The sequence below is a fragment of the Scyliorhinus canicula genome, chromosome 9, assembly GCF_902713615.1.
Source record: "Scyliorhinus canicula chromosome 9, sScyCan1.1, whole genome shotgun sequence".
Lineage (NCBI taxonomy): Eukaryota > Metazoa > Chordata > Chondrichthyes > Carcharhiniformes > Scyliorhinidae > Scyliorhinus > Scyliorhinus canicula.
In genome coordinates, this window is record NC_052154.1 from 133,765,575 (window position 1) to 133,909,753 (window position 144,179).

General features: G+C 46.9%; 1 protein-coding gene across 1 annotated transcript; it reads left to right on the forward strand.

Moving 5' to 3' along the window:
* Positions 1-14,030: 14,030 nt before the first annotated feature.
* LOC119971718 (acyl-CoA 6-desaturase-like) lies at positions 14,031-99,843 on the forward strand. Its single transcript, XM_038807658.1, has 12 exons — positions 14,031-14,615; positions 38,527-38,637; positions 49,950-50,147; positions 61,512-61,613; positions 64,370-64,495; positions 65,928-65,988; positions 66,079-66,155; positions 68,131-68,228; positions 70,981-71,077; positions 87,699-87,778; positions 90,554-90,679; positions 97,721-99,843. Exons 1-12 carry the CDS (start codon positions 14,409-14,411, stop codon positions 97,770-97,772), a joined length of 1,335 nt encoding a protein of 444 aa, XP_038663586.1. The 5' UTR covers positions 14,031-14,408; the 3' UTR covers positions 97,773-99,843.
* The last annotated feature ends 44,336 nt before the right edge of the window (positions 99,844-144,179 follow it).

The window sequence follows — 144,179 nt, forward strand, 5'->3', positions numbered from 1 at the left end:
CTCACGGTACACCCCATTACCCAACAAATCTCCCTAGCCTCTGGGTCCCACTCAGTGGAGACCCTGGGGTATTGCATGCCACCCTCACCATCCAGGGCATAGAGTCCAGCAACGTCTGGCTCTACATCCTCCCCAACCTCTGCGCTGTCTCGCTACTCAGCCTGGACTTCCAGTGCAACCTCAAAAGTCCAACTCTGAAATTCGGCAGGCCCCTACCACCTCTTACTGTATGCGGCCTCACAACCCTTAAGGTCAACCCACCTTCCCTGTTTGCAAACCTCACCCCGGATTGCAAACCCGTCGCCACCAGGACCAGACGGTACAGTGCCCAGGACAGGACCTTCATCAGGTCTAAGGTCCAGCGGCTACTGCGGGAAGGCATCATCGAGGCCAGCAACAGCCCCTGGAGAGCCCAAGTAGTAGTTGTAAAGACTGTGGAGAAACACAGGATGGTCGTGGACTACAGTCAGACCATCAATCGGTACACGCAGCTCGACCCATACCCCCTCCTATGCATATCTGATATGGTCAATCAGATTGCACAGTACTGGGTCTTCTTGACAGTGGATCTGAAATCAGCCTACCACCAGCTCCCCATCCGCAAGGTGGACTGCCCATACACTGCGTTCGAAGCAGACGGCCGCCTTTACCACTTCCTTACGGTTCCCTTCGGCGTCACTAATGGGGTCTCGGTCTTCCAACGGGTGATGGACCGGATGGTTGATCGGTACGGACTACGGGCCACCTTCCCGTACCTGGATAACGTCACCATCTGCAGCCCCAACCAGCAGGACCACGACGCTAACCTTTCTAAATTCCTCCACACCGCCAAATTCCTGAACCTTAAGCATAACAAGGAGAAGTGCGTGTTCAGCACCAACCCATTAGCCATCCTCGGCTATGTGGTGCAAAATGGAGTTCTAGGGCCCAACCCCGACAGCATGCGCCCCCTCATGGAACTCCCCCTCCCCCACTGCCCCAAGGCCCTCAAACGATGCATGGGGTTCTTCTCATACTATGTCCAGTGGGTCCCGAACCATGCGGACAAGACCCGCCCACTCATTCACTCCACCACTTTCCCCCTGACGGCTGAGGCTCACCAGGCCTTCAACTGTATCAAGGCCGACATTGCCAAGGTCGCGATGCACACGGTCGGCGAGACCCTCCTCTTTCAAGTCGAGAGCGATGCATCAGACGTCGCTCTGGCCGCCACCCTCAACCAGGCCGGCAGACCAGTGGCATTCTTTTCACGCACCCTCCATGCCTCCGACATTTGGCACTCCTCTGTCGAAAAGGAGGCCCAAGCCATCGTAGAAGCTGTGCTGCATTGGAGGCATTACCTGGCTGGCAGGAGATTCACTCTCCTCACTGACCAACGGTCGGTTGCCTTCATGTTCAATAATACACAGCAGGGCAAGATCAAAAATTATAAAATCTTGAGGTGAAAGATCGAGCTCTCCACCTACAATTACAAGATTTTGTATCGCCCCGGTAAGCTCAACGAGCCCCCCGATGCCCGATCCCGAGGTACATGTGCCAGCGCACAAGTAGACCGACTCCGGGCCCGACATGATGGTCTCTGTCACCCAGGGGTCACCCGGTTCTTCCACTTCATAAAGGCCCGCAGCCTACCCTACTCCATTGCGGAAGTCAGGGCGGTCATCAAAGACTGCCAGGTCTGCGCGGAGTGCAAACCGCACTTCTACCGGCCAGATTGAGTGCACCTGGTGAAGGCCTCCCGTCCCTTTGAACGCCTCAGCATGGATTTCAAAGGGCCCCACCCCTCCACTGACCAAAACACGTACTTCCTTAACGCGGTCGACGAATACTCCAGATTCCCCTTCACCATCCCATGCCCCGATATGACGTCTGCCACAGTCATCAAAGCCCTCAACATCATCTTCGCCGTGTTCGGTTTCCCCGCTTACATCCACAGCGACTGGGGATCCTACTTTATGAGTGATGAGCTGTGTCAGTTCCTGCTCAGCAGGGGCATTGCCTCGAGCAGGACGACCAGCTACACCCCCAGGGAAACGGGAAGGTGGAGAGGGAGAACGGGACGGTCTGGAAGGCCGTCCTACTGGCCCTATGGTCTAAAAATCTCCCGGTCTCTCGCTGGCAGGAGGTCCTCCCCGACGCCCTCCACTTCATCTGATCGCTGCTTTGCACTGCGACTAACGAAACCCCCCTTCGGGGTTTCGCTCCCAACGTGGCTGGCAGCTCCAAGACTCGTTCTCCTCCGCAAGCACATGCGGCTCCACAAGGTTGACCCGTTGGTCGAGGGGGTACAGCTACTCCATGCAAACCCGCAATATGCCTATGTGGCATACCCCGACGGCCGCCAAGACACAGTCTCCCTCAGGGACCTGGCACCAGCTGGTTCCCCCCCCCCAACTGCCCTGGCGCCACCCTCCCTCCCCCCAGTGCACCTCACCACAGCCCCCGCTCCAGGACGATCCATCCTCCCATTGGTTCCACCCGGTGATGAAGATGAGACCTACACGCTCCCGGAGTCACCGACGACTGAGCCGGCGCCTGCGGTGCTCACGACAGAGGATCAAGGCACCCGACCGGCTAAATTTGTGAACTTTCCCCAAATATGTACACTTTAAAAATGCTCGTGTACATGTAACTAGTTTTCCACCACCCCCGCTGGATTCTTTTTTAACAGGGGGTGAATGTGGTAGTCACCACTGTTTGTATATATCACATATGTAATACAGTAAGGCTCCTGTACTACAGGTACGGGGGTAGATCCCTGCCTGCTGGCTCCGCCCAGTAGGCGGAGTATAAATGTGTGTGCTCACCGAGCTGCAGCCATTTTAGCAGCAGCTGCAGGAGGCTACACAACTCTGCTTAATAAAGCCTCGATTACTCTCTACACTCGTCTCACCGTAATTGACAATTCATCAGGGTGGGCGTGTTGGCCTTGCCAAATTTAATTAATTATTATTGGGCGGCAAATATAGCCATGGTAAGGAAGTGGGTAGTGGGGAAGGGATCGGTTTGGGAGCAGATGGAGGCTGCTTCATGTAAGGGTACTAGTTTTGGAGCTTTGCTGACGGTGCTTCTGCCCTTCTTGCCAGCCAGATACTCCACAAGTCCAGTAGTACTGGTGGCCCTGACGGTGTGGGGACAGTGGCGACAGCACTTAAGGCTTGAGGGGCCCTGGTTTGGGCCACAATTCTTGGGAATCACAGGTTTGCTCCAGGGGAACTGGTTAGGGGGGTTTCAGGGTTGGCGGCAGGCTGGGATTAAACAGTTTAGAGATTTGTTCATGGAGGGCAGCTTCCCGGGTTTGGAGGGACTGGTGGAGCAGTGTGAGTTTCCCAGTGGAAATGGGTTCCGATACGTACAGGTGCGGAACTACATGGGAAAGCAGGTGCTGTCGTTTCCTGATCTACTGCCCCCGGGGCTTCAGGATAAGGTGCTGTCGAGAGTAGGGGTTGGAGAGGGGAAGGTGTCAGAGATATAAGGAATTAATGGACTGGGAGGGCACCCCAATAGCAGTAGTTAAGCGAAGGTGGGAGGAGGAGCTGGGGGGAGTGCTGGAGGCTGGGTTATGGAGTAAGCTTTGAGGAGGGTGAATGGGTCCTCTTTGTGCACCAGGCTGAGTCTCATTCAATTTAAGGTAGTCCATAGGGCGCATATCATGGTGGCCAGATTGAGTACGTTCTTTGAGGGGGAGGATAGGTGTGTGTGGTGAGCGGGCGAGCCTGCGAACTATCTCCACATGTTTTGGGCCTGCCCTAAGTTGTAGGGATTTTGGCGGGGGTTCGCTGGCATGATGTTGGAGGTACTGGGGGTGAAGGTGGTCCCAAGTCCAGAATTGGCAGTGTTTGGAGTGTCGGAAGACCAGGAAGCCCAGGGGGTGAGAGAGGCCAACGTTCTGGCCTTTGTCTCTCTGGTAGCCCGGAGATGGATCCTGTTGGGGTGGAGGGACCCGGAGCCCCCGGACCTGGGGGTATGGGTGAGCTACCTCATTGTCGCCCGGAGATGGAAACCATTCATTGACTTCTTCCAGGACAGTTCAGTCAGCAGGGGAGGGGAGGGGGGGGGGGGGGGGGGGGGGTTTAGGGTCAACAAGAAAAAGTGGAGGCAGAGTGGGTGGGGGTATGGTAGAGAGGGTGGGTTCGGTTGTTGGCTAGTTATTGAGTTATGCCGTGTCCTCCTGTTTGTTACCTGTTGGTTATTTTTTTTATCTTGTTGTGCCTTTATTTGATCTGGCTTAATAAACATATATTTTTTTTAAAAAGATTATCAAAAGACTTAACACAGTCATCACACATCATCCTCAGAGTCGCAGTATAAAGCAGAGCATGATTCACTCCAGCTGCCTTGAGCTGTTTTCTAACTTCATTAAAACCTCTACACTTCAGCTGTGTCACTGTGAAGAAGTTGTGGAGAAAGGAGATCCTCACCTCCACATGGAGCCAGACTCCGTCAAGCCCCACCACTTCCAGAACATTCTGGTGATCTGTGAAGTTATAAAAGCGAATGATTATGGGCCTGGGACATTGATTGTATCTCGGCCTCAAAGACAGGATACATAGGACATACGATAAATACACAGTGTAAATACATAGACATAGACTTCGGGTGAAGTCATTGAGGCATTTGGCCTGGTTCTTCTTTGGCACTGGTATGATGATGGTGGTCTTCTTGAAGCAGGTGGGAATCCAAGAACGGTGGAGGAAGAGGTTGAAGATGTCCATGAACACACCCGCCAGTTGGTCCATGTAGGATCTGAATGTACGACCAGGGACTCTGTCATGACATGTTGCTTTCCGAGGGTTCACTTTCAAGAAGGTCGATCTGACTTCAGCGGCTGTGACGGTAGGTACATTTTTGACATTCAGGATTATTTTTCTCCATTTTGTCGAGTCTTTTATTAGTATTCACATGGGCACTTAGATTCTATGTCAACAAGTCGAGTTTGTCATCAAGTGCTCTGATATTGTTTATAATGCTCACAGCCATCATTTGCAGCGTATCAGAAAGTTGCAGGTCAACAGCCTGCTTGAGGTTGCTTTAGTAACTTGAAGCCAGCGGTAGTGGAACAACGATTTATTAGACTATGTACAATATTCTGCCCATGGCAGTAACTCTCTCCCAATCCTGTCCTTGCTGGGAGAACCAATCACACCAGGCCCTGCTTGGGCTGGGGTTTTCATGCGTAGTCTTAATGAGCTCCAGCTAGGTGACCTCTGCCCTCTACCTGGGAAGCTCGTACTCCACCATTCCCATTGTGAGATCGGCAATAGTTTCCCCATGGTCCTCATGGGGGTTATAACAGTCGCCACATTGAGAAGGCGGTTCCAGTCTCCACCGCCATTGCATCTGACCATTTATCGCTAGACTTCTTACAATTCCTCAGCATTTCTTCTCCAACACTCACCCAAAGATCTTCTGGGAACATACTACTAGCTCCTATATTAGGCAAGCATGTGCTGTGCAAACAGGATAAAAGAAGGATTAAAAAAGAGTAGCGCTAGAGCCTGTGGAAAAGCTGCTATTCCCCTGCCCGCATCACATGGTCCCCCATTGTGCCCAATTCTGATCACTGCTCTTTTGGAAAAATGCAAAGACATTAGAGAGGGTGAGTAAAAGATTTACAAGAATAGTTTCAGTGATCATTGAATCATAGAATCCCTACAGTGCAGAATGGGGCCATTTCGGCCCATCGGGGCTAAATCGACCCTCTGAAAGAGCGCACTACCTCGGTCCAAACCCCATTCTATCCCTGTAACTCCACCTCGGACCAATATAGCATAGCCAATCCACCTAAACTACATATCTTTGGACTGTGGGAGGAAACTGGAGCACCCGGAGAAAACCCATGCAGACATGGGGAGAAAGTGCTAACTCCACACAGTTACCCGAGGGCGGAATCGAACCCAAGTCCCTGGTGCTATGAGGTAACAGTGCTAACCACTGAGGGACTTCAGTTACATGGACAGATATTTGAAGCTTGGATTGTTCTTATTAGAGACAAGAGAGTGCAGGGGATATTTGATCGAAGTGATCAAAATCATAAGGGGTCTGGGCACAGGAAGTTTTTAATGTTCTTACAGAAGCATAAAGTTAAAAAGAGTTACTGATGGATTAACTAAATGGATAAAACTGTAGTAAATGGAGTTCAGTGAGGGCAACTGTCAGGCCGTTCACTTTAGACTTAAAAAGGACAGAACAAGATACTTTCTAAATGGTGAAAAGTTAGAAACAGTGAAGGTCCAACGAGAAATTTCCAGGTTCAGATATATAGGTCATGAGAATGTCATGAACAGATACAGAAAATAATCAAATAGGGCTAATGGAAAGCTGGGCCTTCCATCTAGAAAACTAGAATTCAAGGCGGTAGAGATCATACTTCAGCTATATAAAGCCCTGGTTAAACCACACCTGGGATATTATCAGCAGGTCTGGGGACCACACTGTTGGAAGGATGCATTAACCTTGCAGGGAGTGGCGAATATATTTACTAGAATGAAATGAAATTAAATGAAAATCGCTTATTGTCACGAGTAGGCTTTAATGAAGTTACTGTGAAAAGCCCCTAGTCGCCACATTCCGGCGCCTGTCCGGGGAGGCTGGTACGGGAATCGAACTGTGCTGCTGGCCTGCTTGGTCTGCTTTAAAAGCCAGCGATTTAGCCTGGTGAGCTAAACCAGCCGCTGCCAGGAATCCTAGGGTTAAATTGCAAGGCATGGTTACACACACTAGAGTTGTATTTCCTGGAATTAAGAGTACTTGGGGCAATCTGATCAATGTTTTCAAAATATTAAATTTAGACACCAGGAAATTATTTATTCTTGTTAGAGGGGCTGGGACAAGGGAGCATAATCTAAAAATTAAAGCCATATGTTTCAGGGGTGAAAACTTCTGCAAATAAAGGGTGGTGGAAGTTTGTAACTCTCTTCAGCAGCTGGCAACTGTTGCTAGATCAATTATTCATTTGAGATTTGAGACTGATACATTTATGTTAACCAACGGTTTTAAGGGGTAAAGGTGAGCTTAAAGAGTAAAGACGCAGCTCAGCCATTGTTAGAACTGGTAACTGACCTGAAACGATGACTTTGTTTCTCTCTCCACAGATGCTGCCTGACATGCTGGACAGAATTTTTACAATGGTGGGTTTCTCGCTCTGTACTGGAGAGGTTGATGGGAAACACATTCCTGCTGATCAGGGTTGCTCTGCAGCCATTTGACATTGAATGGAGACAGGCCTTCCAGCACTCATTTAGGGTGAGATCTGCAGGCCAATCTATTTGCCAGTAGCCACGTACAAAGAACAGTACAGCACAGGAACAGGCCCTTCAGCCCTCCAAGCCTGCACGATCATGATGCCCGTCTAAATTAAAACCTTCTGTACTTTCGGGTCCATATCTTTCTATTCTCATCCTATTCATGTATTTGTCAAGATGCCTCTTAAACGTCGCCATCGTACCTGCTTCCACCACCTCCCCCGTCAGCGAGTTGCAGGCACTCACCACCCTCTGTGTAAAAAACGTTCCTTGTACATCTCCTTTAAACTTTGTCCCTCGCACCTTAAACCTATGTCCCCTAGTAATTGACATTTCCACCCTGGGAAAAAGCTACTGACAATCCACTCTGTCCATGCCACTTAGAATTTTCTAGGCTTCTATCAGGTCCCCCCTCGACCTCCGTCTTTTCAGTGAGAACAAACCGAGTTTATCCAACCTCTCCTCAAAGCTAATACCCTCTACACCAGATAACGTCCTGGTAAACCTCTTCTGTAATCTCTCCAAAGCCTCTGCATCCTACTGTTAGTGTTGTGACCAGAATTGTACACAATTTAATTCCAGAGGTGCCACTGTTGAGACAACAAGCGCTCCACAGGCTCCCAGTGAAGGTCTAGTTCAGATGGCAAAGAGGGGAGGGGAGGCCTGGAGGGAAGGGTTGGTGATTTGAGAGGAAGACAGGGAGATAGCACCCATGGAAACCAGAATTTGGAGGGTTGGGGGTGGTAGTTAGGGGAGGGGGTCCTCAATCTCAAAAGGTGTTCCATAATGGAGGTGCCCATGTGCCATCTTAGGATCTGGCTCAGGGGTGGGCAAACTACGGCCCGTGGGCCGCATGCGGCCCGCCAAAGGTATTTCTGCGGCCCACCAAGTCATTAAAAAAAAAAAAAAAAAATTTTCTAAAAATTTTTTTTTTTTTTTTTAATTTTTTTTAAGGTTAATGGGGGGGGGGGGCTGTTGGGTTACTTACTGGTATATGGTGGATATGTTGACTTGAGTAGGGTGATCATTGCTCGGCACAACGCCGAGGGCTGAAGGGCCTGTTCTGTGCTGTACTGTTCTATGTTCTATATGAGGCGCCCAGAATCATAACCGGGTGAAGTAATTATTTTACTTAATATACTATGCGGCCCTTTGTGAATTGTGAATTTCTGAATGTGGCCCTTGCACGGAAAAGTTTGCCCACCCCTGATCTGGCTGGATAATCTGCCGGGCTTCCTCTCTGTTGCTGAAGCACTGCTGCTGGCCTCAAATGTTTAGTTGGTTTAGCACAGGGTTGGTTTAGCACAGTGATAAATCGCTGGCTTTTAAAGCAGACCAAGCAGGCCAGCAGCACGGTTCAATTCCCGTGCCAGCCTCCCCGAACAGGCACCGGAATGTGGCGACTAAGGGCTTTTCACAGTAACTTCATTTGAAGCCTACTTGTGACAATAAGTGATTTTCATTTCTTATTTTTTCATTTTGAATGTGAGGTCATGGTGGGGAGTGACTATTTAAAAAAAAACATTTTATTGAGGCGTTTAAGGTTTTATAACAATAAAAGATACAAATACAAATGTAAACATAGTTCAGTGCGTAATACATCCCTCCATCTCCCACTGTTCCTGCCTAATTTAGGCAAAAAATAGCCTAACTCCCCCCCCCCCCCCCCCCCCCACTCCCCCTTATTGAATCTGCTGACCGTTTAGTTTTCTCCAAAGAAGTCAATAAATGGCTGTAACCTCCGAACAAACCCTAACGTTGATTCTCTCAGGGCGAACTTAATTTTCACAAGTTTAGGAAACCCAGCCATTTCGCTAACCCATACCCCTGATTTTTGGGGGCTTCGAGTCCATCCACGCTAGCAATATCCGTCTTCGGGCTACGAAGGAGGCAAAGGCCAAAATGTCAGCCTCTCTCGCCCCCTGAACTCCCAGGTCTTCCGACACTTCAAAAATCGGCACCTCTGGACTTGGCGCCACCCTCGATTTTAGTACCGTGGACATGACATCCGCAAATCCCTGCCAGTAACCCCTAACCTTCTGGCATGCCCAAAACATGTGGCCATGGTTTGCAGGCCCACCTACACACCTCACATACCTGTCCCCGAATGAAATACCTGCCCGACCCATCCCTTCCTCAGCCTAGTCTGATCCACTACCCTCAGGTGTGTCTCCTGCAACACTGCCACGTCCGCCTTTAACATCTTCAAATGCGTGAATACGCGAGCTCTCTTGACCGGCCCTTTCAGCCTTCTCACATTCCATGTGATCAGCCTGGTCAGCCCCCCCCCCCCCCCCCCCCCTCCCCCTCCCTGCCAATCAACCATCACCCTTCTTAGGCCAGCCTCGGGCGCCCACGGCCGTCGACCTCCAATTTGTCTCCCAACGCCAGACCCTCCCCTGTCAGCAGAACAATTCCCCCCCCTAAAAAAACAACAATGCCAACCCCCCATATCAAACTGGTATGGGAAGTGACTATAAATTGGTGTGACGGCAGGTGGGCTGCCCTAGGCCTCCCCACCTCCCCCACCTTAAAGTTATGAGCAGGTCAGGGGGCAGGAAGGAAATGGTGGGATAGCTATCCGGAGAACTTTACAGACCCTCCCTGCCTGCAAGCAAGTTGGTGTGCCTCGAGTATTTCCTTTTGCTGCACATTTCCAGCATCTGCAGTATTTTGGTTTCTCTAATAATCTTTTTATTATTGTCACAAGTACGCTTATATTACCACTGCAATGAAGTTACTGTGAAAATCCCCTTGTCGCCACATTCTGGCGTCTGTTCGGGTACACGGAGGGAGAATTTAGAATGTCCAAATTACCTAATAGCACATCTTTCGGGACCTGTGGGAGGAAACCGGAGAATTCGGAGGAAACCCACGCAGACACGGGGAGAACGTGCAGATTCCACACAGACAGTGACCCAAACCGGAAATTGAACCTTGGACCCTGGCGCTGTGAAGCCAAAGTGCTAACCACTATGCTACAGTGCTGCCCTGTGTTTTGCAAAGGAACACAGCGTTTAATGTGTTTGGCTGTAATTTGACTAATAAGGTTCTGTTCTTCAAGCTTCCATCAAGCTTCATGTTCTGTTACGTTTCTGGCAAGTTTATAATTTGATATTTTCAACATTTTGTACAACTGAGATTTTCCTTCCCACTCTTTACATAAACAGAACTCCTGGATATTATTAATCAACAAATATAACTGTTTCAATGCACTAATGATGCTTCATTTGCTTAGTTACCAGTTGAATGGGTAGCCTTCTAAGCTGAAATGGCAGTGCTGTACAAAGGGGTTGGTGACCTTGTCCTTACCAGTCTACTGGGCGCAGATGCAAGTGTCCATGACAGTATTGGTAGGAGTTATAGCAGTCCTTATGGAGACAAAGCCCCATCTTTACATTGAGGATACCGTCCATCATATTGTGGCACAACCACTGTGCTAAATGGGATAGACTTCTAACACGTCTAGCGACTCAAGAAAGTGCATCAATAAGGCACTGTGTGCCATTAGCAGGAGCAGAGTTGTACTCAACCACAACCTGTGCCTGGCATATCCCCCACTCTACCATTAACATCAAAACGTAAGATCGACCCAGGTTCAATGAAGAGTGCAGGAGGGCATGCTGGGAGCAGCATCAGGCATACCTAAAATGAAGGTGGCGGCCTAGTGAATTTACAACACAGGTCTAGTGCATGCCAAACAGCAGAAGCAGCATGTGATAGGCAGAGCTAAGCGATTCCACAACCAACGGATCAGATCTAAGCTCTGCAGTCCTGCACATCCAATTGTGAATGGTGGTGGACAATTAAACACCTTACTGGAGGAGGAGGCTCCACAAATATCCCCATTCTCAATGATGGAGGAGCCCAGCACATCAATGCGAAAGATAAGGCTGAAGCATTTACAAAAACCTTCAGCCAGAAGTGCCAAGTGGATGATCCAACTCGGCCTCCTTTGGAGGTCCCTAGGATCACAGATGCCAGTCTTCAGCCAATTTGATTCACTCCACATGATATCAAGAAATGGCTGAAGGCTATGGGCCTGACAACATTTCAGCAATAGTACTGAAGACTCAGGCTCCAGAATTAGCTGCGTCCTTAGCCAAGCTGTTCCAGTACATCTACAGCACTGATATCTACACAACAATGTGAAAAATACAACCTGTACACAAAAAGCAGGACAACTTCAACCCAGTTAATTACTGCCCCATCAATCTACTCTTGATCATTAGTAAAGTGATGGAAAGGGCTATCAACAGTGCTATCAAGCAGCACTTACTCAGCAATAACCTGCTCACCAATGCTCAGTTTGGGTTTCACCAGGGCCACTCAGCTCTTGACCTCAATACAACCTTAGGCCAAACATGGAAAACAAGCTGAGCTTACAAGGTGATGTGAGAGTGACTGCCCTTGACATCAAGGCAGCATTTGACTGAGTATGGCATCAAGGAACCTAGCAAAACTGGAGTCAATGAGAATCAGGAGGAAAACTCGCCACTGGTTAGAGTTATACCCAGCACAAAGGAAGATGGTTGTGGTTGTTGGAGGTCAATCATCATAATTCAAGGACATTACTGTAGGAGTTCCTCAGGATAGTGTCCTAGGCCCAACCACCTTCGGCTGTTTCATCAATGACCCCGCTTCCATAATAAGGTCAGAAATGGGGATACTCGCAGATGATTGCACAATGTTCAGCACTATTTGCGGCTCCTCAGATAATGAAGCAGTCCATGTGCCAATGCAACAAGATCTGGAAAATATTCAGGCTTGGGTTGACAAGTGTTGAGTAACATGTGCACCATACAAATGCCAAGCAAAGACCATCTCCAACAAGAGAGAATCAAACCATCACCCATTGACATTTAATAGCATTGCCGTCGCTGAATCCCCTACTATCAGCATTCTGGGGGTTACCATTGATCAGAGGTTAGGAATCCTGTGGCAAGTAACTTACCTTCTGGCCCTGCAAAGCCTGTCTATCATCCACAAGACATAAGTCAGGAGTGTGATGGAATACTCTCCACATGCCTGGATGAGTGCAGCTCTAACAACACTCAAGAGGCTGGACATCGTCCAGGACAAAGTAGGCCACTTCATTGGCACCCCATCCACCATCTTCAATATTCACCTTCTCCACCACCAAAGCACAGTGGAAAAGTGTACCATCTACAAGATACATGACAGAAATGCACCAAGCCTTCTTTGGCAGCACCTTCCAAATCATGACCTCCATCTTCTAGACAGACAAGAGCAGCAGATGCATGAGAACTCACCAGTTTTTAGTTCTCTCCAAGCCTCACATCATCCTGACTCAAAATTATATCATCGTTATCTCACTGACCTGGGTCAAAATCCTGGAACTCCCTCCCTAACAGCTCTGTGGCTGTACCTACACCATAACGTCTGTAGAGTTTCAAGAAGGGTAATCAGGTATGGGCAATGAAAACATTCTGGTCCAACCAGCGTCGCCCAAGGCCGATGAAAAAGAAATGCTGCATCTCTAATGTGACATCCTGCGGTTGAGACTTTAAAGCAGTCATTAAATCAAGAAACATTTTGTCCTCAGCATCAAAAACAACCTTGTATTTTCCTTTTGTGGAATGTTACTTGAAGACCTGCATGAAAGCAATCATTGTACTTCAAAGTAATGCACTGCATGTGGAATGTTGAGAGATAGAGTTATATAAAGGCAAGCCATTGTTTCTCATTAAGCGCACTGTTGTGTTTTACACTGCCAACATGGTAATGTTTTGTCGTTCACCTCCTGCTAGAATGAGCAAAGCAGGTCTGGAAAAGGGTGCAGTGTTTTTTGTTGAGGTCCATCCTCAGCAGCTCTCTGATGCTGGGCTCTGTGCTCTACAGACTGTTCCCAGGGATGCGCATCAAGACAATCATCAACTCGGAAAGACGCTCTTTGGTCTGGCCAGAACTTGCTTGTCTTCCAGTGTACAGGGTTGTCCCTGACAGTGTGTTGCAGACTGGCACATTCCAAGGACCTTTGTGCTGAGTGACCCACTAAAGATTGGGGCAGCCACCTCAGAAGTTCGGGGGGGGGGGGGGGGGTGGGGGGGGGGGGGGTGGCTGTTTAAGGCTTTTCCACCAGAGTATTTTTAAGGGGCTGGAAAATTTGTGGAACTACCTTGTGCTGTATAACTAACACTGAATATGAATTAAAAGGTATTAAAATTGCATAGAGGCACCTCAGAGAGAATCATGCTGTATGAAGGAAAGTTGGAATCTATTGCACTTTTTGTAATTTTTCAATTTGAACTGTCTTGCCCCCAGGAATGCATGTTGAAAATATCAAAAGAATTACAATTGTATAGAGACAGCTAGGAGTGGGGCACACTGTGTGGAGACAAGTCGAGTTTTATGGTAATTTTAAAGTTGAAATGTCTTGTAATGTACTTATACAAATTTTATAAATAATGTATATTTTGGGGGGGGGGGGGGGGAAATAAAATACTAAATGAACCCTATTTCCTTTAAAACTGTACTCACTCGCAAAAATATCAACAAGTTCAAGAGGAATTTGACCAACAACCCTTCAGTATTGTGTCCTGCAGCAAGCTGCTTAGGAGGTGTTACTGAGCCCCAGCAGGAGCTAGGTTCACATTGAACAATGGAGAATAGTGCAGGCGGGGAGGCGTTTCTCAGCTCCAATGTGAGGGAGGTGGATAGGCAGGGCAAGGATGCCGGTCGGGGAGTATTGGTCGGTTCCGGCAGCGCCTTGGAGCTGGAGTAGTATTCCCGAGAGTCTGGATTCGGCGCTGTGAGTCAAACAGCAGGAGCAGTGGCTGGCTGGGAAAGGTTGGCACTGTGTCAAGCCCAGCAAAACTCAAAAATCCACCGAGACGATTTTTTTTTGGGCTGCAACCTCAATGAAGTGAGGTTTGATATGAAAGCTTTGGTGGGAAGGATCAGCCCCCTAACCGGTTCGAAAGATCAAAATTGAACCAATGCCTGCAGACGAGGGCTGTGGCACAGTCAGTTGATTGGTGCAAAATCTCTGCTGATCTCCTAGGTTACAGCATCGCATTAATGGTTAATTCTTGTAGGATGTTGCTGGGCGGGCTGGAAATATAAGATGAACTGCTAAAGCAAAGAGGGCAGGTAGAGGGAGAGAGGAACCGTGAGAAGGCAAGGAGAGGCAGAGAGGACAGAATGGGGAAAGGAGGAGAGAAGGGAGAAGAAGAAGGGGAGTATGAGAAAATGTTAGCCCTTTACACCTGGGAAGAGATCCAGAAGCACAATGGCAAGACGGACAAGTGGCTTGTGATTGATAGGAAAGTATATAACGTGACTAACTGGGCCTTAAAGCACCCTGGAGGGATACGGGTTATCAGTCATTCTGCCGGAGAGGATGCCACGGTAAGCAGATCACCTTTAAACAAACATTAGATCGATTGTCCGCTTCCGTTGCCTCAGCGAGATGCTGCCTGAATATAAAGTCAGAAGGCATTCCAATGATCCAGTTCTGCGTTTCCCGTGCTCTTTTACTGTTCATTTGTGACCTGCCAGTTCATCATTGTAATATTCATCGATAGTATGATTCTATTCTATGATAGTCATTTTCGCAATTGACAAAGTATTTTCCCTGTTTCAGAATTTCATTTTTTTGTTTTGCGGCGCAGATTATCTTGCACTTGTCCCCCCCCCCCCCCCCTCTCTTTCGTTTTAACAAAAAATGTTTATTCAAGACAAGGTACGGAAGAAAGCACAGTTCCGTGGCAGATGACCAAGGTTACTGGAGTTCAGGGATCCGAAGTTACTATCGGTCAGATTATATGTGGGCCACTGCTTCTGAAGGGAACACTACATAGGCAGTTCCTAGGCTCAGAATACTAAAGGCGAGGTCTACATCTGAATTACTAAATTGCTAAGGGCAAAATAGTGAAGTATAATTCTTCTGAGTCACTCATACAGAAACAAGTTTTTTTGAAAAAATTGCGATTCGGAATAATTACATGGGCTACTGATTGTGGTTTACCCAAAACTGAAATTGTAATTTCCAAATACTGTACTCATACTAATCATGGTAAATTCAGTAATACAGTTTAATAAATGATTCATTCAAACACCCATAAATTGACAGCATTATTAATCAATCATAGAATTTAGAGTGCAGAAGGAGGCCATTCAGCCCATTGAATCCGCACCGGTCCCCGGAAAGAGCATCCTACTTAAACCCACGCTTCCACCCTATCCCCAGTAACCCCACCTAACCTTTTGGACACTAAGGGGCAATTTTACGTGGCCAATCCACCTAAACCACACATCTTTGGACTGTGGGAGGAAACCGGAGCACCTGGAGGAATTCACGCAAACAGGGGGAGAAAGTGCAAATTCCACGCAGACAGTCACCCGAGGCCGGAATTGAACCCGGGTCCCTGGAGCTGAGAGAATGCTGTTATAGAATGCCATCTCCAAAACCCTGCTGAAGATCCTACAATGTTAATAACCTAAACAAAACTTGACTCTTTTGGTCGGTGTAATATATTAACTCTGATAAGTACTACCTAACTGGTCTGCAATTCATATTAGTGCTACAATAATGCTAATAATCAATGTTAATTCAGAATCAATTGCAAACAACCAGGACCGTATACCATTTTCTCCAATTTGTGTTCCTCTGCTGTGGAAAGTGCTGACTTTTTGTGGGTCACAGTTGGAATGGTGCTTGTCAAGTGACCATTCTTTACGCAGACCTAGAATTAGACTGTTGTTCATTTGTGGGGGACAATACACCATACTCAATGTCAAACCCGCCTGCAGTAAGACCTGGATAACATTCAACTTTAGACCAAAGGCTAGGCAATGACCATCTCCAACAAGAGAAAGTCTAACCACTTCCCCTTGACATTCAGTGGCATTACTATCACCGGATCACCATCATCAGTATCCTGGGAGTTACTGTTAACCAGAAACTTAACTGGACCAACCAGTGGTTACAAGAGCAAATCAGATACTGAGAATTGTGTGCCGAGTAACTTTCCAGCTGACTCTCCAAAGTCTTCGTACCATCTACAAAGAAGAAGTCCGGAGTGTGACGGAATACTCTCCACTTTCTTAGATGGGTGCAGCTCCAACTCGCAAGAAACTTGACACTGTCCAGGAGCTCGTTTAACAGGCACCTCAACCTGCCATAAATATTCATTTGCTCCACCACTGGTTCTCTGTGCCTGCAAAGTGTACCATTGTTAGCAAGGCTCATATTCTGGAAATGAATAAAATAGGGAAAAGAATGGACTACTCAGCATGTAGTGCTGGACATTGACCTAGAACCCTTTTGTTATGTGGTTTGAAGTCAAATTTATGGTGCAGTATTACATGTAGTGATCAGTGATGTTTGGTTGAATAATCCTGTGATGCAGTGCACAAAAGGGTGAGGGAGTTGAAAAAGCAATTGTAAACTGCCCCAATGGCTTAATATGACAAAAAGTTACAAAGAGCTGAATGAATCCAACCCAAACCTTATTATGTGCTGACTTAATTTATCACCACAATTGATCTCAGCACCCTAGACTGAAGACAGACAAAATAAGCAAGAATTTCCTGATCATTCTTCAGAGGCATTGTTGGAAAGTGTATGTGCACTTAATGTGAATGAAAGGTGAAAACAGGATTGAGTTTGCTTGCAATGCACCCCAAGGTTAAATTGCCTGACAACATTCTTGATGTAGGATCACCCAGGAAACATGAGACCTGGGAGCACGTCTGTAGTTGCGTACCATACCATGATACAGCCCATGTGAGGGAGGATGGCATGTAATGCATGCCAGAGGTTCAATAGGTAAGGTGCGCTTACAAGATGCCAATAGTTCTCTGTTTGAGTGAAACTCATCTGACTTTCCCTGATACTCCACAGATGGAGTGATGATAGGGTCCCTGACTGTGAACTTCACAGTGGAATTATTTTGTCTGAATATCGCAACTGCCTTAGCGAACAGTTAAATCTTCTTTTTGAAGTTGTTATTAATGTATACCTGGGTAAAAACAGCACACGTACTCAGAAAGTCGCTGGCCTATGTTGAGTTAATTCATTGCACCTGAAGCAGCAATAGGGAGTCTGCAATTCATTGAATTATAAAATTAGTCCCACATCCAGGCCTTTCCCCATAATGCTGCAAACTAGCCCATTACACATGCATGCAAAAATAATTTTGACAAATTACTATGGAGTCTGAATCCACCATTTTGGAAGGTAGTGTGTTGCATATCTTAGCAAACCTCTCCAGGAATGTTCTCTCATTTTCCCTCTTTTTTTTTTGCCAAATATTTTCAATCTATAATCTCTGGTTACTGGTCCACTGACCAGAGAAAATCGTTTTTTGCCCCTACTTGATGTATCAATTTTGAATATCTCTGTTTCCCCTTAACCTTCTCTGTTTTAAGGAGACCAGGTCAAGTTTCTTCATTGTCTCCACATTACTGAATTCACTCATCCCTGGAAAATGCCCTATGTACCTTCTCCAGAGCCTTGACATCCTTCTTAAAGCACGATGCACCAAATTGTACACAATACACTGAGGCCTAACCAGTGATTTGTAAATGTTTATCATGGCTTCCTGGTTTCTGTATTCAATGCCCCTGCATACAAAGTCAACTATCCTTTATTAAGTCCATTATCAACTGGACCTGCACCTTTGAGGATTTGTGTATAAACACCTTCAGCTCCCTCTGCTCTTCTAATTCTCTCAGTATTACCACTTAGATGATACTGCCTCCCCATGTTGTTTCTTCCAAAGTCCATCTCTTCACACTTGACTGTGTTAAGTGGCATCTACCATCTGTCTGCACATTTCACCATGCTATGTTGTCCTGAAGTCTGCTGCTGTCTAACTCACTATTACTATGTTGTCAATTTTTGTCCATCTGAAAACTTTGATTTAATTCTCTGCCTAAGTGCATGTAATTTATTTATATCAAAAAAACACTGACCCCCAGAGGCCTCACTGTATACCTCTCTCCAAGCAGAAAAGCATCTGTTCATCATTACTCTCCATCTCTTACTCTTTAGCCAATTTCATACTGAAGTCACCATTGTCCTTTTAATCCCATGAGCTTCTATTTTCTGAATAAGTCTATTATGCAGTACTTTGCCAGATACCTTTTGAAAATCTATATATGCAACATCTACTACAGTACCTTCATCAACTTTCTTTATAATATCTTTAAAGAACTGAATCAGGCTAATGGGACACAATTTTCCATTAACAAATCTGTGCTGCCTGTCTTTTACAATACAAAGATTCTCAAAGTAAAGCTTATTTTATTCTTGACAATAGTTTCCCATAGGTTTCTCACCACTGATATTAGATTGATTAGTCTGTATCTACCAGATTTTTCCTGTCACCTTTTTTGGGCAGGTCTGTAACAGGACAGCACGGTAGCACAAGTGATTAGCACTGTGGCTTCACAGCACCAGGGTCCCAGGTTCAATTCCCTGCTGGGTCACTGTCAGTGCGGAGTCTGCACGTTTTCCCTGTGTCTGCATGAGTTTCCTCTGGATGCTCCGGTTTCCTCCCACAGTCCAAAGACTTGCAGGTTAAGCGGATTGGCCATGCTAAATCGCCCTTAGTGACCAAAAAAGGTTAGGAGGGGTTATTGCATTACGGGGATAGGGTGGAGGTGAGGGCTTAGGTGGGTCGGTGCAGACTAGGTGGGCCGAATGGCCTCCATCTGCACTGTATGTTCTATGTTCTATTTACAATCTTGAATGCTCAGGTGCCACTTCTATACCCAAGGAGGATCACAAGGTGTTGTCTGAGCATCTGTCTCCACATGAGTCTTAGTTTTATGGGTTAGGGAGGGGAAAAAAGATCAAGACAACAAATATTTGTCTCGTTAGTGACATCACCTGCAAAGTGCGCAGATGTAGATGACAGAATTGTTTTTAGCTTTAATAATCTCTGTGACCAATTAGTCTAATAATTCTCTCTTGACTTGGATATGTAGAATGTTCACTTGGATGAGATTTTGGGGCTGCCAGTTTCCTGTGTAACTACACCCAAATGTATAGATGAACACTTTTAGGAGAATAACTGGCAAAAATTGAAGACAATTTCTCTCCACTCTCCAACCACACTCCACTACATTTGGTATAGTAGCTGCATTCTCTCTTCATGGTATTGCCCCATATCCAAATAGTTAATCTTCCTGGGTGAGCCCAGACAGTGAGTGTCAACAAGCTGTTCAACTGCTGGGGGCATTGCAGTTAAGCCGTCACCTATGCTTACTCTCTTGAAATTTGTTACTTGGAAAAGAATCATGTAGTCCCTTTCAACCCATGATTGATGTACGTGCCCACACTTAGCACATGGCGAAGTAGGAAGAGATTGGTAGATTGGAATTCAAGAGTATGAAAATGATTCTTCAGTTGTACGTAGTCTTGGCCAGGCCCCATTTGGAGTAGGAGTTCAGTTTATGGTATGGAATTTAAGAAAAGATAATTTAACCTTGGAAGGACTACAGCCCAAATTCAGCAGAATTATACTGGCACACCAAGGGATAAATTTATTCAGACAAGTTGCATAAACTTGGCTTGTATTCCTTTTAGTCTCAAAGGTCGGGGAGAGTGGGGTGATCTAATTAAGGTTTTTAGGTTTCCTCCCACAGTCCAAAGATGTGCGGGTTAGGTGGATTGGCCATGCTAAATTGCCCATAGTGTCCTAAAAAGTAAGGTTAAGGGGGGGTTGTTGGGTTACAGGTAAGGGTGGATACGTGGGTTTGAGTAGGGTGATCATTGCTCAGCACAACATCGAGGGCCGAAGGGCCTGTTCTGTGCTGTACTGTTCTATGTTCTAACTGTTCCATCTGCTGGCAGAATCCAGATGCAGTGGGTAGAATCTTAAAAGTGGAGTTAGGGTGAAATTAGGAGGCAGTTTTCACACAGAAGGGGCGGGATTCTCCGACCTCCCACTGGGTCGGAGAATCGCCGGGGGCTGGCGTCAATCCCGCCCCGCCGTGTCCCGAATTCTCCGCCACCAGAGATTCGGCGGGGGGCAGGAATCGCGCCTCCCCCCCCGGCAATTCTCCGGTCTGTGATGGGCCGAAGTCCTGCCGCTGTCAACCCTCTCCCGCCGGCGTGGATCAAACCACCTACCTTACCGGCGGTAGCATCACCTGCCCGGGCAGGCTCCGGGGTCCTGGGGACGGGTGAGCGGGGATGATGTCAGCTGACGCTCCAGCGCATGCGCGGACTTACTCCGGCCGGTGAAGTCCTTTCGGCCCCAGCTGGCGTGGCGCCAAAGGCCGTCCCCGCCAGCCGACGGTGCGCCAACCACTCCGGCGCGGGCCTAGTCCCTCAAGGTGAGGGCTTGGCCCCTAAAGGTGCAGATTCGCACCTTTGGGGCGGCCTGACACCGGAGTGGTTCACGCCAGGACCCCCCGCCCCGCCGGGTAGGGGAGAATCCCGGCCAGGGTAATGGAAAGTTGGAGGTCCCTCTTCCAGAAGGATGTGGATGCTGGTGAGATTTTCAAGATTGAGAGCAATACGTTTTTGTTAGGTAAGGGAAGAAAGACACATGAATGGAGTTAGGTTATACATCAGCCATGATCTCACTGAATGGTGGGACAGGCTCGAGAGCTGGAGTAGTCTAGTTGGATTCTTATATCTCGCTCCTGAGCTGAGGGGCACTGAGACCAAGGCAATGTCCTGCGCGTCATTCCAGGTGAAACGTGGTGGTTCAGTGAAAGCCAGGAAATTGAAACTGGACCTCTTCCTGGGGGTCTATATGGTCAGCTACATGCAGCTATTATCAGCTGGGCAATCTTCGAGAAGTATTTTCACTCCAATTAATGATATTGCTGTTCAGGGAAGAAAATGCCGATTAAACCCATAATTAAAGGGTGGACTTGTGACAGGTAACCAGTTATTTTGTGCTTTGAGTTTCATCACAACACGGAAAGGCCACATGACTTACTGATGTAAAGCTTGCACACACCGAATCCTCATGGAACACTAATGAGTCCCAAATGAATAGTTTATCCCATGGCAGCAGAGTCACAGCACTAGATGAGAGGAAAGGAAAGAGGAGCAAGAAACTCCACAGGATTCAACTTATTCCTTGAGGACTAATGTATTCACATGATGGCAATGTTTGTACTTCATACCAACGACTACGCAACTGAGCTTAATCATCCACACTTGCTTAAATTGTTAAATAATAGAGTCAAGACAGACAAACATACATTGCTTATTTCCATCTGTTGCAAACTGGTTAACCATTGCATTTGCAAATTAAAATGTTTAAGGCTCTATTGGGAAGTGAAGAATATTAGCCATTTAAATATTAACAATAAATATCCTGTGATGCTGCCCATGGTAAGTTCTAGAATATACTGTTTAAATTATTAAGGCTAGATGATGTTACATATTGGACACTGACTGACCTCTAGATAGTCTGTGTCCCTTTTGTAAAATAAAATGTAAAGTATCCAGTTCTTTTTTTTTCCAATTAAGGGACAATTTAGCGTGGCCAGTCCACCTACTCTGCATATCTTTGGGTTGTGGGGGTGAGATCCACGCAGACATGGGGAGAATGTTTAACTCCACACGGACAGTGACCCAGAGCCGGGATCAAACCCGGGTCATCGGCGCCGTGAGTCGGCAGTGCTAAGCATTGCACTGCTGTGCCGCCCCAGTTTGTATCCCTTTGAGACCACAAAGTCTCATTGAGTAAACAGCTCCTCGGGCAAATTGCATTTTAATTGCTTGGTGAAGAAAGGTGATCAAATTAGAAAACTGTTCCAGGATCCAAGTCATAAGCATCTGGTGTTCAGTCACTGACTTCCTTTTGTTTGTTGTGTGACAGACATCTGAAGTGTCATGAAGAAACTATGAGATAGATGATGTACATATTAGGCACACTCTGAAATATACTGTATTCTTCTCCCACTTGTCCTCAACAATCAAACTGCATTTCATCAATAGTCCGCTTGATAAATATCAATATTTTGGTTCATCGATAATTCAGCTGAAATTGGAGCTACTGGCTGGTTAAAAATGTCAGGAGCGGGATTCTACATTCCCCAAAACCGATTTTGTCATCAGTGATTGGCGGAGAATCCCTTTGTACGACTGAATTGGGGGCGGTGCCAGTTTTCGGATGCTCCACACCCCCCTAAAATGGCATCATCGGGGAGTGAGCCACACGCCGTTGGGACGGCCTCAGAACGTTACCTGAAGGCCCTCCCCCAATGCTCTGCCCACGATGGGCCGAGTTCACAACGGTTCAGTTTTCGTGAACCTGGCGTAGTGGCTGTGGACCGTGTCCAGCGGCGCCACAGTTGGAGTGGGTGGGAGCTGTGCCGCTGGCCGGGGTGGCTTCGGTGGGGACTGGGCGGAATGGTTAGGGTTGGTGAGGGGGTGTCCAGGGGGGCACTACCTGGCATGTTGTATGGCACGACCGCTGCAGGTCGTCGGCGTGCGCATGCGCGGCCACGGACCCGGCAGTCTTCCGGCCGGTTATTTCAAAAGGACTGTGTGATTCACGTGGCACGGCTGCTAGCCCCTCACTGGTTGGAGGGTAGGTGCTGGGGCCTCGATGATTTTTTCATCATAGGACTTCCTCCAGACATAGCCTCAAAATCAGAGAATCCAGCCCCATGTCTCCATTCATGGGCTTCAAATGTTGACGTGCAGTTTCAACTGAATGTTTTTGAAATCTGGTTCTACTGCACATGCTTGTGCAATGTTAAAATCACATTGCATCATTAAGAGATTAGTTGATAAACTGGAAATGCAATTCGACTATAATGTTCATTCATATGTCGCGTAATCACTACTGTATTGTAATACCTTCAAGTGTGATAAAAGATCCTGGAGCGGTGTCCGTCCCGGATCCGGGCACGCCGGGTGAATAGTGGGAGGGGGCAAAATCGAGATTCGCGCCACGTGCAAAATATTTTGCGATTCACCCGGCGTGCTCCTGAAGGCAAGTTTCGGATCAGGCCTAAAAATGGCAAGAATAACATTAACCCTAATTTGCATTCATTTCAGTCTCGTTAACTGCCAACTTACCGGTGTCATGGCATCACATGCCACCCTGTTCTGCTCGCTGCCATTGAGGTGCGCAGTGTTAGGAAGGGGAGAGTCGGAAGAAATGGAGACTGCCATCATCTTCATGATTAGCACAGTTGCTTCACAGCACCAGGGTCCCAGGTTTGATATCTGGCTTGGGTCACTGTCTGTGCGGAGTATGCATGTACCCCCGTGTTTCCATGGGGTTTCTGCAGCTGCTCCGGTTTCATACCACAAGTCCCGAAAGACATGCTGTTAGGTAATTTGGACATTCTGAATTCTCCCTCTATGTTCCTGAACAGGCATCAGAATGTGGCGACTAGAGGCTTTTCACAGTAACTTCATTGCAGTGTTAATGTAAGCCTACTTGTGACAATAAAGATTATTATTATTATTAAAAGAGGGCATTGTGATCTGCACGCTTAATGGCACAGGGTGTGTGTATAGCAGGTGGCATGTATTTATACCGAACCTGGACATGAAGCGGTTGTGCTGGTGGTTGCCAGGGGGTTTGAGGGGGGGTTGGGGGTTGGGGGGGGGGGGGGGGGGGGGGGGGGCAAGTTTTGGGAATTTGAGGCATGACAAGGCGAAACTGATGCCAGGAGAGAGGTGGCAACTTGTCCTTGCAGCTTATTGGAGGTGATTGGTCTTCTTCTGCATTGGACAGCAGTTCGCCTTTTCGTGCTGTCCGCTCTGACAGCCGTTGTCATTGCCTCTCAGGCGGCATTGCTCACCCTGCTGCAAGTCCACCAACCCCCAAAATGAGGAGCAGGTCTGTGCGCTGCCACACTTGTGCGTTGACTGGGAGTAGGTGGTGCAGGAACGTTTAAAAGCCCCCCCCCCCCCCCCCCCCCCACCCCCGGACTCCCCCCTTGTTAGCAGCGAGCAGCTGAGGCACAAGTCGGGCAATCAGACTGCAAGGGTGCCAATAATATCGTGAATTTTGTGTGGTCTCATTTTTGGCATTAAGTGCCGTTGAATACGGATCGTGATCTTGCCAATGCGGCCGTTGGGAAATTCCTCGCCAAATCCGCCCAAAACAGGACTTTAACTTTGGTCAGCTGAATCACGCCCATGTAAAAATGAATATCTTGCACAAATTACATATATGTAGTCAGCAATCCTGTCCTTGTCAGAGATCTCTCACTAAGGTAGCAGCTTCCACCCTGATCATCTTTCTTTTGACTCCGTAGTATAGTTCAAACCGAACTTTCTCATAATTAAATAATTGAGATCAGTTTCATGCTGTTCTCGTCAAAGGGTTTGGTTATTTGACATCAATTAAGCACTAAATAATGACTGAGTCCTAATTAGAACGATAATGAATTTGTTTTAAACTGCATTAACCCTTGAAATAAAAAATATAGAGGGAGGAAAACATTGGGCAAGTTATTGGTGAATCTATACACAAACTCTTAATGTATGTAAATGAGGGGGGGAAAGGAGAAAACCAGTCTGAAGTATCATGACTAGATACTGTCCCCTCCCACCCCCAGCAGTCACGTTACCTCCTGGGAGTGGCAATAAATTGGAAAAAGTAACATGGGACAAAAAAAACCAGAAAGGCTGACCCCCTCAGGAAATCAAACACTGTCCAGGAAACCACATTAATCATTTGTGCATTATCTGTTTAATCACTGGCCTCCGATGTGATCTCTACCCCAGGCAATAACTGGTCCAAATCCCTTTTGAAGGCTAGCACAGAAACCAGCATCCACAAGCCAGCAACAAATCCCAAATGTTAAATACTCTGGGAAAAGAAGAAATACCTAACCTATTGTTTGCTTCTATTCTGTATAGTTTCAGTGCATTGCTCCTTGACTGATGAAATCTGACAAGTGAAATAATCTATCAATAGGCACATGACCCAGCTCTTTAATTATTTGATACCCCTCTATCAGCCTGTCTTTAAAACTCTGCTGGCACTTTGATACATTTGTGTTAATATTTCTTGCCATCGTTTTTATGTCCACATTTATGACAAAAAAGTTCGAAGTAAACCTGCCATGTTGTAATGAGATAATCTGTCCACTCGTTAGTTTTTATACACTGGCTGGGATTCTCCGATCTGGGTGCGCCCCAGCACTGCTGCCAGTGAGAACTGAGAATTTGGTGCTCAGCCAAAACTCCATTCACTACAGCGGGACTCGCTGGCGTAAACAGGCAGAGAATTCAGGCCATTATCGGAGCCTCCATTTGCCATGTTGTTTCAACTTTAAGTAAAATTCTCTGGCTACAAATTTCCATCTTTCTTCTGGTGTATATTAGCCATAAGTGCAAAGGCTCCATGACCCATAAAAAAACCTATGATGTTCCTGGGAAAGTTGCCTGAATCAGAAACCTGTTTTTAAAAATGTAATTCCTTTCTCAGAATTACGAAGCCAATGTGCAGAGTGGACAGGGAAAACCCCTAATCAATCTCCTTGCTTGCTCTGAAAACCAATTCAAGTTCAATCCAATTCATGGTCCCCATAAAATGGAAATAGTAGATCCAAGCTGACAAGAGCACGCATCTCCCAATCTCGCACTTGACCTTGTGCTTTATCTTAGCCAAAAGGTCAAACCTCACTCTAACAGCTTTCTCAAATGTCTTTCCAAAATCTGTCTGTGGTCATTTGCACCTCTGCTGATTTCTAGCACCTCGATTTGCTTAGCATAACCTCTCACTTACTGTAAGCACCTCCATAATCACATCATTCGGCCTTTAATGAACCAGAGAGAGCTGATAAAATGGCTTCAAATTGGTTTCAGGAGTGAAATTTAGAAATGAACGGAGATTCTGATCTGACCTCCACATTAATTTGAGTAAAGCAAAGTAATTAAACCTTGTGGCCTTTTGAAGGAATGCATGAAACTGCACACGCCTACACGTCATAGGAAATAGGTGTTGGTTGCTCTAACCTTAATTTCCCTCAAAGATTATACTTAAAGAAACTGCCCTGAATAGCAGCAGTCATTGTGGTTTAGCTACACCCACAATGCTGTTACGGGGGGAGTTCCAAGCTTTCAACACAGTAAAAGAACAGTGACATAATTCCCAAGTCAGGATGGTGTGTGGCTTGGGGGCAATCTGGCAAGTGGTGTTGTTTGCATGCATCTGTTGTCCTTGTCGTACTAGGTGGTAGACGTTGCAGGTTCGCAAGTGACATGATATGCAAACATGCAGCTAATGAACACATAGAATAGGACACACCCAATGAGCAGTCAGGACACTCAGGGGTGGTATCTCACTATAAAAGGGATGAGGCACTCACACCCCGCCTCTTTCCACAGGCCAATATCTACAGAGTGAGACAGGGTGTATCCTCAGCATCACGCCCCAGCACGTTGCTTAGAGCAAGGCTGGTTCAGTCAGACTGAGTTACTACATTTAGATTAGAAGAGTCGAACTCATTGAGAACTGTTATAATAGTTCAATAAAACACATTGAACTCACTTCAAAGTCTGGAGGATCTTTTACTCAAAACTGCATCAAGTGGCAGCTTGTGTTATTCCAAATTACATAACACAACATGATACCAGGAGTCTGTTCAATCTAGTCAGTTCAACTCAGCAAGATCTGTGATGACCAACGAATGTATACCGGCACAATGGAAAAGATTCGGGCTCCTCACCAGCTCAGGACCTCCGGCAAACTCAGTGCCAAATGGCAGACATTCAAGCAGAAATTTCAGCTTTATGTCGAAGCAGCCTCATACCTCGTTCCCATACCAGCCTCCCCGAACAGGCGCCGGAATGTGGCGACTAGGAGCTTTTCACAGTAACTTCATTGAAGCCTACTCGTGACAAGTTATTATTATTATTATTATTCATCAGACCTCAATGGTGCGTCTGATGCACGGACGATAGCTATTTTGCTCACCACAGCGGGTGATCACGCCTTGGAAATATTCAACTCCTTTCACTTCGCCGAAGACCAGGATAAGACAAAGTTTCAGACCATTCTGGACAAGTTTGACAGCCACTGTGAGGTGGACGCCAACAAAATATTCGAGCGCTACATATTCAAGCAGCGATTGCAAGGTAAAGACGAATCCTTCAACTCATATTTAACTAACCTTAGACTGCTAGTGCAATCCTGCAACTTCGGTGATATCACTGATTCCATGATCTGAGACCAAATTATTTTTGGAGTTTACTCTGATCCTCTGAGAGAGCAGTTACTGAAAATCAAGCATATGACCCTGCCAGTCACGATTGAAACATGCACAGCGCATGAGCACGCTAAAAATCGCTATTCCCAGTACAAAACGGCAGAAAATGATACACTAGCCTCCCACGAGGCGGAGAGTGTGCAGGCCATCTCCCGGATGCAGCGTCTCAACATTGACGAAAGCGGCCATTTCGGCGCACTTCCCGGGGCCCGACACATGCGTGATGCGAATGGGATAACAAAGCGGATGAAACCCGCACTGCGCAGGTGCAACGACGCATGGAGCGCCAGGACGCTGACGTCGTGACGTGTTCAAACTGTGGCACCGCCCATTTAAAGAAACACTGCCCTGCAAGAGGCAGACGCTGTTTAAACTGCGAGAAGCCAGGCCACTATGCAGCCCTGTGCAAATCTGCACCACCAGTCAGGAGCCAGCGCTCCCAATTCCAACGACGGCGCATCTGGGCCGGGATTCTCCCCTACCCGGCGGGGCGGGGGGTCCCGGTGTAGCGGAGTGGCGCCAACCACTCCAGCATCGGGCCTCCCAAAAGATGCGGAATTCTCCGCACCTTTAGGGGCTAGGCCTGCGCCGGAGTGGTTTCCACTCCGCCGGCCGGCACCAAAACTGGCGCCAACGGCCTTTGGCGCTACGCCATCTGGAGTCAGGGCTGGCCGAAAGGCCTTCACCGGTCCGCGCATGCGCCGGTGCGTCAACGGCCGCTGACGTCACCACCGGCGCATGCGCGGTAGGGGGGGTCTCTTCCGCCTCCGCCATGATGGAGGCCGTGGCGGCGGCGGAAGAAAAAGTGTGCCCCCACGGCACTGGCCCGCCAATCGGTGGGCCCCGATCACGGACCAGGCCAGGTCCGATTGCCCCGCGCCCCCCAGCACCCCGGGGGCCTGCTCACGCCGCCAATCCCGCCGGCACCAGAGGTGGTTTAAACCACGTCGGCGGGATTGGCCTGTCAGCGGCGGGACTTTGGCCCATCACGGGCCGGAGAATCGCTGCGGTGGGCACGCCGATCGGCGGGGCGTGATTCCCGCTCCCGCCGATTCCCGGGTGGCGGAGAATTCCGGCCACGGCGGGGGCGGGATTTACGCCGCCCCCGGGCGATTCCCCGACCCTGCGGGGGGTCGGAGAATTCCGCCCCTGGAGTGTGCAACAACGCGGACAGGATTCTGATCCCGGCAGTGAAACTGATCCAGGTGATGAATACCTCGACAATGCCTACCGTATGGGCATTATTACAACGTATGATTATGCCATACCAGACACATCGCAAGTCCAATCCAGCCTAGCTGTGGATTCCGAGGACGAATGGTGAGCAGTGATGAAGGTCAACCACTGCCCCATCCAGTTCAAGCTGGACACAGGTGCCTCTGCCAACCTCCTCTCACAGGCAGACTTCAGATGGATTAAGAAGCCCCCCACAGTCTTTGGGGAGGCTTCCTGCAAGCTCCTGGATTACAACGCATGCCATCACAGCATCTGCATGTATCCAGCCAACACACACAAGCACGGTTACGCGTTGAAATTGTTAAGCCAGACAGGGCATCCCTACTTGGTGCACATGCCTGCAAGCAGCTGAACCTCATTCACAGGGTTTACACAACAACATCCTCCCATGTGGATCTTCAGGCTGGCATCGACGAGATCCTCGCCCAGTAACTAGATGTGTTCAACGGAATAGGCAGGCTGCCGCATCGATACAAGATTTTGCTATAATCTGATGCCAAGCCAGTGGTCCACACACCACAACGGGTCCCTGCTCAACTGAGAGAGTGCCTGAAGGCACAGCTCAAGCATCTAAAGCAAAAAGGCATCATATCCAAGGTCACCGAACCGACTGACTGGGTCAGCTCGATGGTGTGCGTAAAGAAGCCTTCGGGGGACCTGCGCATCTGCATTGATCCCAAGGATCTCAATAAGAATATCTTGCGGGAACGCTACCCCATCCCGAAGCAGGAGGAACTCACGAGTGAGATGGTACACGTGCGCTTCTTCACCAAATTGGATGCATCTCAGGGATTTTGGCAAATCCAGTTGGAAGAGTCCAGCAGAAGGCTCTGGACCTTCAACACTCCTTTTGGCAGATACTGCATGAGTCGCATACCATTTGGCAGCATCTCTGCATCGGAGATAGTCCATTGCTTCATGGAGCAGATGATGGAAGGCATTGAAGGGGTTCATGTGTGTGTGAATGACATCATCATATGGTCCACGACCCCTGAAGAACATGTGTCCCGTCTCCAGAAGGTATTCCGCCGTGTACATGCCAATGGCCTAAAGTTAAACAGGTCCATATGTTGTTTTGGCACATCGACGCTCAAGTTCCTAGGCGACCAGATCTCACAGCATGGTGTGCGCCAGGACACAGACAAGGTCAAGGACATCGAGGCGATGAAGATCCCTGAGGACAAAAAGGCGGTGCTGCGCTTCTTGGGTATGGTAAATTTTTTGGGCAAGTTCATTCCAAACATGGCCACAAACACCACGACCCTACACAACCTGGTGAAAAAGTCAACTGCCTTTGCGTGGAAGGCGGTACACCAGACAGAGTGGCTGGAGCTGAAAGCCAAGCTCACCACTGCACCAGTCCTGGCATTCTTCGACCCGGACCGGAGACAAAGATATCCACAGATGTGAGTCAGGATGGCATCGGTGCGGTGTTGCTTCAACGAGATGACACATCATCCTGGGCACCAGTAGCCGACGCATCAAGGGTGATGACGCCCACTGAAACCAGATATGCACAGATTGAAAAGGAGTGCTAGGGTCTTCTTACCGGCACCCTCAAATTTCATGAATATGTGTCCCGACATTCACTGTCGAGACAGATCATAGGCTCTGGTCCACATCATCCACAAGGACCTGAACGACCTGACGCCTTGGTTGCAGAGAATCCTGCTTGAACTTAAAGGAGGTATGTCTTCAACTTGGCGTACACACCTGGCAAGGAGCTCATCGTCGCTGATGCATTGTCCCGCTCCGTCACCTTGCCCAGTGAGCCGCTGGAGATTATCCAGCACATCGAATCGCAGGTGCAGCTGTGTACTAGAACTCTCCCGGCGGCAGATGAGAAGGTAGTTCCTATCCGTGATGAGACAGCCAAAGACCCCCTCTTGCAGCGCGCCATCCACAACCTTACCAATGGCTGGCAGAAAGGGCAGTGCCCACAATTTTATAATGAGAAGGATGACCTGACGGTGATTGATGGTATCCTCCTCAAGCTGGACAGGATTGTCATTCCTCTCCGTCTCCAGAGCTTGGTGCTGCGCCAGATTCATGAGGGACACCTGGGCTTCGAGAAGTGCAGATGCAGAGCCCGGCAAGTTATCTACTGGCCTGGCATCAGCCAGGACATCGCGAACATGAAACTGTGCTACCTGTCAGCGGTTCCAGCCAGCGTAGAGCAAGGAGACACTCCAACAGCATGACATAGTGACCTCTCCGTGGTCCAAGGTTGGCATTGACCTCTTTCATGTGAATGGTCGCGACTACGTATTGATCATCGACTATTTCTCGAATTACCCTGAGGTGCTGAAGCTCCCGGACCTCACTTCTCGGACCATCATCAAAGCCTGTAAGGAGATGTTCTCAAGGCATGGCATCCCAATCACTGTCATGAGGGCAGCACGGTAGCATTGTGGATAGCACAATCGCTTCACAGCTGCAGGGTCCCAGGTTCGATTCCGGCTTGGGTCACTGTCTGTGCGGAGTCTGCACTTGAAAATGAAAAAAATGAAAATCGCTTATTGTCACGAGTAGGCTTCAATGAAGTTACTGTGAAAAGCCCCTAGTCGCCACATTCCGGCGCCTGTCCGGGGAGGCTGGTACGGGAATCGAACCGTGCTGCTGGCCTGCTTGGTCTGCTTTAAAAGCCAGCGATTTAGCCTGGTGAGCTAAACCAGCCCTACTTCCTCCCCGTGTGTGCGTGGGTTTCCTCCGGGTGCTCTGGTTTCCTCCCACAGTCCAAAGATGTGCAGGTTAGGTGGATTGGCCATGATAAATTGCCCTTAGTGTCCAAAATTGCTCTTAGTGTTGGGTGGGGTTACTGGGTTATGGGAATAGGGTGGAGGTGTTGATCTTGGGTAGGGTGCTCTTTCCAAGAGCCGGTGCAGACTCGATGGGCTGAATGACCTCCTTCTGCACTGTAAATTCTATGAAAACTATGAGCGACAATGGGCCGTGCTTTAGCAGTCGAGAATGGTCCACGTTTGCCATGTCATACAATTTCCAGCATTTCACCTCCAGTCCACACTATCCACAGTCCAATGGAAAAGTCGAGAAAGGAGTGTACATTGGGAAACAGCTCATCTGCAAGGCCGCGGACTCTGCTTCCGACATACACCTTGGACTGCTCGCGTATAGGGTGACTCCATTGTCCACTGGCATGTCGCCAGCTCAACGCCTGATGAACAGGGATCTGCGGACGATGCTTCCAGCCATACACCTGCCCAACCTGGATCACCTCCCGGTGCTGCAGAAGATGCAGCAGCTCAAAGACCGTCAAAAGCAGGGCTATGATGCCCTTGCCACCGATCTGGCCGTGCTATCCCCGGCAGACACTGTCAGGATCAAGATACCGGATGGTGGGTGGTCTGCCCCGGATGTTGTTGTTCGACGGGTTGCGACCCGCTCTTATGTTGTACGTATGGCTGATGGCTCCATCGTACAAAGGAATCGACGGGCACTGCGCAAAGTTGCCTGCCCGCAACCACTTTCGCCTCCATTTCCATATGTTGAATTGCCACCTCCTGATATCTCTCACCAATCAGGCTTCCATCCCGCCTGTCAAGGCGACGTCGTCCCCTCCGCCACCTCTCCGGCAGTCGACCAGGATCAGACGCAAGCCTCAGAGACTGGACTTGTGAACATTTTGTTTTGTTTGCTCTGTTCTGTTGTCCTCCGTCAGTCACGTTGGACACTCATTCACATGTAAATACATTCACATACGCCAACAAAACATTTTTAAAAAGGGGAGATGTCATGATATGCAAACATGCAGCTAATGAACACACAGATATGCAAACATGCAGCTAATGAACACATAGAATAGGACACGACCAATGAGCAGTCAGGACACTCGGGGATGGTATCTCACTATAAAAGGGATGAGGCACTCACACCCCGCCTCTTTCCACAGACCAACATCTACAGAGTGAGACAGGGTGTATCCTCAGCATCACACCCCAGCACATGGCCTAGAGCAAGGCTGATTTACTTCGACTGAGTTACTACATTTAGATTAGCAGAGAGTCGAACTCATTGAGAACTGTGCTAATAGTTCAATAAAACACATTGAACTCACTTCAAAGTCTGGAGGATCTTTTACTCAAAACTGCATCAAGTGGCAACTTGTATTATTCCAAATTACATAACACAACAGCAAGTTGCTTGGCAGATTGCTGCAGTGCATCTTGTAAATGGCATATATGCAACCATGTTGTGCCGGTGGTGGAGGGAGTGAATGTCTGAGGAGGTGGATGGGGTACTGGGCTGCTTTGTCCTGGATGGTGTAAAGCTACTTGAGTGTTGTTTGTAAGTAAACTAACTGAGCTAATCCAGGCAAGTGTCGAGTATTCCATCACATTCCTGACCTGTGCCTATGCAACTGGTGGCCAGACTTTAGGGAATCGGGAGTGTAGTGAGAGTGTATATATAGAGATATATAAAGGGTTAATAACTTACATCATAGTGTAAGACAACCAGTATAAAAGTTTTCAGATGAAATTATCTAAAAATACTTCAGGATTCACTCTTTGTTTTCTGGAGTATTTTTTTATTAAGAAGGTATACAAAAAATGGCAAGCACTCATCTTTAATGATCTCTGTGCATAAAAGGAATTGGTTTCTAGTTGTGCCTATTTAAAGTGATGAGACCTTGTGGCTTTAAAAGAACAAACCAGGTTCAATATGTGATTTACCATATCGCAGGGGATTCACTAGCATTCAAAGTAAATCCAGGTTCTCTCCAGGATCAGCTAGTTTAAGCAGAGAGTTGGGTTTTATAGCTGAGGAAGATCCCCGCTTTGTTCATCAATGAGTTAGCTAATCTCAGTCAAGGCGGGAGGAGCGAACTGCAGTTGGCCTCGAGGGGAATATCAAATATGATTTCTGCTTTAACCATTATTCAGTGATCTCTGCTGGAAATCCTTGTGTGGCTGTCTGCTGAGGTCACGATCAGTCTGTACTGTGAAGGCACCGCATACCGTCAGCGTGCAAACCAGTCATTTGGCCTGGATTCTCTGCTGGTGCTTCATTATTTAATGCAGAAATTAAAAGTCAAAACGCAGAATGTTTGAAACGTCCCACACAAATTCAGAAAGAAAAAAAGTGAGCTGATCTAAACACAAAAGAGTTTAACTACATCATTCTCTGTGGAAGTAAGGGAGAGAAATAGAGAATTTTAACATTCAGGTGCTACAATACTACATATACATTCCAGGCACTTGGCTGCTGGCTGTAGACCACTGGGCAACACCAACAAGAGGCTGATTGTACTTGTCAAGGGAATATAGGACGATACCACGACCATGTGATCAGATGATGGGTGGACTACTATCCAGAGAGAACATTCCAGGTTTGTGTAATAGGGGAAACTGAGGAAACATTTTAAATCAGCTCCTTTCTCTTGCATTGTTGAAGGACAAGGTCCTGTGGTGGAGGATACCACAAAAGTGAGAAAGGAGAGTAGACAAGGAAGATAAAGAAGTAGTGATGCCAGGTTTGGATTTGGAGGTATTTATGCTGTACACCAGTCACCTCTTGCCTAATAAAAACAAAGCATGACAGATGCTGGAATTCTGAAATAAAAACAGAAAGTGCTGTAAATATGCAGCCGGCCTGGCAGCATTTGTGAGAGAGAAAAACAGAGGGCAAGTTTCACTGTTCAGAAGACTATGTTCGCCCGCCGGAGGAGAATTTCCAAGGCTTTATGTTCCCCCTGGTGTGTAAATCAAGAAGCAATTAAGCATCTCTTGCCTTGCAAATGTATGCATGGGGAGGAAAAGGAGGGATTCTCGAGGGAATTGTGCTATCGGGCCGCCATTTTGAGCGGGCAGCCCGATAGCGATGTCCTGTGGCTGGCCAATGCCCCCCCACACACACTGCAACTCAACCCCCCCCGCACTGGAAAGCGGCCCCCCTCCCCACCCCTAGATTTTCCGGGTGCCCCCCTTCCCCCAAGTACGGGGGTGACCTGACCGACACACCCCCTCCCTGGGACTCCTTAACTAGGGAGACCCCCCAGAGGGGCCCCCTTAATAGCAAGACCCGCCCACACACACACACAGATCTCTAACTAGAGGGGCCCCCACAGAGACCCCCTAACTAGAGGGAATCCCCACACAGACTCCCAGAAAAAAGACCCCAGTCTGGAAGCTGCAGAGCAGTCAAGACAGGATAGTGACAGAAATTACAGTTGTAACACTCAACTGGAGGCACCATGTGTCCAGTCCGGGAAAGGAAACAGCTGTGACCTGTGTTTAAACCCCTCAGATCCATTAGCTGCAAGCCATTCATTCATTTCTAATAGTGGCTTATGATTGACCGCTTCCACAAAACAGCTGCAGCCTTGATTCATTCATCTCCCTTCACGGATGAGTGAATAAGTGCTGAAACTCCAACATTTACAAACTTCAACCGCATCGAAGACGGGAAGTGCATTCCAACCACAAAGTGCATTCTAATCACTCAAGCGTGGAAACGTGGTGCTCCCAGGTAAGTGTTACATCTGTAATTTCTGTCACTGCCCCTGTCGGGACTGCACTCTTTTCTTGGGGCAGGCTTCCTCTAGTTAGGGAATCCCTGTGGGGATCCCTCTAGTTAGGGGGTCGCTATGGGAACTCTGGGGTGGCCATAGGGGGGTCTCGAAGAAAAGGGTTGAGAAGGTCATGCATTGTGGGGGTGGGTTGGGAGAGAGAGTGGCCCTCGGATGGACTTTAGGGGCAGCTTCCACCACGATGTCGCCCAAGTCAGGCTCGCATTTGGCGAGACCTGTTGTGATTCCCACCCACATGATTCTCAGCCCAGAGGACTGGAGAATCACGGAGGGCTGGAGAACAGGGTACCAGGCCTGCTAAGTGGATGCAAATGGGTCATTAAGACACATTTCTATTCATTTACATACTCCTGCTGGTGTGCGGGCGTGAACCCTGATCATGTCATTGAACCATCAGCAACGGATCGGTGTTCGGTGCTGATCCCAATTATCACCAGATGCTCGATTCTCCGTCCCATTGAGAAATGCGCTTTGGATGTCCCGGGATGGTGAATTCACCCAGAGTTAACGTTTTGAATTGTATCTTCTCCAGAACTGCAGAAGTCTTATTTGACTCGAAAGCTAACACTATGGGCGCGATCTAACCAGATTGGATCAGAGTCCCGTGATGACTGCGTTTAGTCGGGTGTTCCCCGGCACTCACTGTGCCGAGAATCACTAGGCATCTATTGGTACTCAGTTTCAATTCAGTGTCTCAGCAGGGAACGTCCTGCGAAGGCCCACACATAGTCCTGTTTCCTGAACTAAGGAGTTCCACTTGCCGGAACTCAGTGCAAAAATGGCGTCCTGACCTCTTGACCCCTGCCTAACCCCTGAACCTCCTCAAAGGAATGCCCCTGCATTCCACCTGGCATGCAGCATCCCAGGGCCCAATTCCCTACACGGGATGGTTTCTAGCCTGGTACCTTGGTATTGCCAGCCTGGGCACACTGGCAATGCACCTGCCAGTGCCACCTGGGCATCTTGGCAGTGTCAGGCTGATATCCAGGTGTCACTGCCAGAGTGCCAGTACCAGGGTGTCGGGGTGGCACCAGCAGTATCAGAATGCCACCCTACCCAGAGGGGAAGCATCCCAATAGTGCCGTTCCATCTGATCCCCATTTGTGTAGACCAGTACTGACCGGTGCTTGCCCAAGGTCTCCAAGGTGAAAGGGTTAGATCCCAATGCCTCGTAGATCAGGAGTGTGCATATTAGGCAGCACGGTGGCACAGTAGGTTAGCCCTGTTGCCTCACGGCGCCGAGGTCCCAGGTTCGATCCCAGCTCTGGGTCACTGTCCATGTGGAGTTTGCACATTCTCCCCGTGTTTGCGTGGGTTTCACTCCCACAACCCAAAAGATGTGCTGGTTAGGTGGATTGGCCATGCTAAAATTGCCCCTTAATTGTAAAAACTGAATTGGGTACTCTAAATCTATTTTAAAAAAGGAGTGTGCATATTAGACTGAGATTAGCTGTCTCACAATAATATGCAGATTTGCAGAATAGTGACCCTTCCCACAATGGATGGGATTCAGATCGCGTTAGATCTCGCGAGGCGTGACGAGCCGGGTGGATCCAGGAACAGGGATCTCCTGGCATTTACCTGCTGTGCCACACCGCCTTTCGGGCGCAACGCGGATTGTAGATTGCGCCCTATTTCTGTGTATGCTGTAGGTCAATAAATAGTCTGAAGCTTTCCAAATTCACTTCAGTGAAGATTTGTTACTGGGCATCAGAGAGTGGTGATTTGATCCCACAATCTAATCCTGTGTTCGAATCCGTCATCCGCTCTCCATGGACTGGATTTTAACCCAGGTCCCAGAAGTTAGTGGCCAGAGTGCTAACCTGCTGTGTCTCCCAGTCAGCCAGAGAGAGGAAACATCATTCTTTTTAGGCTGTATTTGGCCTTAGCTTCTGCAGGCATTAATTATCTAACTACACAACTCAATAGCCTATTAGAAACAGACCTTCTCTGCTGGGCTGAATGAAGGACCCAATCAAATATTAATCCATTCTCTCTTTTGAATGGCGCTATGTATTCCCAGAATTTTCTCCTTGGAGCTTCTCCAGTTCTGTCATCTCTCTGACAATATGATGGAAATCATGATTACACACCACAAGGTTGCAGCAGTGGAATGGGGAGCAGCTTCCAAGCAAATTCCTGCCGGATTTTCCCTTTAATTCCGATTTCCAGCGGTCATGTTTTTCTACGGAATCTACACAAAGGTAAACATTCATTACAAAGCTCGATACAAGCTCAACATTGGCTTGTTTAAGAATCATCATCATATCACAGCAATTGATCAGGTCTGTTAGCTACATCCACTGCAGCAACGTGATACCACATTGTGAGATCCTGAGCAGTGTGTCAGCCTGATCTCATTATTTTTGTATTATTAATCTGATTTGTTATTGACAGGATTCTGGCATAAACTGGGCTTCATCAGGAGTCAGAAAGATGACTGGTGTGAGGAACAATCAGCCTGATGTGTTCTTCTCAAATTCAGATTGAATTGAAAAAGATGCTGCACCCAAGACTCATCTGTTCTCCCCACAAATGCCAACTGACCCACGACTGTTTTCAGTTGCTTCTGTTTAAGCCTCACTAACTCCATGCTTCCCCAGTCATCCTTTTCCCTTTTGATCCACAGGCTTTTCCAATCCAAGCCTGGCATCACCACGTCTTCATCTTCCTTGTCTACTCGTCTTTCTCACCTTTGTGATATCCTCCACAACGGGCCTTTGTCCATCAACAATTCAAGAGAAAGGAATTAACTTGAACATTTTTGTCAGTTTTCTCCTGCCTCCCAAATCTGGAATGTTCTCTCTGGATAGTAGTCCATCCATCAGCTGATCACATGATCTTGGCATCGTCCTATATTCCCATGTCAAATACAATCAGCCTCCTGCTGCTGTCGCCCAGTGGTGTACAGCTAGCAGCCAGGTGCCTGGAATGTGTATGTTGTATTGTAGCACGTGAATTTTAAAATTCTCTATTTCTCTCCCATGCCTCCACAGTGAATTAAGCGATTTTACTCTTTTGTGTGTGAAATGAGAAAACAGTTTCACTCTAGTTTGCACTACTCAATAGAGATTTGGCATTTTCAGAGTACAGTCAAGGAGGCTTGTTGCATCGACTGGCCCTCCCCAGCATTTATAGCTAGTGAACAATGTTGGAGCAGGGCAGGCAGTATTTTACACTGTATCTAACCTGGGACTGTTTGGTGGTTATTCTGGGTAAGACCTTACAAAATGTTCCACTTCTCAGCCTCAGTGGATGCAAATGATCAATGTTGAATGATTTCCATTATTGCTCTGAAAACTCGTGTGTGTTTTTTTTCAGGATGCATTCCAGGCTTTCCACCCAGACCTTATCTTTGTCCGTAAATTTCTGAAGCCTCTTTTGATTGGTGAGTTAGCTCCAGGTGAGCCCAACCAGGATCGACAGAAAAAGGTGAGATGATCACATAGGTTATTTTGAATAAAGTTGTCACAGTTTTCTTGTGACTCTGTAGTGGCAATTTGTAACTATCTATACCAATGGGTTCCCAGGTGGCCCTGCAAAGTCGACAGGAGCACTTCCAGGGTGGCAGTGTTAGGGTGCCCAGGTGCCAAGGGCCAGGACCTGGGGGAGCCATGCCCATGAAAGGAGGCTGGAGAGGGTGTATGAAGTGTGGGATGTGCAGGATGGGTATGAAAGGGCCTCTGGAAGGTTTGGGGGGTGTGTGAAGGGTCCTGGAACGGGATGGGGGGGGGGGGGGGGGGGGGGTGGGTGCAGGGTCCGAAAGGGGGCATGGGAAGACCTGAAAAGGGGGTGCCCTCAGCCACCCATAGTGGGGTGTCGTCACCTTGGGGGGGCTGTGGGCTAATGCCCATATGCGTGGGGGGTGACATTGCCCATGGGTGTGGGGGTCACAAGTCCTCTTGGAGATCGGGGCACCCTTTCAAAATGGTGGCCTGATCTCTTGAGGAGCCGATCTGACTCCGCTTCCCAGTGTTGAAAATAATTCTATGTGTGGGCTTGACCGGGGAGAAACTCCTCAGGGTCCAAAAGAGTGACAATGTAATAATAATAATCTTTATTAGTATCACAAGTAGGCTTACATTTACACTGCAATGAAGTTACTCTGAAAAGCCCCTAGTCGCCACATTCCGGTGCCTGTTCAGATACACAGAGGGAGAATTTAGAATGTCCAATTCACCTAACAAGTATGTCTTTCGGACTTGTGGGAGGAAACCAGAGCACCCGGAGGAAATTTACGCACACGAGGAGAATTTACAGACTCCGCACAGACAGTGACCCAAGCCGGGAATTGAATCTGGGTCCCTGGCGCTGTGAAGCAACAGTGCTAACCACTGTGTCGCCAGGTCAGAGAATCCCCAGGGGACGCAAGAATCGTGCCCCGCCACCCCGATACCGGCTTCCCGATTCTCCCCTGCCCATTCTCGGGTGCTCGCAGGATTCCCGCTGCGCCAGTCGGGGGCCATTGAATGTGCCCCCCCCCCCCCCCGGGCAATTCTCCAGGCCACAACGGGCCTTCTTTCCAATATAATGTCAGATGTGGGAGTGTTCGCGACACCACAGATAATGAAGCAGTCCATGTGCAAATGCAGAAAGACCTGGACAATATCCAGGCTCGGGCTGACAAGTGGCAAGTAACATTCGTGCCACACACGTGCCAGGCCATGACCATCTCCAACAAGAGTGGATCTAACCATCGCCCCATGACATTCAATGGTATTACCATCACTGAATCCACGACTATCAACATCCTGGGGTTGACGATTGAACAGAAACTGAATTGGACTAGCCATATTAATACTGTGGCTACAAGAGCAGGTCAGAGGCTGGAAATCCTGCGGCTAGTAACTCACCACTTGGCTCCCCAAAACCTGTCCACCACCTACAATACACAAGTCAGGAGTGTGGTGGAATGCTTCCAGCTCCAACAACACTCAAGAAGCTCGACACCATCCAGGACAAAGAAGCCTGGTTGATGGGCACTCCTTTCATCAGCATTCACTGCCTCCACCACTGCCGAATAGTAGCAGCCTTGTGTACCATCTACCAGGTACACTGCAGGAGCTCACCAAGTCTCCTTAGGCAGCACCTTACACACCCACCACCTTCTCAAGGGCAATTATGGATGGGCAACAAATGCTGGCCTAGCCAGTGAAAAATGATTTAAAAAATAGATGGTGGCAGGTGAGGAAGGAACGCTCCAGCCTAACACTAGCATGTTGCTCCATGACCTGGAGAGGAAACCGGGTTTGCAGTGGGCACAGCAGCCTTCATGAACAAACACTGTGGGCAGCAATAGACTTTTCTTTACATTGGTCTGTGCCTGTTTTGATCTCTGCCCCTTATACTTAAATGTTCCAATCCACTCCTTCACTCTGCACTGCTCTGTACTGTGCTAAATAAATAAGGGGAAAATGGTGCTCCCTAACATCCTACCGTTTCACTTGAAACTTTACATACGTGCTTGCTGAACAGAATAGCAAGTATGTAAATACCTCTTTGTGCAATACACTGGCATGTCGATAGATATGCACAAAAGTTTGGGTGCAGAGCCAGATTAAAATGTTACATTCAAATGAGCAATATTTGACTGCAGTTTTTTGCATCCACGCCCTTTGTAGAATTTCAGTGCACTATAGTGACGTGTTTTTAAGCTTCTGGGAACGAGGGCAGTAAGTCTAGTTCTTCTCTGTTCCAAGTGGAACAGTACTACAACAAGAGGCTCAGTAGCATAGAAAAGCGTACAAATAAGAATCAGACATGAATTGAGGCTCCAGTTACCTGTGATCTAAATGTTCCACGGCTACAGTGTACATGGCTAGTATCTCCTCATTAAAGCCGAATGAATGATATTGGTAATTCTGTACTCTGGTTGCGACTTCACCTGGAAAGGGTTTTGTACAATTCCAGAAGGAACTTGATCCTCCTTTTGTGCTATCACGTACAATCTATACTTGTGTGGATAGAAGGCAACACCTCAAGTAATTATAGTCCTCATTTTCAGGATATGGTTTTATTCTATACACATTAAAGTCAAGAATGTCAGTGCTGGGATTTGACAATGTTTTCCACTTTTGCCTCCAAGCATGTGAAGACCACATGTACAAGAATTAGATTCAAAGTAAAGCTGCCCATACACTATTTTGTCCCAGATTGGTTATTTTGGTTAGGTGCAGAATTAAATTCTCTTCTACTCTCCCATCAAAGCCCCCCCTATTGTCCCAAAAATGTGCCTGAAGAAATAACTATGTGGGCGATTTTCCAGCCTCGATGCGTCTGGCGTAAATCCCGCTATGTCGAGAGATTTCCAGGAGAATCCTGAAATGGGATTTGCTCCGGATGCCAAACAGTTTGCCATGTTCCCGGGCCCTCCCAGCAGATGCCCAAATGGGCCTGAAGGGGGCCGGGCCACAAGTATGTGGCCTGAAGGGGTGGGGCCTGAAGGTGCAGGGCATAGAGGAAGACCCATTCGGGGGATTCTTGGGGAGCGGGGGCTGGCTTGAAAGGGGGTTGATGCTAGTGATCATTGAGATCATGGCACCCCGATATATAAGGAGCTGGACCTGTATATCACGGCCCCCTCCAACAAATTGACTAAGAGGGGGTGGATTGCGTTCAGGATCCTGCCGACCCACACAGCGGGAATCACACTGCTTTTCCCTCTGGAGATGACAGTTAGGACGCAATTCAACTAATTGGGAACAAAGTCCCACAGTGAGTGCTCACAGCAACGCGTGTTGTATAAGGAGTCTCAGCTGGGAACGCATGGCTCAGGCCGCACATAGCCCTGGTTTGTACCATTTTTAAATGGCGTCCCAATCTCCCAAGGCCCCCAAAGCAACCCCTGACCCCCACCAGCCCCAAAGCACTATGGGATGGTCCCCGCCACCCCCAACACCCACCTTGGCCATGCCAGGCTGTCACCCAGGTGGCACTGCCCATGTGCCACCAGTAGTGCCAGGGCACCACCCTGCCCAAAAGGCATGCAGCTGTGGGCCTCCAATCGCCTGGGAGATCCCCACAAGTGCCGTTCTGTCTTGTCCCCATTTGTAGATACCAGTACCAAATGATGCTCGCCTGAGGACTCCGAGACACAGGGGATAGATCCCCAAATCTCAGGATTCTGCACATTAGAGCGAGACTAGCTATCTCGCATTAATATGCTGATTTGTCAAAATATGAAATCACCGACAATGGGCACAGACACCAGATTTGGGATACATGGTGGCACAGTGGTTAGCACTGCTGGCTCACAGCACCGGGGACCCAGGTTCAAATCCAGCCTTTGGTGACTATGTGAAGTTTGCACTATCTCCCCGTGTGTGCGTGGGTTACCTCTGGGTGCTCCAGTTTCCTCCCACAGTCCAAAGATGTGCAGGTTAGGTGGGGTTACAGGGATATGGTGGGGGAGTGGGCCTAGGTAGGGTGCTCTTTCAGTGGGCTGGTGGACACTTGATGGGTCGAATGGCCTCCTTCTGCACTAGGGATTCTATCGATTTATTTATAATAAGAGTAAAAGATGAACATACGATGGAAATAATGGAACAATGGTCTACTAGTCTACCTATTCCAAAAAACCCACCCCACCTCCAGCTAGACACACAAGACAAACACACGTGAAGGAGATAGGAAATGTTAAAAAACAACAGAGTTAAGAGGTATGAGAGAGTTGAGGGTTTTCGCTGCTGAGCGGAGGTCCTTGTGGGCGGTTATCTCTTCAGAATGCAAGGTGTTGCAAACCATCAGTGAGTATGAATCTTTTAAGGACTACCATCCATTAGAACTCCCAGACTGTAGGTATTCCTCTGGGGAATCGCCTTCACACAGGGGGCGCGATTCTCCGCTGCCCACGACGGGTCGGAGAATAGCGGGAGAGCCTTCCCGACATTTTCCCCAACCTCCCGCTATTCTCTTCCCCCCCCCCCCCCCACCCCCACGGCCGCCCCACGACACGAATCGCTGCTCGCCGTTTTTTACGGCGAACAGCGATTCTCCCCTGTCCGATGGGCCGAATTCCCAGGCCTTTACGGCCGTTTTCACGAACGGAAACATACCTGCTCTCACCGTTCGTGAAAACGGCCGCAAAGTGCCGTCCCGGACAACCATGGCACCGATTGGCACGGCAGAACCACGGCCGTGCCAAGGGTGGCATGGGCCCGCGATCGGTGCCAACCGATCGCGGGCAGCGGGTCCGATACCCGCGCACTCTTTGTTCCTCCGCCGCCCCGCAGGATCAGTCCGCGGGGCTGCTTAGGGGCATGACGGCCCGCGCATGCAGGGGTTTGATGCATATGCGTGATGACGTTATCCGCGCATGCGCGGGTTGGAGCCGCCCAACCCGCACATGCGCGGCTGATGTCATCATGCGCGTCAGCCACCGTGACGCTTGGCGCGCGGGCTTAGCGACGGTCACTAAGCCCGCAATGCCGTTCTTCACGGGGCCGCGCTGCTAGCCCCGACCGGGGTGGGGGGAGAATCAGGTCCCGGGAGGGGGCGCGGAGGCTGCCGTGAAAAATGGCCAGTTTCACAGCAGCCTTTACGATTCTCCGCATTTGCGGAGAATCGCGCCCAGGATATTTGGTCTGTGCAATTCTATCATGCGACCACCAGATGGACTCTCAGTCTCCCCGAGATATTACTACCTGCGTGTTTACAGCAGATTTTATATCCACTCTGTCTTTCAACTGCTTGCCTGATCTCTGGGCAAAGATTCTGGCTGCATCGTGAAGAGAGTTCTCAGACTGGGCTTTTCCCAGCCATTCAGGCAGAGGATTAAACTGTTACACACCTGGTGGGAGAACCTGATTGCAGCCTTTCAAACCAGTAGTGCCCTTCACAGGTCTATCTGCTGCCTGAAGATGTTTAAATAGGAATGCCTTCTGCACGTCCGGCTGGGAGCCTCTTAAATCGGCAGGCAGAGAGAACACTGAGAGAGTGCTTTAAAGCTGCATCATGCCTGGATCTTTCACAGAACTGACAAAATGGGGCTTGCATCTCCTTTTCCAGAAGTTTCTGAAAAACTCCACCAATCCCAAACGAGAGTTGGTCCAAGGCCCAGATTGCAAATGAGCTGGATGGCTGCTTGCCACGTCCATCAGCATAATATCACAGGCTATGCCACAGAGCATACTGAATCAGAGGGGATCTGCCGGATCAGTCTACATAGCAGCTTGCAGCGGGAAAGGGGGTTCAGTTCAAAAAGTTCAGTTCAAAACCATGGGTGTGAACCAACAGCCATGCTGCGCCCGATAAGCAGCTCACGTGGCCGTTGACAACTGGGAGACCCCGCTCCCGGGATCTTCCCAGCTCGCAACACCTCGTGGGATTCATTGCGATCTCGCGAGGTGTTTCAATATGAATGTCATCCACAATGGGCGGGAACACGTTTTAGCAAATATGCATATTAGAGCGAGGCAGTATGCCGTGTTATAATGTGCAGATTCCTGAGGTATCTGAGACCTTGGGATTCAACCCCCTCACCTCCGAGACCTTGGACAAGCGCAGTTCAGCACTGGTCCCCACGGACGGGGACTAGATGGAATGGCACAAGTGGGGTCTCTCAGGGGATCGGAAGCCCCCAGCTACAGACCCTTCAGGAAGGGTGGTGCATGACACTGCTGGTGCCACCCTGGCAGTGCCAGCTAGGTGCCAGCCTGATGGTGCCAGTTTGGTACTGTCAGGGTGCCAAGCTGGCATGTTTTACCCAGGGCTGCCTGGCGTGGGTGTAGTGGGGCAGGTGGTGAGGGAACCAACAAGATGGAAAAACATACTTCCCCTCATCCTCACCAACCTGACTGCTACAGATGCATCTGCCCATGACAGTATTGGTAGAAATGACCACCACCACACAGTCCTTGTGAAAAGAAAGTCCGGTCTTCACATTGAGGAACCCCTCCAGCGTCTTGTGTGGCACTACCACCATGCTGAATGGAATAGATTTTGAACCGATCTAGCAAATCCAGACTGGGTAACCGAAAGGCTCTGTGGATCATCGGCTGCAACAGAATTGTACTCAACCACAATCTGTAATCCCAGGGCCTGGCATAACCCCACTCTACCATTACCACCAAGCCAGGGGTCAACTCTGGTTCAATGAAGGATGCAGAAGGACGTGCCAGGAGCAACACCAGACAGACCTAAATCTTTGGTGTCAACCTGGTGAAGCTACAACACAGAACCATTTGCGTGCTAAACAGCGTAAGCGGCAACTAACCGATCTAAGCGATTCCACAACCAAGATCAGATCTGAGTTCTGCAGTTCTGCCGCATCCAGCCGTGAATGGTAGTGTAAAATTAAACATCTCATTGGAGGAGGAGGTTGGTTTCCTCCGGGTGCTCCGTTTCCTTTCACAAGTCCCAAAAGACATGCTTGTTAGCTGAATTGAACATTCTGAATTCTCCCCCAGTGTACCCGATCAGGCGCCAGAGTGTGGCGACGAGGGGATTTTCACAGTAACTTAATTGCAGTGTTAATGTAAGCCTACTTGTGACATTAATAAAGATTATTGTTAAATATTGCCAATTTCAATGATCAAGGAGCCCAGCATTTCGGTGCAAAAGATAACGCTAAAGCATTTGCAACAATCTTCAGCCGGAAGCTCGAAGTGGATGATCCATCTCAGTCTCCTCCATAGGTCCCCAGCAACACAGATGTCAGTCTTCAGCCAGTTTGATACACTCTTTGTGATATCAAGAATGGGAGTCGAAGGGAAAACTATCTGCTGGTTGGAGTCCTACTTGTTACAAAATAGGCTGGTTTTATTTATTGAAGGTCAATCACCTCAGTTCCAGGACATCACTGCAGGAGTTCCTCAGGGAAGTCTGTCCTAAGCTATGCATAAATAATATAAATACTGTAGCTACAAGAGCAGGTCAGAGGCTAGGAATCCTGCAGCGAATAAAGCACCTTCTCCCTCATAAAGCCTGTCCACCATCTGTAAGGTACAAGTCAGGAGTGTGATGGAATACTCTCCACTTGTCTGGATGAGTGCAACTCCAACAACCCTCGAGAGGTTTGACACCATCTAGGACAAAGCAGGCCGATTGACTGGCACCCCTTCCACAAACATTTACTCCCTCCACTAATGACATACAGTAGCAGCAGTGTGTACCATCTACAAGATGCACTGCAGTACACAGCAAGGCTCCTTAGACAGCACCTTCCAAACACATGACCACTACCATCTAGAAGGACAAGAGCAACCGATACATCGGAATACCACACCTGGAATTTCCCATCCAAACCACTTTCAATCCTGACTTGGAAATATATCACCGTTTCTTTACTGTCACTGCGTCAAAATCCTGGAACTCCCTCCCTAACAGCACTGTGGATACACCTTTACCACATGGACTGCAGCAGTTCAAGAGGCAGCTCACCACCACCTTTTTAAGGGCAATTAGAGATGCACAATAAATGCTGGCCTAGACAATGATGTCCAGATCCTATAAATTATTAAGAGAAATAAACTAATGATGCTGCATAGATCTGCTGCTGCCCTAGATCTAGGAGTGAGTGAAATGGAAAAGGTTCTGCTATCTGACACTAACACACATCACCGCGATGGGCACAAGATACAAAACTCTTACTTCAGAGACTTTGGGAGTACCTATCCAGACAGACATGATTTGAGGGCAGGTGGCAGTGACAAAGGGTACACAACATAAGGAAAAAGGATGAAACCATCAGTAAATATGATAAGACGTAAATAATGGGTTTCAACAATATACATGGGGGGGGGGGGGGGGGGGGGAGGATGTTCAGGCTGTTCTCTCCAGCAAGATCTTCCGGTCCCACTGACAGCAAACACCCACTGCAGGCTCCCTGGCTGGGGTGGGGGAGGAGTCGGGATGAAGCTCTGCTTTGCCGATGGTTGTATGTGAACTGGGAATATTTGTGACTTCCCATCACTTTGGATAATCCTAAATTTTAGTTCAGCAACACAGGACATAAATGGGCTGAAGGAGTGTGTTTAAAAAATGATTATTTTTGTCACTCCCACGCCCTCAACATAGCTAGAGTATTATAATACTGCTGCAGTGCAGAAGGAGGCCATCACATCTACATCGACTCTCCGAAAGAGCATCATGTTCTGTGACCTTGGCCGGGATTCTCCCCTACCCGGCAGGGCGGGGGGTCCCGACGGGATGGAGTGGCGGGAACAACTCTGGCCGTTCCGCACCTTTAGGGGCCAAGCCCTCACCTTGAGGGGCTAGGCCCACGCCGGAGTGGCTGCCGTCCCGCCGGCTGGTGTGGAAGGCCTTTGGCGCCACGCCAGCCGGGGCCGAAGGGACTTCGGCGGCCGGCAGAAGTCCGCGAATGCGCGGGAGCATCAACTGCTGCTGACGTCATCCGCACACATGCGCAGGGGAGGGGTCACTTCCGCGTCGGCCATCGCAGAGGCGATGACCGACGCGGAGGGAAAAGAGTGTCCCACGGCACAGACCCTCTCGTGGATCGGTGGGCCCCGATCGCGGACCAGGCCACCGTGGGGACACCCCCCTGGGCCAGATCGCCCCCCCCCCCCCCCCAGGACCCCGGAGCCCGCCCGTGCTGCCAGTCCCGCCAGTAAGGGAGGTGGTTTGATTCACGCCGGTGGGACAGGCATTACAGCAGTGGGACTTCGGCCATTGCAGGCCGGAGAATCGCCTGGGGGGGCCCGCCGAGCGGCACGGCGCAATTCCCGGCCCCGGCGAATCTATGGTGCCGGAGAACTCAGCGGGGGTGGGATGCACGCCGCCCCCCGGCGATTCTCCGACCCGGCGGGGGGTTGGAGAATCCCGCCCATTGTCTTTGCAATGATTCATACAGAACTGCTGGTGACTTAACTAGAATGTACACATGGTAAGGTAACAATCAGAATGCTATACAGACTAAGTTACTGATTGAGTTACATGGACTCTCCTGGAACAATCCTATTGCACCAATCCTGGTACAGTATATACCTTACAACCTTCTGGCAATAGCCAGATGTCACATGACTGATGTCTGACGCCAACTACTGGTTGGAAGTCGCATTGTTGAGTGTATACAATATTATTCACAGGCATATCACCACACCTACTGAGGCCCTATCCCCGTAACCCCACATAACGTTTGGACACTTAGGGGCAATTTAACATGGCCAATCCACCTAACCTGCACATCTTTGAACTGTGGCCGGAAATCGGAGCACCACGCAGACACTGGAAGAAAGTGCAAACTCCACACAGTCACCCGAGTCTGGAATTGAACCCATGTCCCTGACGCTGTGAGGCAGAGTGCTAACCACTGTGTCACCGTGCCACCCATAGGTTGCATTGTTCCCATGCTGTTTCAAATCTCACCTGAAAAGTTATTCTTTATTGTGAGCTGACAACTCTATGTACCAGGTTATTTGGTAGAATAGTAATACTATCAATGGGCATTAATTTCCTCACCTAATACCTGTTAATCCCCACAGGCCAACCAATCCATTTGGGGTGGTCCTTGAAGACAGCAGGGATCTTCGAGTGCCCCAGGATGTAGCTGTAATGCAAGCTTCCTGGGAAGCGTGCGTACACATAGATGATCCGGAGGTGGTGGGCACACACAAGTTGAACGCTCAGAGGGTTGAACCCCTTCCTGTTGGTGTACTCCCTGATGCCCCGGTGCGTGCACGACAACATGCTTACCATCCATTACCCTCTGGACCTGGGGCATCCCGGCTATGGTGGAGAATCCTGCAGCCCGGGCATCTTGATGGGCTTGGTCCAGCTCAAAGTTGACATAGTCAGCTTTGACCTCATTTTTGACCTCATGGATGCACTTGTGGGATATAGACCGCACAAGTCCCCACTCGAGCCCTGGAATAATCTGGTGGTGTAACGGTTCAGGGCTGCGGTGACCTTCAGGGCCATTGGGAATGGGCTTCCTCGTCCTCCACATTTGTAACACAAATAGAAAAGTAAGACCAGAGGCATGGCTTTCACTTGGGGATTGAATTAGAATAACAAACACTGGTCCAATTATCTCAACCCTCTGCCCTTCTGCACTTGGGAACAGCACTTGGGTTTGACTCCTCTTGTGCAATGACATTAAAGGGACATCAAAGAGACCCCTCCCACCCAAGCCCTTGCATCAGGCAGAAGATACAGAAGTCTGAAGACTCGCACATCCAGACATAGGAATAGCTTCTTCCCCACAGCTACTAGACTCCTCAATGACTCTCCCTCAGACTGATCTATTCCCTGATCTGTTCCCTGCAAGAACACTTCATGACGCCTTATGCTGCTCTTGCTCATATATTTGCTTTGTTTGCCCCGTTCCGCACTGTAACTAATCACTGTTTGTCAATGTACCATTTGTCAATGTACTCTGTCGATTATTCTTTGTTTGTCTACTATGTATGTACTGTGTACGTTCCCTTGGCCGCAGAAAAATACTTTTCACTGTACTTCGGTACATGTGAAAATAAATCAAATTAATCAATCAATCAAGGTCAACCAGTTCTATCATTGAAATGAAATAAGTTTGAATGTTACTTTTTATCCAGTGTCTCCCGGGTGCCATAGCTTATTTTGATCCATTTTGAGAAAATGTGGCTGAAAATTAGTCCTAGGCTAAGGAACACTGTTCGTGTAATTGGACTGTGACTCTGTATCTGGGGAAAGTGATTCATTCCAGTATTGACATCTAACTCTTGAGCAAAGAATTCAGTTTATAAAAAGTTGATTACATGGCAGTCATTGAAGTTTCAGTGATCTTTCAATTCATTTGGTTTCAGACTGAGTTGGTTGAAGATTTTCGGGCCTTGCGGAAGACAGCAGAGGATATGAAACTATTTAAAACAGACATGGTGTTTTTCTCCCTCTACCTTGGTCACCTCTTCCTCTTAGAGTTTCTGGCCTGGTTAACACTATCATATTTTGGGACTGGCTGGATTCCAACTCTCCTTACTGCTTTAATCATGGCAACCTCACAGGTAAGAACCAATCATTACCACATAAATCAGATCAATGAAAGGCACAAATCCACGTAACATAAAAAACACCTAATTGGGGCAGGGTGATGAACTTTTTCTCCAATGTGTAAGTTCAATTAAGGATAACCCCTTCAGTTAGATTTCAGTTGACAATCATGAAGCAAAGGGGTTTAGCTAATCCTAAAGTGGACATAGAGTTTCGCTAATCATGTTCCATGATCCTAAAGGGTTCAGCTTCATTTAGTCACCAACATATTCTCTTTTTCCTAGCCCTACACTTGATGTAAAGTGGATAAGTGGTCGTGATATGAATTCAAACACATGCTCTTTAAGAAAGCCATGGATTAAAGCAAGGTAGCCAGTTCAGAATTCCACGAGGAAGTTGTATCTGACAAAGTTGCTCTAGTATTTTTGAGATAATATGGACTGACTCTTTGTCTAGGAAAGAAAGTAAGAAACTAGCCTGAACACTTTGGCAGCTCACCTGACCCCTGTGTGACTTTGCATGCCATTTTTGTCTTTTCACTGAGGTCAACTTTGCAGTGCATTTTGTGATCTGCGATGGAATGTATGAGTGTGGGTGCAGAGGCGGACCAGTTAGAAGGCCCACTTCAGTTCTCCAACACAGCAGTCAAGCTCCCAACATTGTTTAAAGATCCCTGAACATCATCCCTAACCTCCTTCATGCTCACCCAAACACCCATTCCTATGTCTTGTCATTACCCATGTCCCCTCTATGCCCACCTGTATCTTCCATAACCACTCACCACCCACTATGCAGTGTATACATTCCTCGGGGGCAATGTGATAGCAATGGTAATGATTTTTAAATAATTGAAGAAACATTAAATCTCTAACAATTGAATGCAAACACGCTATCAGCGACAAAAAGCAAGGTAAAAAACATTTTTTAAGTGCCTATTACATTTATAAACATGCAAGAATTTATATCAAGGCATACATAGGCTGGTAAAAGTGTCAATAGTTCTCAGACTACCTGCTAAATTGAAGCTTTTGAAACTCAGCCAAACATTCATAATGGAACAGATGCCATAATAGGTTTCCAGCTCCATTGACAGAACAGATGCTATTTCTATTTCAAAGCAGAGAACCTGTCAATCAATGGAAGGAGAGAAAGTGCAGAACAATGTTGCTAGCTTTAAAAGTATTTTTAAAATAAAACAGCCAGACCCAGCAGTTGAGTTAAATCAGCGCTCAAAAAAAACTGACAGTAGAGGGTATATTTTTATATTTTTCATTGCACTATAAAGCTTTCATCGTAATGCAGGTGAACAAATGCATAATGCTGATCAATGTAAGAACAGATTCTTATGATGAGTCACTTTACTAAAAACGCATCTATATTGCAATACAGCACCTAATGTGCCATTAGAAGCTGTGAAAATATTTTACACACCTTTTAGAATGTTCCTAACTCATAGGAACATAGGACTTAGGAGCAGGAGAAGGACATTTGGCCATTCAAGCTTGCTCCAATATTCAATGAGATAATGGTTGATCTGGTTGTGGTTTCATCTCCACTTTTCTGCCTGCCCCCCATAATCTTGACTCCATTGCCCTACAAAAGTCATTCTAACTCAGCCTTGAATAAATGTAAAGACCCAGCTTCCACCACCTTCTGGAGAAGAGAATTCCATACTCTAATGGCCCTCTGGGAGAAAACAAATTATCCTCATTGTTGTCTTAAAAATGGAGACCTCTTATTCTTAAACCAAGTCCCCGAGTCCAAGATTCCCCCACAAGAAGAAACATCCCATGTTTCAATAAGATAACTTCTCATTCTTCTAAACTTCAATGGGTATAGGCCTAACCTGTTCAGCCTTTCCTCATAAGATAAGCCCCTCATCCCAGAAATGGGTTGAATGAACCTTCTCTGAACTGCATCCAAAGCAATTATTTTTTTTTTTAATAAGGAGACCAAACTGTACGCAGTACTCCAGCTATGGTTTTACCATGGCCCCGTACAGCTGCAGTAACACTTCCTCACTTTTATATTCCATTCCTGTTGCAGTATATCCCAACATTCAATTTGCCTTACTAATCACTTGTCAAATTTATGTGATTAATGTGTCAGGACACTGCGCCACCGTGTTCTGCAATCCCTTTCCAGTTAAATAATATACTGCTTTTCTATCCTTCCTGCCAAAGTGGACAAGTTCACATTTTCCCACATAGAATCATAGAACGGTTACTGCACATAAGGAGGCCATTCATTGCATCTTGTCCATGCCAGCCTGAGGACACGCAGGTGCCCTTTCTAATCCCACCTTCCTGCGTCCAGTCTATAGTCCTGTATCTTACAGCACTTATGGTGCAGAACCAGGTATTTTTAAAAACGCTTAGGGTCTCTGCCTCCACCACCAAAGTGGACAGCAAATTCCTGACTCCCACTACCTTCGGTGTGAAAATGTTTTCCCTCATGTCCTCTCTACACCTTCTGCACTTATCTTGAATCTATGTCCCCTGGTTCTAGAATTCTCCACCAGGGAAACAATATTATCCTATCCACTCTATCACATCCCCTCATGATTTTGTACAGCTCCATTAAGTCACCCCTCGGCCTTCTTTGTTCCAAGGAAAATAACCCCAATCTATCAAATCTCTCCTTTAGCTACACTTTTCTTGCCCTGGCTACATTTTTGTACAGTAAGAAGTCTTACAACACCAGGTTATAGTCCAACAATCACTAGCTTTCGGAGCGCAGCTCCTCCCTCGGGTGAATGAATAGGTGTGTTTCAGAATCACATATAGACAAAGTCAATGATGCAAGACGATATTTTGAATGCGAGTCTTTGCAGGTAATTAAGTCTTTACAGGTCCAGATGGAGCGACTGGAGAGAGGGATAATCACAGGTTAAAGAGGTCTGAATTGTCTCAAGCCAGGACAGTTGGTCGGTTTTCGCAAGCCCAGGCCAGATGGCGGGGGTGAATGTAATACAACATGAATCTAAGGTCCCGATTGAGGCCGTACTCATGTGTGCGAAACTTGGCTATCAGTTACTGCTCGGCGATTCTGCGCTGTCGCGTGTCCTGAAGGCCGCCTTGGAGAACGCTTACCCGAAAATCTGAGGCTAAATGCCATTGACTGCTGAAGTGTCCCCGACTGGAAGGGAACATTCCTGCCTGGCGATTGTCGTGCGATATCTGTTCATCTATTGTCGCAGTGACTGCATGGTCTCGCCAATGTACCACGCTTTGGGACAGGAAAGGATGCTTCTCATGCTTTTTTTCTCATGACTTTAGATTCCACAATATAGTCTGCTCTTGTGACTGAGTAACAATAAAATATAAATGCAGTGTTGAATTTTTGTTGCAGCTACATCCACAGAGGAATATGAATTGCACCTTGGTGTGAATGCGTAACTTCTGGGTTCTCAGAAGCTGTGGTGCAAAAAAGGGCTCCAAGCACAATTGGCACTGCAGACAATGACACCACATGGCAGAGGGGTAATGCCAGGGTTACAGTTAGAATTGATAAAGGGCTCCCTCTCTCAAAGCAGTCTATTATTCATTGAAGGCGAGATTTCAAAAAAGTAATTAAAAACCATACAGACACTTGTTATGGGCTAGGGTTTAGAGAACCCCAAAGTGTATCATGGAGTTAACCTGACCCCCAACTTTTAATAGATTGTGGTATGGGGAGCACACGGCCCACGCTACAGGTGTGGTAGAGCAGAAATGGAAAAGTATTTTTTAAAGCAAAACAACGTTTATTCTATGAACTCAAGTGAACCTTTTTAAGCATACAGTGAACATCTTAGCAACCATCAATCCAAATACAACCCCTAAAGAATACAACACTAAGTAATCCTTAATAACTTCCCAAACAACATCCAGAAGACAAAAGAAACATATTTTAACAGAAGCACATTAGGTTTGCATTCACTACTGAAAGAATGTATAATTCTGAATTCACCAAATGATCAGGAGATAGTCTTTTCATGGCAGACAGATCAACAGTGAACCTGCTCTGTCTGGCTTCAGCTCCAACACTGAAAACAAAACTAAAACACACCCTGCAGCAAACAGCCTAAAACGAAAGTAAAAAGCTGACACAGCCCAGCTCCACCCACACTCTGACATCACTGATAAACACCCATTTCTTAAAGGTACATGTCTTAAACACCATTTCGTAAAGGTACATTTCTTAAACACCCATTTCTTAAAGGTGCTCTCACATGACACCTCCTCCCAAGATAAAAAAAATAAACCATCAACTTCAAGATGGTTCACTTTTCACCTTTTCTCCATCCTTTAAGAAATGCACACAGTAAATATACTTTTTTGTTTCAAAAAATAACACGCAAACAGATATAATAATATAGTCCATTTTTGTTCTTCCTCCAACTGAAATCCTTCTCGATTGACAGTCTTTTTGAACAAGAAGGTTTCTGCACAATCCATCCATTTCTCTATGCCTCAGCATTTCTCTTTAAAGTCAGATACTTTAGTTCAATCTGATTACAGAGTCCCTTGTAATTCTCCAACACATGAGCATTGGTGATCACAGCTTTCAGGCAGTCAAATAGGCTTTCAGGCCTGTTGAAAGTCCGCTGTCCATTGAAATTTTTGACGTGTCTTCAGCAAGTCCATCAGTGGAGCAACCACGCCTCAAAAAGTTTGCACAAACGTTCGATCAAATCCACTCATGCCAAGAAAACGCATTATTTCCCATTGTCTTGAGGGTATCGGAAACTCCCCAATAACTTTTGTTTTCACATCCCGTGGGACCATTCGACCCAGTCCAATTGTATGGCCAAGGAAAGTGACTTGGGCTTTTCTAAATTCACTTTTGGCTTGGTTTATCACCAAACCCACCTCCTGAAGTCGATCAAATAGCTTGATCAGATGTTTTAAATGTTCTGTCCATACCTGGCTGAAAATTACCAGATCGTCGATGCATACCGCACAATTGGGTAATCCTGAAATGACTTTGTTAGTTGACCGTTGAAAAACTGGTGTGTTTTTCATGTCAAATGGCATAACTTTGAATTGGTATATACCATCTGGAGTCACAAAAGCTGAAATCTCTTTCGCCCATTCGGATAACGCCCAGTAACCTTTAAGTAAATCCAGTTTAGAAATAAAAGCTGATTGTCCCACTTTCTCAATGCAATGCTCCAAACGTGGGATAGGATAAGAGTCCGTTCTTGTAATTGCATTAACCTTTCTATAGTCCACACACAACCATTGGGTACCGTCTGGTTTAGGCACCATCACTATGGGTGAGCTCCATTGGCTGCAACCGACTTCAATTATGCCATTTTTAAGCAAACTCTCAATCTCTTTGTTAACCTGTGCCAATTTTAAAGGTTTAAGTCTGTATGGATGATGTTTGATCGGAACAGCCTTTCCCACATCTACATCATGTGTAGCCATTTTAATACTTCCCAATTTATCTCCACAAACTTGCCCATGTGATATCAATAACTCTTTCAGGTCAGTTTGTTTTTTTCCTCAACAATTTATCCCAATTTTTAAGAACATCCTCATTTTCCAATTTAATTTGTGGTATGTCAAATTCACAATCATCTGGATTTGGTTCGTCACTTTGAGTTAGAATCATTAAAACCTCCTTTTTCTCTCCTTCCCTTTCAAAGTACCTTTTAAGCATATTCACATGACACACTCGGTGAGTCTTCCTTCTATCTGGTGTTTTTACCACATAATTCACCTCACTTAATTTCCTTTCAATCTGATATGGTCCACAAAACGTACCTTTTAAAGGCTCACCTACCACTGGGAACAACACTAAAACCTTATCTCCACTGGCAAAACTACGAACTGTGGATTTCTTGTCTACGGCCCGTTTCATCGCATTTTGTGCAACTTTCAAATGTTGCCCAGCCAATTCACCTGCTCTATTTAATCATTCCCTAAAATTTGACACATAATCCAATAATGTAATTTCTGATTTCTCACTCACCAATTTTTCCTTAATCAATTTAAGCGGTCCTCTTACCTCATGACCAAAAATTAGTTCAAAAGGACTGAATTCGGTTGACTCATTGGGAGCATCCCTAATTGCAAACAGTACGAATGGAATTCATTTATCCCAATCCTCTTGATAATCGTGACTCTAAGCCCTCAACATTGTCTTTAATGTCTGATGCCACCTTTCTCACGTTCTCTGCGATTCTGGATGGTACGCAGTTGATTTAAATTGTTTTATTCCTAAACTATCCATATGTCTTTGAATAACCCTGTGATAAAATTCGATCCTCGATCCGATTGTATTTCTGTGGGTAGTCCACAGTAAATAGTAAAGAATTTAAGTAACTCCTCCACAATCTTTTTAGCTGTAATATAACGTACTGGAAAGGCCTCTGGAAACCTAGTAGACACATCCATTATAGTCAAAAGATATTGATTCCCACTTTTTGTTTTAGGAAGCGGTCCTCCGCAATCAATTAGGACCCTTGCAAAAGGTTCCTCAAATGTTGGAATGGGTATTAAGGGCGCTGGCTTTATCACTGCTTGAGGTTTCCCTATCACTTGACATGTGTGACATGATTGACAAAATTTAACTACATCTTTATGTAGTCCAGGCCAATAAAAATGTTTTTATATATTAGCTTGAGTTTTCCTTATTCCCAAATGACCTCCCACTGGTACCTCATGTGCAACTCGCAACACCTCCTTTCTATCCCCTACCAGCAATACTACTTGATGAACATCTGCCCACTTTTCATCCGCCTGCATATGTAAAGGTCTCCATTTTCTCATCAAGACATTACTTTTACGGTAATAACACTCTGTTATACACTCAGATTCCTCTTCCGTATATGCATTCTGATACATCTGTTTTATTTCTTCATCTTTCTGTTGTAACTCCGCCAATTTTCCTGTATTCCTGGACATGATAGTTTCTCTATTACTCCGACTACCACTTCACCACTCTTCACTGGACTTTCCAACCTTACCTTATATAATGGAACACTACTCTCACCCTGAATTCCACATATTACCACCTTTTCTGGCAACATTCGTCCCAAACTACATAACTCCTCATCTCTTACCATTACAGATTGACTAGCTCCCATATCTCTTAAAATTGTGACTTCTTTACCTCCTCCTCCTGATACACATGAATAAACTTTACCCACACAAGTAATTTTTTTAACGAGATCTTGCACCTTCTTATCAATCACCTCTTGATCAGGCTGTACAATCTTTTGTACCTCCTTCGCTTCAATTGGGCCTTCCTTTACCACTTTAACAAACCCCAATGACTTATCCCCTTTACCACATCAGCCTTCCCAGTGCTTTTCTTCAACCACCAACACTGTGACTTTACATGGCCTAGTTTATTACAGTGAAAACATTTGAAACTTTTCATGTCTCTTCCACCCTCCTGGATTTCTTTTTTAATCTGAGGTACACTCTCCTTATTATCTCCCATCAGATCACCTTTACTTTTGCCACTTGAGTATTTCTCACGTCCCCAGTTTCTATCCCTCACAGGCTGAAACTGATGTCGGAAGCCAAGCTTTGATTTATGAACTAATTCATAATCATCTGCTATTTCTGCTGCTAGCCTCGCAGTTTTAATCCTCTGCTCTTCCACATGAGTTCTCACTACATCAGGAATTGAATTTTTAAACTCCTCCAAAAGTATAATTTCTCTGAGAGCTTCATACGTTTGGTCTATTTTCAAAGCCCTTTTCCACCTATCAAAATTACTCTGTTTGAGCCTTTCAAACATGTATGTTTGACCAAATTCTTTCCTTAAATTTCTAAACCTTTGTCTGTAAGCTCCAAGCACTAGTTCATATGCACCTAAGAAGGATTTTTTCACCTCCTCATACGTCTCAGATACCTCCTACGGTAGTGATGCAAACACTTCACTAGCCCTTCCTATCAGCTTTGTTTAAATCAGTAATACCCACATGTCCTGTGGCCATTTCTGTTGTTCAGCTACCTTCTAAAATGAAATGAAAAGGCTTCCACCTCCTTCTCGTCAAATCTTGGCAATGGTTCGACATATTTAAATAGATCCCCACCAAGCCTTCAACCATGACGCTCTTTCTCACTATCCTCATCACTATCATCCAACTGTACTTTTCCCTTTACGTCTGCCAATTTCAACTGACTGTCATGTTTCATGACCATTTTCTGAAGTTCAAACTCTCATTATCTTTTTCCATGATCTGTATCTCCCTTTCCCTTTCTTTTTGTTCTGCTCCAGCGATTCTTTCTTTTCTCCTTTCTTCTCTCTCCTTTTCTTTTTCCTCTTTCTCTCTTTCTTTTTCCACTCACTTTCTTTTTTCTCTTTCTGAGATTCAAGCTGCTTTAATTCTTTCTCATGTTCCATTTGTTTAATTTGTAACTGAATTTCTGCCATTTCCAATTAGTCAAAATGTATCTCAGGCAAATTTAAATGCTTAGCCACCGCCAGAATTACCTCATCTTTTCGTATTTTGTCAGGTAATGTTAACTGCAATGTTTTTTGCCAAATCTAACAGTCTGCTTTTGGTCTCTGTCCGTAAGGTACTGTGTGTGACCGTCTCCACCCCCAAAAACTTCTGAGCCTCCGAAAGAGCCATTGTCCACAACACACTCCCCACTTAGACTGAAACACCACTCCTGAAAAGCAACCACAAAATGCTCACCCCTCACTGTCTTTAATTTCACTAAGCCAATCCAGTAGATATACTTTTATCCCCCTCGAGCCCCCAATTGTTATGGGCCAGGGTTTAGAGAACCCCAAAGTATATCATGGGGTTCAACTGACCCACAACCTTTTATAGATTGTGGTATGGGGAGCACACAGCCCACTCTACAGGTGTGGTACAGCAGAAATGGAAAAGTATTTTTTAAAGCAAAACAATGTTTATTCTATGAACTCAAGTGAACCTTTTTAAACATACAGTGAACATCTTAGCAACCATTAATTCAAATAAAACCCCTAAAGAATACAACACTAAGTAATCCTTAATAACTTCCCAAACAACATCCAGAAGACAAAAGAAACACCTTTTAACAGAAGCACATGAGGTTTACATTCACTACTGAAAACATTTATAATTCTTAATTCACCAAATGATCAAGAGATAGTCTTTTCATGGCAGAGAGAACAACAGTACACCTGCTCTGTCTAGCTTTAGCTCCAACATGAAAACTAAAACACACCCTGCAGCAAACAGCCTAAAACGAAAGTAAAAAGCTGACACAGCCCAGCTCCACCCACACTCAGACATCACTGATAAACACCTATTTCTTAAAGGTACATTTCTTAAACACCCCCTCCTTAAAGGTACTTTTCTTAAACACCCATTTCTTAAAGGTACTCTCACATGACACACTGCTAAACCTCCCCAGAAGAATCTGCAAGTACATTAAATCATGTTCCTAGTGGCAGGCCTTTTCTACCTGCCCTGTGCTGTCTCGTTATAGCTGACGTAAAAGATTACGAAACATTTTGACATAAGGGGCGGGATTCTGTCAGCCCGGGCTGGGCTATGAATCCCCACGACCGGTGCGAATCGTGCCACGCTGCCCCGACGTGGCACGTGATTCTCCGCTGAGCGGAAAACAATGTCAATGGCGCGGTTGGCATGGCGCCGGTGGGGGGCCACTCTATGCGGCCGGCCTGCCGATTCTGGGCCCGGGATGGGCCGTCCGGCCGTCTAAAAAGGGCGAGTCCTGCTGGCACCATCTACACCTGCTCTCAGCTGGGGGGACCGCGGCGTTGAATGGTCCCGGGGGGGGGTCCTGTGTGGGGGGAGGGGGGTCCGACCCTGGGGGGGACAGGGGGGGGGGGGGGGGGGGGGGGCCTCTGAAGTGGCCTGGCCCGTTAACAGGGCCCACTGATCGGCGGGCCGGCCTCTGGCTGCCAGTCTCCTTTCCTCCACACCGGCCCTTGTAGTCTTGCGCCATGTTGTGTCGGGGCCGGTGAGTTGAAGGAAGCCACTGCGCATGCGCGCGATGGCACCGGTGCGCATGCGCGGATCCCACGGCGTCCAGTTGACGCCGGGATCAGCAGCTGGAGCAGCGTGAACTGCTCCAGTGCCCTGCTGGCCCCCTGTAGGGGCCAGAATTTCTTATCCAGAGGCCGTGTTGATGCCGTTGAGAAACACGACGGCGTTTCCGACGGCGTCAATACTTAGCCTCAGGATCACAGAATCCCGCCCTTGATGCCTGGAAAATATAGTGGGCAGTGAAAAATTGCGGACAATTGAGTTGTTAACATGGTTAACAGCTCGTTAATTGATTTCAAAATGGCAGGTGTGCTGAGATTTCCCAATGCAGAATCCAGCCTGATATGTGATCATTTGCGCACCAAAATGCACCTCCTTATCCAGGTGCAAATTTGGCCCACGTAATGTATTATTAAAGGGAACTGAGGAGCTGATTTTTACCTGGCCTGTTTCCTCTGGCCTGGCAGTTACATTTGAGCAGGTTACTTTCCTGTTCTTATCCTGATCCTTTCCACATTAAATTGCAGGACTTTGCGAGTGGATGAGGCAACTGCCTAAAGCAGCCAGGGATACCTCTAAATATGAAAAATTCAGGGTCCCGTTATGTATACAAAAGGATGAAGGATTCTGCTAAAGCAGAGAATAACTATTTGTACTGGTCACAGAGTCAGTAACTAGAAAACATAAGACTTCAGCTAAATAGAGAGGACGGTTTGGAGAATTTTGGGAAAAATACTTTGCAGAGGGTCGTCAATGGAACGGCCAACCATAAATTCAGTTGGAAGCAGAATAAATAATGACTTTCGCTAAAGGGCTTGATAAATACTTCGAAAAAGAAAAAAAATCAAAAATGGCAAGGGAAAAAAAGTAGGTAGGTGGCTCTTTTTTTGGAAACTGGCACGGAGCAGGGTGCGGACATGTTGCCTTCTGTGCAGTAATATCCTATAAATAACTCCATGAATGTCGATGAGACTCTTACAAATCTCATGCCCACCACAGAGCAATTTATTCTGGGAATTCCTGATGCCGAATAGCTGCTGGGATGTATAATCTTTCACATTTTGAGCGAGGGGAGCCTTTTGTGAGTCTCAAAAGCCTCCTGGGTTTAAATATTGAGGACTTCTCCTTTTGAAAATAAAGCACCAGTCCGACATCAAACAAACAGGTATCTTCAATATGTTCACAGGTATTGCAATTCTTGGTTGAAAATGGTGCCTCTACAGTGGGCTGGGAAAATGACTGCCATGAAATAATGCTCAGTTTTCTTGTTGGATGAACTGATCAGAAACTGTAGGGAGGAGGAGGCTGGTGAACATCACTGAACTGTACCTGACTAGGGCCATTGTTTTTATTTCTATACAACAGTAAATGGAATGAAACTTATTATCCTATGCTGATTTTTAAAATCTCTTTTGAATTGCAGGCTCAGTCAGGCTGGCTTCAACATGACTTTGGGCACTTGTCTGTGTTTCGGAGTTCAAAATGGAACCACCTGTTACACAAGTTCCTGATCGGTCACATGAAGGTAAACATGGGGGCGGGGGCAATATTCTGAAGACAAAGCAGCTAATTAAAAAAAAACATGGGAATTACTGCAGGGTTAGCTCTAGTCTATTCCAACAGATCTTATACCAAATTGGTATGGTCTATGATTATGTTGGGACTGAAGTTACTTTTCTTGCTGATTCTGAAGCTAACTAGAGAAATTTTATTCACCCCAGATTTCGTATTTGCCTCTAAAGCCAGGGCGGTTTCCCCAATTTGCCGTAATGGGAAATAATGCCAGAAACCTTTGGAAACCCTTAACAGGTGGGATAACATCGGTGGAGGAAACAGATCATTTAAAAAAATAAAATAAATTTAGGGTACCCAATTCATTTTTTCCAATTAAGGGGCAATTTAACGTGGCCAATCCACCTACCCGGCACATCTTCGGGTTGTGGGGTGAAACCCACGCAAACACCGAGAATATGCAAACTCCACACGGACAGTGACCCAGAGCCGGGATCGAACCTGGGACCTCGACGCCGTGAGACAGCTCTGCTAACCACTGTGCCATCATGCTGCCCCGGAAACATTCTAACATTTAACATAGTGCAAACCTTTTGCCAAGACATGCTTTTCCAATGTCAAGCCCCCAGCTCCAGCCCCAGGAAGGAGCAGGTTGGTGTTTGGAGTAGAGATCATTTGCCAGTTCCCAATGATAGTGACATTAGAGCAATGAAACCAGTTCCAGGATACAGTTTTGCAATATTTCTGCTTCACTCCCATTAATGCAGACTTGCTTTTCACTCCTTCCAGGCTCCTGAGCTGCTGGACCATGTTCCACTTTGTCAGTCCATGTGTCCCCTTTCACTTGCCTATCCAATATCTCCCAAAGTTATTCACACACTTTTTGTCTTCTGTTCCTTTGATTTCTCTCTTTATGTCTATTTTTGCTTCCTAATGTTACCCTGCCAATTAACCATCTCCTTTTCTCCATTTAAGCAGTTCTATTTTTTTCCCGTGTTGGTGTACATGTTTTCTGATCCCTTTCCTATATTCAATTCATTTTTAAATTCAGTTCATTGATGTTGATTTGTCCCTTCTCTCCTCAGATGTTGACAAACCTGGGGCGGGATTCTCCAATAATGGGGCTATGTTTTCACGGGCGAATCACTCTGGACTTACCTGGAGTAAGGCCAGGGTAATTCTGCGATTTGCTGGGGTCAAGCAGGGCCCCAGAGTGCTCCTCGCAGCTCCAGCTGCCGATAAGGGGCCCTGCACCTCCGGTCGGGGGTCCGTGCATGTACATGGCGGCAGCCTGTGTTGACCGCCCCGCGCAACATGGACGACTCACACTGTGGAATGGCACCAAGAAGATAGACCCCCTCCAGATCGCGCACACCCGCGGATTGGTGGCCCCCGAACAATAGCCTGACCGTCCTAGAGGCCCCCCCCCGGTGAATGATTCCCCCGCCCGCCCCCCACCAGGGCGGCCGCGGACTGAGTGCCCACCAGGTGGAACCATGAAAGAACCACGCCGGCGGGAACTCGGCCAGCTGCACCTGGAGAATCGCTGAGGGGGCCTCTTTCAATAGCCCCCGACCGGCGCCGTGTCGACCGCGCGTGACCAATTCGCAGCAATTCTCTGTCGATCCCGGGTCTGACGCCCATTCTCCGCCCCCGCGCCGAGCGCGATTTCGGCACGGAGGCTCGGAGAATCCTGCCCCTGGTGAATGTTCCCAACATTTTCTGTTTTTGTTGGAAGATTTCCATCATTTTGCTTTTCTTCTTAATGTGCAATTATGAAATTGTTTTGATTTCAGCAGGAGACTGCTGTGTAACTTGCAAAACTGTTTCCTTGTTGCTCTCAATATTTCTGCTTCTCACCCATTGCAGCATATCGGAGGCCCTGTGCAAAGCTACGGTTAAAACGTTTGAATGGCTTGCTCAGGAGCTCCTTAACTGTTGTTTGACTCTTCCTGCTGTTAAAGGAAAACCAAAAGAACAGTTCCCTAACTTTAAATTTGGAGATAAAATTTGCATAGCTTTATCAACAAGTATGCACGGAAGTTTTACTTTTCCCCAGGATTTGACAACATCTTAGGAGCTGACAATTTGTGTCTGCCAACTCTAGACTGTTCGCTGTCACGACAGGCTTATATTTGTGGGACAGCGATGTCCCAGGTGAACATGGGAAGGAGTGGGCTGCAATTTTGCAAGAGATAGTCCTGGCAGATATTAAATACTAACAATTGTTAGCAAGTGTGAGGTACTAAATCTAGTGGGAATTGAGTAAGATTCTGAAATTTGCATGCGTGACTGAGGGATAATTTGAAGCTCATGTGAGAACTGGATTTAATTTGAAGCAGTTTGATGACAATATTAAAGGCAGTGTTATCCATAGAATCCCTACAGCGCAAAAGAAGGCCGTTTGGTCCATTGAGTCTTCATTGACCCTCTGAAGAGCACCCCACCCAGGCCCACATCCCCCACCCTATCCCCATAACCCCACCTAACCTGTATATCTTTGGACACCAAGGGGAAATTTAGCATGGCCAATCCACCTAATTTCAACATCTTTGGACTGTGGGAGGAAACTGGAGCACAAGGGGGGAAATCCACGCAGACACGGGGAGAATGTGCAAACTCCAAGCACAGTCACCCAAGGCCAGAATTGAACCTGGGTCCCTGGTGCTGTGAGGCAGCAGTGCTATCCACTGTGCCACCCTGCCGCCCCTAGTTAGCAGGGATCGCCTTGCTTTTGGTACATTGTGTGACATTGTATCTCTGTTATAGGGGGCTTCTGGAAACTGGTGGAATCATCGACACTTCCAGCACCATGCAAAGCCCAACATCTTTAATAAGGACCCTGATGTGAACATGCTGAAAGTGTTTGTTTTGGGAGATGTCCAACCAGTGGAGGTAATGTCTTATTATTGAGAAATCCAGATGAAGGGCCAACGTACATACTACAGGACAAGACTCAGGTCAGAAAGAAGAGACGGGGTAGTTCAGGGACCACTGACTACATGATACCAAGCTTATATTGCCTATAAGACGATGGATTGAGGTGGTGAGGGAAGCCCGGAGAAGAAAAAGGGCTGCACAGTTTTAGGGTCCTGGGAAAGATGTGAGTTACAGTGGGAACAATAAAGTAAGAATTCAGAGAAGAGGGCCAAAATCGTATGGGCTGGAATCTTTCCTTAAATGCCAAAAACGAACTCACCGTTAGTATATACCATGAGACACTTTTATTGTCACGCCAACCTTCTGACTATTCATTAGTAATTAGGAGAAACGTTTAGCAGATACACAGGAATGGACAACTCAAAATCCAATCAAGAGGTTCAGATAGTTAGTATATAGAAATGTAGAATAACAGCCACAGAGAGTTGTAAATGTGGATTTTCCTCCCAATCACATTTCTCACCGGAAGCATGCTGGGCCAGGAATTCCACCTGCCTGCTGCCTGCAACACTAGTTCTTAGGTGATCACTAGTTGAAAAATCAAAGAAACTGTGATGAGGCGGGAGGCCCCTGCCAAACTGTGACTTGTACAAATGACCGTCTCCGCAGTAGTGACAGCAGTCAGCTGCTCACTGCCCATCCTCCAATGTGGAAATGATAGTGAGTAGACAGTGAATGACCTTGCAACTCTTCAACTGAATGAGCAACATGGAAGGAAAAGCACTGGGTCACTGGTGGCAGGAGATGATTTACGGAGCTATGGGAGGTCTTGGGATACTTTCCTCCTCCTTCCCACTACTTTCAACTGCTTGAAAGATTTGGATGGTCGTATATAGAATAGTGGATACCTGGGAGTGAGTTTGCAGGTTGAACCCAATCGAATGGTGTAGATGTAGATGGTGCATGTGATTATAATATATATTTGGTATTATGTTTCTGAAAAATAGCTGTGCTTACAGGCAGCATGGGATGAAGAATCAGAGATTAATGTTGTGGCTCTTTGTTTGATGTGTTCCCTCCTGGAAACGTGGGACTGCAAAATTGGGCTGGATTCTCCGGTCCCCCAGTTTCTCGGCGGCGTGCTGTTCGCTGGTGGCGGGATTCTCTGTTCCCGTCGCTTGTCAATGGGATTTCCCATTGTAGCCACCCCACGGTGCCAGGAAACCCGCAGGCGAGGGTGCGCTGCCAGCGGTAACAGAGAATCCCAACGGTGGAGAATTCTGACCATGGTCTGTGTAGAACAGTGGATACACGAGAAAGAGTTGAGCATTGGACTCTAATCAAGATGTTCAGATAGTTTTCAGAAGAAGACTAGATCCTCAGTTCCTGGGAAGGATTTACAGCCTAGTGCAGATGCTAACCTGATTCCACCTATTTCCTCTTGTAGTTTGGAAAACGGAAGATCAAGTATTTGCCTTACAACTATCAGCATGAATACTTTTTCCTCAGTAAGTATGGTTGATATATCAGTCATTGTGATACTGTCAGTTGTGACTGTTGTTTCCTGGTGTGGTATCACTTACTGCTTTCTCTTTCAGTTGGTCCACCTCTGCTAATCCCGGTCTATTTCTACATTCAGATAATGACGACCATGATTACCCGTCGAGATTGGGTGGTAAGTACGTTACAATGTTTCACACAAGGTTTTGTTTCTCTCTCCCGCTTTCCACCACCTCTAATTTGAATTTTATGGCGGCGATTTTGAGCTCGTGTGAGCGGTTCCCAAATCACCGATGTAGGTGGGGGAGCGGGCAGTGAGGTGGGGACTTGAATGCTCAGGGGTGGGGGGAGTAAGCAGTGAGAGGGGAGTTTGCAGACATGAGGCAGAGCAGGCAGTAAGGTGGGGAGGAAGCCCGGCGATACCTCCATGGTCACTGGGGGGTGGGGGTTGGTGAATGGAGAGAACCCCCATGATTGTGCGTGGGGAGACACTAGCAATAGTTATGCGTGGTGGGAGTGTCCGTGATGATAGTACAGGGTTGGGGAATGCCACAATATCTCCACGGGGGGGAGGAAGGAAGGTAATCTTCAATTCTGATCGGGGCACCCTTTAAAGATGACGGCCGTTCTCTGTGGAGCTGGCCTTACTGGCTCTATCAGGCTCCACCCTGCCGGAGTGACGGCGTAAACCATGCCCACTCATTTTCTTAAACTCAGAGGCTGAAGGTCTGGAGTGAAAACTGGGCTGTGCAATTAGAGAGCTACATGCCAGTTTTCAGTCTAAGCCTGATACTTTGATAAAGTATGGTAAGTTTCCGCCCTATGTGCCCTTTTTGCCTTCCCTACATCTCTTTCCACTCTTGAGGGAAAGGGTAGAATGGTGACCCCCATTCTTAGACTGAGCCAGTGGGGTTTGTGTGAGAAATTTCTAAGGTGCTTAGACCTGTGAGTCTTCTCTCTCTTCCTGAAAGGAAACACCACCTCTTGTCTGGCACTCATGCTTCTTGAGTTGAGGACCTACTTATGTAGGAAATTCTGGCACCAGAATGAACGTACAAACACTGTGTAGTGCAGCACATCAGGATTTTGTCAGCTTTCTCTTGATTACAAAGAGATGATTTGCCATATGTAACTAGAGAGTCACGGTGGGTTGATGCGTAGAGGCCTGGGAAGGAAGGAAAATCTGGGCCGGGATTCTCCCCTGCCCGGCGGGGTGGGGGATCCCGGCGTGTCGTAGTGGCGTGAACCACTCCGGCGTCGGGCCGCCCCAAATCCGCACCTTTAGGGGCCAAGCCCTCACATTGAGGGGCTGAGCCCGCGCCGGAGTGGTTCCCACTCCGCCGGCTGGCGTTAACGGCTTTTGGTGCCACGCCAACCGGGGCCGAAAGGACTTCGCCGGCTGGCCTAAGTCTGCGCATGCGACGGGGCGTCAGCGGCTACTGACGTCATACCGGCGCATGCGCAGGGGAGGGGGTCTCTTCCGCCTCCGCCATGGTGAAGGCCATGGCGGAGACAGAAGAAAAAGAGTGCCCCCATGGCACAGGCCCGCCCGCCGATCGGTGGGCCCTGATTGTGGGCCAGTCCACCGTGGGGGCACCCCCCGGGGTCAGATCGCCCCGCGTCCCCCACCCAGGATCACGGAGCCCGCCCGCGCCGCCAATCCCGTGGTTTAAACCACGCCGGTGGGAGAGGCCTGTCAGCGGCGGGACTTTGGCCCATCGCGGGCCAGAGAATCGCCGCGGGGGGCCCGCCGACCGGTGCAGCGCGATTTCCACCCCCGCCAAATCTCGGGGGACGGAGAATTCGGGACATGGCGGGGGCGGGATTCCCAACCCTGCCGGCCCCAGGGGGTCGGAGAATTCCGCCCTTGATTTCTGCCCAGGAGGAGGGACGAACATTTGGGGTGGAACATGGTTGCATTGGGAGTTAGCTCCAGCAATTCCTCAGCGGTAAAACCCCATTCTTTGATGATCCCCAAAAATGCTTCAAATTATACAATTTGAATGGAAGATGAGACCTGAGTGTGGCACTATCTGGAATTATTGCATTGTACAGATATCTGAGCAATACTGTTGCTCTTATATTTATTGTAAATCCGTAATTATACCCCAGTGCCTTTAACACATTCCCACCTGCTTTTCCATCTGTAGGATCTTGCCTGGGCAACAACATACTACATCCGCTACTTCACCACCTACGTCCCTTTTTTTGGATTTTTTGGTTCTATAGTCCTTGTCGTATTTGTCAGGTATGTACAGTTGTGGCAAATTTTGTCTTTTGTTGCAGTCACAGTCACTGATGTTATAATTTATTAGGATTATAATCCAAGGTGCTACCATGTTTAAATAGATGGGGAGGACTATAGGGTTAATTTTGGAGCAGGGTGGAAGGGTTGTAATTCATGCTGAAAATGTTAGGGACACATTTCCTCTCCTTTTCTCTTTTTTACATAGCCTGTTCCTATGAATTAAGTGACGAATTATTTGGTATTCCAATTGCATGTGTAACTGTCCCATCTACCCCCAAATTCCTGTTGCAATTGGTTCAAATGGGCTCTTTCATACTGAAATCGATTTGGAGGGTTCTGTATAAGAACATTAAAACTGGAGTAGGCTATTTAGCCCCTCCATACAGTGCAATCAGAGTTGTTCGGTGACTTCACTCCATCGGGTGAATTTTACTGGGGGAATTACTGCCCAACTCTTCCCACCCCCACCCCTAAAGACGTGAGGCAGCATAGAATCATAGAATTTACAATGTAGAAGGAGGCTATTTGGCCCATCGAGTCTGTACCGGCTCTTGGAAAGAGCACCCTACTTAAGCCCACGCCTTTACCCTATCCTGGTAACCCAGTAACCCCAGATAACCTATTTTGGATACGAAGGGCAATTTATCATGGACAATCCACCTAACCTGCACATCTTTTGACTGTGGGAGGAAACCGGAGCACCCGGAGGAAACCCGCGCAACAAGTCCTACCCCTGAGAACTAGTGGCTGATTAGCCAGAAGCTCGGTCGGCCCAGCAGCACTAGGACACAATAGAAGCCATTCCTAGGTAGCTGGTGGGGAGGCACAGAGGGGGGTTCACCCGATGGGCACAATGAACCCCATAAAGAAGCTACCCTTCTTCCTTCTTGCCTTTAACCTGTGCAGTGAAACCTGCAAGGTTGGTGACCTTCCTTTCTCCTTCTTTTGCCCCATCTATTATGGAGGTTGAGGTGGGATGAGGCCTTAAGGGCCATTAGTTGACCACGAGGGCCTCAATAGACCCAAGGACAGGCTGCTGCCAAACACCTTACCTGCTTCCCCCCTAAATATAGGAGGGAAGTGTGGGGCGAGCAGGAAAGATGGTTGACTGGCCACCCGCTTTATTTTTCATGCCCCTCAATACTTTCATTTAATGAAAATCTATCTCTGTTTTCAAATAAACAATTGATCTAACAACAATTGCTGTTTACGGAAGAGAGTTCTCAACTTCTACTGCCTTTTGCACAAAGAATTGTTTCTTAATTTCACTCCTGAAAGGTCTGGCTCCAGGTTTTGGACTGTAGCCCCTAGTCCAAGCCTCTCCAACTAGAGGAAACATATTTTCTCTTTCTACCCGTCTGTTCCTCCTTAACATCTTGAGAACTTTGATCAAGTCACCCCTCTTTCTAGATGCCAGGGGATACAGCCCTAGATTGTGTAATCTTTCCTCATAATTTAACCCTTGCAGGCCAGAAATCATTCTGACAAACCTGCACTGCATTCCCTCCAACACCAATAGATTCTTCCTTAGGTGTGGTACTGGGACTGCCCACAGTACCGAAGTGTGGTCAAACCAGGGCTTTGTGTAGCTGAAGTTTGACTTCTATCCCATTGTACTTTAGCCCTCTCAATATGAAGTTCAGCATTCCATTAATCATTTGGATTATGTTCTGTACCTGTTCATGATCTGTGTATCTGTATCTTCATTTCTATTTTAATTCCAGGTTTTTGCTCTTTCTGGGATAAGTTGTTGCAGCAGACAGTGGAAACAAGCTAGTTAGAATCTGAACAAAATGGCCATTTACTGAAAGGAGAGTCCATTGAGAAATCTCCGGTTATCCAGATGTTTCTCAGTAAAAATCACGTGCAACAGCGACATTGAGAACAATAATATCTCAGGTTTAATCTCCATTCGGTGTCAGTTAGTTGTTCACAGTTGTCAAAAAAGTGTTTGCAGTCAGGCAAGCATTTCTTTTAAGTGTTGTCAAATTGCAATGCTGGAAAATCAGCAACCAATTTGTACACCGGAATTGTGATGACGACCAGAGTTTTGGAATGATGGTTGAGGGTCAAATATTGGCCAGGATACTGGGAAAATACTCCTGCTCTTTGAAACAGTGCCACGTAATCTTCCAAATTCACCAGGCCTCGATTTAGCATCTCAGACAGTGAAACCCTCTCTTAGTACTCCACTGAGTGTCAGTCTGGATTTTATGCTCATGTCCCTGGAGTGGGACTCAAACCCACAACCCCTGATTCTGAGGCAAGAGTGCTACCAACTGAACCACAACTGACATTGATTGCAGGGGGTGGGGGGGGTGGTGGGGGAGAGAATCAGAGGTTTCCTCGTTATGATTGCTATCTCCCAGACCTGCTTTCAAATGTTTGTATGCGGACGTTGGGTAAGGGCAGGTTCATGCTGAGCTGTAATGGTGTTTGGAGTTTACCAATTTATAGTGCCTAAGCTCAGACAGGGAGAGTAGCCATTTGGGAGTCTGCCGGTCCCTATGGAGCCCAATCGGGGATTGATGCCTTCAGAAAAAGTAGAAAAACATTTTGAAAGGCAGGGAATTGGAGGGACAATGTTCTCTGGTGCCAGTTTATATTGTTAAAAGGAAAAGGAGCAAACAAAAGAGGTTTCCAAGAAACTGTTCAAGCTGTACAGACTGTTCTGAGAAGAATATAGACGAATCAGCACTTGAAGAATTTAAATAGCTGTTGATAACTGACCACTGCCTGGTTCTCGTTGCAGGTTCATAGAGAGCCACTGGTTTGTGTGGGTGACCCAGATGAATCATATTCCAATGAACATTGATGATGAAAAGCACAAGGATTGGCTCAGTATGCAGGTAATTTTCAGTTAGCCTTGGAACCTTCTTTTAGATCTTTGTGTCACTTTACGTTTTAAAAACGAAGGGCTGAATTTTTGTTCTGGGTGTGTAATCCTGTCATCACGTCAACGATGCCTGACACCCAATATGGTTTTTAACAAAGTGACAAATTGACAGCTGGGCTGTGCACGTGCCACCCAATTAAGGACGGTAGGCAGGGCTTTTACGACTAGAGGATCAGTAGGAATCCCTTCAGCACAGAACGTTTGGTAGCCCCACCATCAGCGGTAGGCACTGCTGATGTAGATAGTAGAGAAAGAGAGCACCTCAAGAGCTTTTATAAAATTTTAAATTCAAAAAAGCCTCTCTTGCTAGACTGTCTTTGCGAAGGGGCAACTCATTCCACCACATGGTCGGTTATGGCTATGGTGGAGGGCAGAGGGGTCCCCTAGCCCTATGGGGACTTCCTTGGTCTGCCATTGCAAGGCTGCCTCTGCGACCATGTTTTGGACTTGGCAGTCATTCACATGCCAAATAGAAAATTCCAGTCAGCATCTGTGAACTTGCCTTAATAGGCCCTTTTAATTAGTCTCATGGGCCACCCACCATTTCTGGACAGGTGGCCATTATCTCCCTAACATTCCATGAACAAAAATGGCCTGCTCATGGCCCACAGGTAGGATCATGGTGGGAGACTGGGCAGTCATATGAATTTACAGATCCATCTGCCTTCCATTTCAGCATCTCAGGAAAATCCTCCCCGAAATGTTTTTAGACACAAGTACATGACAACCTTGATCTCGTATCAAAACAGCTGTCCATTAAGTTGTAGCTGTGCAGACAAGACATAGCATGGGGTAACTTCAAAAATGATCACTGCATCTCAGCTTTTCCAAATGTCCAAAATTGCTGCCACCATTAAAATGGCCACCCACTTTATAGACTATAATCGTGATTGATTGTCATCTTGAAGCCTGGCCTGCTGCATCAGTGAAGATTCAATGAGAAGGTATGTATTTACATTGTTTGTTCCTTCTGCCTCTTCCTGAAAGTATGTAATAAAGGAGACTGGGCATGTGGACATGTTCAGGACACGATCACTTCCGGCTGTGATGTCTCTCTGGTCCCAAGTTATTGTCTAGCCTCAAATGGAGAATCAAAACAGAAAATACCGGACAATCTCAGCAGGCCTGACAGCATCTGTGGAGAGAGAAGGGAGCTAACGTTTCGAGTCTGGATGACTCTTTGTCAAAGCTGAAGAGAACTGGAAATAGGGTCAGATTAATACTGTTGTGGGGGGGATGAGGGACTGGATAGGGGGGCAGCAATAGATGGTGTTTGACAAAGAGGTCGTGGACAGAAAGTCAAAAGGAATGTAAATGGGGTGATTAACACTAAGAAAGGTGCTTTGACAAAGAGTCATCCAGACTTGAAACGTTAGCTCCCTTTTCTCTTCACAGATGCTGTCAGACCTGCTGAGATTGTCTAGCATTTTCTGTTTTTGTTTCAGATTCCAGCACCCGCAGTAATTTGCTTTCATCTCAAATGGAGAATCACTACTTGGAGGTCTTGAAAAATGCTCCATTGCTGACAGAGCACTAACAAGAGTCAACATTTCCAGTAGAGAGGTGAGGAAACAAAGAGAAGAGAGACAAATCAGGAGTGTTATTCTGCAAGACCCTTCCATAGGCTATAATGTCTCTAATGTCACATTGAGGTGTTCTATATTAGATCCCACGTTAATTTATGGAGAGGAATCTTCAATTATTAACGGAGGCTACTCTGTGTCCTGAGAAACAAATTGGATTATATGCCTGTTCCTCTTATCGATTACAGCCTCAAATTTCAAATACTTTGTTCTTCAGAATATTAACAATATAGCAGTCAGCTCATTAAACACTAATGTAACATAATTAGATTGATTTCAGTAGACTATAGTTTCATGGTGATACAGAAAAGAGAAGCTAGCCTGCAGAGATCCATGTCGGACAGGATTAAACAATTTGCAAAGAGCAGTATGCTACTTTCCAATGTAATCCCATTTTTTTTTTGAAAACATTTATTGAAGATATTTAAAATATATGCATGATCACAAAAATACAAATGCCAACAGCGGCAACAGGCAAAAAAACTACCCCTCCCTGTATCCCCCCCAAACAAAGGTCCACTCATCTCGCTGTCACCCCGCCCCGATGATGACTCAATGCACCTTACAGAAGTCGATAAAACCCCTTCCAACTCAAGGTGAATCCACTCCTCCACCCCTCGAATGGCGAACTGATTTTTTCCCAAATGTTGGAACTCTGCCAAATCCTTCACCCACACCCCCACTTTGGTGGCTTCAAGTCCCACCAACACAGCAAAATCCATCTCCGGACGGTCAGGAAGGCAAAGGACAAGACGTCGGCCTCTCTCTTCACCTGTACTTCTGGATCCTCCAACACTCCAAATATCACCACCTCCAGACTCTGAGCTACCTCTTCTACCCCCAAAATCTTTGACATTACACCAGAAAATCACTTCCAAAACTCCCTCAACCTCGGATATGCCCAAAATGTATGCACATGGTTCGCACGGCCCAAGCCTATCCTCCACTCATGGAAAGAACCGACTCATCCCGGACACCAACATGTGATCTCTATGCACCACCTTAAAGTGGGTAAGACTTAGCCGAGCACACGACGAGGATGCATTCACCCTCCACAGAACCTCCCTTCACACTCCGGCCCCCAATGTCCCCCCCTCCCCACCCCCAGGTCCTCCTCCCACTTGCATCTGACCTCCTCCACATCAACACACTCCCTCTTCATCAGCCCCCATACATGTCCACAACCTTGCTCCCCCCTCCCCCCAATATCATCCTTGGATAAAAGCTTATCTTGCAGCACCGGGTGGCAAATCGCTTCCTAATAAAGTCCTTAACCTGCAGATAGCTGAACCTATTCCCTTTGGTAACTAGTACATCTCCTTGAGCTTTTCCAGGTCTGCAAATGTTTCTCTCATGAGCAAATCCTGAAGTACTCTACCCCACCTGTGCCTCGTCCGGAACCTCATACCCAACCCCACCGGCGCAAACCTATGATTATTGCAAATCAGCGCCCACAGCAACATGTCTTCCAAGCCAAAATGCTGTTGACACTGGTTCCAAACCCTCAGAGCTGATACCACCACTGGACTCGTGGAGTACCAAACCAGTGAGAATGGAAGATGCGGCAACAAAAGTACCCTCAAGCTGGTCCCATTACATGAGGCCACCTCTAACCTTCCCCAAACCGACCGCTCCTCCACAGCCCATCCCCTAGCCATTGCAATGTTTGCTGCTCAGTAGTAATTCAACAAGCTCGGCAATGCTCACCCTGCTCACCTCCCCACACCACCACCCCCAACCCCAGTCGATCATTCTCCAAGAACACCTGAGGAGCCTTCCCTGCCCACATAAACCTCAAAATCAACCCATTCACCATCCTAAAAAAGGACTGAGGAACAAAAATTGGGAGGATCTGAAATGCAAACAAAAACTTTGCCAGCACCTTCACTGTTTCAGCACATCCCATCTATTGATGCCCACCTTCACTCCTTCCACCAGCCGCGCCAAGTTCAGCTTGTGCAGCTGGGGCTAACTCCGCGCCACCTTTATCCCATGATAGCAGAAACTGCCTCCCCCCCCTCCCCCACCCGAAACGACAAATACGCCAGTCTCCTCTCCAGTCCCCACGCATTAATTGGGAACACCTCACTTTTCCCTATATTCAGCTTGTACTCCGAAAGCTTGTACAGCGATCAAACTCACGCAGGAGATTGCGGACAAAGAAACTCGCTGCTCGACCCCCCTCCCCCGCTCAGTTTCTCTTGACCCCCCTAAAGCACCATTACCAACAGCTCTATCGCAAGGGCAAAGAACAGCTCGCAGTGTGGGCACCAAAGCCTCGACCCCTGGTATGACCCAAAGTAATCTGAATTAACCTTGTTCGTCCGAACACTCGCCTTCTGCGCCTTGTACAGCAGCCAAACCCAATCCACAGACCCCTACCAAACCTGAACTGACCCAACACCTCAAACAGATACGTCCATTCAACCCGATCGAATGCCTTCTCCGTGTCCATTGCTGTCACCACTTTCAATTCTCGGCTGTCCTGGAGACATCACAATAACATTAAGTAACCTCCACACATTCGCTGACAGCTTCCACCTCTTCATGAACCCAGTCTGATCCTCTCCTATCACCCCCGGCATGAAAATGTCTATCTGCGACACCAGCACCATCGCCACCAACCTCACGTCACGTCACGTCACGTCACGAGACCAGGTGGTACTATCCCCACTACTATCCTTGTCCTTCTTGAAAATGAGCCATATCAAGACTTGCGACAGCGTGGGGGTAATTTTCCCCTCACCATTTACTCATTAAATATCCCAATGGGCTAGGGCCCCAGCTCCAACACAAACTTCTTTTAAAACCCGGCTGGAAACCCTTCTGACCCCAGGGCCTTCCCTGCCTGCATCACCCCCACACAATCCATCACCTCCCTCAGCCAAATCAGGGCCCCCAATCCCTGCACCTTTGCCTCCTCAACCCGCTGGAACTCCAACCCATCCAAAAAGCGCCTCAACCCTTCATCCCCCACCAGAGGCTCCGAATTATATAACCACCGATAGAAGGCCTCAAAAATCCCATTCACCCCTTCCGGCTCTGATACCACCGTGCCCTTCTCATCCCTCACCCTTCCAATCTCTCTCGCCACCGCCTGCTTCCTCAACTGATGTGTAAGCATGCCACTCGCTTTCCCTCCATACTCAAAAACTGCCCCTCTAGCTCCACGCCGTTGTCCCACCGCCTTTCCAGTGGACACCAACCCAAACTCCATCTGGAGCCTCTGCCTCTCCTTTAGTAATGCCTCCTCCGGCGCCACCAAATATCTCCGGTCCACCCTCAGAATGTCTTCCACCAACCTTGGCCTCTCAGCCCGCTTCGCTGTCTCCCTGTGCGCCCGAATCAATATAAAATCCCCCCTTACCACCCCTTTGAGCGCCTCCCACAGTGTGGAGACAGAAACCTCCCCCGTATCGTTCAGCTCCACATAATTTCGGATGGCCGCCCTCACCTTCTCACAGACCCACTTGTCCGCTAATAACCACACATCCTACCTCCACTGCGGCCACTGAACCCCCCCCCCCGGAGCACCCACAAATCCAACTAGTGTGGCGCGTGGTCAGAGACCCCAATGCTGAATTTTCTGATCCAATCACCCCCATCAACAACGCCTTGTCTAATAACACAAAGAATTCAATCCGGGAGGATATCTGGTGCATGTGCGGGAAGTATGAAAGCTCCTTCACCCTCAGCCTAGCAAACCACCAGGGGTCTGTCCCATTTGCTCCACAAACCCCAATAATTCCCTCACCATAACCAAAACCTCCAGGGACCTAGGGCACGGCCTGTCCAACCTAGGATCTTGAACTGTATTAAAATATTCCCCATAATCAGCTGATTCATGTCCAGGTCTGGAATCCTCCCTGGAACACACCTCAAGAAATCCACATCATCCCAATTTTAGGGCATATACATTCAAACACACCAGAGGTATTCCCTCTAGCTTGATGCTAACCATCACAAATGTACCCCCAGGATCGGTTACAATACTGCTGATCTCGAAGCCACTTTCTTAGTGACCAGACCGCCACCTCCTTCGTCTTCATATCCAGTCCTTCCTCAGCTTCATCTGGTCCCCCACCTTCAGGTGCATGTCCTGAAGAAACACAATGTTCACCTTCAAACTCTTTAAATGTGCAAAAAGGCACAACCTTTTGACCGGGCCATTTAAACCCTGTAAGTTCTACATAATCAGCCGGTTCAGGGGGCTCTGTGCTGCCCCCCCCTCCCCCTCACTGATCAGCCATAATCCCCCTTTAGCCAGCTCCCTAGGTCCACTCCTTGCTCACCCTCGGGCCCCCTCCAAGATGTTTATTGCCATCTCTTAATCAACTGCATCACATCAACACCACCCATGTCAGCATCCCCCCCCCCCCCCCCCCCCCAACCTTGTCCCCCACCATAAACAAACACAAAGAATACCCAACCACCCCTTCGCCCCTTCACCCAATCCCTCCACAGGTCAACCTCCCATTTCGCTCCGTTACCCAACCAACCAGCTAGCATGGTGGCCACCACCCGAGGCGTCCATCTAACCCCCTTCTCCCCAGCCACCCTTTACCCGTAATTCCCCCAAAGCAGTAAAAAACAAATAAAAAACCACATTCACCCACTCGGCACCCATATTCATTAAATACAACAATCTGCCCATTGTGTAAACTCACATTTCCCACTTTAGCATCTCCAGAGTTCAGTGTCCTCACACACCTCCTAGTCCATGGTCACTCATAAATTCTTCATCCACTGTGTCAAAATAAAACTCTTGATTCTGGCATGTGACCTACAGATGAGCAGAATGCAAAATGCCAAACCTCATCCTTTCCTTGTAGAGTTCATAAGTTCACAAGTTCATAAGATATAGGAGCAGAAGAAGGCCATTCAAGTCTGCTCTGCCATTCTGTCATGCCTGATATGTTCCTCATCTGCTACCTTCAATGTTACAGACCAAGAGCTGAATTGCAAAATCAGCCAGAGCATCTCCTCAGAACACATGACCTAGGAGCAGGAGTCGGCAATTTAGCATCCCTCGCCTAACACCCTCAATGTGATCATGGCTGATTCCATCCTGGCAGTAACTCCACCGTCGTACCCATTCTCCATAACGCTTCAACCCATTACCAATTAAAAATCTGTCTAACGCCTTCTTAAAGTTACTCGCTGCCCCAGCATCCACCGCACTGTGGGGTAGTGAATTCCACAGATTCCCAACCTTTTGGGAGTTGTAGTTTTTCCTCAAATCTTTTTAAAATTTGCTACCTCTATTTCTAAGATTATGACCTCTCGTTTTAAAATGCCCCACAAGAGGAAGCATCAGCTCCACGTCCACTTTATCCATACCTTTTAGCATCTTGTATACCTTGTATAGAGGGCTGCTTTGATCTGATTATAACCGGCCCGTCGCTTGGCCCACTCCGCACCAAGATCCTGATAGATCCTCAGCACGTTTCCTTCCCAGATGCACTTTTTTGTTTGCTTCACCCACCTCAGTATCTTCTTATCGAGAAAACGATGCAGCCGCACCATCGCCGCCCTCGGCGACTTCCCTGCCTTCGGCCTCCCCCTCAGTGCCCTGTGCGCTTGATCCACTCGGGGCGGGGGGGATGATCAAAGATCCCCTTATCAACTAACATCTCCAAAATACTCACCACATACTTTGCGGCCTGTGTTCCCTCAACCCCCTCAGGCAGTCCCACAATCCGGAGATTCTGCCTGCTGCAATGGTTCTCAAGTCCTCCACCTTCTCCCTCAACCTCATGCGACTATCCGACATGAGCACCATCTCTGCCTCTAGCGAGGCCAGCCGGCCCTCTTACTCCCCCACCAACTCCTCCACCCTCTGGAGTGCCAGACCCTGCTCCACTCTCTCAATAGCCTCCCTAAACAGCAACACCACCACTGCCAGGACTTCCAAGGCCTCCTGCCTCTGCTGCTGGCACTTTGCATTCAAAAAGTCCACACACTGTTTGGTAGACCACTCGGCAGGTAACGATGTCCAGAACCTCCGCCATCTTTTCGTGTGTTGCATCTGGCATATACTTTCACTCGAGCTGCTACCTCTTACTTGTTACACTCCTCGTCTAGTAAGCCATTAACGGGCCCCACCGCTGAAGTACTGCAATTCCTCAGTGCTCATACACCGCACACCAGCAAACACCCCCTAAAATATGTGACCCCTCACTCCATGGCCGTCATCGGAAGTCGTGATCCAATTAAAAAAAATATATATATATTTAGAGTACCCAATTAATTTTTTTCCAATTAAGGGGCAATGTAGTGTGTTCAATCCACCTACCTTGCACATCTTTGGGTTGTGGGGGCGAAACCCACGCAAACACGGGGAGAATATGCAAACTCCACACGGACAGTGACCCAGAGCCGGGATCGAACCTGGGACCTCGGCGCCGTGAGGCAGCAGGGCTAACCACTAGGCCACCGTGCTGCCTGTGATCCCATTTTAACACTTGGAAATGAATGTGACTCCAGATGGCAGCTAAAACAAAGCAGCGATATAGCAGCATAGTATCATTCAGTACGTAATTAATAAATTGCGGATTATAGATCAACATATAATGAATAATACATCACATAACTCTGAAAACTGTGTTTTAAAGTACTTATTATTTTATGTACTCATGTAGGTTTCAGTCAAGTTCTCCATATTCCCCAATGACAGACGACACAGTGATGCCCTCCTCCCCCGTCACCCCCAGATATACACTGCGAACCGTCCACCACCCAACCTCCCTCCCTCACTCACTCAGTTAACACCCCCTCTTCCCTCCCTCCCTCGCTCACTCAGTTAACAGCCCCTCTTCCCAACCTCCCTCCCTCGCTCACTCAGTTAACAGCTCCTCTTCCCAACCTCCCTCCCTCGCTCACTCAGTTAACACCCTCTCTTCCCAACCTCACTCCCTCGCTCACTCAGTTAACACCCCCTCTTCCCAACCTCACTCCCTCGCTCACTCAGTTAACACCCCCTCTTCCCAACCTCCCTCCCTCGCTCACTCAGTTAACACTCCCTCTTCCCAAACTCCCTCCCTCGCTCACTCAGTTAACACTCCCTCGTCCCAACCTCCCTCGCTCACTCAGTTAACACCCCCTCTTCCCAACCTCACCCCCTCGCTCACTCAGTTAACACCCCCTCTTCCCAACCTCCCTCCCTCGCTCACTCAGTTAACACTCCCTCTTCCCAAACTCCCTCCCTCGCTCACTCAGTTAACACCCCCTCTTCCCAACATCCCTCCCTCGCTCACTCACTCAGCAGCCCCTCTTCCCAACCTCCCTCCCGCGCTCACTCAGTTAACAGCCCCTTTTCCCAACCTCCCTCCCTTGCTCACTCACTCAGCAGCCCCTCGTCCCAACCTCCTCGCTCACTAACTCAGCAGCCCCTCTTCCTAACCTCGCTCTCCACTCACTCACTCAGCAGCCCCTCTTCACAACCTCCCTCCTCGCTCACTCACTCAGCAGCCCCTCTTCACAACCTCCCTCCATGCTCACTTACTCAGCAGCCCCTCTTCCCAACCTCCCTCCTCGCTCACTCACTCAGCAGCCCCTCTTCCCAAACTCCTTCCCCTGCTCACTCACTCAGCAGCCCCTCTTCCCAACCTCCCTCCCCTGCTCACTCACTCAGCCGCCCCTCTTCAAAACCTCTCTCCCTAATAACTCACTCAGCAGCCCCTCTTCCCAATGTCCCTCCTCCACTCACTCCCTCAGCAGCCCCTCTTCCCAACTTCCTTCCATTGCTCACTCACTCAGCAGCCCCTCTTCCCAACTTCCTTCCATTGCTCACTCACTCAGCAGCCCCTCTTCCCAACCTCCCTTCTCACTCACTCAGCCACCCCTCTTCCCAACCTCCCTCCCCAATCACTCACTCAGCATCCCCACTTCCCAATCTCCCTCCCACCATTCACTCACTCAGCAGTCCCCTTCCCAACCTCCCTCCCCAATCACTCACTCAGCATCCCCACTTCCCAATGTCCCTCCTCCACTCACTTACTCAGCAGCCCCTCTTCCCAACCTCCTTCCCATGCTCACACACTCAGCAGCCCCTCTTCAAACCCTCTCTCCCTAATAACTCAGCACCCCCTCTTCCCAACCTCCCTCCCTCGCTCACTCAGTTAACACCCCCTCTTCCCAACCTCCCTCCCTCGCTCACTCAGTTAACACCCCCTCTTCCCAACCTCCCTCCCTCGCTCACTCAGTTAACACCCCCTCTTCCCAACCTCCCTCCCTCACTCAGTTAACAGCCCCTTTTCCCAACCTCCCTCCCTCGCTCACTCACTCAGCAGCCCCTCTTCCTAACCTCCCTCTCCACTCACTCACTCAGCAGCCCTCTTCACAACCTCCCTCCATGCTAACTTACTCAGCAGCCCCTCTTCCCAACTTCCCTCCTCGCTCACTCACTCAGCAGCCCCTCTTCCCAAATTCCTTCCCCTGCTCACTCACTCAGCCGCCCCTCTTCCCAACCTCCCTCCCCTGCTCACTCACTCAGCCGCCCCTCTTCAAAACCTTTCTCCCTAATAACTCACTCAGCAGCTCCTCTTCCCAATGTCCCTCCTCCACTCACTCACTCAGCGGCCCCTCTTCCCAACTTCCTTCCCTTGCTCACTCACTCAGCAGCCCCTCTTCCCAACCTCCCTCCTCCGCTCACTCACTCAGCCGCCCCTCTTCCCAACCTCCCTCCCCAATCACTCACTCAACATTCCCACTTTCCAATCTCCCTCCCACCATTCACTCACCCAGCAGTCCCCTTCCCAACCTCCCTCCCCTGCTCACTCACTCAGCCGCCCCTCTTCAAAACTTCTCTCTCTAATATCTCACTCAGCAGCCCCTCTTCCCAACCTCCTTCCCCTGCTCACTCACTCAGCAGCCCCTCTTCCCAACCTCCTTCCCATGCTCACACACTCAGCAGCCCCTCTTCAAAACCTTTCTCCCTAATAACTCACTCAGCAGCTCCTCTTCCCAATGTCCCTCCTCCACTCACTCACTCAGCAGCCCCTCTTCCCAACTTCCTTCCCTTGCTCACTCACTCAGCAGCCCCTCTTCCCAACCTCCCTCCTCCGCTCACTCACTCAGCCGCCCCTCTTCCCAACCTCCCTCCCCAATCACTCACTCAGCATCCCCACTTCCCAATCTCCCTCCCACCATTCACTCACTCAGCAGTCCCCTTCCCAACCTCCCTCCCCTGCTCACTCACTCAGCCGCCCCTCTTCAAAACTTCTCTCTCTAATATCTCACTCAGCAGCCCCTCTTCCCAACCTCCTTCCCCTGCTCACTCACTCAGCAGCCCCTCTTCCCAACCTCCTTCCCATGCTCACACACTCAGCAGCCCCTCTTCAAAACCTCTCTCCCTAATAACTCAGCAGCCCCTCTTCCCAACCTCCCTCAGTACTCACTCAGTCAGCAGCCCCTCTTCCCAACTTCCCTCCTCCGCTCACTCACTCAGCAGCCCCACTTCCCAATCTCCCTCCCACCATTCACTCACTCAGCAGTCCCCTTCTCAACCTCCCTCACCAATTTACTCAGTCATCGTCCTCTCTTCCCAACCTTGCTGTCCCCATTCACTCTCACTCAACAGCCACTCTTCCATCCTTCAAATTATTCTCATTCAGCAGCCCCTGCTCACATTTTGTTCTAGTTGCCAGTGCCTATGTAACAGGCGCACCATCCTGGGGTAAGGAACCTTTCCAACAGGGAGACATGCCACTATTCATCTTCTCGGCTCAGCCATATGTCCTCCCAATTTCCCCCGCACTCCAGTCGTGACTGAGACTACCTTGCCAACCTCTGCCTGTGCCAAGTTTGCGTGCAAACACCCATTACCACTTGTCATTCGCTCTTTGGGTTGACGAGTGTTTTGGCTCACCTTCTCTCCTTTGCTGTTTGGCAGCAGGGATCCTGTGAGTACAAGGCTGCCCTTCCAGAGTCTCTTCCCCACACTAGCCATTATTGTCTCAGAGGAAGGGGAGCTTGCAACCCGAAATGTGACCTCTGTGCCTCCACCGGGAGGTGCAGCTCACAGTGTGGGATGCCCCTGGCACAGAGATAAAGCATGCCAAGTTTAAGGGATACAGTCTTATGCCAAACAACAAGAAACCTTGGTTAAGTCTAAACTGAACCATTGATATAATTGATGAAGGAAAGAGTTGATATCAACATGTATCACATTTTCTGTTAATTTGTAACAAATTTTAAAGTTATGCTGTGTTGACAATAACCAGTCTCAGAATTAGTTATCTCAGTGGAAGCAGCTTCCAAGTATCAGCCCCATTTTAATATGATAATTGGACATGGTTGTCTCAACGATTCCACCACTTTACTTTTTACATTCTTAATTGGTCTATAGTAGTGTACGGAGCTTTTATTTTAACCAATTTTGGTCATGCCTGGACAATATTGAGTGCAAGATATTCATCATCAATCACAAAGAGTTCAGGCAATGAAGGTTATACTCAGTCACCATTAGAACAAAGAACAGTACAGCACAGGCCCTTCAGCCCTCCAAGCCTGCACCGATCACGTGTCCTGTCTAGACCAACCACCTATATCCTTCCCTACCCTGTCTGTTCATGTGTCTATCCGGATAAGTCTTAAAGGCCGCAAACATATCTGCCTCAACAGTGAACAGAAATAACATAAATGGTAAATTAAAATACTGCAGATGCTGGAATTCTGAAATCAAAACACAAAATACTGGAAACACTCAGCAGGTCTGTCAATGTCTGGAAAGAGAAATAGAGTGAATGTTTCAGATCTGTGGCCTTTCATCAAAACTTGATAAAGATAGGAACCAGATAAGAATACACCACTCTGGCCAGTATCAGCCAGATCTGTGGCTCTGGGAGCACCATGGCGGTGTGGTTGATTGGCGTCCCAGTGTATGATGATAAAAATTATTGGGTATGAATTTATGGTCATGATTCACTGGGTAGCGAGTTCCCTGTCTTTAGTAAAAGTTTAGAGGTTCAAAACAGATGGCAGTCATTGTTCCTACATTGCATGATGATTTGTCACCTTTGGCCATTTTTTGGGATCACCCAGAAGAGAAGAATGTTTTGGGGCACCACCTGTCAATTCTATGAGGGAAGAGGAATTAATCAACTTGAGGCCAGAATTGAATTCACTTTGTTTTGTGAGTACAAGTGAACATTCTGCAGCTAGAATCATTGGGTCGTTACGAAACATCTTGACCCCTTCATTTCCTTCCAAAAGAGACATTTTATAAACAACTTACCGACTGGTTACACTATATAATTTGTACTGATGTGAAGTGGTTTGGGCTCTGCTCTGTAATTAATGTCTGAAGTGACTGGAGGCTACATAGGGATATAGATAGGTTAAATGAGTTGGAAAAATCTGGCAAATGGAGTGGGAAAATGTGAAATTGACTATTTTGTCAGGAAGAATAAAAAAGACATATTATCTAAATGGTCAGAGATTGCAGAGCTCTGAGATGCAGAGGGTGTCCTAAGCATGAATCAGAAAAAATTGGTATACAGGCACAGCAAGTAATTAGGAAAGCCAATGGAATGACATTGTTTATTGAGAGGGGAATTGATTACAAAAGTAATTATCATAGTAATTATCATAGAATTTACAGTGCAGAAGGAGGCCATTCAGCCCATCGAGTCTGCACCAGCTCTTGGAAAGAGCACCCTACCCAAGGTCAACACCTCCCACCCTATCCCCATAACCCAGTAACCCCACCCAACACTTTTGGACACTAAGGGCAATTTAACATGGCCAATCCACCCAACCTGCACATCTTTGAACTGTGGGAGGAAACCGGAGCACCCGGAGGAAACCCACGCACACACGGGGAGGATGTGCAGACTCCGCACAGACAGTGACCCAAGCCGGAATTGAATCTGGGACCCTGGAGCTGTGAAGCGATTGTGCTATCCACAATGCTACCGTGCTGTCCAGGGAGGTTATGTTTCAATTATTCAGGGCATTGATGAGACCTCATCTGGAGTGCAGTGTACTGTATCGACCTGCTTATTTAAGACAAGATGCAAGTGCATTAGGAGCAGTTCAGAGAAGGTTTACTGGATTCATACCAGAACTGGGCGAGTTGCCCTTATGAGGAAAGGTTGGACAGGCTAGGCTTGTATTCACTGGGGTTTAGAAGAGTAAGAGGAGACTTTATTTAATATATATAAGACCCTGAAGGGTTGTGACAGGATTGATGTGGAGAGGATGTTTTCTCTTGTTGGAGAATCTAGAAGTAGGGGCCACTGTTTAAAAATAAGGGATCGCACTTTTAAGACGGAGATGGAGAGAAATTATTTTTCTCAGTGAGTCGTGAGTCTTTGGAACACTCTCTTCCTCAAAAGATGGTGGAAGCAAAGTCTTTGAATATTTTTAATTCAAAGATGGATTGATTCTTGATTAACAAGGGGGTGAAAGGTTATCAGGGGTAGGCAGGAATGTGAGGTTCAGGTTACAATCAGATCAACCATGACCTAATTGCATGGCGGAGAGGCTCAAAGGGCCAAGTGGCCTACTCCTGCTCCTAATCTGTATATATGTATGTTTGTACAGTCATTTAGAATCAGTGAAACAGGTCACTTGGACTATTGCATTCGTGCTTTCTTTCTACTTAGCCTGACCTCAGTTTTCAGATAGGAGCTGGACAAGTTCCTATGAGTGGAAGAGAACAACTTGCATTTGAAACATGAAAAAATGAAATGAAAATCGCTTATTGTCACAAGTAGGCTTCAAATGAAGTTACTGTGAAAAGCCCCTAGTCAACACATTCTGGCGCCTGTTCGGGGATTTACATGACACTAGTTATTAGGACAGGTGAACAAACCATAGAGTAGAATTCTACAGTGCAGAAGGAGGCCTTTGGCCCATCACGTCTGCACCATCCCTCTGAAAAAGTACCCTAACTAGGCCAACTCCCTCACCCATCCCCAGAATCCCACCTAACTTGCAAACATTGTACACTAAGGGGCAATTTAATGGCCAATCCACCATATCTTTGGACTATGGGAGGGAACCAGAGCACCCAGAGGAAATCCACGCAGACACACGGGGAAAGTGCAAACTTCACACTGACAGTCACCCAAGGCCGGAATTGAACTCTGGTCCCTGCGCTGTGAGACAGCAGTGCTTTCAGTGCAGCTGAAAGTAAAGCCATCAATGGTGGGGTGAAGGAAATCAGAGAGGCCAGAAGAATAGTGCTGAGAACTTGGAGGGTTGTAGGACAGGAGCAGAGACTACAGACATAAGGATGCCGACATCTTTCTTAAACAATATGGCCTGGATGGATTAAGTGAGGCTAACAGTATTGATAACTATGACCCCCCTGGAACTTGCTTGATTGCCTTTGGAGATGATATCCCTTAGTTTATTCTCTGAAATCGGCCTAGAGTTTTTTTTTCACTTTTTTTGCCTCTTCCAGGAAATTGCCTGACAGAGAGAGTGAGTTGATGGTGCGTATGGGTTATACCAGGTCAGGGTGGGCCAGACTTGCTGGACCAGATAATCTTTTCCTGTCCTTTTTGGGATGATTGTAAGTACTCTCCTCCTTTGCTCCCAATATCCTTCCTTTCCCAATGTGCTTTGTTCCTCTTATTCAAACAGAGATTAGGCTATAGGTGTCAGCTGATTCAGGAGATAGTTTATCACTGTCTCCGCTTCACATTCTCTGAAGTATAACTTCAGGCTGATACAAATCCAAGCTCGAGTTAATGTAACAGGGACACGAGTATGCCATACAGTTTCTTGAACCAACCAGATCCCCTATTAAATTTGATAATGTTTGATCTGTATCTTAACTCCATCCTCCCTACCCGGTTTGGTAACCCTTAATATCCTTTTTATAAATAAATTTAGAGTACCCAATTCATTTTTTCCAATTAAGGGGCAATTTAGTGTGGCTAATCTACCTAGCCTGCACACCTTTGGGTTGTGGGGGCGCGACCCACGCAAACACGGGGTAAATGTGCAAACTCCACACAGACAGTGACCCAGAGCCGGGATTGAACCTGGGACCTCGGCGCCATGAGGCAGCAGGGCTAACCCACTGCGCCACCGTGCTGCCCAACCCTTAATATCCTTACCAAACAATAATCTATCAGTCTCCCTCTTGACATTTTTGGTTGGCCTAGGCTCAGCAGACTGTAGGGTGAGAGAATTCTTACTTCCACTCCCCTTTGTGTGAGTATTTCTGACTTCATTCCTGAACAACTAATTTTAAAGTCCATTTCACCCACCAGTGGAATTATTTTCTCCAACTCCACCCTATTAAGTGCTTCAATCACCTTAAACATTTCAATTAGATCACTCCTTGAACTTCTAGAGAATATCATTCTAGTTTGTGAAACTTATTCTGATAATTTTACCCTTTTAGCCCCAGCATCATTCTTGTGAATCTGAGTTGCACTCCTTCCAAGGCCAGTATATCCTACCTGAGGTGCAACACCCAACTAAATGCAGTACTCCAGATGGAGTCTAACCAGCGCTCTGGTCGGCTGTTGTCCGTGGACTGAGTGTGACTTAGAAGTATAAAACCGGTGTTTCACTCGCATGTCATGCAGTACAGGTACAAGGTCAGTACCTGGAGTGTAACAACCTGCGTAAGAAGCGAGTAATGGCATAGAATGCATTACCAAAACAAACACCATTTATTGTTTGATTGTCAATATCCCCTGTAACACAAGCGGTACTCGACAGAGCAACAATACTGAGATGCCGCCCACTAGCTGATTTAGCACAACTCAGCAAACCAAGGTTATGTATTTTGCCTCGCTCTTGTCAATGAAAGAAATATAGTGAGGGATTGTCGCTTCATAATAAATCCAACAGCCAGTTCCACTACCTGCTAATGAATGAACAAGGTAGCTGTTGTCTGGAGCCAATGGAGTGTCGCGCCTATAGATCATTTTCAGCAGTTTAAATGTCCACTTGCATACCAAGTGCTTTCAGATCATTGTCTTTCAGGATGGCTATTGACGTATAGATCTGTTTTTGATCCTCCAGTTGGACTCCACATGTAATATTGAACAATCTTCCTTCAATGACTGGTTCAGTGGCCATCTCAACTTCCAGATCGAGCACCAGTAAGTAAACAGGAAACAGGTGGTAAGGCAGGGGACATGTTTCTTGGAAAGGGTAGGGGGTCGTGGGGATGCTACATACCATTAAGATATTGGCTTTTCACCTCTTGAAGACGAAGGTTAGAACCCAAACCTGATTCATTGACTTTCTCATTGGCTCCGGAATTTGTTCAATTGCCAAAGATGTTTTATCTTAATAAGCAAAACAGCACCTCTTGAACAGGGTTGTTAATTCATATATTCCGTAATTCGTGTCAAGAATCCGATACTGGTACTGTATATGTAACCCACCATGCCCCACAAATCAGAAAGTCCGTGAGTGAAGTCCGACTCTTTGCTCTCACCTGGTCATGTTCTCATTGGGTGGCCTTGGTGTGGCATTGTGTGAATGCCAGAGGAATAGAACCAATGCCAAGTAGTGTAGCTGATGGGAGAACTGATGATCATTCAAGTCGGGTGGGTATGCCAGCCATGTAAACAGGCACCTTTTCCCATACTGATGATGTGAATGTGTGCACTAGCATGTCTCTTGTGCCTGCATGCTCACATGACAGATAATGGGGTGCACATGATCTCAGGGAAGGAACATGCCTCTCAATTTGTAACAGAAATGTTTGTAACAATCTTCATTAACATGCGGACTGCAGTCGTTCAAAAAGGCGGCAACTCATCGCGACTTTTTAAAGAACAACTAAGGATGGTCAACAATTGCTGGTCTTGCCAGCAACACCCATAACCAGTGAATGAAAAAAGAGCATTCTTTGTTGCTCAGGGATCAGATATTCCTGCTTGAGGAACATTTTTTTTTCTTTATAAATTTAGCGTATCCAATTATTTTTTTCCAATTAAGGGGCAATTCAGCATGGCCAATCCACCTAACCTGCACATCTTTGGGTTGTGGGAGTGAAACCCACGCAGGCACGGCGAGAACGTGCAAACTCCACACGGACAGTGACCCAGGGCCGGGATTTGAACCCGGGTCCTCAGCGCTGTGAGGCAGCAACGCTAACCACTGTGCCACCGCGCTGCCCAGAGGAACATTTTAATGAGGGGAAGTGTCTGCAAACTTGATTTGGAGGCTGCTTTGGATTTCCAGAGTTTAGGATTTGTCCATTTAACAATTTTGGGAGTTTGTTTGCTTTCTTTGTAACAAAGTAATGATGTTTGTCTTGTGTTTAAAAATGAGTATTTCTTCAACTGAGACTGATTTGAATGTTCTGAGAGTTACAAAACTTGAAGATAACTGTAACATACACTGGCTGGAGGATGCCGATTTTAACTTAAACACTCGGGCTGCTGGCCAGTGCAGTGGGAGGCCTGGTCCATTCTGAAGGCCAGGTTTCATTATCATGCCATGGGTGATCTGCATGTCAAATAGAGGCATCCCACTGCAGCTTCCTGGCCCGAGGCCAACAGAAAGGAAGGGTGGAGTGGAGGGGTAGAGAATCCGGGGCAGCAAAGGCCTAACATTCTGTGGAACGAGCAATTTTGCGATTCCTGGATCCACAGAGGTACTTTTTCACTTAACATTTTGGGATTTATTGGTACAACTGGATGGAGTGGGCACAGTACAAGATGTGCTAAGAATTTCCTCGATATTACATCAGGATATAATATATGGCATTTGACCTTGATTTGTTTGGAGAAATGAGACCCTGCCTGATTCAGTCAAATATCTGGGCCACACAGTTGAAGGCCCCAGTAAATATGACAGCTGTGCAGAAACAGGACAGTAAGTTGATTTTAATTCTGCCAATGCCCTGATTCTGCAGCCAGAGTTCAAAAATGGTCACATGCGCGATCTACTGGCCTCGTCGCATCCGACTCAGGACGCGGTGAGGCCGGTAAATCTCATGAGAGGCCTCTTGCGAGACTTACGGCATTTGTTACGCCTCGTGAGATCTAATGAGATCTGGCGAGGCATCGTGATTTGGTTCCCGCCCTCCATAGGCGGAATACAGATTTGCATATTTAAGTGTGCGGTTAAACTCCCACAACTATGTTTGCGCCAGAGTTACCCAAGGTGCGGGACATAACGGCCTCGCCTCAGAGACCCCGAGCGGGCGCTGTTTAGCACTGGTTTCCACAAAAATGGATCAGGCATACCAGCACTTTGGGGGGTGGGGGGGGTCCCCCCAGGTGATCGGGGACTCGGATGGTCAAGCTTTGGGCAGGGTGGTACCCTGACACTCCCAATGCCACCCGGGTGCGCAAGTGGCACTGCCAGGCTGACAGTACCAAGGTGGCATCTTGCTCGCGCTGGGGATTGGGCCTGCAGATGCCATGCCCTTATGTGGTGGGGTGCATGGACTCAAGGATTCCCTAATTGGTAAGATGGGGCTTTTGGGGGGGGGGCGCCCCGAAGGCGCCCCGATCTCTTATTGCACTGAGGAACTGGGCTAATCAGTGCAGGAAATGAGCCTAAGTGTGGCCTCAGTGGGGCGTTCCTTGCCGAGGCCCAAAAATGAAGCAGAGATCCGTTTAATAGCTGGGTCGTTCTCGGCACTGCCACTGCTGGGAAACAGCCCGCTAATTGTGCCCAAAACTAGACTGTTTAATTTCTATTAAATCGCATTCTCGTCTTGAGTAGAACCAAGGAAGGAGCAATCTGGTTGGTGCTGCAGGAGTGGCGTTGAAGGAAATGCTTGGATTAATAATAGAGTTTGCGTTGAAGCTGGAGTTCCAAGTTACTGGCTCCAGTTGGAATATTATTCAAACACCAGTCTTCTTTATAAGTGCCAGCATTTAATTTCCTTTCTCTAATCCATATCTTTGCAGTCTTTTCCCTACAATGCCCCGTCACAATTACTACAAGATTGCTCCTTTAGTGAAATCGCTGTGTGACAAGCATGGCCTAAACTACCAGGTGAAGCCTTTGTTGCAGGGCTTCAAGGATATTATAGGGTGAGTAATATACCTTTTATCACCTTGTGCTTGGTGTAAAGAGTCCAGTTTCCACACGCTCAGGTTGTCATTTTAACCCTTAATTATTTGGGAAATTTACAACGGAGCCGAACTTCCTTAAAATGGTTTTAATAATGACGTACAAAGTCAAAGCTTTCAGGAGGACAAATGTTTAACCACATGTTTGACTTTTATTTCCTGTATGTATTAAAAACTGTAATTACAACTTGTTTGTTTCAAAATAATCTGTGTTGATGATCTAGCTGGGAATTAGCTGAAGCCAGTGCAAAAGAATCGATTTGACATTCAGGCTGATTGAAATGATCCTGTTGGAGACTGTCAACATTTAAAGAGAAATCTGAACACCCAGTAATTAACTGATAGAACTACGTCACAAGATTTTCATGTTTTTAAACAAAATCAACCTTTATTGCATAAAGAAGAAATTAAACAAGGTTAACACTATCTTAACACTAGTTTATAAAGACTCATGCAATAAACTCAATGCTATTTGCTACTTCCCCCAAAAGTTCTCTTTTCTTGCCAAATCTTGAAGGTTTATTCATTTCTTTGGGACCACTCCGAAAGGTATGCCACCGCTCTCCGCAATTTATATCAATTCTCCTCAGTATTCCAGCTTTCCTCAAGGTCGAGGATGTTTGGGGATGCCTTTGGCTAAGCAAACCTCCAATGTTTCTTTAAAGACCTCAACTGTGGACTCTTCAGCTCCTTGTTATGGCTGATGGCAGATATCTAACTTCCAGCTCCCAGCCCTCCAATTTAACTCTGATGACAACTTTCTGCCATAGGTTCTGTGAGGATGGCTGTAGGTTTCTTCTTCTCGCTTCAAACTAGGCAAATCTTCTTGCTTCTTTCCCCCTTCAAACTCAGCCCAAGCCCCCATCCGCGTTCCGTGCGACCAACAGTACGGCTAGTGTTTTCTCTGCCCGACTAAGATTCATCTCCCTTGGCTCTCCCGATTCAGTAAGCTGCAGAATTATACCAAACCAAAACTGCAACTGCCTTCTATGAGAAAGAAACCGAAAAAACTAAACAAAGGAAACATCTAACCCCCTACTGTCCATCTCCATGACAACATGACATATTTTGGGATGATTCAAACAGAAAGCCCAACTAATTATTTTAACCTTCAACACAACTTGATTCTGTAGCCTACATGAGTAATGTCTGATGGTGTTTTACTGTCCCCTCTCCCAAATTCACTCATCCTGTTAAGCCACTCTTTTGTTTTACACAGCTTTCGACTTCTTTTCATATGGGAACTACATAAACAAAATAATTTTTTTATATTAAAGTAAGAGTAGACCTTATGACTCTATTAAGCTATAGGAAGACCCCCCATAGTTTATTGTGTTCACTCCTCTACTACTGATCTTGTAAGTTAAACACAGGACACCTTTTAACCAGACTTATTTGAATTGTCTTTACACTAGAACATAGAAAAATACAGCACAGAACAGGCCCTTCGGCCCACGATGTTGTGCTGAACTTTTGTCCTAGATTAAGAACAAATTAATGTACACCCCATCATTCTACCGTAATCCATGTACCTATTCAATAGCCGCTTGAAGGTCCCTAATGTTTCCGACTTAACTACTTCCACAGGCAGTTCATTCCATGACCCCACTACTCTCTGAGTAAAGAACCTACCTCTGACATCCCCCCTATATCTTCCACAATTCACCTTAGATTTATGTCCCCTTGTAATGGTTTGTTCCACCCGGGGAAAAAGTCTCTGACTGTCTACTCTATCTATTCCCCTGATCATCTTATAAACCTCTATCAAGTCGCCCCTCATCCTTCTCCGTTCTAATGAGGAAAGGCCTAGCACCCTCAACCTTTCCTCGTAAGACCTACTCTCTAATCCAGGCAACATCCTGGTAAATCTCCTTTGCACCTTTTCCAAAGCTTCCACATCCTTCCTAAAATGAAGCGACCAGAACTGCACACAGTACTCCAAATGTGGCCTTACCAAGGATTTGTACAGCTGCATCATCACCTCACGGCTCTTAAATCCAATCCCTCTACTAATGAACGCGAGCACACCATAGGCCTTCTTCACAGCTCTATCCACTTGAGTGGCAACTTTCAAAGATCTATGAACATAGACCCCAAGATCTCTCTGCTCCTCCACATTGCCAAGACCCCTACCATTAACCCTGTATACTGCATTCATATTTGTCCTTCCAAAATGGACAACCTCACACTTTTCAGGGTTAAACTCCATCTGCCACTTCTCAGCCCAGCTCTGCATCCTATCTATGTCTCTTTGCAGTCGACAACAGCCCTCCTCACTATCCACAACTCCACCATCTTCGTATCGTCTGCAAATGTACTGACCCACCCTTCAACTCCCTCATCCAAATCATTAATGAAAATCACAAACAGCAGAGGACCCAGAACTGATTCCTGTGGTACGCCACTGGTAACTGGGCTCCAGGCTGAATATTTTCCATCCACCACCACTCTCTGACTTCTATCGGTTAGTCAGTTCGTTATCCAACTGGCCAAATTTCCCACTATCCCATGCCTCCTTACAGTCTGCATAAGCCTACCATGGGGAACCTTATCAAATGCCTTACTAAATTCTATGTACACCACATTCACTGCTTTACCTTCATCCACGTGCTTGGTAACCTCCTCAAAGAATTCAATAAGACTTGTGAGGCAAGACCTACCCCTCACAAATCCGTGCTGACTATCCCAAATCAAGCAGTGTCTTTCCAAATGCTCAGAAATCCTATCCCTCAGTACCTTTTCCATTACTTTGCCTACCACCGAAGTAAGACTAACTGGCCTGTAATTCCCAGGGTTATCACTATTCTCTTTTTTGAACAGGGGCACGACATTCACCACTCTCCAATCCCCTGGTACCACCCCGGTTGACAGTGAGGACGAAAAGATCATTGCCAATGGCTCTGCAATTTCATCTCTTGCTTCCCATAGAATCCTTGGATATATCCCGTCAGGCCCAGGGGACTTGTCTATCCTCAAGTTTTTGAAAATGCCCAACACATCTTCCTTCCTAACAAGTATCTCCTTGAGCTTACCAGTCTGTTTCACACTGTCCTCTCCAACAATATGGCCCCTCTCATTCGTAAATACTGAAGAAAAGTATTCGTTCAAGACCCCTCGTATCTCTTCAGACTCAATACACAATCTCCCGCTACTGTCCTTGATCGGACCTACCCTCGCTCTAGTCATTCTCATATTTCTCACATATGTGTAAAAGGCCTTGGGGTTTTCCTTGATCCTACCCGCCAAAGATTTTTCATGCCCTCTCTCAGCTCTCCTAATCCCTTTCTTCAGTTCCCTCCTCGCTATCTTGTATCCCTCAAGCGCCCTGTCTCAACCTTGTTTCCTCAGCCTTACATAAGTATCCTTCATCCTCTTAACAAGACATTCAACCTCTCTTGTCAACCATGGTTCCCTCACTCGACCATCTTTTCCCTGCCTGACAGGGACATACATATCAAGGACATGTAGTATCTGTTCCTTGAACAAGTTCCACATTTCAATTGTGTCATTCCCTGACAGCCTATGTTCCCAACTTATGCACTTCAGTTCTTGTCTGACAGCATCGTATTTACCCTTCCCCCAATTGTAAACCTTGCCCTGTTGCATGCACCTATCGCTCTCCATTACTAAAGTGAAAGTCACAGAATTGTGGTCACTATCTCCAAAATGCTCCCCCACTAACAAATCTATCACTTGCCCTGATTCATTACTAAGTATCAAATCCAATATGGCCTCCCCTCTGGTCGGACAATCTACATGCTGTGTTAGAAAAGCTTCCTGCACAAACACCAACCCATCCAAACTATTTGATCTAAAGAGTTTCCACTCAATATTTGGGAAGTTGAAGTCACCCATGACTACTACCCTGTGACTTCTGCACCTTTCCAAAATCTGTTTCCCAATCTGTTCCTCCACATCTCTGCTGCTATTGGAGAGACTATAGAAAACTCCCAACAAGGTGACTGCTCCTTTCCTATTTCTGACTTCAACCCATATTACCTCAGTAGGCAGATCCTCCTCGAACTGCCTTTCTGCAGCTGTTATACTATCTCTAATTAATAATACAACCCCCCACCTCTTTTACCACCCTCCCTAATTTTATTGAAACATCTATAACCAGGAACCTCCAACAACCATTTCTGCCCCTCTTCTATCCAAGTTTCCGTGATGGCCACCACATCGTAGACCAAGTACCGATCCATGCCTTAAGTTCACCCACCTTATTCCTGATGCTTCTTACATTGAAGTATACACACTTCAACTCATCTCTGTGCCTGTAAGTACCCTCCTTTGTCAGTGTTACCTTCCCCACTGCGTCACGACATGCTTTGGCATCCTGAATATCGGCTACCGTAGTTGCCGGACTACAAGTCCGGTTCCCATTCCCCTGCCAAATTAGTTTAAACCCGCCCGAAGAGTACTAGAAAACCTCCCTCCCAGGATATGGGTGCCCCTCTGGTTCGGATGCAACCCGTCCTGCTTGTACAGGTCCCACCTTCCCTAGAATGCGCTCCAATTATCCAAATACCTGAAGCCCTCCCTCCTACACCATTCCTGCTGCAACTTGTTCAACTGCACTCTCTCCCTATTCCTAGCCTTGCTATCACGTGGCACCAGCAACAAACCAGAGATGACAACTGTGTCTGTCCTGGCTTTTAACTTCCAGCCTAACTCCCTAAACTCGTTTATTACATCCACACCCCTTTTCCTACCGACGTTGTTGGTACCAATGTGCACCACGACTTCTGGCTGCTCACCCTCCCCCTTAAGGATCCTGAAGACACGATCCAAGACATCCCTGGCATTGGCACCTGGGAGGCAACATACCTTCCGGGGGTCTTGCTCGCGACCACGGAATCCCCTATCTATTCCCCTAACCATTGAGTCTCCTATCACTATTCTCGCCTATTCTCCCCCCTTCCCTTCTGAGCCCCAGAGTCAGACTCAGTGCCAGAGACCTGGCCGCTAGGGCCTTCCCCCGCTAGGTCACCCCGCCCAACAGCATCCAAAACGGTATACTTGTTTTGAAGGGGAATGGCCATGAGGGATCCCTGCACTGTCTGCCCATTCGTTTTCTTTCCCCTGACTGTAACCCAGCTACTCTTGTCCTGTACCTTGGGTGTAGCTATCTCCCTGTAACCCTTCTCTATTACCCCCTCTGCCTCCCGGATGCTCTGAAGTTCATCCAGCTCCAGTTCCTTAACACGGTCTCTTGCGGAGCTGGAGTTGGGTGCACTTCCTGCAGGTATAGTCAGCGGGGACACCGGTGGTATCCCTCACCACCCACATAATACAGGAGGAGCATGCAACTGCCCTAGCCTCCATCCCCTCTTGCCTTACAGAATATAGCTGCACTGTGAACCAACTGGAACTCCGCCCTCCGACTCTGCTCCCCGTCAGCTGTACTCTCTGTAAATTCCCAGCTCCCTTCACGCTCTTTGAGGAAATGTAGGAAATGAAATGAAAGGAGCACCTTACTCCCTCCTCACCTAACTCCTTCAGTCACCAAACTCTCACTATAGCACTCAAATGCACCCAAATTCAGCACTCAGTGCAAACAAAAGGGTTTTTGTTATCAGTTTTTTAAACCAGGCTTTTCAATCTATCCTACATTTAATCTCAAACCTAAAAGTTATATCTAAAGTATTCGTATGAACCATGAAACTACTAGACAATTGTAACAAGTTGGTAACAGAAGGTGCAGGCTGGATGGAGTTAATTGGGTCCAAAAATCAATGTATACAGTATCCATTGATTCTTCTATTGAATTTTTTAAAATTCAGAAATAGAAATACAACCCGAACACCGCGCCCCCCCCCCCCCCCCCCCCCACCAGCAGCTAACAGTAACCAAGTAACCAATTTCTTAAAATGCAATATGAAAGGCCGCCATCTATGGTAAAACCCTTCGACCAATCCCCTCACTATAAACTTGACCTTCTTGAGGTGAAAAACCTCCATCAAGTCACCCAGCCACGCTGAGGCACTAAATGGCATTGCCCGTCTCCAGCTCAGCAGAACTTATCTCTGAGTAATTAATGAGGCGAGTGTCAGGGCATCTGCCCCCACACATGTCCTTAGTTCCAGCTGGTCCAACATCCCAAATATAGCTACTAGCGGACAGGGTTCTAAGTCACTATTTAAGATTGTCAATATGGTGCCGAAGAATGACACCCAAAAATACACCAATTTGGGACAGGACCAGAACATGTGCATGTGGTTCACAGGCCATCTTGAACGCCACTTGCACCTATCTTCAACCCCTGGAAAAAATGACTGGTGAGAGAAACACCACCTGGAGCTGGATCAAGCTCAATCTCTCACAGGATGACGTAACATTCAACCCTGTGGAGGAACTCTCTCTACACCTCTTCTTCCAATATGGGTCCCAGCTCCTCCTCCCACCTGGCCTTCACCTCTTTCACCGAAGTCTGCTCCTACCTCAAGCTCCGTCTATATATCCCGGACGTGCTGCCCTCTTTCAACCCACACAGGAGAGAATCCTCTCCAATAAATGAATGTCCGCCGAACAAATTGATTCTCCTATTTACTACCTCAATGACTCTGTTAAGCTAGTTTATTATGGCAACCTCTTTTATTAAAAAGATGGTCTGACTCCCTCTAATCAACTTGTATATTTTTCTAACTGGCCATTTACTTTGTTCCAGATGATATATTCTCAATTTTTCCATTATTAGCACTGATGTTTAGTTTCTTGATTTCTTTAAAGTTTGCCATGTGTCAAATTATACACAATCCTCTGGTAAACACTATAACTAATATTTTGGGCAAGCAAGTATCCATTTTATATGGCTTCTATTGTGCATCTAATGTTAAATGAGGGAAACGTCAAAACAAATTGGACATTGATTCGTATTGCCAACCATTCATAAGTCGACAGTCGAATGTAAATGATCCTATTTACATTTCCCTAGTATTTTGTAAATTGAGCCTATTTAAATCTGTCACTGATTTGTCTGATGTATTACTTTTTTCCTCCCAGGTCCCTGAAGAAGTCTGGTGATCTGTGGTTAGATGCATACCTCCACAAATGAGGTTACTCCATCAGTCCTCGCTTCTCTCTCTTCCTGTCTCTGTCTGAATTCCAGTATCGTGTTGGAGTTCCTGTTTCTCTCGGAGTCTGTGTATATCTCAACTGGTTTCCACAGTATTAACAGGAAGCTGCCACTGGCTTTCTCATGACCTGACGAATGATCTGATCCTCAATTGATGGCTGGTGAAGAACACCTTGAATGGAACTGTTCGCTGCTCCACCCCTGCCCCTCCCCCATTCAAGCCTTGGCAGGAATCCACTGCCAATGGAGCAGACTTTATTTTAATTAGATGAGACAAATGTAGGACAATGGGCTTGATTTTATTTTAAGTTAATGTGGTTATTGACACTAAATGGCAAGGTTTTTGTGCTGTGACATTTAAAGTGTATTTTGTCAAGTAGTGCAAGAAGGAATTATTGCACTGACTGTGGGAATATTTAACCTTCAGTTAAATGCACATTTGACAAGATTCACTGTAGCCACTACCATTTATTTGAGTAAGTGACAAGGTGAAAGTGCAATGCACAATGCCAGTGTTTAAAGCAACCAGCTCACCACCTTTTAACCATGGTAGGGATTATTTACTTAAATTCATCTTTTTGAGATGCTGTTGAAATAATGCAGACACCCTGGTCACAGGCAGGGGTCTGGAACCAGCATTCCTTCTAGTTCGCAGACATTCCAAAGGGCAGCAGGTTGCAGTGGCATTACCGTATCTAAAATGACCTTAAGGATGAAGCTGAACAGATGGGACGCAGCCACTCCAATGTCAAGTTGCCCTGATGCAGAGCCTTACAGACTGGACAGATCTGGTTCATATGTCCAGTTTGCACTGATCTCAGCCAAGATGTCAAACTGATCATGTTCTCACCAACATCCGCACTAACAGACTTTTCAGCAGAGATTGTAGCATAGTTATCAGAAGCTAAAACCCTGGCTGATTTAGGATGCTACAATTAGTCTTAGTACCCTTGGGTTGGCAGAGACAATGATTGATTCTTGACTGAAACCCTTTGCTGCCCAAAGCACTTGTGTGGATGTAGCTGAAGCACATGAATAGCCTCTGTTTTATGTCCCTTAGAGTCAAAAAACTTGCATTCATTGAGTCGTCAACGATAACACCTTGAATGAGATACCAAAAGGACACTTGTGCCTACAGAACCAGTACCCCAGTGCAAATCACTGCCTCATGAGCAGGGCACAAACTGGGGGCAGGGGGTTAAACTGTTGCTACCTCTTGTCCAATATTTAACTCTTTCTCCTCTCTCCTGCTGCTCCTACTTATACACACACACCTATCATCGTCAGAAATAGGACAAACAGAACGCTGCCCATACATTTGGTGATGCCCAAAGTAAATAAAATCAAGCCCCTTGAGTCTATTTACAAAAGAAAATATTAAAGTTTTTACAAATGACCTGAGGAATGAATGGTACTATAGCAGTTTGGGGCGAGTTTCAATGATCTGGTTCTGTGCTGGTTTGAAGTATGACCAAAATATATGTTCAAGCCGCCATAGACCCCTTTCTCACTAAACACCACTCCTTCCCTGCTTTCTGCAACCATGATCACTCGGTTTCCTACTTCTGTGTGTGTCCTGTGTCTCTACACCTGGTTTGTTATCCTAACAGGCAAAGATCTCTTTCAGTCATGTCTCATTTATGGTAACCAGGAGGACAATGGTATGGGTAATTTTTTAATAAAATGACTAATCCTGTTTCTGGTACAACTCAATATTGAAATAATTGTTGATTCCCTTTAAGCTCACCCATCCATTGGTGAATATTATTAACACGGAATGTATTCTTTTACTAACCATAACAGCAGCATCATTCACTCACTCACTCCATCAACAGAATATATATGGCTATCACTGGGTACAGTTCCTACCGTGACTTAGTTTGACAATAATTTGCCTTAAAATTTAAGTATCCATACACTGTACTTTATAAACATAGGGGCTAGATTCTACGCTATGAGTCCAGAGTTGCTCTCAGTGCCACAGGGCAAGGAAGGGTGAAGAAAGAAGCTAGGACACAAAGGAGCCATTAATTAAAAGTGGTAGAATGTCTTTTGTGTTTTTTTTTCTCTAATTAATTCCCGAATAGAACTCTGCCATGGCAAGTACAGCGGAGAGAGCCAGCCTCACAATACCTGATCAACATCCAGAGGAATACTTACATTTGATGAGAGTGGAATTTTGACAGACCTGCACCTCTTGCCCCACTCCCCCACCCCCACAGATTTAGGCAGTGCCCGCTGATCAGGTTAATGACCTGTCCACATAAAAGGGGATCTTTGTTATAGTAATAACCCAGAACATGATCCACTGAATATTAAAGCAGTGGAAGAAATATGTTCGAAAGGCAAGGAGTGGGATTGAAACAGCAGCAATATGATCAAAGCTGATTTATAAGAATACGATTGCATTAGTAACTTGGTCATTATGGAGAAAAACAGGTATTCACTTTTGTTTTTCAAAAGAATGCCCCATCCCCTATTACTCTCCAACGAGTGCCTCCAGGAAAATGTCAATATTGGGGTGACGACAGATCTGGCCTGACATGGTGATCCCCATGGTTAAAAAGCCTGCTGACACTTGGTGCCCAGATTCTTGTGAGAAGGAATGGCCACTTGGACAAGAAACTAAAGAGATGATGCAGACACAACCCTACAAACAGTCTTCTACACATCTTATTGCAGCTTCAGGAGCAGCGTCACATGTACCTGAAAGTAGGGTGTCTAATGTGCAAACTACAGCTGTCTCCTGCCAAAAAGATAATGCAACATTTTACAGTACTAAGACATCCCACCTTCCCTTGATATTCAATGGCATTGCCATGTCTCTTACCATTAATATCCTGGTTGGGTTCAGTGTCACCATTGACTAGAAACTTAACTGGATCAATTCCATACATGCGACTGGTATAGGTCAGCATGTGTCTCACCTCCTATCTCCCCAAAGCCTCATCAGCACCTACATGGCATGAGCCAGGAGTGTGCTGGAATACTCTCCACTTGGCCTGGATGTGTTCAACTGAAACCATCTACCATGAAACTTGACAGCATCCAGAACAATGCAACTATCTGATAAACAGCACATTCACTGACATTAATGCTACTTCCATCAACTACTGGTGTATCATGGCTGCAATATATACTACCTACTGGATGTGCTGCTGCAATTCGCTGAATTTTCTTAAATAACAATGCCTCACAAACTTACAGCTTCCACCATTTAGAAGGAAAGGGCAGCAGTCCTGTGGAAACACTATCAACTCAATCTTCCCTTCTGTGACACACACCATCCATTCAAAACGACATGTACAAATTGGTGGAATGGACAGATAGATGAGGTTCAATGCAGAGAAATTTAAAGTGATTAATTTTGTTCCAAAGAACATGGAGAGAAAATTAAAAGGTATAATTCTAAAAGGGGTGCAGGAGCAGGGGGGACCTGAACAAGTTATTGAAGGTGCAGGGCAGGTTGAGAGAGCAGTTATTAAAGCATACTGTATCCAAGGCTTTATATCTAATGTGCAAACTACAACAGTCTGTTGCCAAAAAGATAACGCAACATTTTATAGACAGTTCTAAGGCATCCCACCTCCCATCAACATTCAATGGCATTGCAAGAGCAAGGAGGTTATGTTAAATGTGTATGGGACACCGGTTTGGCCTCAGCTGGAGTACTGTGGTCAGTTCTGGGTGCCACACCTTTGGAAAGTAGTGAAAGCGTTAGAGTGCAGAAAAGATTCATGAGAATGGTTCCAGGGATGAGGAACTTCAGAAACGAAGATAAACTGGAGAAGTTAGGACTGCTTTCCTTAGCAAAGAGAAGGTCAAGGAGATTTGATAGATGTAGTCAAAATAATGAGGGATCTGGACAGAGGAGATAAGGAGAAACTATTCCCACTTGTGAAAGAATGTGAAGCACAGATTTAAAATAATTTGCAAAAAGAGCAAAATCGACGTGAGGAAAAGCTTTTTCAAGTAGGAAGTGGTTAAGGTCTGGAATGCACTGCCTAAAAGTATGGAGGAGGCAGGTTCCATCAAATCATGTAAAGGGAATTGGACTGACTTGAATAGGAAGAATGCAGGGTTATGGAGAGAAGGCGGGAGAATTGCACTCAGTGAATTACTCTTTTGGAAAGCTGGTGTATACATGATGGGCTGAATGACCTCCTGCAGTAATAATTATGTGATTCTGAATTTAGAATAGTCTAGAGAGGAGTGATGTTTTGGTGGGGTGCAGGAATTATATTCTTCCACAAAATATCATTGGCAACAATCTCAAACGAGTAGAGCTTATTGCAATCGCCCATAATGAGATATCTGTAGCCCTTAATCATTTAGCTAAAATTTTGTCAATGTTTTCTGACTTTGGTCTAAGGTGCAAAATTGGCAGATTGCCTGCTTGGCTTCTGGCCTAATTGTAATATGACCACTTACACTGACAATTCCACACATTGCACTTGCTAGGACCCAGTTGAAGTAAACATGGTCTCTGTATATCTTTGGTGCCAAAGAACTCAGAAAATAATTGATTAATACAAGCTTTGACTCCCATACCAAATTTGTAAAATGCCTCTTCAGCCTCTTACAGGCTTCTACCTCCTCCAATTTCTTCCATCTGATTTCTTACTTCAAACATTGACATCTCCTGGATTCTGTTCCAATTTTCCTGCAGGTAGGGTACCTCTGTTCCACCTTCCTAATTATCGAAATGCGATTTAGTACATAGTAAGCATCCTGGCAATAGAGAAGGCATCTGCTGGCAGTAGAGTAGGTATCTCTTGATATTTTGGCCCCAAATCTTTATGGCAATGATCTAATCTATTTACTAGTGACTCAGTGGCTAACATAGTCTTAAATGGCATATATGGGGGAAGAGGGTACCTGGTAACATAATTTTAGGTGTGGGGGAATAGGAATCATGAATAAAGCCTTCTCCAAGAGCTTGGACAGCATCTAAATACTTACGGAGTGATGAACCCATCTCTTTTTTACTGACCCCCCCCCCCCCCCCAGCTATTTGTTACCCATCATATCCATAAATCCTGCCTGCTCCAGGAGGATATTTCTCTCTAGTAGTCCGTCAAGGCGAGGAAGACAATTGCCACGGAGTACAGCCACTGGCAACAGCTTGCGTGTGGAGTCTTATAATGCAGCGAAGCTGTTGTACCACAGTCCTAGAAATGCTGATTTCTAGAGAGTTGTAGGACTGGAGAAGGTTACAGAGATAGTGAGGGTTGAGTGCATGAAGTGATGTGAAAATGAGGAGAACATTTTTAACTTAAAATATATTGGTAGACTGGGAGCCAATGTTGGTCAGTGTGAATGGGGTGGTGCAAGTTAGCAGACAGGCACTTGTGTTTTGGATGAACTCAAACACCTGAAGGACAGATGTTAGATCTGGAAAGTGATAAAAGCATGGATGACGTATGTGTAAAGAAAAGGAAGGTGGTCTTTGTGATGGGTAGGACATGATGTTAAAAGCTTAGCCCAGGGTCGAAATATCTCTTCCGAGGCAGAGTTTGAAAACCATCTGCTTCAGTCTGAAATGCTGGGCAGGAGGGGGATGAACTGGTACCTAAGGAATAGACTTTGTGGCTGAAGTCAATGATTTTCTTTTCTCCTCAAAGTTTAAATGGAGGAAACTTTGGTTCAACCTAGCCTGGACATCAGGCAACACAGAGGTAATGGAGAGAGGTGCTGATGACATAAACGTTTGTGGTCAGAGTACAGTTGGAACATGTGTCATATCTTTAGATGCCACTGTCAAGGAGCAGCATGTAGAATAATAAGAGGGATCTAGGAGAGATACTTGTGGGATATCAGAGGTGGGGATGGGAAAAAAGTCATTGCAGTAGATGCCTGGATAGACAAGAGTGGAAAAAAACCCAGAACAGCTGGACAAAGGAGGCGGAGCAATGGAGGATGATGTGGCCAGGCTAGAGGAGACGTCAAGAAGGATGAGGAGGGATCATGCACTATTGTCACAGTCACGTATATAATTTGTGAATTTGATTAGTGTCTGTTGCAGCTTGGGTGAAAACCTGATAGGAGAGGTTAAAAAATTAGAGTTGTAGTAAAGATTTTGGAGGTGGCAACATAAAGACTTTTCAAGAAATTAAATAATTCCCTATCTCTAGGTTTAAAATAAAGAGGGGAAAAAACAGCCTCTAGTGATTTGGGCACTCATCAATCAAAAGCATCACATCAAAGTCTGTTATTGTCAGACTGAAGCAAAGAGGTTTACAACCAGCAACCCATTCTATTGGTTCAGATTCAGCATGCAATCACTTTAGGGCATCAACAACACCATATATTATGCATCTGAACCTTTTGATTTGATTTCAATCACTTACAAGTTCTTGTTATTCACTTGCAAGTGAACCATATGAGATCTTCAATTAGATCTCTGCATGTAAAATAGATGATGTCCTGATGTGAATATGTAACCCTCTTTATATAACCAAAGTTATAAACCATGAGACACTTACCAGATTTAATAGAATTGTTTGAGATCAAGTCTCTGTAGCCAAGAGTTCTAATATCATGCATAGACATTTAATAATGGAAGGTAATGCTAATGGGGCCTGCTGCATGGTCTGGGAACCTCTAACCTACTGTTCCCCAACATGCAGCCTTCATGTTCAAATAATCGCCATAGTCCCAGATGACCATAGGCTGCTTTCCCCTTTGAGAGGGAGAACTGACTCGTGGTGATTTAACCTGAGGGTCACCACACTTCAAGCAAGGGACAAGGTTGATAAGGCAAGGCCTTCATGAATAACATCAGTGAATTAAACCCACACTGTTGGCTTTGCTCAGCATCTCAAACCAGCTGTCCATCCAACTGAGCTAGTGCACATATCAAACATGTACTGGAGTGCAGATCCGAGGAACATATTTATGAGTTTTGTAAGTGTTACATTGTTGTCAAATCATACTAAATTATGATGGAATATTTCTAGTCAAAGATTACTTGTATTTTATTGTAAAGTATCGACCAGCTGGCACACAATCATTTCAAAGGTTACTTTTATCCTGTTTCCCACCTAAATCCCTCTAAACCTCACCTCCGCATTCTGATGTCCACTTCCTTCTCCTAGCTTCATTTTAGAAGACATTACACAGGCTGTTTAAGTAGGTGAGTATGGATTCCACGGTGGGAAGTTTTGAAAAATCTCATCGAAACTTTTCATGAAATTCAGGCTTCTCTGTTATGGAGAATAACAAATAGTAAAGAAACCTCAGGTTCTGAGATACATTTCACTTTTAGAACAAGTTTAAGCAGAATATGTTGTAGATACTAGTACTCCCCATTTAAATAATGTTGGGCGGTCTAACAAGAGAAAAAAAAGAGTCCTTTCTGGGCGGGATTAGAGGGGTTGTTCCCAGCACTTGGAACGAGCCTGTTACCTGATGGAGTATTTTTCAAATGGGACTCTTCTTTTGTCAGGCCTGAGCAGGGGATGCCCCGCCAATGCCGTACTCAATCCCATTTTTTGCAGTGCCACCTGGACATCCTGGCAGTGCAGGCTTGCACCCAGGCGGCACTGACAGGTACAGGCCGACAGCGCCTGGGTGGCATTAGAAGTCCGAGGGAGTCACCCTGCCCAGATACCAACCACCTGGGGGCTTCTGATCTCCTGGGAGATTCCTCCCCTCCCCCAGTGCCATTCCACCTGGTCCCCACTAAACGATTCCCAGCTCAGGTCTCCTCGGCGAGGGATAGAATCGGGTGGCAGTTAGATCTAGTGTTGGCAGATTTAAGTGAGCTTTTTTAAGCTCACTGAACTCTTCAAGTCTAGGTTCCGCCCATTGTGGAAGAGGCCTCTTGCAGGATCTACCAGCCGCATCCTGTCCCAATTCCAGCAGGACCTGCTGGTAAATCACACCCTATATCCAGTTACAGCTGCTATTATCATATGTCATGGTGTATAAGTCAATCCGGCACATAAGATATCCCCATTTTTCAACACCATCAATCATGCTATAGGCATATACTCAGCATATAAGGCAAGTCACCACCACCACCCATTCCCCTTCGGCTATGAAATGCTAATCTTGCATTAGTGGCTGGGCTCAATTTTTCACCCCAGATGTGCTTGTTTTACTTATACTATATGTCGGTGCAGGGAATCAAACAGGTGATACGGCTATGTTACAAAGAAGATATGCAGGAGTTAATGACCAGACAATGCAGAGCATCTGACATGGTGAATGATGATCAGACAAGGGTCCCCCAGGAAAAAGAAAATATGAAGCTGCTTTCAAGCTTAAACTTGTGACATTTGCTAACTCATCGAATTAATGTGCTGCAATGAGGGAATTCAATGTTAGTGAAAAACTGGTGTAAGAATGGAATAAGGTGGAATCCACCCTGAAGAAGATGTCCAAAACCAAATGCACCATCAGAACAGAGATCCACCACTGACCTAACCTTGAGAAGCATGTAATGGAATGCATTGTCGAAAATCATCAGAGTGGGCCAATTGTGGGTGGCACAGTGGCTGGTACTGCTGCCTCATGGCGCTGAGGACCCGGGTTTGATCCCGGACCCGGGTCACTGTCTTTGTGGAGTTTACACATTCTCTCCATGTCTGTGTGGGTCTCACTTCCACAACCCAAAGATGTACAGGGTAGGTGAATTGGCCATGCTAAATTGCCCCTTAATTGGAAAAAAAAAGTAACTGGGCACTTTTAAGTTTATTTTTTTTGAAAAGAAAAAGAAGATAATCAGAATGATTATATCATCACTAGAAATGCAAGCATATATATGCAGTTAAGTGGGCCAAATCAAACCCCGAGTCCAGTCAGGATTTCAGTGCAACAGCTAGTTGATGTAGCTACTTTACAGAACAAAACAGTCTAGTGTTGCGACGAAAGACTAAGATCTTACAGAGACTACTAAGAGACCTCAATACCAAAATTGCCAGTTTCCAGCATTCATTATCAAACAGTGGCAAAAGCGTCAGTACCATTAAGTTACATTGACAAATGGATGAAGCCCCCTGAAATTTAATAGGCCCAGCAGCCAAACTACGGAGTATAAAGGTTCGAAAACAGTTCTAGTAAAAATGACAGGACATGAGAAGACATGATTCACAGTGGAACTAGGCTGCCTGACCTACAGAAAAAAAATCAAAGCCTATAATGGCTGAGAATTGGGTGAAGTTATGGATCGATTATGTTGAAGTGTGGAATTGGTGTCCCAGTGTCCTACTTAAAGAATGCAACTTATTAGCATGGATCATGTTCAGATCAAAAGGTGCCCGAGAAGAAATAATACCAATTTTGCAGTTATACAATAGGGTCTAATGTCAGTAATTCAACCTTTGGAAGCGTGCCTCAAAAAATTCAAGGATCATCTTCGCGATGAATGGAATTCGTGGATAGTTGATGGGAAAAAACCTTCACAAGAGTGGAAATATGTGTGTTCCCCCTCTTGATATTTTGTGTGGTTTTATCAGATCGTGGAATGCTATTAGAGAATGAGGGGTCATCAGATCGGTCAGAAAATCCAAAGTATCCAATTAAGGGGATGGAGAGAAGTTTATTTGTTGTGGAGAGATGACTGAAAGTAAAAGCAACATATCAGATCCAGAATGGGATCCTTACGATGATGCAGTAGCCAAAGAGACTGAGAATGAATTTGATTAACTCTTTGCGTAGGATGCCGGAGACAATGGGCGAGATGTTCCAGATGTTTATTCTGATGGGATCTTTTAGTGTTGCGGACAGTGCCCCCCCCCCCCCCCCCCCACCCCCCCACCCCCATGCCCCTAAAGCAGGTTCCCGACAGAGTGCGGTGGCTTCAATGGGAAACGCCATTAACAGTGGCAGGACTAGAAGATCCCGCCACTTCCTCCCGCCGCCAATAAACATGCCATGAGGAGGCCAGACAATCTTGCCCGGTGAATTTGATGGTTTTGAAATGCTTTGATTGTGGTTAAAGGTATCTTTGTACAATTAATTAATTTCATAAACGATGCCACACTAATTTAATATGAATTACCAGTGTTTTATTCACAGTTCAAAATAAACAACCACCCAAACCCACAGTTCACGTATAAACTGCGTCAACTCCCATTTTTGGAAGGATGATTGGTGGCTTCAAAGGTTGGCTTATACACCACGGTCAATGGGAACTTGAATTCATCATCAGCCAGCTCAGACTAAAGAAAGAATGTTTATTTCTAAAGAACCTCTCATAGCCTCAGGACATCCCAAAGTGCTTTATAGTTAATTGAGTACTTTAGAAGTAGAATTATGTCATTGTCATAATGTAGAAAACGTGGCAGCCAATTTCTGCACAGCAAGATCCCACAAACACTACTGACACAATGACCAGATAATTTCTTTATAGTGAAGTAGGTTAGATTCAGCTACCAAGGGATCTGTTTTACCAGGGCAGTCTTCTGTATGCCTTTTTCACTTCCTGAATGCCTCATTTTCACCAACAATAAATACTGCCCTTGCCCTAAGCCTTTGGGTCAGAGTTTGTGGGCAGGCAGAATGTTTAAGCTGTTTTTTAAAAATCAATTATGTCAAAAATCATCAGAAGGTTGAAATTATTAGAGGTTCTAAAATGGCAAATGACAATTGATTATTTGATTAATCAGAACAACTACCTTGAACTGTATTTATTTTGACTTAAGTTTCATTGAATCTACTGAAGTATAAGAGAAAAGTTTGATGTTTTTAAAAGGTACAATATCTCAGACATACAGTTAATAAAAATGCTGTTAAATGCTGTTGAGGATTTGGTCTCCTTATTCTTGTCATAAACATATTTAGAGAGAGTGGTCTGGAATTGAAAACATTCGTGGATCAAAAAATGCATTTTTCTCTCATAGTAGAAATTTATACATGAAACTGATCCTGCTGCCATCCTGATTATACATCATCAGATTAGCATCTCCAATCTCCTGATGACCACTAATAATATGGCTTGGTGTTCGATTGCTGAATATTTGTAAACTTTGAACGTTGCTATGTTTTACACCATCCCAGCAACCTTCGAAGTTTGCTGTTGAAAATCCAAAGTCTAGTTTTATACTTTGCTAAAACATCAATCCTTTTAAATGTACAATAGCTTCATTCCAAACTCAATCTCAATTTTCACCAAGATCCACAAGAACACTCCTGATGATGTCCAGCTTTGGATTTATGCAAAATCACTGCTGGTCATTGTGCTGCAGCATTAAAGGGTGCAGAACATCTCTGCCTCCCCCTCCCTGAATCTCTTGTTTTTATGTTGGGGTGTGAAAAATTCCAAGTATCCCTTAAATCATAAGGCTTTGGTTTAAACTCAGATCAGAAGTATCACATATACATTAGTTCCTTTAGGTTGTTTGCATGGTTGCATTTGCACCACATAATTCAGCCTGTCAATGATGTTTTGTAACAGACACGGATCTTCAGGGAAATTGTGGTTTGGTGCCTGTTTTCTGTATCCATTCTACTTCTACTCATGTTCCCCCAGATGATGCCTCCCAGGCATTCCCAATTGCAGATCTGGCCGCATGTGTGGAGAGAAGCAGAGTTAAGGTTTTGAGAGCAGCATGAGTTTAGCCAGTACTCTCTATTTTTATTTAAGACTTCCAGCATCTGCAGTATTTTGCTTTTGAATATCCATCACATTTGATTTCTATTAATTCCCATCACATTCCTGAACGTATCAACTGATTTTTTTTTTGGGGGTTTTTACAAAGTTTTCAGACTGTTTTTGTGTTTGTCAGTTCCAGCAGTCGATCCAACTGAAATGTCAGCTCCTCCTGAGAAGTGTCTCCTCAGTCTCATTGCTGGTCACAATGCAATCTGTCAGTCCCTCGGTGTGTGTTTGTGGTAAGGGTTCCACAGACTCAGCAATGCAATAGCTAAAAATTCTGTTGTATTCTTCTGCAAAATGCACTGATGTATATGCAAAAAAATACCTTTACTGGTCAAAGTAATGAGATAAAGAACAATGCAATACCTTCTACCACAAGACAGCCAATCATTAAATACTCTCATCATTTAAAAAAAAGTTGAATGAGAATATTGACAGTCAATGCTGTCTGCTGAGTAACTTAGTCTCACAAACTGCAGATGTTACATAATTGTTATTGGTTTTTATAGAATTTATTGGATGTTTAACAACTTATAGGAGGTTTTTGGCTAACAGAACCATTGAGAAAGATGGGGAAAGAGTACATTTTACACTCAATATGCACAAGATGTTAACGGTAAGGATTTTGAAATTTACAAAGGGTAATGTGCATCATAAAAACAACTCTGAGCAGGAATTTTGTGGTGCAATGGGTTAGATGCTAGCTTGTCACTTCCGGCACTTGTATTTCAATCCAGCCCAGACTAAAAAAGTGAAATTTGCCCGAGAATAAAACAAGTTCGGACAGTGAGGATAGCTCCACAGCAATATTCCCACTCGGCTGTGCATCTCTGCAATATCCTGACAAGGCCCACAGGGAAAAATAAAGCATGACCCAACCCAGTACTCTCACTCTGAGAAACAGCTGTAGAAAGTGCAAAATGCCAGATTGGGGGAGACACTTCTGAAGATGTGGTTAAGGCATATTAGGGTGAGGTTAATGGAGCTTCACTTTGCTTTAACTGACCTGGATGGCAGTGTTCTGTGCCATAGCAAGGATATCCCAAGCCTTGCTAAGCTCAAAACTAATTTTAAAAGGTGAAAAGACATGCAGTGCCCCTGTTAGGGTTAAGGGGATTTCAGGATTGGAGTAGCTAGCAGAAAAAAAAATGTAGGAACAAAAATAATTGACGCCTTTGTACGATGTAAATAAAGCTTCTCAGCTATGTGCAGTGTGACTTCTAAAGCAATATCACGATCTGCTTTAATTCGCTCTCAGCAAACTTATTAAGGCAGCACAATCACAGGCAGACACTGCTTCCTTTGTTAGCAGAGGTAGCCGTGCCTGAAAAGGCCAAAAACCAACATTACCAAGTTGGCTTTTATCCAGTGAAGATGCCAAGGACCGGATCCTACATCTGAATAAACATCAGTGGAATTAGTGCACAGGGGAGCCCACCATGAGGGGATTTTATGTGTGTGTGTAGCAAGTAAAAGGTAAACATTTACCACAAAAAAACCAACATAAAACTTACCACTTTCACAATGTATTCTGTTACAGGAAGTAAAGTGACACAATCAGATATAAGGGGCTGGATTCTCCCAAAATGGGACTATGTCCCCACATCGGCGTAAAAACGCTGGCATTTCACTCTGGAATTCTCCGATAAAAATGATAAGCCAATTCACTCACCTGCAGGGGGCTAGCAGGTACTTAGAGCTTTAGCCCCCGCACTTCTGGTTTTGCATGCGCAAGGCGGCGGCCTCCAGCAGACGCACCGAGCGGCATGGCAGACTCGGACCGCGGAGGCAGCTGAAGAATGCAGGCCCTCCCGATCGGCCGCGTGCCCGAAGATCCGACCAGTCCGATCTATTCCCCGGTCGCCCATAAGGCCCCCCCCCCTCCCCCGCTGTCCAAGCCACCCCCCCCCCCCCCCCCACCGGGGTGGTCGTGGACTCACGTGAGCCTCACGAACGGCGATAGGTGGTTAGATCCACGCCATCGGGAATTCGGCTGGTCGGGAGCGGAGGATCACTGGGCTGGCCACTGTCAATGGGCCCCCAGCCACACCGCGTACTCTGCAAACATGCCAATTCTCGAGTCCGGGAGACTCACCGGACAGGCGTCAGGCCCAATTGGATTCTCCACCCCTGCTTCAACTGCGATTTTGGCGCGGGGCTGCAGAGAATCCAGCCCAAGAGATCTATGAGTATAATTCATTCATATGCCCAGGAAGCAGCTGGTGATGTAATAAAAACACGGCAGCTGACCATCTTTGCTCTCTGTCTATTCTGTAAGTGCCACTCAGTGTGTATAAAGTTTTGTGACGAGACTGGCGTGAAAGTCCACATGTATTATAATTGAACGACAATGAACAGAATCAGCCGGCTCCTGGTGATCCATCCACAGGTTCATCACCCTTTTAATGAAGAGGTTTCCCCTTGTCTCAGTGCTAAATGTTTTTTTCCTTATTCGTTATGGGATGTGGGTGTTGCTGGCTGGGCCAGCATTCATTGTCCATCCCTGAGGGCATTTAAGAGTCAACCACATTGCTGTGGATCTGGAGTCACATGTAGGCCAGACCAGGTAAGGATGACAGACCTCCTTCCCCAAAAGGATATCAGTGAATCAGATGGGTTTTGACGACAATCAACAATGATTTCATGCTCATCTTTAGACTTCTAATTCCAGACTTTTATTGAATTCAAATTTCACCATCTGCCATGGCAGGTTTCAAACCTGTGTCCCCAGAAGATGTTTCAGTTAGATTCCCTCTCATTCTTCTAAATTCCAATGAATACAGGCCCAGTCGATCCAATCTCTCATCATACGACAATCCTGCCATCCCAGGGATCAGTCTAATGAACGTTTGCTGCACTCCCTCTATGGCAAGTAAATCCCTTCTGACACAAGGAGACCAAAACTGCCCATGACACTCCAGGTGTGGTCTCACCAAGGCCCTGTACAGCTGCAGTAAGACATTTTTGCTCCTATACTCAAGTCCTCTTGCAATGAAAGCCAACATGCCATTTGCTTTACTAACTGCTTGCTGTATCTCCATGCTTGCTTTCAGTGACTGGTGTTCTAGGACATGTAGGTCCTTTTGTATGTCAACATTTCCCAATCTATCACCACCTAATTAATACTCTGCCATTCTGTTTCTCTGTCAAAGTGGATAACTTCACATTCATCCACACTACATTGCATCCATCATGTATTTGCCCACTCACTCAACTTGAAGTCTCTTAACAGTCTCTTCACCACTCATATTCCCACCACGTTTCAGGTCGTCAGAAACGTGGAAATATTACATTTGGTTCCCTTATACAAATCCTTGATGTATATTGTGAATAGATGGCGCCCAAACACTGATCCCAGCAGGACCCACCAATCACTGCCTGTCACTTTGAAAAAGACCCATTTCTTCCTACTGTTTCCTGTCTGCTAACCAATTCTTAAACCAAGCTAGTATATGACCCCCAAGTTATGCATTTTAATTTTGCACACTAACCTCTTATGTGGGACTTAATCAAAAGCTTTCTAAAAATCCAAATACACCACATCCACTGGTTCACACTTATTTATTCTACTAGTTACATCCTCCAAAAACTCCAGTAGGTTTGTCAAACATAATTTACCTGTCATGAATCGCAGCACAGTAGCTTCACAGCTCCAAGGTCCCAGGTTCGATTCCCAGCTTGGGTCACTGTGCTGAGCCTGCCCGCTCTCCCCGTGTGCGTGGGTTTCCTCCGGGTGCTTCAGTTTCCTCTCACAGTCCAAAGATGTGCAGGTTAGGTGGATTGGCCATGATAAATTGCCCTCAGTGTCCAAAAAGGTTAGGTGGGGTTACTGGGTTACAGGGATAGGGTGGAGGTGTGGGCTTAAGTAGGGTGCTCTTTCCAAGGGCCAGTGCAGACCTGATGGGCCGAATGGCCTTCTTCTGCAGTGTAAATTCTATGATTCTATAAATCCATGTTAACTTTGTCTAATCCCGTTGCAACTTCTGTAGCCACCTAAGATGGACACTGGGCTACAAAATGGAGAACTGCTAAGGTTGCAGGGAGAAAACAGTCTTAGCAAGGACAAGCAGTTTGCAGAAGGATAATTAGCATTCTGCACGTACAGAAACCAGTTTGTGGCCAGGTGCAGAATCTCAGCTAAAGGTGTAAATGGCAACAGCGATTTACATAGTAATGAGGTGATCCAGATCCAGGCCCACACAATAGAAACATTTAGGTATGAATGGATACTTTTGAGTAGACGCCCAGACGAAACGGCACCATAGTATCCATCACAAAGAACCATAGAGACCTCCCCACCCATCGAGAAGCGACCCTCAGATTGGGGGGTTTGGAAAATATCGATTGGGAGAAGGCCCAATCGATACACGGCAGGTAGAGAACCGCCCCGAAGAAGCACGGACTTTGGGGGATCTATAAAAGTAGACCCCGCACATGGTCCGGTCTGTTGTTTTGGCTCCGGCTCTCTGCTGTTTTCATCGCTTTGCTGATACATCGCATCCTGACTCCAGTTCCATCACCAGCCGTTGAGCCACCAGCCATCGAACTGTAAGTGTCACCACAACGATCGCTACGTGATCCAGACTTTGCTAGACCCTGACGATTTTAAGACCCTGAGAGTTGCAGACCAAGAACGGGACGAAGGCCTCGCTCCCTGACCTTGCCTGTTCCTGTCTAGATAAGTATTTTAGTCGTTTAGTTTAGAAGTAACTTAGTCTCTTTAGCGTATGCATGTGTATTTATTATATTTGTTATAATAAATATCAATCGTTTGAACTTACTAATCGGTGTACAGATTTATTACTTTGAACCTGACCTTGATGTACTTGTGAGGTGTCTAAATACGGCACCTGGCGACTCCTGAGCAGAATTACATACACAGAGCCGTAGTAGTGTTAAGCACACGGCCTTTAAACGGAGGCGCGATAATACACTCCAATAAAACGCGTAACACTCAAGTAAAACGTGCAACACTTCCTATGTATCCTGTTATCACATTTTATATAATAGACTCTAGAGTCTTATTGTTCCACTATTGGGTGCTGGCTCGTTCACAAGGTGGTTCAGAGTAGACTAGGCCCTGTTACAGAGTAAAGGTTGCAGGTATTTCCAAAGAGAGAGGAGCGATCCTGGCTTCCAAGAACCAATGGATACCGGCAGAACAGGAGCTGGAGGATAATCCACACAAAGTCAGGAAAGCTTCAACCATGATTGGGATAGTTTTGTGTTTCTCCTGATTTGTCTGGGTGTTTTGTCATGAGTGCTTGTCTGGGTCTTGTCTGTCTTGCATATGTATGCATGAGACTCTATCAGTGTTATGGACGGCCGCAGTGAAGTGTTTACTGTGTCACTGTTAAACTTGAAAATGAGATTGTTATGGCTGCACGGGCTATCTCAGAAAGGTCAAAACATAAAATAATAATAATCTTTATTGTCACAAGTAGGCTTACATTAACACTGCAATGAAGCTACTGTGAAAACCCACTAGTCGCCACATTCCGGTGTTCGGGTACACAGAGGGAGAATTCAGAATGTCTAAATGACCTAACAGCACGTCTTTTGGGACTTGTGGGAGCAAACCGGAGCAGCTGGAGGAAACCCATGCAGACACGGGGAGAATATGGAGACTCCTCACAGACAGTGTCCCAGGCCGGGAATCAAACCTGGCACCCTGGTGCTGTGAAGCAACAGTGTTAACCACTGTGCTATGAGAAGACTTGAGAACTGTGCAATTGGTGCATGGAAAGAATGAACGCATTTTTCAGAATTAATAATAATTTGGAACTTGAAGCTGGAAGCAAAGAAGTCACGGTGCAGAGTAAGGCAATTCTTGAGAGCAAGAAAGCAATTTTGCATGGGAAATTGGGCCGTGTGGACGACATGCTAAGAAATCTTATTGCTTTACCAACACAAAAGATGTGCCATTCAAAACAATCATCATTATTTCAATCCCAGCTAAGCCACTGGAGCTGGTGGAAAGCGACAGATTTGGAACCAGTCATCAGAAACGCAGTGGAACAGTTGTTGAGTACGTAGCGACACTGAAGAATTTGCTACCTACATTGTAACATTGACATTTTCTTACATCGTACACTACTACACAAATTTGTGTGAGCGAAAGAATCCAATAAAAGTTACTGAACAGACAAAATCTTACATTTAGGTTAATGTGTAAGATTGCCCCATTCATGGAGATAGCATCAAGGAATGCTTGGGAATTTCATCCAACACAAGTGACTAGTTCAGCCTCTGAAGATGTCTGCCAAGCCTAAAGTGGGGGACCCGGTCAAAAGAGTGCTGGTGACAGCAGTTTATTGACTTGTTATCACTGCAATGGCAACTATATAGCATAGGCAGGTCAGTACAGAAATGCCAAATGCTTTAATTGCCATAAGAAAGACCATATTTACCAACTGAAGGCCAAAGCAGGAAAGAGAATGCATTCCAGTAGAGTTTTAAAATTCATTTAGGGATGTGGGCATCACTAGCTCGGCCAGCATTTATTTCCCATGCCTAGTTTCCCTCGAGGAGGTGGTGGCGAGCTGCCTTCTTGAACCACTGCAGTCCTGGAAAATGGAATGGAAAACAAGAGTGTCACAAGCATGGGGTTCGCAACCTTTTCCGGAGTGCCAAAGCAAAATGGAGCTAGGGCTGTACAGCATTCATGCCACCAACAATCGCTCAAGTGGCAGATACTTTTGTACAAAGGCGTTGGTACATGCGCATTGATACAGCGGCAGTTTGCTCCACTATGAGTAGGGGCATGTACAAGAACAATTTTGGTGATGTACCTCTAAGCGAGAGCAAAGTTTAGTCGAAAACCTACCCTGCTGAGTGTCAGTACTACTACTAATAACAATAATCACTTATTGTCACAAGTAGGCTTCAATGAAGTTCCTGTGAAAAGCCCCTAGTCGCCACATTCAGGCTCACTGCCCAATGTAAGGGCAAGCCCCTCAAGTTTCTCATTGTAGTGAGATATGTCAACAAATCAGTGTCAATAGGAAAAGTCTGGTTTTGCATTTTATTACAATCCCAGACCAGACTCCAACAGTGGCTAGGATACTGGAACGAAACCCCAATATTCTAGTTTATTTTGTGTAGAAAGAATGATTTGCTCCAGGAGTGATTGCATGAAAAAATAAAATCATAGAATCATTGAATTTACAGTGCAGAAAGAGGCCATTCGGCCCATCGAGAGTGCACTGGCTCTTGGAAAGAGCACTCTATTTAAGCCCACGCCTCCATCCTATCCCCGCAACCCAGTAACCCAACTAACGCTTTGGACACTATGGACAATTTAGCATGGCCAATCCACCTAACCTGCACATCTTTGGACTGTGGGAGGAAACCGGAGCACCCGGAGGAAACCCACGCAGACATGGGGAGAACGTGCAGACTCCACACAGTCAATGACCCAAGCCGGGAATCGAACCTGGGACCCTGGAGCTGTGAAGCAACTGTGCTAACCACTGTGCTACCGTGCTGCCCATAATAGAGATTTGGTATTTTAAAACAAAACTGTATTATGAATACAATATTAAACTCTTTAACCTCACAAGAAAGAACAACTTAGAATTACCCCTTAAATATTACTACTCCATTCCCCATCAAACAACAATAAAAGGAACATAGAGCTCTCAATTCAGTTTAAATTCAGCATGGCACAGAGCATTACTTGCTTTATAGAAAATATTTTTGGCATCTGTTAGAACCCCTTCAGACACTGGCTGAATATCTTCAAAAATCTAGATCACCTGGCATGTTTCAGCTTCTTCCCTGTCCTCAGACAAGTCTGCTCTGTTTTTAAATATTAACCTGCTTAGAACTATCCTCCTGTGAGAGAAAACTGATTTTTCTTGTGGTCGAAACAAGCCTGATCAGGGTCCAACTCTTCTCCAAAGCTTTCTCAAAAATCTCTCTCTTAATCTTTTAGCTCCACAAGGCAATGACATTATCTCCCCAAACTGGAAAACAAAATAACTTTCCACACTGAAAGCACATTAACGCCCAGGGACTTTTCCCAGTCAAGCCATAGTGCATTAGACTGAAAAACACATTGCTCTGGTCAATTTCACCTTCTAGCTTCTAAAGGCTCCGAGACCCTGCAAACCAGGATTCTTTTTTCTTTAAACATGACTGCTGCAGTCAAACACACTACGCCCCAGGCTTTTAATCCTTAAATTGCACCCAATATTTAGAAGCCAATATTCCTAAAATCCTCTATTCATCACAAAGTTAAAGCTAGACTGCAAACATGTGTTCCAAGTTGAGACGACCAAGAAGTTTGATCAACTATTGAATAGTCTTAGCAACATTTTGGAAGATAGATTTAAAGTGTGATGGTGGGTGTGGAAGCACACATCCAAATTAGGCCTCATACAAAACCAGTATCACGCTGGGCCAGTTCCTTATGCTTTCAAAACCACAGTTAAAGAGGAGCTAAAGGGAGAGTTTGTGTGCTCGCGAAGACTGATCACAAAGACTGGGCATTCCCAATTGTAGCAGAGCCAAGTCAGGCAAAACCATTAGACTGTTCGAAGACGACAAAATGACGGTGTACCAGGAAATGGACAATGAGCTGTATCCATTATTGACCTTCCAAAAATTTGTGTGCACAGCTGGCGGGATCCAAGCTATTCACAACATTAGATTAATATCACGCTTGTGCCCAGCTCAGTGTAGATTGAGAAAATCAGCAGGATCTCACGATAAAAACACAGGGGACGAAGCTGCTCTGTGGTGTGAAGACTTCTCCAAACATCTTCCAAGCTATATTGGATAAGATTTTGCAAGGATCTCTGGATATTTGTTGATCACAGCGGCATCAGAGGAAGAGAATCTCCAAGTGTTGGATAAAATGTCAAAAACGCTCAATGTTCATAATGTGAAGCTAGAAAGGAGCAAGTGTGCCTCATGCAATCAGAGATAGAATCTTAGAAACGTAGAAAATAAAAGTAAGAGGAGGCCATTCGGCCCTTCAAGCCTGCTCCACCATTCATAATGATCATGGCTGATCATCAAATTCAATACTCTGATCCCGGCTTACCTCCATATCCCTTGATCCCTTTAGCCCCACGAGGTATATCCAATTCCTCCTTGAAATCACACAACGTTTTTGGCCTTAACTACTTTCTGGGGTAGCGAATACCACAGATTCACCACTCTCCGAGTAAAGACATTTCTCCTCACCTATGTCCTAAAAGGTTTACCCCTTGCCCTCAAACTATGACCCCTAGTTCTGGACTCCCCCACCATCGGGAACATTCTTTCTGAATCTACCCTGTCCAATCCTGTGTGAATTTTGTAAGTTTTTACGAGATCCCCTCTCACTCTTCTGAACTCCAATTAAGAAATCCTAACCATAGACAGCATGCCAGCGCAGTGGTTAGCACTGCTGCCTCACGGTGCCGAGGTCCCAGGTTCGATCCCTGCTCTGGGACACTGTCTGTGTGGGGTTTGCACATTCTCCCCGAGTTTGCGTGGGTTTTGCCCCCACAACCCAAAGATGTGCAGGGTAGGTGGACTGGCCGCGCTAAATTGTCCCTTAATTGGAAAAAATGAATTGGGTACTTTAAATTAATGAATAAAAAAAACGAAATCATAACCAATTTAGTCTTTCCTCATATGACAATCCCGCCATCCCAGGAATCAGCCTGGTAAACCTTTGTTGCACTCCCTTCATAGCAAAAACATTTTTCCTCAGAAAAGGACACCAAAACTGCGCACAATACTCAAGGTGTGGCTTCACTAATGCCCTATACAATTGCAGTAAAACATCCCTATTCCTATACTCAAATCCTCTCTCTATGAAGGCATACCTTGGCTTGGAAATGAATGAAAGAGGGCTACAGCCAGTCAAACAAAAGATAGAGATTATAGTTAATGTAACACAAAAGTTGTGAAGGGCTTAGATCTCTTTTAGGAATGGTCCAAAACTACTCATGATTTTCACCTGATCTAGGATTTGTACTCGGAGTTTAGAAGGATGAGGGGGAATCTTATTGAAACTTACAGGATACTGTGAGGCCTGGATAGAGTGGACGTGGAGAGGATGTTTCCACTTGTAGGAAAAACTAGAAGCAGAGGACACCATCTCAGACTAAAGGGACGATCCTTTAAAACAGATCCAATCCTGTGTGAATTTTGTAAGTTTTTACGAGATCCCCTCTCACTCTTCTGAACTCCAATTAAGAAATCCTAACCATAGACAGCATGCCAGCGCAGTGGATGAGATGAGGAGGAATTTCTTCAGCCAGAGGGTGGTGAATTTGTTGAACTCTTTGCCACAAAAGGCTGTGGAGGCCAATCACTGAGTGTCTTTAAGACAGAGATAGATAGGTTCTTGATTAATAAGGGGATCGGGGATTATGGGGAGAAGGCAGGAGAATGGGGGTGAGAAAAATATCAGCCACGATTGAATGGCGAAGCAGATTCGATGGGCCGAGTGACCTATTTCTGCTCCTATGTCTTGTGGTTCCCCTGAGGGACTCGCAGGACCAGCAGCAGGGGACCCTCCTGGGGGGCAGTGTCAGCGTCAGCAGCAAAGGCTGCCAGCGCCGGCAGCTTGACATGTCCTGCCCCCCCCCCCCCCACATACACACACACACAAACCAGTAGCTGACACCTCCCATCGTCCTCACATCCGACCTTCGTGCTTGTTCCCTCAGAACCCACTGGCACATACCAGCACAACCCCTTCATGTCCAGTTGCAGTGCCCACACATGCCACGTGCTAAAGACTCCTGACCCATTAAGCGGGTGGCTCACAATGCTCGCTCTTTGTCCCCGCAGGGGAAGATAACTCATAATAACCTGGAAAGGGCCAAGACTGGGGGCGGAGTATCAGCGATACAAGTCCTCACCCCCTCTGAGGAACGATCCCTGGAGCTAGCGGGGTTGCCCGAGGAGAGAGCAGTCACTGACAGCAAAGTTGGCCTGCGCCACAGTGGGGAGGGTCCACTGTCCCTTCACCCAGATGACCTGTCAAAAGTGAGTTGTTCATGTCAGACAAAACGATCCCTCCCCTCACTGACCACATGCCCATTGTCTCAGAGGATTTCCATCTGATGAGCCATCCGGAGTCACTCCACTTCGCCCCCAGTCACCCAAAAGGCCATTTTGAAGGAGAGCTCTGAGGAGACCATCATCAACGCATCACAGCTGTCATCCCTACCTTCCACCAGCGCAGAGACACAAAGCTCGATGGGCGACATTAGTGGATAGGTTTCTGGGGCATAATCTGGGGAGCACCACATAGTTGTTGATGCACATCAAATGAAGGCAGGAACACCCAAAGGAGACAGAAATCAGAGGCCTGCTGGATCCCAGGACACAGCTGGGCCGCAGTCAGATGCCGAGCCTCAGGAGAAGGTTCTCCCAGAGTTGATGTAGTTGATAGGAAACAGCCATGAGATTCAGGAGGGGATTCATCGAAATTCCAGTGAGTGCTTAGCCAATTGAAGGAGTCCCAAAGGCTACAGGCACTGGAGATGATGCCGACAATGCGTGGCACCCAAGTCAACACTAGTAGGGTGGCGACCTCAGTGAAAAGGCTGGTGGTGCCCAAGGCATTTCTCAGTCCATGATGACCATGGCTGAGGGCCTCGCTATCATGTCCCAGATGCTGAAGGGCATGTACCAGATGCAGGTGGACATTGCCACGGCACTGCAGAGCATGGCCCAGTCACTGAGGACTATCTCTGGAGACGATAATACCATGGTGCAGATATGGGGAGCCTCCAGGACTCGCAGAGCCAGATGACTCACAGACCTCTGGAGCTCACTCCTGCTGCCCCTCCATCCCATGTTCTCCCGTCTCCAGGCCTTCCAGAGGACATCCACCAAAGCCATCAAAGGCCACAGGACACAAAAGGCAGCAGACTGCCTCCACCTCTGATGTGCATCCTGGGGACACACTTAAATGTAGCACTAGACCATGTAAGATCAAGAAGAGAGAGGAACACTGAGTGAGCCCAGGGAGGGGTGGGCATCACTGTCTGTAGCTAGGGGGAATAAAAATGTTAAATGTCCACTATAATAATATGTTATACCTGTACATGTGAAGCCTCTGACATGTTAATCTTCACAACAGGCCAGCCTGTACTCCCAACCGCTGTTTTCCCCCTCCCCCCAGCTCCCAGGCACAATGAGCAAACACCCCGATGCCAATTGAAAGACAGGGGTCAGACATTGGCATAAACTGAGGAGCACCAGCGCTAACCTCACTGTGAGTTATTATCACTCTCCTGCCTTGTATATTGACTCACAGGCCCTTCACCCTGGGATGATGTTTCACAGACTCTTGGGAAGTGGACAGGGTAGACAGGGAGAAAGGGGGGTTGGGGGGGGGGGGGGGGGGGGGGATGGATGAGGTGATGAGGGAAATGGGGGGAGGGGGGAATGGAGAGGAATGGGGGAATGTAGAATTGGGGGAATGGGAGGAATGAGAGAAATGGGGGCTGTGGGAAGGAGGGGAATGGGGGCAAGGGGGGGTTGGGAGGGGAGTGGGTGAGTTGATAGACAAAGCCTTGTCCTGTGAGAATTGGGTTAGGATGAGGGTTGTCTGGTCTTCTGGGCATGCTGGACCTTTGCCGCCACCTGTCCTCCATCCTCCGGCACCTCACGGCTCATCCTCCATCCCTTTCTAGTCCGCCTCCTCCTCCCCAGATAAGGCCCTATGTCCCTCCTCTTCCTCCTCCTGCTGAGCCACGTTGGGGAGGAAACAGTTGACCACCCCAAAGCAGGAGACCCTCTGGGCCAAAGCTGTCCAGGCTTCGGAACTGCATTTTGGCAGTCCAATGCACTGCTCAATAACAGCATGGGCCTCGTTATATCGGGTCTCCGCATCGGTCTCCAGCCTCTGCACTGACGCAAGAGGAGCCGGGAGATTCAAAGAGCGGGAGGAAAGCCGAAAGATTCAAAGAGCGGGAGGAAAGCCGAAAGATTCAAAGAGCGTGAGAGGAGCTGGGAGATTCAAAGAGCGGGAGAGGAGCCGGGAGATTCAAAGAACGCGAGAGGAGCCGGGAGATTCAAAGAGAGAAAGAGAATCCGGGAGATTCAAAGAGTGCGAGAGGATCCGGGAAATTCAAAGAGCGGGAGAAAAGCCAAAAGATTCAAAGTGCGTGAGAGGAGCTGGGAGATTCAAAGAGTGGGAGAGGAGCCGGGAGATTCAAAGAGTGGGAGAGGAGCCGGGAGATTCAAAGAACGCGAGAGGAGCCGGGAGATTCAAAAGAGCGCGAGAGGATCCGGGAGATCTAAAGAGCGCAAGAGGAGCCGGGAGATTTAAAGAGTGCGAGAGGATCCGGGAGATCTAAAGAGCGCAAGAGGATCTGGGAGATTTAAAAGAGCGCGAGAGGAGCTGAGAGATCTAAAGAGCGCGAGAGGATCCGGGAGATATAAAGAGCGCGAGAGGATCCGGGAGATATAAAGAGCGCGAGAGGATCCGGGAGATATAAAGAGCGCGAGAGGATCCGGGAGATCTAAAGAGCGCGAGAGGATCCGGGAGATCTAAAGAGCGCGAGAGGATCCGGGAGATCTAAAGAGCGTGAGAGGAGCTGAGAGATCTAAAGAGCGTGAGAGGATCCGGGAGATCTAAAGAGCGTGAGAGGATCCGGGAGATCTAAAGAGCGCGAGAGGATCCGGGAGATCTAAAGAGCGCGAGAGGAGCTGAGAGATCTAAAGAGCACAGAGTGCAGAGCATCGGGGCGCTGAGTATATAACGTAACTTACCAAGTGGATTCGCAGCCTAGTCTCCAGGGAACAAACAAAGAAAAGTACAGCACAGGAACAGGCCCTTCAGCCCTCCAAGCCCGTGCCGACCATGCTGCCCTTCGAAACTAAAACCTTCTACACTTCTGGGTTTCGTATCCCTCTGTTCCCATCCTATTCATGTATTTGTCAAGATGCCCCTTAAACGTCATTATCGTCCCTGCTTCTACCACCTCCTCCTGCAGCGAGTTCCAGGCACCCACTACCCTCTGTGTAAAAAACATGCCTCGTACATCTCCTCGAAACCTTGCCTCTTTCACCTTAAACCTATACCCTCCAGTAATTGACCCCTTTTCCCTGGGGAAAAAGTTTCTGACTATCCACTCTGTCTATGCCCCTCATAATTTTGTAGACCTCTATCAGGTCACCCCCTCAACCTCCGTCGTTCCAATGAGGACAAACCAAGTTTATTCAACCCTCTCCTCATAGCTAATGCCCTCCATACCAGGCAACATCCTGGTAAATCTCTTCTGCACCATATCTAAAGCCTCCACATCCTTCTGGTAGTGTGGCGACCAGAATTGAACACTATACTCCAAGTGTGGCCTAACTAAGGTTCTATACAGCTGCAATATGACTTGCCAATTCTTATACTCAATGCCCCAGCCAATGAAGGCAAGCATGCCCTCTGCCTTCTTGACTACCTTCTCCACCTGTGTTGCCCCTTTCAGTGACCTGTGGACCTGTACACCTAGATCTTTCTGACTGTCAATACTCTGGAGGGTTCTACCATTCACTGTATATTCCCTACCTGCATTAGACCTTCCAAAATGCATTACCTCACATTTGTCCGGATTAAACTCCATCTGTCATCTCTCTGTCCAAGTCTCCAGACAATCTAAATGCGGACAGTAGTCAGGGATGGCAGGATGTGACTGCAAATGAGGCTGGTAGAGGGATCCTGAATTAAGAAATGGAGGATCCTCAGCCCTTGACCTTGTCCAACAGGTATGAGGTACTTTCTCCCTGTGTGAATGAGGAAAAGGACTGTCGGGAGAGTGAACTAGCTGACATTTGCACCAGGGTACAGGAGGCCATTCAAGCGGGGGAGCAAAAAGAGAAGTGGCATTTGTAGGAGATTCTATAATTATGGGAACTGATAGCAAACATGTGGCTAATGGAGTGGTGATGGAAAGAGGGGTTCCATTTCATGGGGCACTGGCATCCATATTGGGACAGAAGGAATCTGTACCCTTGGGACGGTCTTCACCTGAACTGATCTGGGACCAGAGTTCTAGCGGAAAGGATAAATAGGGTGGCCACAGGGTCTTCAAACTAGCAAATTCAGCGTGGGAGTTGGTGAAGTGACCGGTAAAGCTACAAGAGGTATAATGGTTAATAGGAAACAAGGCAGCAGGTCAGTATGTGAGGAGAAGGTAGAGGTTAATGGGATGAACAGGTAGGGTCGGTTTAACATCTACGGAGGGGAAAGGAAACATAAAAATTCAAAATGTAAGGAGACTGGGAGTGAAAGTTGGGGATGAGGCTGAGTGTTATCAGAGATTAATAAAGGAGGTCAGAATGTGTGGAAAGCATAGTGCACAAGAAAATCCTGCAAGGGAAAGCTAAATCAGTAGGACCTATTTAAAAATCTTGTACCTAAATGCAGTATTCAGAATAAGGTCAATGAGCTGACAGCACAAATAGAGACAAATGGGTATAATTCAGTGGGGATTACTGAGACATGGTTGCAGGAGGACAGGGTCTGGGAGTTGAATGTCCAAGGCTATTCAGAATTCTGAACAGATAGATATGATAGAACAGGAGGTGGAGTTGCTTTATTGGTTAAAGATGACATCAAGGCTGTATTAAGAAATTATATTGGCACCAAGGGCCAAAATGTTGAATCGATCTGGGTGGAAATAAAAAACAAGGAAAAAACTCCTTGGTAGCCCAAACCCCCTGAGGCCCGGCCCCCCGCCCCGAAGCTCAGCTATCCTTGTGCTGCATGCGGAAAAATGGAACACCTCCTGAGTTCCCTTCAGCAGCCATTGCCAGCTTCACGTTTTTAAGAAGGAGTACTAAATGAGGCCCGCGTGATTTCTCACTGAGGAGCTGGTTAATGACCGGGAGGGTGCTGCATTCAATTTCAATCTAGCTAATGAGATGGAGATCAATGCAAATGAAGGTGAATGATATGCTACCATATTTGGGTGGTTAGATTGCATCTGATTCGCGCACGGCATGAATCCCAATTTTGGCTTTTCTCGTTGTTTAACTGCCGTGCCTAGATCCCCGCCAGGCTCTACATGGTGGTTAAGTAACACCCGTGGTTGTGAAGGTGCAGGCTTTATAATAGGCTCACGAGTTAGCTTTCCAAACACAGCAAACAAAATTGCAGCTAAAACTCAGGAAGACTCAATGCTGAAACGTGTCTGCAGATGGAATTGAATGGATGGGCAGAGTTAGACCAGTGTACAGACCAGAAACTGAAACTTATCCACAACTGCAGCAATGAGTAATTATGTGATCATGACTGTATCAAGTGGGGTCACAGATACTGTGGTAACTAACTCCAATCTGAACGCACAGGAGCTCTAACTATGAAAGCGATAGCAGGAGAATTTATTTATTGGTTTGGTCCAGATAGTGACCTAGAATAATTGGTGATCAAATGTACTATTTGCCAAACTGGTAGAAAAAAGCTACCAAAAACCCCTTTGCAGTCATGGCCATGACTGGACTCGATCATTTCAAAGAGTTCATGTAGCCCTCTGTGAAAGAAAAATGGCAATTTCTTGGTACTCATCAAACGTCACTCAACGTTGATCGGGGTGGGATTGTCTAGCCCCCCCCCCCCCCCCGTCCTGCTGGGATCATCCAATCCCACTGCGGCGGGTCCCATCACAGCGGGGTCGGAAACTCCCAGCCAAAGTAAAGTACAAGGGTCAAAAACACTAATTCTCAGCGAACAATGGACGAGACACGGCCCATTTTTGCTCGTGATGGATTAACGGAGGAACTAGTCTCAGTTCCAAAACATCATGAAATGGTATGAAACATGCCCCCAACTCCTCATGACCACTGGACTTCAAACCGATCAGCAGAAAGGATCTTAGGATAGTTGAAGAAGCGCTCAAGAAACAAATGTTGCCGTAAAGTTTTGAGATCCAATTCCAGATTCCAGGGAAACTCTGCTGATTTAACTGGCTTCAGATGTGGCCTGTCTGTTGGCAGTTCATTGAGATCTGATTACTCTCAATGCAACGATGGAGATACAGGACTATCCGTAAAGGCTCATTCTGATCCTCAGAACTAAGATTTTATTGAAAGTACCAAATTCTGGAAAGGTGGCATGTCACTGAACAATTCCAACTGACATCTATTTTGTAAGAGTTATCCAGACCATATGTATCTCGCTGTAAGATATTTTTAGTATATTCTGCAACTTGTATAAGCGACTTGTATAAGAACATAAGAACTAGGAGCAGGAGTAGGCCATCTGGCCCCTCGAGCCTGCTCCGCCATTCAATTAGATCATGGCTGATCTTTTGTGGACTCAGCTCCACTTTCCGGCCCGAACACCATAACCCTTAATCCCTTTATTCTTCAAAAAACTATCTATCTTTACCTTAAAAACATGTAATGAAGGAGCCTCAACTGCTTCACTGGGCAAGGAATTCCATAGATTCACAACCCTTTGGGTGAAGAAGTTCCTCCTAAACTCAGTCCTAAATCTACTTCCCCTTATTTTGAGGCTATGCCCCCTAGTTCTGCTGTCACCCGCCAGTGGAAACAACCTGCCCGCATCTATCCTATCTATTCCCTTCATAATTTTAAATGTTTCTATAAGATCCCCCCTCATCCTTCTAAATTCCAACGAGTACAGTCCCAGTCTACTCAACCTCTCCTCATAATCCAACCCCTTCAGGTCTGGGATTAACCTACTGAATCTCCTCTGCACACCCTCCAGCGCCAGTACGTCCTTTCTCAAGTAAGGAGACCAAAACTGAACACAATACTCCAGGTGTGGCCGCACTAACACCTTATACAATTGCAACATAACCTCCCTAGTCTTAAACTCCATCCCTCTAGCAATGAAGGACAAAATTCCATTTGCCTTCTTAATCACCTGTTGCACTTGTAAACTTGTATAAAGGCTGATATAAAACTCGTACTACTAGGAAACAATAATGTTCTGTAAACCAGGGTTCAAATTTGTTTTACTTCAAATGAAGACGGATCCTGACAGATTTATTGATTCAGTCAGCTGCTGGTGAGGGTTCAATGTGTTGTAAATGAATGTAGATTGGAAAGTAGTGATGTTGAGTTAGCCAATCTCAGGCAGGCTGATGGTATGGCAATTAACATTGGTTTATGAGCCCCAGGGTTCCTGTTCCTGATCATTGTCCAGTTATCCCTGTAACAATATGTATATTGTATGGGAGATAAAGAGTTAACAATTTCACGTACATACTTGGTACATACCAGATGGTGATCAAGAGCAGTCACATATATATATATCATGCAACGTCCCTTGATTGGGAGAAGGTGTTTAGGCGAGAGAGAGAGAAAAGTTGTATATTTGAGAGTTCTGTAGTTAGAGTTCCTGTATGGTTAATCTTAGCAATCTAACGTAGAAACTTAGCAAACGTAGAAACGTTTGACAGGCATTGTGAGCTTCAAATCAATGAAACATCTGAGCGATATATATTCCAGAAATCAGTCCAGAAATCAGGTGAAACACTTGACTGTTTTATCATCGATTTCAGGCTCAAAGTGCAATATTTTCAGGCTCCCTTCTGTGTGATCAGATTGTATTTGGTGTAAAAAATGAAAAGCTGCATGAACGATTGCTCAGGCAACAAACATTAATGGTAGATGATGCTATTAGCATGTGTCATGCGAGTGAACTTGCTAAGAATCAATACTCCAAAATGTTGGTTCGCGAAAGTGGCACGAGATTGAACGTGGTTGATGGTGTTGTGCACCTGAAAAAACAGCACGCTCCAGGTGGCAGCCATTTTGCGCATGACGTCACGAGGGTCATAACATGCAAACAAATGCCCAGCCTTTGGGAAAGTATGTGCAAAGTGTCACAGACTCGATCATTTCCCCACGTAGTGTCATACGGGAACTGCATACAAGCACCTTAAGAAGAGGAGTACAGCAACTAAAGATAGAGCTGTCCAAGAAATAAATTTAAACAAATCTCAAAACAAAGGAAGTAAGCACATCACTGTCAAGGATGAATACGACTTAGAAGACACTTTCTTTGTCAGTGTAGTGAAGAAAATAAATGAAACTCCACTGGCGATTTCCAAAGCAGACAATTTAAAAACAATCTCATCTCGATTGTTCACAATCCAGATGAGTGGACAATTCCACTAAAGATTAATGGAATGAACATCTCGATCAAATTGGATACCGGTGCGTGTACAAATTCAATCAATCACCTGGATATAGCCACATTGCAAAAATAGCCTTAGATACATGAATATTATCAATTGTTGTGTATCGTGAACAGAATATAGAACGTACAGTGCAGAAGGAGGCCATTCGGCCCATTAAGTCTGCACCAACCCTCTTAAGCACTCACTTCCACCCTATCCCCGTAACCCAATAATACCTCCTAACCTTTTTTTTTGGCCACTAAGGACAATTGATCATGGTGAATCCACCTAACCTGCACGTCTTTGGACTGTGGAAGGAAACCGGAGCACCCGGAGGAATCCCACTCAGACATGGGGAGAATACGCAGACTCCGTACAGACAGTGTCCCAGCAGGGAATCAAACCTTGGATCCTGGCGCCGTGAAGCCACAGTGCTAGCCACTTGTGCTACCGTGCTGCCCTGATTGTCAGCTACAAGACGATAGTGGCAATGCAATAACTTTTTTAAAAATGAATTTAGAGTACCCAATTTTTTCAATTAAGGGGCAATTTACCATGGTCAATCATGCTAACCTAACCTGCACATCTTTGGGTTGTGGGGGCAAAACCCATGCAAACACAAGGAGAATGTGCAACTCCACACAGACAGTGACCCAGAGCCGGGTTCGAACCTGGGACCTCGGCGCCATGAGGCAGCCATGCTAACCACTGCTCCACCATGCTGCCCTGTGGCAAGGTAATAACAATGATGGGAACATGTTATCTTACAGTCCAAGTAAAAGACATTAAGATGCCTATAAAGTTCGAGAATGTGGGACCGAAGCATTGTTAGGTGTGCAAACATGCGAGCTACTGTAGCTGGTGAAGAGAATTCACAGCGCGGACAAAATAAAAGCCAATACAAAAGATCAAATAGATGCCATAATTGATAAGTTTCCACATCTATTCAATGGCATGGGTACATTACCATTCATGTACTAAATACAGTTTAAGGAGAATTGTTGAGCTGGTTGTTTACCCACCGTGGAGTGTACCAGCTCCCTTAAGGGAACGTCTGAAACAAGAACTCAACAGAATGCAGCAACTGGGAATCATCACAGAAGTGATAGAATCCCACTGACTGGTTTAGTTCGATGGTATGCGTCAAAAAACCTAACGGCGACTTATGAATCTGCATAGATCCAAAGGATCTCAACAACAATATAAAGAGGGAAACTTACCCTATTCCCAAACGTGGAGAAATCACAAGTGAAATGGCACATGCTAGAATTTTTTCGAAACTAGATGCCTCTAGAGGGTTTTGGAAACTGAAACTGGATGAAGCCAGCAGAAAGTTATGTACTTTCAATACTCCATATGGAAGGTGCTGTTTTAATCAAATGTCTTTTGGTATCATATCAGCCTCAGAGATATTTCATTGAGTGATGGAACAAATGATAGAAGGTATTGAAGGTGTCAGAGTCTACATTGACGATATCATAATACGGTCAGCAACACATGACGCAAGACTTCTTCAAGAAATGCAACACATAGGATAGTTTGGTTTAAAACTCAAACGAACCAAATGCCAATTTGATATACCAAAACTTACGTTTATCGGTGACCATATTTCAGCTCAAGGTGTGCAGCCAGACACCAAGAAGGTTACTGCAATCAACAAGTTGTCTTCACCTAAGGATAAAAAAGTGGTTCTTAGACTGCTAGGGGTGGTGAACTTTCTTGGAAAGTTTATTACAAATTTATCTTCGAGAACAGCTTTGAGAAAGCTTAGACGAAAGAAGTTTCCATTCACATGGACGGAACAAAAAGGAGTGGTCTGACTTAAAGACTGCTCCCACAACAGCACCAGTTCTATCATTATTTAATCCTCAGAGTGAAACAAAAATATCAACGGATACTAGTAAGGATAGCATAGGAGCTGTGCTACTTCAGAAAACATCTGATGGGCAATGGCAACCCACAGCCTACGCATCAAGTGCAAAGTCTCCGACTGAACACCGATACGTGCAAATAGAAAAAAAAATGGTTAGGACTCCTCACAGGAATGGAGAAGTTTCACAATTATATATATGGGTTCCCTACTTTTACAATAGAAACAGATCATTGTCCTCTGGTATCATGAAAAGCATGATAATGAAACTACAAAGCTATGACTTCGAGCTAGTATACCCACCCGGTAAAGACCTTGTGGTAGTGGATGCACTGTTGGGTGCAATTGAGGAAGATACTGACATGAACAACTTCATCCAAGCAATCGAAGCCAAAGCAAATTTAATAGAGGAAAATCCACCTGTCTCGGATGAAAAAATGAAATTAATAAAAGAAGAAACAGCCACGGTTGACACATTACAGAGTGTGATGCGTTACAGAAGAGATGGTTGGCCTAAGGGTAGTTGTCCTAGTTATAGGAACATTCGAGCGGATCTGAGCAGCATCAACAGATCCCTGCTTAGGCAAGACCAGATAGAATTCCAACTTCGTTAAGGAACATAATCCTCACCAAGCTTCACGAAGGACATCTAGGAATTGAAAAGTGCAAACAAAGAGCTCAACAATCAATATATTGGCCAGGCATTAATGACAACATCAACAACCTTGTGGCAGAATGTGAGACATGCCAAATAAACCAAACACAGCAACAAAAGGAAACATTGATGATGCATCAATGCATCAATGCATCATCAATGTTTCCTTTTGTTGCTGTGATTGGATTCTTTGACATCTCTCACATTCTGCCACAAGGTTGTTGATGTCGTCATTAATGCCTGGTCAAAGGTTGGCATCGACCTATTTTGCTTCCATGGTAAAGATTATTTATTAATCATAGATTACTTCTCAAACTACCCCGAGGTGATCTAATTGCCCAATTCTAGTTCAAAAGATATCATAAAAGCTACAAAGTAGTGTTTGCAAGATATGGAATCCCATTTACTGTCATGACAGACAACGGTCCATGTTTTGATTGCTACGATTGGACAGAATTTGCACAAAGATACGAATTTCAGCATATTACGCCAAGCCCATTACATCTGCAATCAAACGGAAAAGCTGATAAAGGTGTTCACATTGCAAAGAAACTCCGAAAGAAATCGTTGGATTCAGGAAGCGATCCATTCTGAGCTCTACTCAGCTACTGAGCTACACCAGTCGCTACAGGTTTGTCACCAGCTCAACTGCTGATGAATCAACAGCCACGTACAATGTTACCATATCTACCAATAGCAGATCCTGATAATGATGATGCTGTAAAGAAAACGGCACAGAACAAGTAAACTCAACAGCATTACTACAAGATGATAGTCAGGAACTAGCAAAGTTGGAACCAGATGATAATGTCAGGGTACAGATTCCTACTGGACAACCACGATTGAGAAGGTCCACTTGCATTAAAAAGAAGCCAGACAGACTCAATTTATGAACTGTAAAAAAAGTAAGAAAATGTTAACACATAACAATATTCATTTACATGTGCAAGATAGAATCATAGAATTTACAGTGCAGAAGGAGGCCATTCGGCCCATCGAGTCTGTACCGGCCTTGGAAAGAGCACCCTACCTGAGACCACCCTATGCCCACACTATCCCCGTAACCCCACCTAACTTTTTGTGAACACGAAGGGCAATTTAGCATAGCCAATCCACCCAACCCTGCACATCTTTGGACTGTGGGAGGAAACCGGAGCACCCGGAGAAAACCCATGCAGACACTGGGAGAACGTGCAGACTCCGCACAGACAGTGACCCAAGCTGGGAATCGAACCTGGGACCCTGGTGCTGTGAAGCTATAGTGTTAACCACTATGCTACCTTGTTCCCCATCATGTATATGTTTGTACAGTCTCCAAACATCTTCAAAGGAAGGGGGATGTAACAATATGTATATTGTATGGGAGGTAGAGAGTTAACATGTACATACATCTTACTACCAGGTGGTGATCAAGAGCAGTCACATACATATATCATGCAACGTCCCTTCATTGGGAGTTGGTGTTCCGGTGTGAGAGAGAATAGGGGTATATTTGAGAGTTCTGTGGTTAGAGTTATTGTATAGTTAATCTTAGCAACCTTTACCTTAGGAATATGTTTGTAATCCAATTTAAAGTAATATAAATAAATCAGCTTTATTAATTAACATCGGTTGATGTTCTTTGTTGAACACTATGTATTCAAGACATCCTGACAGAGAAACAGAGAACATCAGAATCCCCTGCAAAATACATGAGTGCTGGAATTAGGAACAAGCTTGGCTGTGCTGTCCTCCATTTTGATCAGATATCTTGCCAACACTCACTGCCCAGGCACATAACTGAAGAGCAGCTGTTTGGTGTGAGAACGGATGAAACTGTGCAGCCATATCCTTAGCAGGTTAGAGGAGTGAGGTTACAAACTGGGAACAAAAGAATAAATACATCACGCCTGGTTTTGGAGGATCTGTAGAGTGATTATTGCTCTGACAGAGAGCTCCATTAACACTAAAACTCAATCCTATTTATTCCACAATTTTAACTGTCCCAAAATTGAAAATTGCAACAATAAAGGAATTGAAATGTCCCTGATGCACTATCAATTACAACGAGAATAGAATGTAATCGAGGCTTTATTAGACAGAGATGTGTGGCCTCCTACAGCAGCTGACGAAATGGCTGCTGTATGGAGAGCACATATATTTATACTCCACCTACAGGGCGGAGCCAGCAGGAGGGATCTACCCCGTACCTGTAGTACAGGGGCGTTACCGTAAAACCCTTATATACAGTATAATACATCAGTAGAGACAACCACATTCACCCCCTGTTAAAAATGAGTCCAGCGGGGGTGGTGGAGAACTATATACATACAAATTGCTTTTAAAAATCACAGAGAATGTTACAAATTTCGGCGGTCTGATGCCTTGATCTGTCGTTGAGAGCAGCGCAGTGCTGGTGGCGTCTCCGGCATCGGCTTGGTCTCGGTGACTCCAGGAGCGTGTTGAAATCCTCTTCATCCCAGGTGGGAGCAAGGTAGGATGGATTGTCCTGGAGCGGGGGCTGCGGTGGGGTGCGCTGGGGGGAGGGAGGGTGGCGGCGGGGCAGATGGGGGCTGTGTGGGGAACCAGCTGGTGCCAGGTCCCTGAGGGAGACTGTGTCTTGGCGGCCATCGGGGTACGCTACGTAAGCGTACTGCGGGTTGGCGTGGAGTAGCTGTACCCTCGCAACCAACGGGTCCACCTTGTGGAGTCGCAGGAGAGCGGGTCCTGGAGCTGCCAGCCACGTTGGGAGCAAAACCCCGGAGGTGGATTTCCTGGGTAAGGCAAAGAGACATTCATGGCGGGTTTCGTTAGTCAGGGTGTATGTACAGGAGCGACCGAATGGAGTGAAGTGCGTCGGGGAGGATCTCCTGCCAGCAGGAAGCCTGGAGATTTCTGGACCGTAGGACCAGCTGGACGGCCCTCCAGACCGTCCCATTCTCCAGTTCCACCTGCCCGTTGCCCCTGGGGTTGTAGCTGGTCGTCCTGCTCGAGGCAATGCCCCTGTTGAGCAGGTCCTGGCATAGCTCATCGCTCATAAATGAGGATCCCCGGTCGCTGTGGACGTAGGTGGGGAACCCGAACAGAGCGAAGGTGGTGTTGAGGGCTTTGATGATGGTGGCAGACGTCATATCGGGGCATGGGACGGCAAAGGGGAATCGGGAATATTCGTTGACCACACTGAGGAAGTACGTGTTTTGGTCAGTGGAGGGGAGGGGTCCTTTGAAGTCCACGTTGAGGCTTTCAAAGGGGTGGGAGGCTTTTACCAGGCATGCACGGTCTGACCGGTAGAAGTGCAGTTTACACTCCGCGCAGGCCCTTGAACTCCGTTCTGAACCACGTAGCCGAGGATGGCTAATCGGTTCGTGCTGAACACGCACTTCTCCTTGTTGTAAGTGAGGTTGAGGAGAGTGGCGGTGTGGAGAAATTTGGAAAGGTTAGCGTCGTGGTCCTGCTGGTCGTGGCCGCAGATGGTGACGTTGTCCAGGTACGGGAAAGTGGCCCGCACTCCGTACCGGTCAACCATTCGGTCCATCTCCCGTTGGAAGACCTAGACCCCCGTTGGTGATGCTGAAGGGAACCCTAAGGAAATGGTAAAGGCAGCCGTCTGCTTCGAACGCAGCGTATGGGTGGTCCTTACGGACGGGGAGCTGGTGGTAGGCAGATTTCAGGTCCACTGTCGAGAAGACCTGGTATTGTGCAATCAGGGGCTTTTCACAGTAACTTCATTGAAGCCTACTCGTGACAATAAGCAATTTTTTTTTTTTTCTAATTGACCATATCAGATATGCGTGGGAGGGGCTACGCGTCGAGCTGCGTGTACCGATTGATGGTCTGACTGTAGTCAACGACCATCCTGTTTTTCTCCCCGGTTTTCACCACTACCACTTGGGCTCTCCAGGGGCTGTTGCTGGCCTCGATAATACCTTCCCGCAGCAGCCGCTGGACATCAAACCTGATGAAAGTCCTGTCCTGGGCGCTGTACCGTCTGCTCCTGGTGGCGATGGGTTTGCAATCCGGGGTTAGGTTTGCAAAAAGGGAAGGCAGGTCGACCTTAAGGGTCGCGAGGCCGCAAACAGTAAGGGATGGTAAGGGCCCGCCAAATTTCAGGGTTAGGCTCTGGAGGTTGCACTGGAAGTCCAGGCCGAGTAGCAAGGCAGCGCAAAGGTTGGGGAGGACTTAGAGACGGAAGCCGCTGGACTCTGCGCCTTGGACAGTCTGGGTGGCGAAGCAGTACCCCCGGATCGCCACGGAGTGGGATCCGGAGGCCAGGGAGATTCACTGGTTAGCGGGGTGTACAGCGAGAGAGCAGCACCTTACTGTATCGGGGTGGATGAAGCTCTCAGTGCTCCCAGAGTCCAGAAGGCAGGATATCTTCTGCCCGTCGACCTTCACCTATGTCGAAGCGGTCGCGCAGTTGTGCGGTCGAGACTGGTCAATCGTGACCGAGGCGAGACGCGGCTGATCATCGGCAGTTGCAGGCGATGAGCAGCCTGATGAGGTGCCCGACGCACAGGGATCCTGAGGCAGGTAAGATGGCGGCGCCCACGGGCCGCATGTGTCCTGGGGCAGGCAAGATGGCGGCGCCCTTGGGTCGCACGTGTCCTGGGGCAGGCAAGATGGCGGCACCCTTGGGTCGCACGTGTCCTGGGGCAAGCAAGATGGTGGCGCCCATTGGTTCTGAGACTGGCAAGATGGCGGCACCCACAGGCCGCACGTGTTGTGAGTAGAGCAAGATGGCGGTTCCCACGGGCCGCACGTGGTCCAAGGAGGGGAAGGTGGCGGCACCCACTGGCCTCACGTGGGGGATACCGGGACAATAGCGGCGATTGAGCCGGCCTGGCACACTGCAACGAAATGTCCCTTCTTGCCACAGGCCTTGCAGAGCGTGCTCCGCGCCAGGCAGCGCTGTCGGGGTGTTTTGACTGTCCGCAGAAGTAGCATTTGGGTCCCCCGGGGTTGGTTGGCTGCCGCGCAGCGCAGGCGTGGGTATGGCTGGGGGTGGTCGCTGATGGGGTCCATGATGAGGTGGCCGTTGGCGGAGTCCATGACGCACGGGGTGGGGGGCCGCGCAGTCGGGGGCATAGGCCTGTACGTTGCATGAGGCGACCGTAAGCGAGAGTGCTAGTTTTTTGGTCGCCGTGAGGTCAAGCGTGGCCCCTTCTAAGAGGCGCTGGCGGATGTAGTCAGATCCTATGCCCACAACGAACGTGTCTCTCATCAGCAGGTTCGAATGTTCAGTGGCTGAAACGGCCTGGCAGTCACAGTCTCTCACTAGTGCGAGCAGGGCACGCCAGAAATCTTCCACAGACTGACCGGGAAGTTGGTTCCACATGGATAAGAGATGCCTGGCATAGATTTTGTCGGTCTGCTGAGCGTAATTCCCCTTCAGTAGCTTCTGAGTAGGTCGGTGCGTCCTGGACGAGGGGAAAAACGTTGGAGCTGTATTATATCTATGGGAAATGTATGGTTCAGATTTCACAGCACACAAGGGCTGACAACTTCAAAAATCTCTGGTTGATTTATTTTCATTGTTGTGATGTGTTATTGCCGAGTTGCTGCCCAATTATTCACCACACCCATATTTCATGAATGAGTGTAAAATGTCAGTTTGTGCTAATTATGGAAGGGAGTACCAGCCATTTTGTCTAAAATTGGATATATTCCCGCTGACATGATGATTGCACCCTCATCCTTTGTGTCTTACTTCCCCGCTGTTTCAGGAGCTGAAGTCACTCCCCACCCCATCCCGACATTACCTCAAGGCTTGATCGAATCCATAGAAACATTGACTTACGTCCACAGTTTGCAATTTTTGCTACTCTTACACACCGGTTTAGATGTGTTACTGAGCCACATAGATTAGCAGGTCTGTGGGGTCAGTCTCTGGTCCTCATTGAGTTAGTTTATCTCCGCTTTGGTCATGGGAGGAACCTTACAAATGCGCTCAGTTGATGCGGAACCTTGGAAAAGCAGTTGCGGATGGGGGAGGGGGGCGGGGTGGAAGGGAGGGGGGAGGGTGGTGGAATGCTGGGAATCAGAAAGTCCTCGTAGCCCTAATCACTCAGTGAGTGGTGACCAAATGGGAACAGGCACAGTTGTGATGTGACCTTGAAGTCTGACATTAGACTCGGGTACAAAGAATAACAGCTTGAACTGGTGAGTGGTCAGCACAAATGCTCTGGAATTTTAATCTTAAAACTGCCATAAATTTGCACCTCTGAACAATGATGGTGGAGGAATGCATTAATCCAGGATTATTAATACTGTGAGCAAGGTCGGAGAATCTGCATACAAGCAGGAGGAAGGAACAGCAAATTGCTCGTTAACATCTCTCCACTTTTGTCCTCTCCTCTCCCCCTGAGATGTGGTCTCACACACGGCTGGCTCAAGGGGACTCCCCTAATTCCCTACTCTTGCTATGTGAATCTAGATAGTGAGTATGATCAGATGTAAAGAGGATGCCTGCCTATGTTACCACTCCAGGAGAGGCGAATCTGGCTATAAAATCCACACCATGAATGAAGCATCGCACTGCGCTCTGGTATAGAGAAAACATCAGACAAGACTTTACATATCAGCACTGAAGTTCAATGGGAATTAAGATGCAGAGGCCAGCGTGCCTTGCATGGTTCTTCATCCATTAAAATTATGAATGGAGAATCACGTAGGACATACTGAATTTGGCGCCCGAATCCTTCTCTAGTGCTGACATCAAAGAAGCCTTTGTGGAAGGGGCACTCAATAATAAAACATTCTTTATTTGATTCTTTTCAACCTGTCGTAATCCAGAACTAGATCAAGCCTTCCCTGTGAACCCCAGAAAAGGCCCCTGATTGAAACTGAAGGTAGTGGTGAGTCATCAACAAAGGTTAATAATTTGCCGCTATCATCAGGCACAACTCATCAATAATAAAGGAGGTAAACTGCACACTGTTGAGGTGGGAGGTGGTGGGTGGGGGCATGACCTGATGCCTCATGGTCCTTGAGTACAACACTGCATTAATCCTCAAATGGAGTAGGTGAGAATTGGGAGCACAAGAAGCAGATGGAAATTGTGCCTAGCTGTTGAGGGTCTTTGCTGTTGGACAGAGAATTGAAGAGAGGAAATAGCAGGTAAAGGAGGATAAAATAGTACCATATGGCATCCAAGTGGTGACCACAGCTTGCTGCTTTCAATTATCGCTATATTTTGAGTGGAAAGTGATGCCTCAGGTAACATAGTTGTTGGTCAAAAGATGTGCAGATGAAATGCGTACAGTATACCCCACTGTGGGGACTTCCGGTGGCGGCCATGGTTGCACATTTGGTGGCTCCCGATCGTGGTGGAATTTTCAGACCTTTACCCCGTCTAATGGGTGGGTTTATTGATTTTAAAAGGTGCAGGAGGGGTGGTAGGAGAGAGTGCCCCACCGGTGGATGGATTTGTGGACTAGGTGGTCTAAAAAGAAAGGAACAGTGGGAGATAGCTGGAGTTGTGCCTGCGACACAGGTGAAGGTGGAGTAGGTTCAGGGATTGGCCCTGAACTCTCAATGGTCGATGGAGCAGCTGGTGGGCTTCCTTAACGAGAAGTTCACCCAGCAAAGGAAGGAGAATTTGGAGGACCTGGCTAGGGTGGTGGACCCAATAAAAGTGGGGATCGATTACCTGGAGACGAGGCTAGAGGCCCAGAGACAGCCGATCAGAAGGTGGAGGAGACGGTGGGGAAGCACGAGGAGCAGTGGAGATGGGGGTGATGCAGGATCATCAGAGGCAGCTGCAGGAGAAGGTGGAGGACCTGGAGAATCGGTCTTGCAGGCAAAAATTGAGGATCGTGGGACTGCCAGAGGCCAGAGGGCGCATATGTGGCTCTGATTTTCGAGAAACTGCTGGGTGAGGGGTCATCTGAACAACCTTTGAAAGTAGACCGGACGCACAGGGCGCTGATGAGGAAAACGCAGGGGAACGAGCCACGGAGGGCGATGATGGTGAGCCTGCACTGGTCCCTGGACAAGGAGCAGATCCTGAGGTGGGCCAGGTAGACGAGACTCTGAACTTTGGAGATGTTTCCTTTCTGTTCCTTTGGGTTTATTATTTTTGTAGTGCATTTGTTCTTGGTGGGGAATGGTGGGTTGCTCTTTTCTTTGTGTTGGGTGGGTGTTGTAAAGTTTGCCCCAGGATAATGCTTGAGCAAGGGGGGAGGGGAATCAGTGGTGAGTGGGATGCTAGGCGCCATGGGCAAGGGCCAGGCTAGTTGGGCGGGCCAGTTAACGGAAGCGCAGTGGGTGGTGAGCAGGTGGTTAGTGTGTTGATGGGGGTTGGGGTTGTTATTTTGGGGTGGGGGGTGGGGGGGGGAACTGCTGACGGGAGGGGTTTCTAGAACGTGGTATGGGGAGGGTCGGTGATTGTGGGCACCTGAGGGCGGGCCTGAGGATGTGCGTGACGCAGGCTGGAGGCTGGCCCAAGAGGGGCTGTGGTTGAACAGCAGTGGGGGGCGGGGTGCCCCCCCGACCAGGCTGATCACATGGAACGTGTGACGGTTGAATGGGCCAGTCAAGAGGACCCGTGTGTTCACACATTTAAAGAGTCTGAAGGCGGACATAGCTCTGTTACAGGAGACAAATCTGAAGGTGGTGGATCAGATGAGGCTGAGGAAAGGGTGGGTAGGGCAGGTCCTTCATTCGGGATTAGATTCTAAAATGAGGGGGGTGGCGATTTTGATTAATAAGTGGGTGCCGTTTGAAGTGGGGAGTATAGTGGCTGACTCTGGGGGGAGATATGTGATAGTGAGTGGGAAATTGGAGCGCGTGCCAATGGTGCTGGTGAATATTTATGCTCCGAACTGGGATGACGTGGAGCTTATGAGGCGGGTGCTGGGAAGATCCCTGATCTAGACTCGCATTGGTTGATAATGGGGGGAGATTTTAATACTGTTTTAGACCCAAAGTTGGATCGGTCGAGCTCAAGGTCGAGGAAGGTGTTGGCGGTAGCGAAGGAGCTGAGGGGGTGGCTTGGGGGCGGGGTGGGGGAGTTTGGGAGGCCAAAGGCGAAGGAGTTTTCGTTCTTCTTGCATGTCACATGGTGTATTCTCGAATTGACTTTTTTGTCCTGGATAGGACGCAGTTGGCGGGGATGCTCGACGTGGACGATTCAGTGGATCATTCTCCGCATTGGGTGGACTTGCAGGTGAATAAGGAAGGGGGCCAGCGCCCGCAATGAAGGCTCGATGTGGGGCTTTTGTCAGATTAGGAAGTTTGTGAGAACGGGTGAGGTAGGCCATGTCATAATATACACACAGGTATATGATGGTGCATAGACAGACACTGACTGACACACTGAATGACCAATCAACACACAGAACACAGCAGCCAATCACCAGACAGGACACGGCCACTATAAAGCCAGAGGGCACTAGTTTTCCCGCTCTCTCGGGATCCAGCCTCTGAGACAGCCAGAGCCTGTGATCAGCAGCACGAACATCTACCATGTGCGAGCAGGATAGTCTGGTCAGGTTAGCCTCAGGTCTCCAGTCAACTCAGCATAGTATCAACCCACAGTTTAACAGCTCTTAGTTAAATAAAATAGAGTTGTACTTCTACAAGTGTTGGTAGCCTGTCTCTCTCACTGCTATGGTAAAGGCAGTCCTCGCAGACCCAGCATACCCAACACATCAGGCCATTCAGGGGTATGTGGAGCTAAATGACACAGGGGAGGTTTCGGCGGCCATGTTGTGGGAAGCATTGAAGGCAGTGGTGAGAGGGGAGTTTATCTCAATACGGGCACACAGGGCGAAGGCGGAGCGGGTGGAGATGGATAGGCTAGTGGAGGAGATCCTGCAGGTGGACAGGAGGTACTCAGAGGCTCTGGAGGCGGGGCTGTTGAGCGACAGAAGCTGCAGATGGAGGTCAGACTGTTATCCATGGGAAAGCAGTCGGGCAGCTGAGGAGGGTGAGGAGGGTGATTTCTGAATATGGTGAGAAGGTGAGCAGGATGCTGATGCACCAATTGAGGAAGCAGGAGGCAGGGAGGGAGATCGGGAAAGTGAAGAACAGGGGAGGTACGTGATTTTGGTCCCGGAGGGGGGATACTGGCTCTCCCGAACTTTATAAATTAAAACTAGGCAGCAAATATAGCGATGGTCATGAAATGGGTATTTGGGGGGGGGTCGGTATGGGAGCAGGTGGAGACGGCCTCATGTAAGGACAGGGGTTTAGGAGCCCTGTTAACGGCGCCTCTGCCATTGTCACCGGCCAGGTATTCCACAAACCCGGTACTGGTGGTGGCGCTGAGGGTATGGGGACAGTGGTGGCGGCATATGGGGCTGGAGGGGACATCGGTGTGGGCACCGATATGTTGCAACCACCGGTTTGCTCCGGGGGGGGGGGGGGGGGGGGGGGGGGGCTGGATGGGGGTTTTCGATGTGGCAGCACGCGGCGATCGAGCAGTTTAGGGATTTGTTTATCGACTGTGGCTTTCCGAGCTTGGAAGAGTTGGAGGAAGAGTTTGAGTTGCCTTGTGGGAATAGATTCCGGTATTTGCAGGTGAGGGACTTTGTGTGAGGCGGGTACGACCTTCATGCACCCAGGGGCTACAGTATAAGGTAGCGTCGAAAACGGGAGTAGGGGAGGGGAAGGTATCGAAAATATATGAAGAGCTTATGGACTGCGAGGGAGCCCCGATAGGGGAGGTTAAGCGGAAGTGGAAGGAAGAGCTGGATTGGGAATTGGAGGCTGGGTTATGGGAGGATGACCTGAGGCAAGTCAATGCATTGTCGCACGCCAGGCTTAGCCTTATTCAGTTTAAGGTGGTCCACAGGGCACATATGACTGTGGCCCGGATGAGCAGGTTTTTTGAAGGGGTGGAGGATAGGTGTGGGCAGTGTGCGGGTGGGCCTGCGAATCATGTCCATATGTTTTGGGCATGTCCGAGGCTTAGAGGATTCTGGCAGGGGTTTGCTGATGTCATATCGGAGGTACTGAGGGTAAGGGCGGTTCCGAGTCCAGAGGTGGCGATTTTTGGTGTGTCAGAAGACCCGGGAGTCCAGGGGCCTAGATAGGCTGATGTCTTGGCCTTTGCCTCCCTGGTAGCCCGGAGACAGATCTTGTTAGCATGGAGGGACTCAGAACCCCCAAAGTTGGGGGTGTGGGTTAGTGACATGGCTGGGTTTCTTAGGCTTGAGAAGATCAAGTTCGTCCCGAGGGGCTCGATGCTCGGGTTTGCCCAGAAGTGGCAGCCGTTTATCGACTTCTTAGGAAAGGACTAAGCAGTCAGTGGGGGTGGTTGGGGGTGGTTAAAAAGGGCAGGCAGGGGGATTTGGGAAAGGTGGGGGAAGGTTAGAACATAGAACATAGAACAGTACAGCACAGAACAGGCCCTTCGGCCCTCGATGTTGTGCCGAGCAATGATTACCCGACTCAAACCCACGTATCCACCCTATACCCGTAACCCAACAACCCCCCCCTTAACCTTACTTTTTAGGACACTACGGGCAATTTAGCATGGCCAATCCACCTAACCCGCACATCTTTGGACTGTAGGAGGAAACCGGAGCACCCGGAGGAAACCCACGCACACACGGGGAGGACGTGCAGACTCCACACAGACAGTGACCCAGCCGGGAATCGAACCTGGGACCCTGGAGCTGTGAAGCATTTATGCTAACCACCATGCTACCGTGCTGCCCACGTGGGGAATTGGTGGGGAATTGTTGTTGGGGTGTTGTTTATGTAAGCCATGTTGGCTGGGTTTTGTTTTTCTTGGTGTGTGGTTGCTTATTTTGTTAAAATTTATAATATAAATGCCTCAATAAAATATTTTTAAAAAAAGTATACCCCAGTATGATAACTTATGTTGTCTGCAGCACTGGAGTTCGTAAAAACAGGTTGGAGTGAGATTTGGATCATTTTCTGATCAGGGCAGACAGGATTGAAGTATGGCAAGGCGCCAGACAAAATACAGACACTTTATTCCCCGAGTGATACCAACCCATGCACATCATCAAATTTGAGTTTCAACCCTAGGTTGCGTTTTGTTAGTTTATCTCAGCCAAGATCTCATGGGAGTGCTGGGTTTCTTCCCAGGCTGTGTTCCTACTTGTGATTATTATCCAGTGGCTATTACTGCAGGAGGCCCTGAAATAGGACGATGGCTCTTGGCTACGATGTTCCCACGTTCAGACAACCAGTTAACACTGACCACCTGGAATTGCACAAAAGAACACCCAATTAGACAAAGTTCCAGGTGTCCATTGACTTCATCCAGTAATATTGAATCACTTCAGAAAGGAAGGAACAAAGTATGAGGTGAAAATGATTACCTGGACTGTGAGCACCCCCCAGTGGCTGGAATGAGTAGCAACCCTTTATGCTGCCGTTGCTAACACAAATAACCATCACCGCTTTTATATTTTCCCCCTGTCCGTAGAATATTGCCTGAATTGGGATTCAGCACTTTTCCCTGCCCCTTACCTACTGCCCCATCCAGGTGAATGGCGATTATTCCATCATTTATCCATGTTGAGAAACTTTGAGGAGTCAGGAGGTGTAGACCAACCTCTATGATGTTTCTGAAGCTCGGATTGATGCGACTGGTGCAGTGCAGATTCTGGTCAATGCCAATGATGGTATTTGAAGAATTAGGGGGTTATTGGTTTGCCCCTTTTTTGGAGATGGTCAGCTGGTTCTTGGGTGGGTTAGGGGACAAGATAATAAAAATGAAGAGTGTGAAATAATATGTGTACTTACCCTGAAAATCAAATCACCAAAATAAACCCTATCCGTATAGTTCAAAAAGTCCCAAAATTAATTCTTAGTCTGAGCTGAGGTAGCTAACCTCACAGTGTATTTGGTTACATCTGATCTCAGTGACTGCATCAGGAAGAGAAAAAAGGTCAGGGCTCTTGGACACTATTGTAACTCCGATTGTGCATTTTTGTCAATCTCAGACAGGGGCAGGATTAGGCTGTCCTGTGATACCATTCACGATTGAATAGTCTCCTGTTATTCAATCCAGATGCCTCGATCTAATTCCCAATTATGTTGGTGTAAATCGCTAAGATAGTGATGACTCGGCACATCCTCAATTCACCTTAAAGTAACCCATGCAAATAAACTGATTATTTTAACGTGTCGGGCATGGCAGATAATGTACAAACACACACAATCGCATCACACACAATTGCATCACATACACACACAT

What these genes read in the sequence shown, in the direction of transcription:
- LOC119971718 (XM_038807658.1), top strand. Translation starts at nt 14,409, where the DNA reads ATGGGGAAAGGAGGAGAGAAGGGAGAAGAAGAAGGGGAGTATGAGAAA. An exon ending in CTGCCGGAGAGGATGCCACG is followed by an intron (nt 14,616 to 38,526) that starts GTAAGCAGATCA and finishes GTTTTTTTTCAG; the next exon opens with GATGCATTCCAGGCTTTCCA. An exon ending in GGCTTCAAGGATATTATAGG is followed by an intron (nt 90,680 to 97,720) that starts GTGAGTAATATA and finishes TTTTCCTCCCAG; the next exon opens with GTCCCTGAAGAAGTCTGGTG.